This window comes from Hemicordylus capensis, chromosome 2 (assembly GCF_027244095.1).
Source record: "Hemicordylus capensis ecotype Gifberg chromosome 2, rHemCap1.1.pri, whole genome shotgun sequence".
NCBI lineage: Eukaryota > Metazoa > Chordata > Lepidosauria > Squamata > Cordylidae > Hemicordylus > Hemicordylus capensis.
Window position 1 is genome coordinate 375,656,791 of NC_069658.1, and position 144,179 is coordinate 375,800,969.

Here is a 144,179-nt window from a genome sequence, read left to right on the forward strand (position 1 = left end):
CGGGGAGGGAGCAGCATGTTATCCACCAGGGAGGAGGGTAAGGGGTCTCTATTTCTGTTATCCACCAGGGAGGAGGGTAAGGGGTCTGTATTTCTCCAGGAAAGTGGAGGACAAAAGAGTGGTGCCACTGGGGATATTGGGTGGGTGGGAAGGCTGGGGGCAGTGACTTGCTGCGCTTGGATCAACCTTGCAGCCCTTTCACCCACCTTGGAAGCCAGCCAATTAGCAGAGCTCGCCCTGACCATCTTCTTCAAAGGAAGAAAGTGAATGTTATTAGCTTGGATCTGTCTGCTCTGAAACTTGGGTTAAGTTCTTCTCTCAAAAACATTGGCCTCAAAGTAAAGTAAAGTAGTTTCCACCCTACGACTGTGATGTAACTAGTTAATTGTTAATAAGTACAGCTGTTTAGTAATCATCTTGGCTCCACTATTATTTTCTGACCTAAAGGAAACTTATTAGTTCAGTGCAATTTTCCTGATGGTGCTGATCCAGTTTGAAAGTCGTCCTCAGGTGCCTAAACAGAAGTGGAGTAATCACTGCACTAGAATGTCTGGTGTCCATGACAACTTGTTGGACAAATAAGAGAACGAGCTGAGAACAGACTCCCTGAAACAGAGACTGAAGAGTTTACAAAAGAAAAGGAAATCCACCCCTGTCAAAAGCTGCTGAGGTCAAGTACAATAACAGTGGAATAGAGACCTTTTGACTTAGCTGCCCAGAGGACACTGGTACAAGTAGGAACTTTTCCATACACTGCGCCTGGTGGTAAGTAGTGTCTAAATTGGGTCTCGTGTTAGTTGTAAAACTAGTCATAGAAGCAATTACTAAAGTGACTAGTCAGTTATTTTGCATCGGTTTTATTAGCATACTGTCTTCAGGGATTTTGCTGGAACAGAAAATATGAGTCAGACTCAAAGACTTTTTAGTTGTGGTTGAATATATAACTGCCCATGACTGTGTATCTGGAGAGGAGATTGTAAACAAAACAAAGGACAGGTACATCTTCCAATAAGCAGAGATTTTGGTGCAGTGTTTGACTTGAAAAATGACTCTTGTTGCTGAAAAGTACAGGAAAGTAAATATGGTGATGCAAGAAAGAGGTAGAATGAAAGCAAGACTATGGGGACTACTGGTAATAATAAAAACAGATTGAGCTTTTATGCATTAATGCTCTGCTTATGGAAAAAAGGATCCGATAACCAAGGGCCAATTCTCCTGACCCAATCAATGTGGTGTGATATGCCTTGTACGGATCTGGGCTTCTGAAAAAGGAGTCACGTGACTGCTTTACCATATGCTCAGGGCCATGATGTGATGGGGCTGCTATGTCTCTTAAAGCCTGACTGCTCACTCCAACCTGTGTTCTCACAAATCCTTGGAGGGCTTAAGCAAGCATCTCTCTGAATCAGACGCTCCATTCAGACATAGCGTGAAACCTCGGATAGATGACACAGTGATTAATCTGTGAAGCTGAGAATGGTCCCCCAGACGATTGACTCACTGCAGTTTGGCAACTTCTAGCTTTTGAGCAGAGGAACCCCTCCTTCTTCCTAGTCGACCCAGGCTGCATCCCAGCAAGCTCCCTTCTGCTTGTGTTGCCAGACCGTTGGCAAAGTGTCAACATGCTAGTGAAGCTGCAGCAATTGGCCACAATGCAAGATGGGGCATGCTCAGTGTGATCATGCCTTTTCAGCAATGTTTGCCCTCCTCTGGCAGGACAAAGAAATTTTAACCCTTTTCTCACATCGCTGGCACCACTGTTTTCTGCAGTTGGGGATGGTTTTGTGGCCCCACTTCCTCCCCTGAGTAGAGAACTGGCCCCTCTCTTCCCACTTATACTGGTTAAAGATAGACTGCGCAAGTGAGCCCTCTACTTTTTCTCACATGTTTGCAGAATGAGTTTGTTACCAGCAATGGCCATCTGTGATACACCCACACCAGCCCATTCTCCAGAAAATATGCATGAGATGCATTCCCCATTCCTTCCTTCCCCGTTTCTCCAGGGACTTCTATTTTTTCCCCTTCTCCCTAGACCCCCATCCCTATTCCATACGTGACTGCTTATGTAAGGATGGATAGGATGAGACTGCTAGGAATAGGTCAAGACAACTTAGGATTTGCCCCTTTGTTTTTTTGAAGTATTGCTCTATTTTTGGTACAAATTGGTGAGGGAAGGGGGCGCCCAGCCCCTATGCCTGGGTACAAGCATGCTTGGTCTTGGTCAGACCTTATGAGAAGAACTTCCATCTAGAGCAGGATTCTTCAGACTTCTTCAGACTTCTATTAGATTCTTCAGACTTCTTCAGACTTCTATTATATTTAAGGGGCACTTATATTCTCAGTTTCCAGCAGTTGCTGTGACCGGGAGGGATGTTGCTGAGGGACCCTTCCTGGGGCTTTGGTGGAACTGTCAACTGGGTGAGCAGTAAAAGCTCTCCAACCTGCATGAGTGTCTCTATGGCCAGGCAAGAAATTCTTCTTGTGTGGTGAAGGCAGATCCTGCCCTGGAGTAGACCACTCTCTCATGAAAGTGCCTGGCCATAGAGACACTCATGCAGGTTGGAGGGCTTTTACTGCTCACCCGGTTGACAGTTCCACCAAAGCCCCAGGAAGGGTCCCTCAGCAACATCCCTCCCGGTCACAGCAACTGCCGGAAACTGAGAATATAAGTGCCCCTTAAATATAATAGAAGTCTGGTCTCCCTGCAACACATCTCCATGCTTGGTTTTGGTGCTCACTGTCACCTGGCTAGGCAGAGACTGTTCTCATCCATGGGTGTACCATTCCACAGTGGCTGGTTTGCATTCGCCACAATGTCATGTCCAGCCGGTACTGATTAGCTTGGGACAAAGGATTCATCCCTGGCCTCTCCTTGTTTGCCCACCCAACCCGGAACCACGTGAATACCCAAAGTGGCCCGGACTACTTTTAAGTCTGGAAGGGTTCGGTGCAAGGGTGAAGGTGCAGAGTATTAGTTCTATTGTTAACCAGTGGTGCTGGGAGCCCCACAACCATGGGTCCCCTATTGTTGGAAGGTTTACCTCATAAGAGTGCAGTGAAATGGAGAGCTGAAACACATTAGTGTTTCTGTTTTCTAAGGTGGACTGGCCCTCTCATGAGAAATCTAAAACTCACCCCTCCACACACACCCCGGCTGGCAAGCCAGCACAAGGAGAGTGTGTGGGGTCTTTCTTAGTGTTTTGCCTGGGTCTACAAGCCTGGTGGCACCCTTGGTTACAGTGAACCAAAGCCCAAGTTACTTTGCCTGCCTTAATATACATATCCCCTCCCAGGAAGTCAATGAGATCTTTTCTTGGAATACCAGACAAGCAGACCTGGCCCTTCCATGCTCTGGAAACCTATCTTCCCCCGGGATTCTCGGACATGTCCCTTGGTCTAGTTTTCCCCCCCTCCTGTGCCTTCTGTACATTAGGACCAATTAAACTACATTACATTGCTAAGAACTGAGAGTTCCAGGAATGGGGCTAGATCGGGTGCTAGGTCAATCAAAGGGCTCCTTGCACATACGTCTATTCTCCCTCTTTTATTTAAAGCGTGCTTTCCCCAGTCCCATTCTGTCCCTTTAAATGCAGGAACTGCAGGTTCACGGCATCCCTGTGGCCAAGCAGTGGCAGGAGGAGCAAGAGGAGGGCAGAGGGTGGGGCACCAGCTCCAAGAGGTAGCCAGTGAGAAATGCAGCCATCCTAGAACTGATGCATTTATGGGCTGCTCTGAGCCGGCATCTCTATGGCAGAAGGAGGAGCTTGCACACGAAACTCAACTTATAGCATGTGGCAGAATTTGGATGGCACAATGGGGCATACTAACCTCAGGTTTCAGCAGCAAAACATACTACAAACCAAGGGTTAAAATTCAGGTCTGGGAATGAAAACAGAGTAATGATTAGGTGACAAAACGATGGCTTCATGCTTTCGGACAATCACAAACTCAAACCTCTGGCACATTTACCTCTGGTTTGGTGTTATGTCTGAACAGAGACTGAATTCTGAAGCAAGTGGGAGTGCTAAACTGAGAAAGGGAATTCAAGAGGAAGGCTGTCACCACCAAGGGCTCAAGCAGTTGTGCTTTAAAGCCTTTCCAGGCAATTGGATTATTGCACAGAAAAGCATAGTTATTATCCATGTGTTTCTCAGGATTTGTGTATTTTCCCCAGATCAACTTTGGCTTTTGGGAAATCATACTATTCAAGCAGAAATGTCCTGTTAGAAAATTCTGCTTCCCTTATAATCATGAGTACTGTATAGATCGAGGCATTGTGCCACAGGCTGTTTTAGATAGTGGTCATTACATCACTGGCAACCACCACTCTTGTGAATGTCTGTGCCATTTTGGAAATATTTTCGTTCTATGTTTCGCCTTTATAAGAAGCTGAGCATTCTCTGCTTCCTGGAGTAAAATTCTTCTAGGAGAGCTGAAACAAATATCTACAATTGTTCATCCTTTCCCCAAATGTCACAGTTTGAAGTCCAAATGCTTTGGTTTTGTTGCCATTCCTTAATATTTTTATTTTAGTGAGCTTCCAGTATGAAATCTTACATGCCAGCTGTGCCAAGTACTAGGATTGAGATGAAACAGAGTAGAAGAATTTTGCAAATATTTTCTTCCCCATGAAGTGCATGTGCTCACACACACCATCTGAAGATTTTTCATGGTCCCTTCTGGCCAGTTTGAGAATGGGTGCTGAAGAGTGTCACCATCACGACAAACATTTAGGCAACCCATGCTTCCTTGCATCTGACACTTACTGTAGGTTGCAATGGTACTGTTGTGAGTCTCCATGCAGCCTCCATCAGCAGCCATTGTTGCTTTATTTTCTGCATGAAAAGCTCTTGTTTCTCATATTATAGTGTCACTGTGCAGTCTATGTGATTATGTAACTTACGGGAAACAGTGCTATTTTAGAGTAGGAGCAAGGCCTATTCAAGAACCACTCTGAATAATCTTTCTTTGTCCTTAGTAATAGCATCATATAGCCAAATTGGATGGGCTGTGTGGTGACATAACTGTTACTATGATGAATAACTATTTTTCAGACAAACAAGGATGGCTCCAGAGGCAGGGCAAGGGCGGGCAAGTGCCCCCTTAGACAAGTAGTTTGACCCCCCCCCATTTGCCCTCCCTTTTCTGTTTCAGAAATATATGTAGAACACAACTCACCCACCCATAAATGCACTTTGCCCTTTCTGTGCCCTGCTGCAATCAAATGGCACTGAAGCTGCAGTTGATCAGGGCAGCAAATGGTTCCATATTAATGTGAAAAACTAATCTGGAGGTACAGGAAAGTGTGAGCCTGCAAAAGACCCCCTTTCATGCCACAAACATTGGCTGGAGGTCATCAGATTCAACCCTACTTACCATTGCATGTTATCTTTCGAATGATGTAAGGGTTTTTAAAAGACCATTGCATGCCAGCTACCTAATAGTTGTTAATATTGCCTCCAGCTCCCAAGTATGAAATATCAATTGCTTTCAAACTGCCTTCTAGTCACTGGATTCTTTGGAAGCTTTTGGAACTTTAGTGAGCAGAACAGCTGAAGGACAACTTGCACACCACTACTGGTGTTCCTCTGCAATGTGCCATCACAGGAAAATCTTGGATGTGTCCTTCAACATATGTTCTGTTCAAAATGGGTAATAGTAAGCCTCAACACTGCTTTGTGTGAGCTAAATGTGCACTCCAGACCATGCTCAAGGTCTTTTGCAGTGTGCAGGGATTTTGTGGCAGACTCAGAGTGATATTTATTTGTGATATTATTTTTATTTTATTTTATTTAACAAGTTTCTATACCGTCCAAAACTTGCATCCAAGTCCAAATATTAGTGTGTAAAGTACTGTATTCCTTGAAAGCAGAAAATCTGAATATCATGTGGGTAGCACACACACACTATACGTGTGTGTGTGTGTGTGTGTGTGTGTGTGTGTGTATGCTACCCAAGGTTTATATCACTGCATGTCAACAAACATATACTGCAAAATATTAATTGCTAGATAAAAATTGAAATCAGATATAATTGGGTGGCAACTGGGAAAGGACAGTCTCAAATATAGTTGAGGAGAATACAGCAACACTGAGAATACAACTGGATAATATGTACTATCCAAACAAGCAAGCTCATTCTTCCTAGGAATGAACCTCATCCAACCTTCTCGCCATATTTTGAGTTCTTATCAGTGACTTTGGAAACTCTGAGGTTTCTTGTAACCATGGGGTGCTTTCTGATCCAGGATTCAATAGAGCCAGGGTGGAGTCTGATTAGATCTTTAAGGATACTTACTAAGGGCTGCTAGACTGGTTGGCCTGACACTGGTCATCAGGCCGCTTGATGCTCTTCCTTGAATCCTAATTACAATCCAAGGTCTGCTTGAATATCAGGTCTGGTGAGCTGCAGCACATAAGTGTTCATTCAGACAAAGCTGTACTCTATGGGGGTGGGGGTTTGCAATGAAACTAAGGGGGAGATATTTTGCCAGCATTGCACTGTGCCTCCTCTTCCACCACCAAGGCAAACAGTGGCTGACATGCTGTGCAAGAGTATGTCATCCTAGTAATTTTTGTGCAAATTGTGTTACACACAAGAAAGCCTATTATTTCCAGTAGGCTTACTCTTGGGTGGCCCAGGCCATGCAAGGCCATGTGCGCAGGTGCGCAGCCTGCATAATGGCTGCCGGGCGAAGGCCGAAAACCAGCTGAAGAGCACCCAAACCAGGCGAGGGGGTCATTTTGAAGGCCAGCGGGGAAAGGGGGAAGCTCCGCAGACACACAAACACACACACCACCCCCGCCGCCTCCATGAACTCCTCCAAGTGGAGTAAAAGGTTAAAAATAATAATGATTTTTTTAAAAAAAGAATTTAAAGCTCACAAACCCCTTCCCCCGGACCGGACCAGGGGGGCGTTTCGAGGGGGTGCTGGACTGAACAGGCTTGGTTGGGTTTGAGGCCGATTCAGCCTCGAACCAAAGTGGGCCAGCTGGTTCAATCCACATCCCTAGCTCCTTTTGGGGGAGTGTAACCCCATCCAGCACTGGAAGCTCTAACTCACACCTCAAATTCTGAGCCCCTACAATGAGCATCTCCGTCTTGCTTGCATTCAGCTTCAATTTTTTATCCCTTATCCAGCTCATTACTGCATGCAGGCAGGCATTTAGAGAATGACTGCCATTTCCTGAAGATGAAAAGGAGAAGTAGATTTGAGTGTCAGCAACATACTGATAACACCCAGCACCAAATCTCCTGATGACCTCACACAGAGGTTTCATGTCAATATTGAAAAGCATTCATGATGGAATGGAGCCCTGAGGGACTCCATATAACTGCTCCCATTTTGAAGAGACTGTCGCCAAGCTCCACCATCTGGAATCTAACCAAGAGATAGGAGTGGAACCACTGCAAAGCAGTGCCCTGTATCCCCAACTCCCCCAGGCGATCCAGAAGGATACCATGGTCAATGGTATCGAATGCCACCGAGAGATCCAGAAGAACCAGCAGAGTCATACTCCCTCTGTCGATTCCCTGGTAAAGGTCATCCATCAGGCCGACCAAGGCTGTCTCAACCCCGTAGCCAGCTCCAAAGATCTAGATAATCAGTTTCCTCCAAAACTGCATGGAGCTGGTCAGCCACCACCCTCTCAGTCACCTTGCCCAAACAAGGAAGATTGGAGATTGGCCTGTAACTATCCATCGCTAAGGGGTCCGGGAAAGGCTTCTTAAGTAGTGGTCTAACCATTGCCTCCTTCAAACAAGGTGGCACCCTACCCTCCCTCAGTGATGCATTTATGATATTAACTAGGCCACCTCCAACAATCTCCCTGCTAGATAGAAGCAGCCAAGTCAGACAAGGATCCAGAGAACAGGTGGTAGGCCACACTGCCCCAAGCAGCTTGTCCACATCTTCAGGAGTCACAGATGGAAACTGATCCAATCTAATATGCAAGAGGGATTGCTGGACACCTCCTCCATAGACCTTGCAGAAATAGTGGAGTCCAAGTCGGCCCAAATACAGGATATCTTTTTTGCAAAGAACCCATTAAAAGCATCACAGCAGAATGACCCCAGGGACTGATTTGAAGTAGAAGGAGCAGTGACTAAACTCCTCACAACACATGCACACTTATATACAACACATAACACTTACATGCACAGAAGTGAGAAAAAGGATTTGCTGAATGTTTTTTCCACAATGTCCTTTCACTTCTTTAGCAAGTGTAGAACCTTGCAAAGACAAGGGTGTGAGGGAGGAGGAAGAGTGAGGGTGGGGGTCAGGGGTTCATCTTCACTTTTGTCCCAGAGCCCACTCCAACATTGCAAGGCTTGTACAGTAAATCAAAAGCAAAACCAGACTGGGATTCTGGAAAGTGCATGGTTGGCATTATGGCCAAGCTTTCTGTCCCCACTGAATACAACTGACATTTTGTGTGCTCATAGGACTCAACAACAGTATGTGGAAACTGTGGTTGGCTCTACATAAGCAGCAGAATGATATGGCAGCATCCTGAGGTATTAAAGTGGACTGTAGCATCTCATACTGTAGGAGGGACTGTCATATTTTAATGATACTCCCTAATAAAAACTCTGCAGACAAAAAACTTGCACAGTTAGACATTTTCTCACTAGACATTTTATCACATGAGATAGCATGGGAGCTGCTGCTTCTTCTTTCTTTTTTTAGCCTACTTTCCAGCAGGCTTATGAGATCACCTGGCATTCTGTGCACGTGTCCATGTGTTCCCACGCCCCATCAACTTTGCAACGCCTGGACCAATATGAACCAAATTGGGTACAGTTGTAGGGACACCTCAATGGCATAGTTTGTGGTGATGTCATCCACCCCAATCAAAGATGGCGGACACGTAAACCTTTGAGGCGCAAGTGGGCTAACTTGTGAACTGCCTAACCGATTTGAACCAAATTTGCTACAGATGTAGGGACACATAGGGATGCCCAAATGGCATGATGTGTGATGATATCATCCACTCCAATTCAAGATGTTGGCCATGTGAACATCTAAGGCACAAGCAGGCAAATTTGTGGACTATCTAATCACTTTAAACCAAATTAGGTACTTTGCAGTGAGTGGCACATAGGGACACCTCAATGGTGTAGTTTGTGATGATGTCATCCACCCCAATCCAAGATGGTGGATACGTAGACCTTTGAGGTGCAAGTGGGCTAACTTGTGAACCACCTAAACAATTTGAACCAAATCTGCTACAGATGTAGGGACACATAGGGATGCCCAAAGGGTGTGGTGTGTGATGATGTCATTCATGTCACGAGCTCATGCTACTGAAGAAGCTGACCAGAGATCTATGACACAATAGCCAGTTGGAATTGTAGCTCAAGTTTCAGCCTTACTGATAAATGGTAAGTTTTAACAGTCTCACCATGAATACAGAAAAAAGAGTGAAAGCACCATAGACCCAGTACATATCTGATAACTCAGGCTTTCCAATAAAACTTCAGACGACCACTCCAGAGTCACAAACTCTCTAACAAAAGCTCAAAGAAGATTAGACGTGCTGTTTACAGCAGTTTGTTCAAGGCACAGGCTGCCAAATATATAGTCCATAGCCACATGCACTTAATCAATGCTCTACCCCCGCCAGCTGCCATAGATTCAATCCGGCTCTTGCTACCTTCTTGTCGACTACTTCTCCGTAATTCCCTCAGCTGCTGTTCATGCTTTTCCTACCTGCATCCTCAAAGAGATAGTGGCTATTCCATCTTTGGTTCAGATCCTGATCCTTCTCTCCCAGGATCACCCAGCCCTGCTGGCCCCTCCTGCGACAACCACTCACCCTGGCCTGTCTCAACTACTTCCCCATTCAAATCACCAGCCTGATCCTCCTCAGGCACCTCCCCACTTTCTAGTAAGTCCCGTGCCCCCTACTCCTCTCCAGTGTCCTCAAATGGGGGCATGACAATCCACTCCAATTCAAGATGGCGACCGAGTGAACATATGAAGTGCAAGTGGGCTAATTTGTGGACTGCCTAACCAATTTAAGCCAAATTGGATACAGTTGCAGTGAGTGGCACACATGGACACGTCAATGGCATAGCTTGTGGTGATATCATCACACCAATCCAAGATGGCAGATGCGTAAACTTTTGAGCGCAAGTGGGCTAACTTGTGAACCGCTTAACCAATTTGAACCAAATTTGCTGCAGCTGTAGGGACACATTGGAACACCTCAGTGGTGAAGACTGTGATGATGTCATCCACCTCAATTCAAGATGGTGGATACATAAACTTTGGAGGTGCAAGTGCACTAACTTGTGGACAGTCTAACCGATTTGAATCAAATTTGGAACAGCTGTAGTGAATGACACACAGGGACATCTCAATGGTGTAGTTTGTAATGATGACATCCACCCCGATCCAAGATTGCGGACACATGAACATTCAAGGTGCAAGAGATCTAACTTGTGGACCTCAATTTGCACCAAATTTAGTCCAAATGTAGAGACAGTGAAAGGAAAGTAGGCTGATTACTTCATACTAGAACAACTGGTTTAATCATGGGGGAGCATTTATTCCACGGTTGCATTCTGAAGTGATGTAGTCCCCTCTACCACCTAATGATTTTACCGCCTTGTTCTGCTGGATGTGCAGACCACTCTCCATGTTAAGCTCACTAGAGCATAGTGGGCATTTCCATTAGTTTATCTATTAACAACTTGCTTACCATGACTCCCTTGTGTTTTCACTTGAATACAATAGTAGTGTGAAAGAGAGTGAATATACCTGTCAAAAGGAACATGTCTCTTTGTCATAGCCATAGTCCTTTAATGAGCTGCCAGGCAGGAATGATCAGTCCTGGTATCTGAAAATAAAATAGCAAGCCTTATGCTTTCTGCCTCATCAGTATGACGCTTTCGTGCATCTGTATTTCAGTATCAGTGTTTGTTGCAAGGCTGACAGAGTCATATATAACTCATTCTTCCCATAATAACAGTAAAAACATCATCCATTTTTCAATATTGTTTGAAAGGATAGCAAAAAAGAAGCAGGTAGAGTGACATTTGTGATCCATGTCTCTTGGATGTTCAAGATTTTTGACAGAGATTTGCCAACTCAAACTTGCACACTATCCTCAGCGGAAATGGACCAAATTAAAATATTGCACTTTTCTTTTGCTATACTTTGCCTCTCAGCAAAACTCTTGAGGTTGCTTTTAACAGAGGCCTTTCAGTTTGAAACAGAATTTGCATAGTTGTCCTTACACAAAAGTAACAAATGCTGTGTCTTCAATCATTTCTTGGAACCAAACCAATTTGTTGTAAAGAAATGTTCCTTGTTTTGGGTCAGTGTTGACCTCTTCATACATCTAAGGTGTATAAAGCATTCATAACATCAATTCCAGCATGGCATAGTGGTTAGAGTGTTGGACTAGGACCGGGAAGTTCGAATCTCCATTCAGCCATGAAGCTCACTGGTGACTCTGGGCCAGTCATGTATTTTTTCAGCCTAACCTACTTCACAGGGTTGTTGTGAGGATAAATATAACCATGCACACTGCTCTGGGCTCCTTGGAGGAAGAGTGGGATATAAAGGTAAATAAATAAATAAATAAATAAATAAATAATTCTTGAAGGTTTCTCTTCACAGCTTGCTTGCACAAGTTGTGACTCAGGGAGCCTTTGAGATGATACCTTACACGGACCATACAATTAGGAACAGGATGCACCAACAGCATGTCCATCATGACTCTTCCATAGACAACCCAGCACCCTCCTGGCACTTCTTAAATCATATGTGTATGGGAAGGTGATCATCCAAATAGCCCTTCTACAGGTGCTCTAAATGCATCTTTAAACGGCACATGTAAAGAGGTCATTTGGATTAACAGCCTCTTCCCCATGCAGTAAAGGGCCATGCCAGAAAGGCATTGCGACATCCACTGACAACATCTCTGCTGCTTCTTTATGCACACTCTCTATGCATAGCCTTCCTGGTTGCATGGGCCAGTAAAGTATCATCCAAACTTGCCCCGTCAAACTAACATTAGGATCAAACTAAACACATCAACCCAGCTTTGCTTTTTAAATAACAGCTGTGGCACCCACTACCAGATTGGGGCCACAGTGTGGGTAGAAAGGAAGTTAGCCCTTTCCCTCTCTGCCAGTCTAATGAAAATCACTCTGTCAGATCAACTCTTTGCAATAGCAGCTTCTGTAGCTGGGCAAATAGCTTCAGAGGGGTATTTTCACTGGGATAGTAGTAGAGGTGCCATTGGGAGAAGGCCCAATATCTGGCCGAGAGAGCAGGATAAGGAGCAGCAGCTGCTGCTTCTACAGAGTGTTGGTGGCTGCTTTTCTTCTTTCCACTCTGTATCCCCATTGGTGAATGGAATAGAGCTGCCTGTGTTGAGGAGGGCTGAGAGACTCATTATGCAGCTGTCACATGTGGTAGACTGCCTACTGCAACAGCCTTACCTGGACAAAAAAGCTCCAAGGATCTGGCCTGGTCTTGTCCAGCTGGCTGACCACTGGACCTTTCCAGAAAAGGAAATATATAAGGGCTTCCTGTTTGGATTAAGGCTTCTTGGTCCTGGTGTGTTGTTGTGTGCAGTTATTCATTTGTTTACTCAGCTTTGACCCTTGGCTCTGGCTATAACTCTTGGCTTGTTTCCTAATCCTGGTTCTTGTTTGCCTGCTCAGTTCTGACCCATGGCTTCAATTCTAATGCACAGCTTGCTTCCTGATCCTGGTCTGTTCCCCCCTATTCCTGGCTGCCTGCTTGGCCCTTCTAGTCTCAAATTTGAACCCTATAGTGACTCTCCATGGCCTAGCCCTGACATCCACCTTCTGAAGGATCCTCTGTTGTGGAAAATGTCCCTATTCACCTATGACGTTAGAAAGAGCAGTCACCCTCTGCTGGTAAGCTTGGGGAGGGTATAGGGCATTGATCTTCACTATTTTTCAAGTAGGGGCCACTTTGGCAAAAAAAAACCCTTTCAGACTTCACTGACCTCCACACAGGATCAATCCTGTTACACACAAGCTACCAGTAATCTCCAACTCACAAGCCTGTAGAAGTCAACAGAATTGTGCAAGAGATGTTCAGGAACAATCTCCAGTGGACTATGTTCAGTGTCATTAATGAAAGTGTCATGATCGCAAATGGGAAAAAGGGGGCAGAGGGAAAATATTAACAAAAAGGTTACAAGAGAGAGAGAGAACAAAGTAAAAATGTACTGCATTCCCCCACCCCTGCTTTTCATTTAACGACTGTACATATGATCATATATATTGTGATCATATACTGTGATCATTAACTGCAATTGCCCTTGTCAAACAGTCAAGATGTATGAATGTTGGCAGTGGCCAACCCGAGGCTCTCTTCAGCTGTTGTTGGACTACAACTCCACATTATATTGTGACTGATGGTGAGGGGAGCTGCAGCCAACAACAGCTGGAGAACCTCAGGTTGGCTACTGCTAGCATAGAGCAAGAGGATCACATTTGTTGATCCTGTACAAGTTGTATGTACAAAGGCTCACTGAACATGAATGAGGACTGTGTTTTGCAGGGTCTGTGACTGCATTAACAGAGCTAACAAATGGGATCTATTCACATTGCTGTCTATGGATGAAGGTTAGGAGCAACGAGAGCAGGGACAATCCGCATTGAACTTGTTGGAGTCAGTGTTCCTACATTCCATCAATCTGAAAAATGCATATGGCTCTGTTCATTTCTGCTTTGTTCATGTTTCAAAGTTGGATTGCATCCAGGGATGCTAGGGGGTCACATTAAATGCAAGTTTTTATTTATTTATTATGAAATCAAAGTTGACATTATTAGAAAGTAACAGTACAGCCATAAGTAGCATATTTCTACAAAGCATTTAATAACCAAAATAGATATTTCTTTACTAATATGAAAACAATCCTGTTCCCCTTACCTATATGAAAAGACTCAAGAAGTCACCTGTATAGAATCTGAACCATCAGTAAAGTGGATCAAACCAAATAAACTTGAGATTAACATTGGATGGGCCATTAAATAATACCACTCATGTGTAATGTATATGGTATGTTGAACTTAAGCCATCATTATACTTTGAAAGAATAAAACCATAGAGAGTTGGAAAGCAGGTTTTGTACATAATAGTAGAGTTCTTCCTTTAACTTGTAAAAGGTACATTAAAAAATAAGATTTACCATTTTTCTTTTCATCCTTATAATGCTCTCATCTTTTATATATCGGTATCAAACTATCTTAAAACTATGCTTGAATATTTACAGGTGTGTGTGTGTGTGTGTGTGTCACACACACACACACGGTTTTGTTAAAGAAAAATTGTATTTGCACAGGTCAGATAGTTATTTAAAATAGAATTTTTTCAGACCGATTGCTTACTAAAGGAGCAAAATAAAAACAAAAGTTGTTTCCTCTTTTCATGCTTCCATTGTAATAGTGAAACATGCACATCACTTCATGCAGAGATGCACCAAATATTGATGTATCTGAACATATTTCCCTGCAGGACCAGTATGAGAGGGCCCGTCGCCCTTGCACATTACAACAGAGATGAAAAGAGGAAGTGTGAGTCATTTGCCGTTCCTGTTTCATGGCTTCCTATCTCATACTAAGGAGCCAGGCTGGAGCACACAGTGCTTTAAATGGAATGCAAAACATGTCAAGGTTGCTGTCATGCGATGGACACCCAGTTTAGTATCCAATAAATCTGGAAAGAAAATGGGTTGAGGCTTGATTTGATCAGCAAAGTGCTTCCTTATTACATTCATGCAAAGATCATAACATCTGAAAAACATAGAGGAAAAGTAGGTGTTATACAACAGACTGGAATACCTCCAGATGAAAGAGCCACTGAACTTGTTGGCACTACTTTATACTAGGATTTGATATAGAGATATACAGAAATATAATGCAACCGCACAGAGAATGCCAACAGTTAATGTTTCAACTTCTTTCAACCAATTTACGTGCTAATTGTAGGTGTTTATTTAAAAGAGGAAGTGAAAAATACATATCACAGAATGAAATGCACAGCATTCATTGTTAAAAAAGAAGGAACACTGGTCAACATATTCATGAACCTTGGACCCGTGATCCAAGAAGAAGTGTCCACACTGCAGAGAGCTTTCTGAGCTCTGCAGTGCTCAGAAATGGGGATGGGGGTGCAATTTCTGCCAATCTCTCCTTTCTCTGGAAGTGCCCTGGGCTACCTAAAATGTGTCACTAAGGGCTGTACAACCCTTAGGAACATACAGTATTTTCATGTGGTAGAGGGCATTTCTGGTGGAAGGAGAGATCAGCAAACACTACTGTGCCTAGCTGCATACGCACTGTGGAGCTTAGGAAGCTTTTCATAGCAGGGACAATTCTTCCCAATTCATAACTGCATGGTTAATGAAGATTTCAGCACTCTTTTTGTCAGAGCCAAATTCTCACATGGCATACACCAGTAGTTTCATTAATCAGAACTATGCTGATTGCACCAATTGATATTGTAACTCTTGTTTCTTCATTAACAATGACAGCCACCCCATTCCAATTTAGTTGAAGTACAAGAACTTGAAGTGACTTAGTCCCACTGACTTGAGTGAGATTAAATGGATCATCTAAGGGCAGACTAGAATTTAGGAGAGAAGATAACTGGTATGCGTGCTTCCAAAATTCTTCTCATTTGAATGACTCCCTGAATTTTGTACAGAACATGTCCATCTCCAGACTGTTGCAGCTTTCCATTCTTGGGGTCCATTTTTTTCTTTTCTCCCTCTCTGCACTACTGATATGGATGTGCACTCTGATATAATACGGCCAAACAAGCAGTCTTGGTGTCATCGTATGTCTGATTGCATCAAGATACACTGTGGTATTTTATTAATATGCAAGAGCACATAGACTTGGAAGGGAGAACTCCACTCATCCCTAATTCTGCCCAACTCAGTGTTTCCTGATCTGGGGAGCCTATGCAGTGGAGAAAGCAGGAAGAAAGGGAAACATAAGCATTTCTCCACCGCTGATTGTCCCCCACAAATGCCCCCCCACCAATCATTTTTATAGTGTCTTTCTCCCAGCCAATCTCCCAAACCAGAAGTGAATCTGACTAGAGGGAAAAACAATGTTGGGGAAGATATGCAGAGGAGAATCAGTGGGTCCAGGGGGGTTAAGCATCCTTTTCAATAGCCCACCAATCCTCTCCTGCAAGTACCCCTTGCCCCTGCATTTATTTTATCATGGCATACATGATTGGGATTATGCTTTTACTAGGATAATGATTACTTTCACCCTAAGTTGACTATCAGGCAGGTAATTACTCCACTTAATGGGATTCATTATAGTATTACAGAATCCAGTTATCAGGGGCTTTCTATAGGACTGATATCAAAGTGTAATGTCGTATATGTATATTCACTCTACTGTACTCAATGGACTATATCCACACCCTTTCCCCAGAAGTTTACCCCAGAGAAAAGACCTCTTACTCTGAAGGAAGGAAAACTTAATATACCATGCTGTTTACTTAGGGTCAAGCAATATTTTGCTTCAAGCAAGTACTTTTTAAGCACATACTCTCTTTTTGATCCTCACTATTTTTCAATCACTTTGGCAAAACAAAAAACAAGAAACCCTTCAATGTTAGAACCATTTCCCACTGTGCAGACCTGCCTTTTCTCAGTGCTAGGAAGATCCTTTAAGAAAGACAAAGCCCGTTTTTAAGAGCTCTTGGGGGAAAGCTCTGGAAAGCGTTCCCTTCCCAGCATTCCATGTATACTTTCCAAGATGGTGTAGGAGCCAAAGAGGCTCAATTTCCCTTAAAGAACATCTCCAGTGCTGAGCAAAGTTCAGCACTGCATAGGGCTGTGTATGAAATGAGCTAGCCTGGTTCAGTTCAAGTCCAGGCCATTTTGGTTTTTCCCCAATCAAATGCCCCTGGTTCGGTCGGGGGGGGGCGGGTTCACGAACATTTAAAAAGAATTTCCACTTACCACCTCTGAGGGGCTTCTCAGAGGCCATGGGAGGGGGGTCTGCAGAGGTTCCCCCTCCCACCGCCGATCTCCGTTATGCAGTAAATCTTCCCATTCAGGTGCTCTTCAGCCCTTTCTGGACCTTCCCTCCATTGCGGTGGCTATTTTGGAAGCTGCTGTGCATGCCCAATGGGCCTCTGTGTGGCCGGGTCATGACCCAGGGCATGCGCAGCAGTCTCCAAAATGGCCAACACTATGGAGGGAAGGCCCAGAAAGGATCATAGAATGCCTGAATGGGGTGATTTACTGCATAACCCTCATAGAAACGCCCCCCGGGGGGGAGTAAGTGGAACATTTTAAAAAAATGTTCATGAACACTCCCCCCCTTCCCAACGGCTGGGTGTGTGGGGAGAGAGTTCAGTCTGGGGTCAGACCGAAAAGGGGGTGGTTCGATTTGATCCCAAACTGTTGAACAGAACCAGTTCAATGTTGAACTGGTTTGCACATTCCTAGCACTGCACACTGCAAATGGTCACCTCCACATGCTGCCAGGGGCATTGTGCAGAGTATTCAGCTTTGGCCTACACTTCACATAGGCCCAGGAAACAATTAGGCAGGGAGCTGCATTTAGGGTTAATGGGAGCTGCCACTGGCCCCTGGGACTTACTGTGAAGAACACTGTATTAAATAAATGATGGATTGGGGACCACCGGCAGATCAAGATCATGGTAAGGAACTTTTAAGATTCTCCACAACAGGGTCCTGATCCAGATCGGGATGCTTGCACATGCTATTGTTCAAACTGTGTCGGGGGAGCTCTCACTGGCAGCAGTGGAAAACATTCTTCCTCGGCAAATAAGTGTGCATGGGGTGTGTGATCCAGACTGGTATCCTGGCAGAAGAGTAAGACTGAAACTTCCCATCACCATCCTAATATTTGGGAGGGTAGAGGGGAGCAATCCAGTGACTATCTTTATATATATTTCTCTAAGGTATACCCGTGGCTAATCCCATGCATGGCAGCTCTCGCAGGAGTTCAGAGAGCTGCCGGATAGCCACGGGATGGGTGAGGAAAAGAAAATGGCAGCAGCGGCAGCCAGCGGGAAGGCAAAAAAAAAAAGTTGGCAATCGGAAACAGCAGTGGGGGGCAGGGAAACAGATGGTGGGTGGGCGGGCAAGGAAGGAAGAAGACAGTGGGCATGGGGCAGGCGGGGAAGGATGAAGATGGCAGGCAGAGGGAGGTTGGGGAAACAGACTGCCGGCAGGAGGAGAAAGAAGAAGATGGAGAGTAGGGGGTGGGGGGAATGAAGATGGGTGGGGCTGAAGAATGTGGTGGGGGTGGGCAGGTAAAAAAGCTGTGGGGAGTGAGAAAGCAGCGGCAGCGAACTAGGGGCGCAGATGCTCTGCTCCTGATCAGCTAGTTTAACATTAAAGTAGCAAGTGCAAGCTTAAAGCAATATATAATTTGATCTTGAAATAATTGTCTCTCCCAGTTTCTGTATTCTGTTCTTCATCCAGATTAGACTTCAATTTAAACATGAACGGAAAGGGTAAAAATGCCAGTCTTTCATCACTGATAATGATGTACCGCATGGTGATTAAACAGTGTAAAGGAGTTATGAGTCTGGTGTTTGTTTTAATGTAGGCTTTTTCCAAATTGCATTAGTCCCTAAGATATTTTAATACTGTTTTACTATTTGTAATTTTTCTGTATGCCAGTTTTGTCCCATTTAAATAAATGGGACTAAGGCAGGAATCCTATGCACAGGTGTCATGAATAAGTCCCACTGAACTCAGCAGGACTTATTTCTGAGTAAGAATTCATTGATGGTCATTTCAAAGATACATTGCAGTAAGTTCAAAATTCATGTGATCAAGATGTGCTTCAGTTAAACTACAAGTATGCTTGTCTGAATTTTTTTTTTTAAGTGGCATACTCTCACCCTTACATTTGTGCCAGCATAATAGCTCTAACATAATATAATGCTAACTGGTACTTAGGCTTTGTAGAGGGCAGCAATTCTGCCATAGCACACCCAATTCATCCCAAGTCTCAGCCCTGAACAATTTAGCAAACTAGCTAAAACAAGAAGTAAAAAGAGGAACATGTTCTTGCAATCACCCTCTTAGTACAGGACAGGACATGGATCGTGCCTTGTACATGCCAACAGTTCCTGTCCTCAGATGATGTTGTCAACACACTGAAGTATTTTACATTCACAGTGACCAGTGCTTCACAACTGCCCTTTGAAGGCTCTTAGCCCAACACGCCTTTCAGTCCTGGGTCACACCTGAGTCCTGGCTCACATCAATTGGGTTGATGGTCATCTCGAAGATGCATTGCAGTAGGTTCAAAAAACTGAAATAAAAGATTCAAAGAAAAATATCGTGAAATACTCCCCACAGGGCACTCAATCAGCAACACAGCTACTATTGATTTTCATTTGTCTCAGAAGACCTAAATCAGCAACATATTGTATAGAAGAATCATAGCTGACTTGACTCAATAAGGCCCAGTACTGAGTGTGAATGACAATGACTCTGGGGCTATTCATTTTATACACATATTCTCCCTCTAGTAATTGAAATGCAGCTTGATAAGGGCTTATTATCCCTCATGTTAATGACTGCTGTTCACTTTTTAAAAATCCATCCAATGTGCAGTAGTTAAAATAAAATTCTACACTTCACCACTGACCTATTTGTAATTTTTTTGCCTCCAGTTTGTGACGGATTGATTGATTAATTAAGTGTCATCAAGTCAGTGTCCACTCTTAGCAACTACATAGATAGATTTTCTCCAGGATGATCTGTCAGCCAATTCAGCTTAACTTGATGCAAAACAAAGCTGGGCCAATTTGAGGCTCACACAAAGGACATACACATCAATAATTTATTTTATTCATTCATTCATTCACTCACTCACTCATTTATTTTATTTTATTTTATTCTATTCATAACCTGCCCCTCCAATACACTATCGCTTGGGGCAGCTCACAAAATCAATAAAAACAGATACAATATAAAAACAATATAAAACTAATAAAATTAGTAGAAGTTAATTAAAAACAAGACTCAGTTAAAACCAAATTTAAAATTGCAAGTCAAAAAGTTAAAATCCACCAGATAAACCATGCATATAAAATATTAAAAAGGCCTCTTTAAAGAGATGGGTCTTTAACTGTTTCATAAAGACACAGAGGTATGGTGTGGAGCATGGTGGAGCTCTTCTGGGAGGGTGTTCCAAAGCAGAGAAGACACAAGTGACAAGGCGCTGTCTCTAGTCCTTGCCAACCAGGTCTCCAGTAAAGGTGGGCTATGAACTGTGCCACAAGTCACACTGGGGCCATGTGAGCCCCAATCTTCTCCTCCACCACACATACCAAAGCCCCATTCTGATAAGTGTGTGTCAAGGAACCCATTGTTCCTTGAACATGCCTGCAAAACTGCATGCAAGCAACCACATCAATATTTCTTTCAGTCTCAAAATAAATGAAACCCAACGTTTGCATTCTTGTCTGTTCACATGCTTTCATATTTCATCTTAACTGGGCTGCAGATCAGACTGCCTGCATTGCCTTCAAAAGTGTCTCCTGCTTTGGTTAGCATTCATTTAGTATACCATTCTACGGTGTTATATTTTAAAACTGGAAGTACTGAAGGACGATACCTCTAGAGCAGGGCTCCACAACTTAAGCTTTCCAGTGGTATTCAAAATAATGGCGGAAGGAAGGAAGGAAGGAAGGAAGGAGAGAGGGAAGAGTAATCACCAATTATGAGTAAGTGGATTTTTAATAGATAAATGTATTGAGAAATTGATATTGGTGCTTACTCACTGAAACAACAATTTCAATGTCAATGTTGGACAGATTTTTTTTTGGTAGTTTTACAATTGGCCTTATAACTTAGGTTTATTTTTAAATGTGTAGGGCCTTCATAACTTTTATAATACAATTATTGCAAAGCAAAAAATAATACTTTGTTATGCACCTGATAAGTGGATAGGCAAACACAAAAACAGTAAATTAAAAGGATCTAATAAAAGAAAATGATAATCGAATAAAAAGAAACAATTTTTGCATAAAATAGAGTCTGTAGTTTACATATAGAACAACGTATCATCCGTGGAAAGGGGATGTATGCATGCAGTGCAAACTGTGTTCTACTGAGCTCTTAAGAATTGCATCAGAGCTGCAGTAACCCTGCTCCTATTGGGAATAATGGAAGCTGTGTCACTGCAGCTCTGATGCAATTCTTAGGAGCCACAGAGATTCAGCAAGCTCAACAGAAGCACAGATGCAATGGACTCACACAGAGCCAGCATGTGTGCATCCCCCTTCCATGGGTAGCACACTACACTGTATTTAAGCCACTAAAATTAAGTTTTCTACACAATGTTCTTGTAATCAAACTGTTTGTTTGTTTGTTTGTTTGTTTGTTTGTTTGTTTGTTTGTTTGTTTGTTTGTTTAAAGAACCTGGGATACCTACATTAATATGTGCATCCTTAAATCTGACCCATTTCATTTCCAGGGCTTTTCCCAGTTTTCATATTGGATCACTGAAACTTACTACACATCTTCTCCTTTCTATAGTCAGCACTTCATTTTAGCAGGAAAGTAGTAACATTGGCAGGTACAGCCTATTAAACTTACATCGTTGTAGATTTTGTATAGGCTGTATAGGCTTGAGCTAGCTGCCTCTAGAGAGTCTACCACAGAAGTCTCTCATTGTATAAGAGAGACTACTATGCCTCACTGTATAACACTATTACCTCCCCATTCCCACAAATCAAACTACATTGGGGCTCATGTTCAGGGCAGATTCAAATAAAATCACACTGGATCATGCCTAAATTTATGAAATCGCATGCCTTATGTATCCTTTTATTGCCCATGAAACTTCCTCAAGTAGATTTAGTCAGGATATCCTCCTATACAACCTCCTAGGGGCCAAAAGCTTGGACAAACAAAATCTTCACCTGACTCCTGAAGGCACAAAGGGGATGTTTTGTAAGGGAGGATAACAAAACATCCCCAGGAAGGGCATTCCAGAGTCTGGGACAACAATTGAGAAAGCCTTGTCCCCTGCACATACCTACCAAAGTGCTGACATATGGAGCAGCCCTGCCCCTCACCAGTGACCTTGTCAGGTGGCAGAATTTGGGAAAAGATGATCCTTCAGATACAGTATCTAGGATATCTAGGAGGACCCAATCCCTAAAGGGCTTTAAAGGTCAAAAACAGTACCTTTAATAGACCTAAAAACAAATAGGCAGTCAGTGCAACTCTTTTAAAATGGGAATGGTATGCACCAAACAGGCGGTTCAAGAAAGAACCCAGGCTGCCACATTTTGCACTAGGTTAAGTTTCCAGATGTTCTTCAAGAACAGCCCCACACAGAGCATGCTGCAGTAATCCAGACATGAAGTAACTAAGGCACGATGGGAATCATGCCTTAGTAACCATCATGCCTTGCGAACTGCTCAGAGCCTTTGGAGTCCGGCAGTATATAATTTTAATAAATCAATAAAATAGTAACTAAGCCAAAGCCAGATCTGCCTTCTCAAGATAGAGGTGCAGTTGGCCATGGCTGTCACTTGGGCATCCAGGAGCAAAAATGGGCCAAGCAGTACTCCCAAACTGCACATATTCTTTCAGAAGGAGTGCAACCTCATTGAGAACAGGTTGAACCCCTCACACTGACTGGATCTCCTAACAGCACTTCTGTCTTGTCTGGATTACACTGCAGTTTTCTAGGTCACATCCAGCTCATCACTGCTTCCACAGCCTAGTTCAGGATGCTCACTACATCCCTAGGATCAGATGACACAGTGAGATATATATTGGTGTCATCAGCATATTGGTGACACCTCAGCCCAAATCTCCAAACAACCTCTCCCAGCAGTTTCATGTAGAGGTTAAACAACATGGAGACAAGATTAACACCTACAGGACCCCACAGGCCAAAGGCAAAGATCAAAGGAGGGATTTTTTAAACAGTAGTCTCACCTCTTTGAGACTCAATGATGAATTAATAATTATCTCCAACCATCTGGCTGTTCTACTCTGGCTGCTTTTACCAGCAATTACGGGCAAGGGTCTATATCATATGAGGTTGTTTTAATTCTGCCAAGAATCTTGTCCACTTCCTTGAGCTGGACTAACTGAAATGAATCCATTACAGCAAGGCAAGCATCCCATGATTGCAATTGTAATCTAAATCTGCATGGATGCAAGCAACTTTATCAGCAAAGTGACATGCAAACTGATCACAGTGGACTGTTGATGGTTCCTCCCCTATTACCTCAGGGAGTGATGCAAAGCAAAGATTTAGTCAGATGAAACAGCTCCGCTGGCCTACACCAATAGTGGCAGAGAAGAAACACCTCTTTGCTGCCATCACCACCACAGAATAGTCCCTAGAAATGTTATCAAAAACAGAGGGCAGGTTGGGGGAAAAGGACAAGGCAACCGCAGTAGCTACAACCAGGATAAGACTTCATAAATAGAATAAATTACTACACTCGGTTGGCGACAGCAAGAGATTGTGAGACGCACACACAAGAACAGGAGGAAGAGGTGGTTCGGCGGGGCGGGAGGGAGTAAGAAGACTGTAGGCTGGGGCCAGCCCTGAGAGAAAGGGGAGGGGAGAGAGTGCAGGATCCGGGGGTAGTGGCAGAATAGCCTGCAAGTTCTGTTCACATGTTTTCCAGCTTATTTTGGTGGAGTACAGGTGGGTGTGGGGAGAGGAGCTTTACAAAAGTGGGGCTACAAAAGGTAGTGGTGACGGACATTCTGTGCCATTCATCATGAGTCTTCCTCCAACATCAGTCTAGCCATTGTCCAAACTGTTTCATTGTCCTAAGCTCCATGGAAAACTAAGGAGCTGAATGGGCTCCACCAAACCAGAGAATACATTCCAACATACAAAATACATCTCTACATACAAAAATTTACCAAGGCCACAAACATTCACCTGTTGTGGACCTGGAAATTCCCCAAGGGATGTCTGGAACTCAAGTGACTTCAGGGGCAGATCATCCTAATTGGTCTACCATTCCTGCCGAACTGAACTCCATGATGTGTCCATGACAAATGAATTCTCTTTTGTCCATGAAAAAAGAATGATCTCTACCTCCAGATCATTTTGTACCTGGTCAGCAAAAACCAAATCTAGCATATGTCCCACCATATGGGTGGGATCCCATACCAATTATGTATGTATGTACGTACGTACATTCATTGATTCATTCAGTTTATATACCACCCTTCCTAAAGTTGCTCAGGGCAGTATACATTAAAATCAAAAATACATAATAAAACAATTAAAAATTAAAAAAACCACATTTACACTAGATTAAAATTTAAATTAGAGATTAAAAGCCAGGCTAAAAAGATGGGTCTTTAAGGCCTATCATTGCTTGGAGGCCTCCAAGCAAGATAATCCTCTTATTTCCACAGGGAGCACATTCCACAACCCAGAGGATACAACCGAGAAGGCCCAATCCCAGATCGCCACCAGATGGTGGCACCTGCAGACAGACCCCTCCTGATGAAATGAGCTGCGGGAATCTTGTAAAGAAAGGCGCTTTCTCAGGTAACCCAGACCGAAGCCATTCAGGGTAATAACCAGCACTTTCTACTTTGCCTGGAAACATAGCAGCAGCCAATGCAACTGTTTAAGAACAGGCATAATGTGGTCCCTCTGGGAATTGCGATAGGCCCATGGTTATAATGGTGGCCATGAAATCCTGAGCCACCCCAGTGTGCATATTGAAGTCTCCCAGGACAATGAGACTTGGGGACCCCACTGCCACCTACACCTCTGACAGTTCTGTTATGTCCTATTGATTCAATGGGAGAGTTAAGCATATTTTAACTCTCTTCCACTGAAAGCAATAGCACTTGAACGTGCTTAATACTGATTGGGTTATACCCAATGGCTGATATCATATTCAGTGCTAAGGGTGATGGGAGGTTATTGCATTGCTGCTGTTGTGGGCACACAAGCAATGGCACCACTGGGGAAGATGCTGGTTATGCAATCAGCAGTACTGTGGTTTCTCCCATTGCGGCTAATGGGCAAACTATGGTAATACTGGTTGCACAACCGGTGTCCTCCCAGTTTCATTGCTGCTTCCATGTCCACATCAGTGGTGCCACAGTGCCCACCCATCAGCATTAGCATTGTGTATCATGTCATCCAATGAATTTGGAGTTACTTTTGCTTACTTCCTGTATTTGTTCCTTAATTTTTGCCATCTCATTTTCAAGTGTGTTGCAGAAAACAGGAAGGTCAAAAGACCTTGCTTTTGGCAGCTGATAGTGTACATCCCAATCACTCTTGTTCCAAACTAAATTTGATTTAAAAAGACACCTTTGACTGTGCAGATTATCACTTGTCTGCTCACTGTTGGGCTTCTACTGAATCATTTGGCAGATGCCACTACTGATAAAGAACTATTGAACATGGAGAGACCAAAGCAGCCAGTTCATTTCCAATATATTATATTGCAGCCAAAGATCTGGCTGGTTATTTCCAATCAATATGTGAAATTCAGCATCATCCTATTCCTGTCTCCTGAGATTTTCTGACTCCCTCAATCCCTGTCCCTTGTCCCTTCAGCTTCACTTGCTTTCATTTTCCCTAGCTATTAATAAATACACTGTTCCTTTCTCCTGTTCCAAAATACTGTGTAATTCTTTTCCTCAGATCCCACTTTTTCTTGAACCCTCTTCATAATTACCTGCCTCTTCCACGTCGTCCTGCATTCAAATTTTCCTCTTTTTTCACCCCTCTTGCCCTCTCTGACCCCTTTCTTCCATTTATATTGCCCCTTGAGTTGTATTAGCACTCATCTCCTCTGTTTTCGCCTCTGCCCCCTTAGCCTCCCTGTTTCCCCAGCCTGGGAAGTATACAATAGAGGTCCCATATGAGGCATCTGGTCAGCAAAGTCAATCCAATGCTGGGAAGAAACTGTGCTGCAGGGATGTGAGAGCTGACTCAAATCAAGCCAGAATCGAGTTTGAGATGGCTTGGTTCAAAAACTTGCACTCAAACTGAACCAGCCCAACGAAGAGGGAAGCCGGTCTGAGTTGAGCCAAGCCTACTCAAAGTCCCAACTCGCGAGCCAGCTCAGTGGGTATACAAGTAAAGGGGGGGCATATTTTAAGTGTGTGGCGGGGGGACACGAGGAAAAAGGTATTCTTTACCTTAAAAAACAAGGTGGCAGTTCCTCCAGCCCCCCACCAGCCTACCAAATAACAGGGAGGTCAGGCTGAGACCCATTTGGGGCCTCTACACATACACATCTACCATTAGAGTGACCTCCACACGTGCGCAGAATCCATGCAGTCCAGGAAAACTGGGTCCCAGGAAAACCAAGTCCGTACAAATCCCTACTGTGCTGTTGGTTGACATTTTATTACTGAATCCCCCTCAGCAGTCCAAGTGTTTTATGATGTCATAGTTGTTCAGCCCAACGCCTTGAGTGTTTGGACAATTTGAAGATGGCTATTTTCATCTATGAAAAATACTCATTAACCTTTTTGTATTAAGACCACAATTTTTTGTAGCAGATGTAGCTGGTAAGGATCTATTTATGCTATTTTCAAAATTAATATTTTGTCCCAAATGAGGTATTTACAGAGGTGGCTTATTTGAAGGGTGGGGGTGGGTGGGGAGTCAATCTAGCTTATGTCTCTCCATGCCAGTCTACAGAGCAGTGAATCCCACTGTGACTACCATAAGAATGTGTTTGTATTATTAGATAAAGCATAAAACACATGGCATTAGCATTTTATGATACTAATAGAATAGAATACCACATTGATATTCTACATATGATACAGAAGCCATGTACTGATGCATTCCATCTAAAATAACTACAGATTGGTTTTATGTGGAAAATAATGTCCAAGTCCTCTTATAACAATGATTTTAATATTTTAATTTTGCAAATTATAAACATTACCACCCATGCTTTTGTGAGCATTTTTGTGAGCATTTCAGTTGCAAGCAGGCATTTCTCTAGGACTGAGAACATACTAATCACAAAGTATCCAGGTAGCAACATAGGAAGCTGTCATATACCAAGTCAGATCATTGGTCCATCTATCTCAGTATTGTCTACACCAGGCCTGCTCAATTTAAGCCCCCAGCTGCTTTTGAACTATAACTCCCATAATCCCCACCCACAGTGGCCAATAACCAGGGATTATGGGAGTTGTAGGTCAACATCTGCAGTAGGGTCAAAGTTGAGCAGCCCTGGTCTACACAGACTGGCAGTGGCTTCTCAAGGGTTGCAGACAGGAGCCTCTCTCAGCCCTGTCTTAGAGATGCCAGAGACGTAATTTGGAATCTTCTGCATGGAGCTGCTCTTCCCAGAGCTGCCCCCATCCTCTTAGGTGAATATCTTCCAGTGCTCACATATATAGTCTCCCATTCAAATGCAAACCATGGTGGACCCTGCTTAGCAAAGACAACAATTCATTCTTGCTACCACAAGACCAGCTCTCCACCCTAGAAACACTGCAACTTCAAGTTTCATCTTAGATGACACATTTTTGAAATGTTACTTTGCCCCTGATAAATCACATGATAGCTGGCACTAAGCAGTATTCTTAAATGACAATAAAGCAATCCTTAAAATGAAAATCTGCTACAGCAATAGAGGTACCACCACACTGTTGGGGAATATCCTGGGGTTTTGTGTGTTTTTTTAGCCGCCAACCATTTCAGTTAAGTAGCAAACACAATTTTAGACTCACAAGTATTTAAATCATTTCACCAAAAGTAGATTCTCAGATTTAAATATATCTCCATTTTAGCCAAACATATAAGAATATTATTATACTGCCAAGTTACCTACTCCAAAAAAGAAAGAAAGAAAGAAAAATATATAAGGGGATAGTGGTGCTGATGAAAATGCAAAGAAAAGAGTTACCACCCAATAGAACAAATGTAATCAGCCACTATCTGTTACTCTTCACGCTTAGTTAGGGTACCACTATTACAGAAAACAGGATAAATCTAAATTTGAAGATTCTTTGAAGATTCCACACATCAGGAAGTTTATCACGTTTGGAACTAATACAATTTCACTTCTGAGGAAGCTTGTTTGAGAAACAAGGACTTATCGCGAAACCTTGTTAAGTGATTTATGTATATTCAGTGTTTACTACAATAAGTGATTTAAGTGATTTATCCATAACAGGTGATTTACATTAATGAAGTGTTTCAAGAAGTTTCTATCATTTGTACATTTGTTCTATTGGGTGGTAACTCTTTTCTTTGCAAGTTCTCTACTCCAGCTGAATTGGGGAAATGCAAAACTAAGAACTACTCGGGCTAGAACGTAACTGAATGCTTCACAGTGCTTGTACTGTCAAGTATGAAGGATCAAGTGGCCTCAGCATGTTGTAGCTGTCAGTAGGCCACACAAGAGTTCAGCACAACATACTCTTTGTCAGGATGCAACCCAAAGCAATCCACCAAACAGTTCAACTGGCATATTTTTCTCAACTGCTTAAAAAACCCTAGTCCAAAACATAGTTTGTAACCCATACTTAGTGGTATGCTCCAACATGCACATGGGACTTACACATGAGCAAGCTTGTTGTGTCCTTTCAGTGGAGGAGGCATACTCATGCATAAATCTCTTTGCAAGGATGGAGGTCTTCCTTCAGCAAAGCAAACAGCAAATCCTCTTTGGCCATGAGATTTCTATATACAGGTATTGTTCATGACTTTACAATATAGTACCAATTATATCAACAATTCTCTAAAATATCTCAATTAATTTGGGTTTTAATGCTCAATTAAACACTGGATCAAGGCAGAGTCAGACTTTATTTCATTACAGAATATTGCTACTCACTTCCATTGTGTCTTTTGAAAGGTAAACCACCCAGTATACTAGGTTGAATCCTGCAAATGCCACTGGAAATAGGATCCTGGAGTACTGATCTATTTTACTAGTTCCTCCAATGGGTGGTGGTGTTGGTGGTGGTGGTGCTGGTTCTGGTAAGGGAACTGATGTTGGCTGACTTTGAGATGCGCTATTGGATACTGTGCTTGCTTCAGGGGACTGATCTGTTTGTGATGTCATAGAGTTCATTCGCCTCTTCAGGTTGCAATTGGAGTCTGAGTGCTGTAGGGAAAAAACACAGTTACTACAATTTTCAGGAAACTCAGATTTTACTTGTAGTGCTTTCCATTATTTTGGAATATTAAAATTAGTTTCCCTTCTCCTATTTATCTATTTTTTCCCTTACTGCTCTTCTGCAGCATGCAGTAAACTCAATATAAAATAAACAAGCTGGGGGGGAAAACACTGCAAGTCATTGTCACCGATCCTCAAATCTATTTATGTGCATCTCAGGCTCTGATCTCCATTGTTTATTTGCCAGGTAACATTTGGTAGAAGCTTTTGACATGAAATGATATGAAAAAATACAGTTTACCTATGAATGCAGAGTGCATTCATATTGGTTTGTTTTTCAAAGCACATTGAAAAATAAAGTGAACCAGTGGAGGAAAAGGGTGGGTGGGTGGGGTAGAGAGACTGAAAAACAATCATAGAGGTATTTTTGTTTAGTGTTTCTTAGTGTTCTGCATTGTCCTCTAATAAAGGGTAATTTTCAGGAACAAATTGTAGCCTTTGATATTGCATTTACTTAAAAACTGTGAAATTACTTCCATATCTTTTCCTTTTCCCATAATCTACTAGAAATCTCTTCACTCTGGATCTGAAGAATACAATGTTCTTCTCAATTTCCACTTCCAGTTTGTATAATCTCTTTTCACTGGCTAACATCCTGCCTAATGCTGTTTGCATGCTTCTAAGGACAGCACAACTGCAGCATGAGCCTCCATGCTTTGGAAGTGTGTGCACTCTTGTGCAAGAGCACGACGATTTTTGGAGCCATCGGCCATCTAGAAACGTTTTGTTACAGGGGAAATATGTCCTTGACATGTTCCTGCTATAACAGAAGGTTTCCAGAGCATGGGAAGACCATGAAAAATAGTTGTTTTCTTACACAAGAGCACTGTAATTTGGGTGCAGCCAGGGACTATACCTGTAAGTACACACGGTGTTAGAAGCATGCATGTCGTGTTAGTCAGTTGGCTCTATTGTAGGGCCTCCATTTTTCCTGTTATTTTATATTATGTTATATTTACCATACAGGGATTCCCAACCTTGAGTCCCCAGATGTTGTTGGGCTACAATACCCATAATCCCCAGTCACAACAGCCAGCCTTGTATTATAACATACATATGCCAATTAGGAATACTCCCCAAATTCCCTATCTGAAACGTTCTGAATTTTCATCAACGGGGACAGAGTAGAACCACAAAAACAACAGACAGAAGGCTGTGCTAGCTGGTCAAAGAGATCAAAGAGTCAAAAGAAAGATAGTGTGCATCCGGTAAGAGAGTCGGCGTATAGGTGCTTAATGCCAATGCCAGAAGCCTCTGAGCCAAGATGGGTGAGCTGGAGTGCTTGGTTGCTAACCAAGAAATAGATATAGTGGGCATTAAAAAACCATGGTGGAACAGTGAAAACTACTGGGACATTGTTATCCCTTGGTATAAACTCCATAGAAAGGATAGGGAGGGGCGCCTTGGAGGTGGAGTAGCACTGTATGTTAAAGAAGGGATAGAACCTAACAAGCCAGAAAACCTAGGAGGACTGGAGTCCTCCACAGAAACCTTTTGGGTGACAATACAAGGCCTGAAAGGAAATGTTCTACTGGGGACGTGCTATTGTCCTCTGGATCAAAATGCTGACATTGACTGGGAGTTGTAGAAGGAAATCAGGGAGATGTCAAGGAGAGGCAGGGCAATAATTATGATTGACTTCAATTACCCACACAGACTGGGTAAATTCATAGTCAGATAATGACAAAGAGATCAGATTTCTACGTACGCTGAATGACTGTGCCCTAGAACAGTTGGTCTTGGAACCAACCAGAGAGAAGGCGACCTTGGACTTAATTCTGAGTGCCACCCAGGACCTGGCGTGGGATGTCAAGGCTCTGTGGTCGCCACATCGACTCAACAGCACACTTTACTTTACAGTAACCAAAACAAAGGGCACAAAAGCATCTGTTTAGAAGAGAAAATATGGACCTAGTCAGGTCAGATCTCTTGCTTTTTTCTTTTTTCTTTTAGCAATTGCCCACATCTCTGTAGGGAAGCTTACCTCCACTTTGAGAGCTATGGTTGAAGACATATTCAATTGCCCATATTACTCATACAGTGCTTCCTTTCATCATGTGATGGTGCACCCTATGATGGTCTATACTGACATCAGTCATAGTTGGAGAAGAGGGGAAACCTTGCATATGATGATATTATCGCCAAGTGATTAGGTGGTTATGTGGTCACTTGAATTGGCCTGAAAGAATATTGCAATGACTTTAAAGCTCATCTTTGCTGCTGTTCCTTACATGTGATCTAGTATCTGTGATGCAGTTATAGCATTGAGCCTTTAGGACATTATGTTTCATCCTGCTAAATGTAGAGCATTTTGGCAAATGCACTAAGCAGCGTGCTTTATATTAGCATCACTGGCTTTATATATTTATAATTAGGGATATCCTTAAAGGTTTTCAGGGTTATGGGGAGATGAGCCTGTCCTGAAATATTCAGCCTACAATCCCATCTGCACTTTCCTGGATATTGCTCAGGAATAAGGGGGACTTACTTCTAATTAAACATACATAAGACTGCACGACATATGTATCGCTGCATCTTTTTATTTTACGATTATGCAGTATGGTAATAGCTGTTTAGATAATTTGTTATCTGTAAGTTCCTAGTATGTAAAGATCCCCCTCTCTTGCACCAAGGGCAATGTGATCAGCAGCAGCATCTGCAGTACCCAGAGCATGCTGAATGCCAGTGTTTTCCCCCCAATCTCCCACACACATACTCGCAGAGTTGCTGAGCACTCATTCTCTCCCTGCACACCCACAGAGCACATTGCACATCGATTCCTTCCCATTTCCCCTTTGCTGGTGGTGATAGCAGTGGGAGCTGCTGCAACTCCTGCTCCTCCACCTCCCACTCACCTGCCTTGCCTTCTCAAGAGACAGAGGGTGGGAGGTGAAGCAGGCAGTGCCGAGGAGCAAAGTGGCTGTATTAGTTTTATTGCTGTAAACGGCCTAGAGACTTCGGTAGTGGGTGGCATACAAATATGTTAAATACATAAATAAAGTGGTGGGCTAGAGAGTCCACCATTTTATTCCATACTTCTTGCCATTCTATTTGAAGAAGCAGGGCAGCACAAGCAGGAAAAAGAAGCAGGAGCAGTGGTATTGCACCACTGCCAGGTAGGGGCGGGGCAGGACAGAGTGGCCAGTGAGGCAGCTGGTAGAGACAGGTGTTGGGTGTTCCCTGCCTCACCTGAAATGGCTCCCTTGCCTCACTTGATTAGTGGGCCAGCCCTGCAAATGTTTCATATACAAAGTGAATGCTGCATACATCTATAATAATAGTATGCTCAATATATGTTTTCACATATACCTATACCTTAAAGCAAGATTTCTGTAACTCCATCCTAGTAAGCCTCCTTCAGTCAGTAAAAGAAAAGAAAAAAGTCTGTAATTACCCAAAGGTAACCAAATAATAATAGGCAGCCCAGTTGCCAGTGCTGTTTCCAGGCCTTGGAACAGACAAAGTACAATGAAGGCAGATCATAACTATTCAACTAAAATAGCAATCAAAAAGTAAAGGAACTGAAAGTATGTCCACTAGACTCCTGTTCAGACAAGTATCCCGAGTGAGTGGACTTAAATGGGCGTGGTGGTGGGTGGGAAGAGAGCATGTTCATAACTGAAGCTGCCACCCCCAACCTATGTGTCTTCAGTAGATCTACACACGTACTCTGTACACATGTAGACTCTGCACAAACAACTGGGAAACCTACAAAACTCAGGGTGCCCAGCTGGTTCTATTCAGATCTCCCATTGAATTGCTAACTTAGTGAAGAGGCACCTTTTAACGTGGTGATTCTCTTTGTTTAGCAGCAGAGGGAGAGTAACTGGTCCTATTCATCCCCAGCACAGTACCTCCAGTGACTGTTGCTGGTGTCTGTCTGATGTTTCTTTTTAGATTGTGAGCCCTTTGGTGACAGGGATCCATTTTATTTATTTATTATTTTTCTCTGTGTAAACCGCCCTGAGCCATTTTTGGAAGGGCGGTATAGAAATCGAATGAATGAATGAATGAATGAATGAATTGGCAAAGGAGGATTCTGCTCCCCACTCCATGCTTTGAGCCTACATGCTTTTGAAGGCTGAACAAGGCTTCTGTCTACTGACTGTGCAAAGATCAGGCACAAGGTGTGCTGCTGTGATCTTTTTCCTCTCCCAATGCAAATACTCACTCATCTTAGATATTAGACCTGTGCACCATAAAAAATGTCAGATCCAACCACTGTTCCTTCTAACAGGGATTTTGAGATGTTGTTCACTACAACTCCCAGCATCCCCAGCTGCCATGGCCTTTGGCTGGGGATTATGGGAGTTGTAGTCAACAACATCTGAGAATCCCTGTTAGAGGGAAGACTGGATCCAACCCAATCTGACCCAACCAGACAGGAAAATATTTGCAAGACCTGACATGCCCTGCCCAAACTGCCAGGGTCAGATCAGATTGGACCTAATATTTTTTTCAGAGCCTTCCCCTCCTTCACTACCTGTCTCCCTCCCTTCACCCACCATTTCCCTGCCTTTCTCCACCTTCACCTTCCCTTACTTGGGAAACTGAGGGGGCCAGAGACAGCAGGCACGTTATCTTCTTTGCTACTATGGAGCACAGGAGCTCAACACAATGCATGCACTACACACCCCACAGTGCATCACTGCATCCATTAAAAGAACTACACACCCCACAATGCACTGTGTCAGGATCCTAAAGAGCTTTAGCAGGGGAGGGCGGTGAATGTCTGTTTTGAGCATAAGCCACAGCAAGGGGAAAGTGCCACACAGCTAAGCTGATTGCAGTGTTCCATGGGAGCGAAGAAGACATCACACCTGCTGTCCCTGGCCCCCCCAGAGTCTCAGGTAAAGGAGGATGGCAGAGAGAAGGTGGATGGAGACAGAGAAAGGCTAGGGGAAAGGGACAGGACAGTGGGAGGAGTTCTGACAGGAATGCTGGAAGTCCAATAAAATTCCACCAGGACAGGTGGAATTTTAGTCAGAGTTTCAACTGTCCAGAGTCCCTACTGTCTTGGCGGAAGTGCCCGACATTGTGCATATCGGGTACAACATGCCTGTAGGACATACATGACTGCACCTGCCTAAAGGTAAAGTGTGCCATCGAGTCGGTGTTGACTCCTGGCGACCAGAGCCCTGTGGATGTCTTTGGTAGAATACAGGAGGGATTTACCATTGCCTCCTCCCGTGCAGTATGAGATGATGCCTTTCCACATCTTCCTATATTGCTGCTGCCTGATATAGGTGTTTCCAATAGTCTGGGAAAGATACCAGTGGGGATTCAAACTAGCAACCTCTGGCTTGGTAGTCAAGTCATTTCCCCGCTGCGCACTTCATATGTTATCAGAACAGAGCTAAATAAGTAAAATGCTCCGAGAGTTGCCCCACGAAAACATAATAAATGAAGGGACCCAGAACTCAAGCAACCTTCATATCCTAGAACCAATGAAACACACATAAGAAAGCTGTGGAAAGGGTTTGGGAGGACTTCCTATTTCTCCTTACAAGTACAATTTGGCAGCACCCTAATCAAGGCTTTCTTCACACTTAGAGAACCACAGACTTCTTTTTAAAAAGACTGAATTTGGGGTTACTGGGCAACACAGAATCACCAGTGTGGTTGTAACGGTGTGATGTCCCATCAAATTTGATTTTTAGAATGAGGCGATCTTTTAGTGACCTACTTTTCTGTAGACCAACTAATTCTTTCACTCCCTACCCCCACCCCCTATTCTCTCTCCCCATTCTAAAATGTCAATTTCTTGAATCTTCATGCTGCTGCCACTCACATTAACCCAAATAACTGACAGGGAAAATGCTCTGCAGATGGTTCCAAAGGCTATCTGTATAGACAATGGGACTCTGCCTATCAGGAACACAGATGTCTGATTTTGTATTTTTCCTCTTACACAGCAAGCTGAAGACAGATTTAAAGGGGAGATCATCCACAGATGTGTCACAGAAGCAGAAAGAGGGTTATCCATGTCCACTTGCACTAATCATCATAATAATCCTGCTCTATAAACATCCAGAGTCTATGAGCTTGAGCCACAGCTTTCACTCACCGTCACTATCAGATTTTGCTTGGGGTGCCTTACTTTACAAAAGGAATGGATATGCTGTGGCCTGCCTTTTATGCTATTCTATTATTAGAAACCTTGCCCCTGTCACATGCTAACAGAGTTGCACCTCTTCCCAATTATATCACCATGTCACACAGATAGTTCCAGGATTTCAAAACAGTTCCAGCCTTTTGCGTTTCTTCTTCCAGTTCTGCTTATCATTACATGGGGATATGGCAAGATAAAACAAGAACGCTTTGGCCAAAAGCAGCTCTTTCACCTTCCAGCAAAACCAGGCAAAAAGAATAGATGTCAGCCTTTTTCCAAATTGAATTCCCTCATTCCTCTCATAAAACCTGGCAGATTATAAAGAGATGACAGGAGACTCCATTTTCAACAGCAGGAAATACCTTTAGGTGAAAACTTCATCGCATGCCAGCTCTTGGCCAATGAACAAAGCTCTTGCCTAGATGATTAAAATGGTGCTTGCTGAAAAACAGTGGGTATGAGATGAATCTAAAGTCTGAGTGTTGATTGGGCTGCCTGCCACATGCAAGGTGATGAGCATTGTGATATAAACAGGGGTTGACATCCAGCCTAATGTTGCACTGGCACAACAAGAGAGGGGCAATTCTTACCAATCTCCCTTCCCCACTGAAGCCCACGCTGCCTCTTAAATATATGTCCCTGGGGGGTCAGAGACGAGGGAAGATATCTCCCCCTTTATGTAGTGCTAGAGCACTATTAGTCTGGATGTCAGATAAAAAGCAGGGCAGGACAAGCAGAAGAGCAGAAAAAGAACTTGATACTAGCCAATTAGAAAACCAGTGTGGTTGCTTCTGCACTTCGGGTTGCTTTAACCAGATTTGCTGCAGCTGGCTAGAGCAAGAAAACCCTGTACCTTTTTTCAAGCAAGGGAAGCCACCCACTGACCCAAACAGTTAACTTTGGATTGTTGTGTTATATTAAATGTACAGTCTGATACAATGATTAATCCCAGCAAACAATAATGAGATAATCATATCTTGGTATTCCTAGGAGCTAGGCTGGTTTCAAGGGATGATGCTATGCCCAAGTTCAGTTACTTTAACTGATACAAGCCAGAAAAGGAGAAGAGAAGAGAAGAGAAGAGAAGAGAAGAGAAGAGAAGAGAAGAGAAGAGAAGAGAAAGCTTTCAATACTGTTACAAGTCTGACAGCAACCTATGACTCTGTATGGCATGTTGAGTACACTCCTTGTGAATAGCTATGTTTATCCAAGAAAATATTGGCATCTACAAATATACTCAAGGAATAATTTTCTTTTCACAACAACCTCTTGTAGTTTTTAAATCCTCTCCTATTCAAATGAATGCGAACCTGGTCTCTTGAGAAGCATATGTGTGCTGGTGGCATTGTCAGTGCAGCTGACCATTCACTTCACATAAGGAAATGCATTGGTTTGAAACAACTTTGAACTGCCATGCTGCGCACACACACATGTACACAGCTTAACTGGCTGTACTAAAGGCTTGAGCACATGCAGTAAGATTCAGGGTTGAATGGATAAGGATGCTACTTTGAGAACTTTAACTTAAGGTAAGAATGGTATTGGCTGCGAAAGTAGGCCCAAGATGGCTAAAATTAAAATACATAATTGAACAACAATTTTAAAAATCAAGAAGCAAAAAAACAAGCCCCCCAAATCCCATAAGCAATAGTAGCATAAATAGTCAAATGCACTAATCCTTGCTCAGCCATATGCCATCAGAAAAAGGTCTTTGCAGGCATTCCAAAATCTAGCGAAGAATATGACAGATCAGTTTCTAATGGGAGCATAGTCCAAAGGGAGGCTGCCATGCTCAAGAATGTTCTGCACCTTGTTGCCATCAACCAGACCTCTGAAAAAGAGGCACTTAGAACCACACATACATACATATATACACACCACCAGCACCTTGAATTGTGCTTGGAAACTAACTAAGAGCCAATACAGGGTTTGGTTTGGTTTTTTAAATGATAATATCTCCCCTGTGGCTAGTCCCAGTTAACAACTGGGTCACTGCATTATGAACTAGCTATTTAGCACCTATAGCTGGCACTACAATTTGAGAGAGAAAATATACAAAAGACCTGGCCTGAAGACTTAGATATCTTCCAAAGATATGATACCTTGCTGCTTTTGACCATATCACAGGTGTGATCCTTTAGGTTTAAGCTAATAGTTTACTTGAAATTAGTGGAACAGGATGTATTGTTGTTCTATGTCTATGCCTTCCTTCTCCTTGACAATCTTGATGCTTTCCTTCTTATAGATAAGAATGCCTCTCCAAAGGCTGAGACGGAAAGCCAAATAATTTTTATTTTATTTATTTAACATATTTTTATACTGCCCAAAACTTACATCTCTGGGAGGTTTACAGTAAATAAGCCATTAATGACTTCAGATGATTAATTGTGTGTTTCATACAAGGTTTGGAGAAACTTTAGATGTAGAGGACTGCTCAAGTGAGTGATATGTTTCTATTATGACATAATCAGAACTTTCCCCCACACCGCATATGATTACTTCTACTAGACATCTTCTGAGTTGCCTGTCTTTGACAGCACCCCATTCCCGTGACAGCACCCTGCCCTCAACAAGGTGGCTTGCATGCTGAAGGCAATGGATTGCTAAATAAATAATATCTGTGTCCAAGATCCATATGGAGTGAGCAGAGGATATGATTACCTGCCCTGTCAGCATCACCCCTCTCTGATGGCCAGTGGTGCTGATGTGAGCAGTAACCACATAATCCTCCCATTTCACATGGTTCCTACACACAGATACTATCAGTGCAGTGGACAAGCCTCTAACCTCTATTGCCTCTAATAATGGCAATCTATGACTTGTTTCTTAGTGAAAAATTTTTTCTACAGGATGAAAGGGGATCTCGTGAGTACTTTTATCATTTTATGTGTGCTGTGGAGTTGGTGTCAACTCCTGGTGATCACAGAGCCCTGTGGTTGTCTTTGGTAGAATACAAGAGAGGTTTACCATTGCCATCTCCCACGCAGTAGATGATGCCTTTCAGCATCTTCCTAAATTGCTGCTGCCCGATATAGGTGCTTCCCATAGTCTGGGAAACACACCAGTGAGGATTCAAACCAGCACCCTCTGGCTTGATAGTCAAGTCATTTCCCTGCTGCACCATTAGGTTGAGGCTGCTTAAATAGTGGGTATGCCTTGGTATACCCATGGTGTTCACATGGGCAATATATAACAGAGACATATTCACAATTTTGACCACATGTTCCTGACAGGGGATGCAACTGGTGTCCACAGTACGTCCCCTGCATGGTGCCAGGATGTAATCAAAATACAAATGTGTACTATTGCCTGTACCCCAATTAGTGGCTTATTCAGTGGCAATTGCTCTGGCTTTTGGAAGTGAGGGGTAATGTTGGGGGTGGCCCTCTCATGAGGTGGGGTAAGGCCATCACCTCACATGTGGGCATGAGGAGGGACACAAGAGACAGGGAGCTCCAGCCCTCTCGCCACCACAGGTGCCTTCCCCTGGGTATCCATGATGCCCATGGCCACCACTCATCTTAATCCCACACAGGCATGCTGTTCATTTCCCCCTCCTCCTTGTCCCTCTGGGCACACCTCTTCTTTCCCCTCCCCCACCACCACCCCGCCCCGATGCAGGAGTGGCCCTTTCATGAAGCCAAGTGAGGCAGTCACCTCAGGCTGCAAATTAGTGGGGCACCAGCAAGGAGGTGAAATGCCCCCTGCTGCCTCCATCAGAGCAGCAACCTGACCCTTGCGAGCTCTGCAAGGAGCACCTCTGCTCACATTCCCTGCAAGTGGGCAAGAAGCATGAGGAGGGAGGAGGAGGCTGCTGACCACCTTCCCGCCTCCCCACCCCCTGCACCACTTCCAAAGCTTGCAAAGGTCCATTTTGAAAGGGAGCTAGCCCTCTTCAGGATCAGGAGGCAAGGCAACATTTGGTGCCTTGCCTCTGGTGCTGCAGGGCCTTGGGCCACCCCAGCCCGGACGTGAGTCAGGAACACCCCTGCTACCACTGCCATACTGCCACTGCCATACTAGCAATGTCAGAGTACTCACCATTGCTGTCTCAACAGCATGGCCTGACAATGCTGAGTGCCCGCCCACAGATGAGGGAGCCGCATATTATACGTCATCTCAGGCAGCAAAATGTCTTGGATCATAAAAAGGTAACACTCGCAGAGGACTGGGGTATAGTCTTGTTTTCAGCTGTTAATTGTGCTTAACTTCCATTTCTACACAATTTTATATTTTGCTCTTAATCGGCTATTACTTTCCCCCAAGTGGGCTATAAATGTGAATACATTTCTAAAGTCTTTCAGAGTGCAAGGCCTTAAAATTCAGCTATTATTCTTTACTGCATAGCATTCTGCTGACACATCTCGTCATATTTTTGTATTATTTACTCGCACTGTAGTTTAAAGAGACAATTTATACCTACATTGATACATTTGTTCCTTCATTTTCAAGGAACATTCATATTAAATGATCTCCAAACTGTCTCTGCTTTGTACTGTGGATATTTGATCTTGCTATCAGCACAACTTGTAGTTATACAGCAATAACATAAAATGAGTACCTTGCTATATTTCTGGATACCATAAAAGCTTAAACTAACAAATATCTATTTATTCGTATTTCTGCTTCCCTCACATCTTGGAATTATGTGCATTTGCTACAACTATGGTGACAGAAAAATAAATCAATTGCAGTAACATCTATTCAACAGTCAGGAAATGGACCTCTCATTTCCCTTCTAATTTATTAGGTTCACAGTATAGGTGTTTGCTGCTCTAATTCTATTGTAGTGGAAATTAGATTACTGTCAATGTTCAATATGCATGCAGAAAGGAAAAGGAGGAGGAGCATACATCACTGGAAGAGGCTTTAGGCATAACTGCCCTAGATTGCCAACAGAGTTCCTATGAGGGTTCTTGAGTTTCTCTAAAATTTATGAAAAATATGATTGGGCTGCCATCTCTTAAAGCTTTGTATTCAACAGGGTTTACAGAAAGAACAACTCTCTTCACCACACAGAAATAAGGAACAGTGGCCTACATCCAGATTAGTGTTACACTAGTGTAATGCTGTTGTACTTGTGTGAAGACATCATGCAAAGATGTGCAAAGCAAGAAACACCTCTTCCCAGACTAGTTATTGCACTAGCAGAAGATGCTGACGTCACAAAATATGCTGCAAATCATTCTGCACAACAGGTTGCAGAATGCATTGCAGAATAGGTTGCATAGCTGTATATATGTCTTGCAGAAAGCAATCCACAAGCAATTGTGGAACATCACAAAGCACTGCAAAGTGCCTAGAGGTGTGTAACTTCTCACACTGCACTAGTGTAACACTAGTCTGGTTGCAGGCCCATGACCAGCATAGACCTAACTTGATATATGAATGCATTTGTAAATTATTTCCAGCTTCTACAAACAACCATCCCATACACTGATATTAATGTGGCTGGTTGGATCAGTTTCATAATTTAAAAGTGTAATATTACTGCTACTGCTACTACTACAACTACTATACTACTTTTCAACAGAAGTTCTCAAAGAGGTTTACACAGAAAAACAAACAAATAAATATGGCTCCGTGTCCCAAAAGGGCTCAGTCTAAAAAGAAACGTAAGATAGACACCAGCAGCAGCCACTGGAGGGATGCTGTGCTGCAGCTGGATAGGGCCAGTTCCTTGCCCCCTGCTAAATATAAGAGAATCACCACTTTAAGAAGGCACCTCTTTATTCAATTAAAATGCAGAAACTAGTATGACTGCTGAATATGACATGCAGCTTCAGTATTAGGTGTCCTGTCTCCCTTTTTTTTACCTGCCTAATGCATTAACTAAGAATTGTAATAGGGGATTTATGAGAGAAGACGTCATTCCCAAGCCTAAAAATATTTTAACCAGAAAGTCAAATATCATTATACACTATTATAAATTATTGTAAATTATTATTATTGATAATGATATTGATAATGATGATGATAATGCTAGACCCAATAATTAAAGTACCAAATCCAGTTAATAACATTGGGTAGACATTGGGTAAACATCAGGTAAATAGCATTATTATTATTATTTCTTGATTACACCGTCAGACAGGTGTTTAATGACTGGTTTTTTTAATCCAGACATCGAGTCCTTCCCAAGGACCTGCAACGGCTGAATTTTATTATCAATGTTTTTGCTGTTATTATAGATATCATCGCAGAATATAGGCTGTCTGCAGTAAAGTTGCTTTTTGTAATTGGCTGATGGTGATTTCTGTGGCCCCTATGGTGTTGAGGTGATCTTCAAGTTGTTCTGGAATTGCACCGAGGGTGCCAATTTCCACTGGGATTACTTTGGTCTTTTTCTGCCACAGCCTTTCAATTTCAATTTGTAGATCTTTATATTTTGTTATTTTTTTCTATTTCTTTTTCTTCTATTCTGCTATCACCTGGTGTTGCTATGTTGACTATTTTAACTTATTTTTCTTTCTTCTCAACTATAGTTATATCTGGTGTATTGTGTGGCAGATGTTTGTCTGTTTGTAGTTGGAAATCCCATAATATTTTTGCATCTTCATTTTCTACAACTTTTTCAGTTTTATGGTCCCACCAATCTTTGGCTATGATATCTATAAAAATAACAACAATGATACTGATAATAAAATTCAGCCATCTCAGGTCCTTGGGAAGGACTCGATGTCTGGATAAAACAAACCAGTCAATAACACCTGACTGACTCTGTGAACAAGAAATAATAAATACAAGCTACCTGTAGCCAAGAACTGGTGGGACCATAAAATTGAAAAAGTTGAAGAAAATGAAGATGTAAAAATATTATGGGACTTCCGACTACAAACAGACAAACATCTGCCACACAATACACCAGATATAACTCTGGTCGAGAAGAAAGAAAAACAATTAAAATAATCAATGTAGCAATACCAGGGGATAGCAGAATAGAAGAAAAAGAAATAGAAAAAATCACCAAATACAAAGATCTACAAATTGAAATTGAAAGGCTGTGGCAGAAAAAGACCGAAATAATCCCAGTGGTAATTGGCGCCCTGGGTGCAGTTCCAAAAGACCTTGAAGAGCACCTCAACACCATAGGGGCCACAGAAATCACCCTCAGCCAATTACAAAAAGCAGCTTTACTGGGAACAGCCTATATTCTGCGACAACATCTATAACAACAACAACACTGACAGCGGGATTCGGCCATCCTAGGTCCTTGCGGGGGACTCGATGTCTGGATGGAGTGGGCCAGTCAATGGCACCTGTCTGACTGTGTAAACAAGAAATAAATAAATAAATAAATAAATAAAAATAATAATAATAATATAATGCTTTTCAACAACAAAAAGTTCTCAAAGCCATTTAAATACAAAAAGAGCAATAGGAAGAAAATGGTTCCCTGTCTCCATAGGGCTCCCAGCAGTGTTCTCTCTATTTTATTTCTTTTCATCTGTGTGCGGAATGAGTTTTGTTCTGGGCAGCAGTATCAAAGCAGTATGTGCGCACACGCATTCAGAATGGGGCCTTCCTGATTCAATCTGAGTGGGATCTAGAATTAGGTGAGTGGACATTTTAAAACTTGTGAGTGCACACACATGTGCACACCTTTGAGGGAACACTGGCTCCCAGTCTAAAAAGAAACACAAGGTAGAAACCAGCAACAGCCACTGAAGGAATGCTGTGCTGGGGTTGAAAAGCTCTCTCCCTGCTAAAAAAACAAGGAAACCACTACGTTGCCGACGTATCAAGCAAGAGTCAGCAAGAGTTGGCAGGTCTCAGCTACCAGTCTAAATGAACTAAGATAGTCAACACTAGATCATACACAGTTATAGTTATGGAGTTTCAAGGCCTCAGAACATGAACCTTTATACTTTCCCAGTTGATACTATAATCCTATTCTGGACATTTCATGAATTCGGATATCCAAGTTTATACTAGCCCTATTCAATTAAAATGAAGTCACTACCTATATCAAAATCACATATGTTAACTATAAACATGACTTCTATGGAATTTATACAATTATAAGAGCAGCCTTGATCAAAAGATAGTCTAATCCAGCACTCATTTTAGCAGTGGTCAGAAAGCTACTATGGAAGCTCATAAGCAGGGCATGGTAGAGATAGCCATCTGATCATGACTGTTTCTAGCACTTGGTAATCAGATGTATACTGTCTCTGTACATGGGGGTTCTGTTTTCAGCTGTCAGAGCTAATAATCATTGATCAAATTGTCCTCTATGAAATCCTGTCTCAAAGCCATCTGTGCTAGTGGCCTTTTTGATATCTTGTGGAAATGCATTTCGTACGAGTTACGTGTTGCACATAGCAGCATGCCCTGTGTTTGTCCTAAGCCTACTGCTAGCCATTTTCACTGAATAGCCTTAACATTCAGAGAGAGTATCTCCCTCTTTATCAAACTGGTTGGGGCTCATAACAAGATAATTCTTAAAGCTTTTAAATGACTTGCAACCCAGGTATCTTAAGGGCTGCTTATTCCAAAGAGTTTCTTATTCCTCTGTACCCAACAAGATCTACGGTGTGTGTGTGTGTGTGTTGCTGTGCTCCATGTGCCAACACCTCTAGGGGCTCAACTGTTGCCTCACCCCACTGCCTCTGTGGTTGCCCCCAGGAAATCCCCTCCTTTGGGAAATCCATTCCCTCGCCTCCCTTGTGGGAGGCAATCGGCAACTGAAAACTGCTTTATTTAGTGTGCCTTTGAGGAACAAGAGTAAAATCTGTTGCATGACTTTTTACGGCCTTCTGTAATTGTCTATCAAGTTTCTAATGACATTTTAATTCTGTCTCTGTATTTATAAAATAGCTTTATTGTTTCTGGTTTATATTGTTTTTAAATATGCCATAAACATCCTAAGGCTGCTTCAGTTCACTGGCATGCGTGATGAGGACAGGGATGTGCCCCAAGCGTGCCCATCCTGACGTCACTGCAGGACATCCCAACACACAGTCGAGGCATTCTTAATTGTGTTAGAAGAGCATTCATCTGAATCACCCCTCTCTACACCAATTCCAAAACACTGTTTGAACATATCTTTCATAAGAGGATAATATTGGTAGCTGGCCTTACAAGGCAGTTGTTGCAAGACTGAGATCATGCGAGTGAAGTGCATTGAATAACTTGGAATGATCTGCATAAGTGTAAGTTTAATAAAGAAAATCTTTTTTTTCATTGGCAAGATGTACTCATGTGGCATCTTTCCAATGAATAAATGCTCAATACTTCCACTGTAAGCTAGATGCCACAGAAAATATGGGAAAGGCCACAAAAAATCTAAGAGAAAGACAGTCATTTCTGTTTCCAGTAGAAGGTTAATGACTCAAAAATCATGGCCAACAATACAATTCTGCTCAGTTTTAAAACAAATTATGCAGCAATTCTATACACACTTTGGACAACTTCAAATGACTGGCATGAAGCCTGATTCCCAGGAACCTCCTGTTCCCGGGGAATATACACTCCTAGTGGGTGTGTTGTAAAAACCCACTGAACTCTGTTCCCAAGTCTTTCACCCAACGTTCTCCACCCAGTTTCAAATGATAGTTAGAAATTGTTAGAGATTGGGTGGATGTTTTGGGAAACAGATGCAGGCAGGTTTACACAACAAACCCACAAGAAACAAAGCTTTCACTGGGAACTGGACTTTGCATCAGTCATGTGAAGGCATTAGCGGTAAGTCCCATTGTATTCAAACAGGACTTGTTTCCAAGGATATGCATAGGATTGCACTGGATGGTGTTTCTATCCATACCTATATCACAATTGCACTCTTCTTCAGATCTCCAATCTAAGTTAATCAAAGGACAGCCTACATACATTTGTTCTGCTACCCATTATCCCTTTCAAAATCTGGGAAAGGAGTTGTACAGTTGAACCTCTGTGTAGGAAAATATGGCTCCGCTATATAGGATTTTGGCAGGTAAAAAACTTTTCTGCCTTTATTTAAAGGCAAGAAGGCTTTCTACTGCCACTGCAGTCTCTTGAAAGCAACGTATGAAAATTTACAGATATTATGGATAATGCCTCATGCATTGCTTGTTTGGTTTGCTTTCCCTGTGTTGGTTGTTTTAATGTCATATTCATTTCAATAATTTGAATCAGATTTTACTTTACTTATTCAAGTGTCAATCCAGAATCAAAGAATAAATCCAGCAATTTAAATGTGGTTGCGACTGTCACACACACAAGCAGTTTTTGTAGCTATTCAAAAAAGAGTGATGATATTCCTTCGATGTACTTTAGTCACAGTTGTTCTATTTTAATATATTCTGCTACAACCAATTCATAACTTAGATTGAAATCAGTTTGTAAGTAGAAATATCTACTATATAATACCATGTAAATGCCAGAAATGAAATATAGGACCTTTTAAAAAAAACAAATCTGCAAATTGTTTTGTGTATAACTTCATCATTTCCTTTTGTAATGCCCTGCTCCTGCGGCTTAGATGTGAGAAATAAACAAGCATTGACATTATATAAAGTCAAATATCCTCTTGCTGCAATAATAAAATCAATGTGAGACCTGGTGAAGTTTCTGGAGCACAGGAAAGCCACTATAAATTACTCCAGATAGCGAAAAAGTTGGGTCCAAATTGAAAACTGAACAGTGATAATGAATAGAACGTATTTTTGAGCTAAAAGATTAAACATCACTAGCATATGAACAAATGTTCTTTTGGGGCTATATACACACCAAATGTGTAGACTAACATCTTTTCTGTGTGTTGGCACTTCACATATGGACCAGGAGTGCAGAACCATCAAGCCAGGGTGGGTGGAGGAAGTCGCAATATCACTAGTGTCTGAGGACTAGCTGCCATCTCCCTTGGCCCCTAGTATCAGGGTTCTCGTACTCCTCCACCGGGCATTTCATTTCACAATACTTGATAGGACACTAGTGCTCCTGGCCACCTCGACAGCCACCTCTCTGCCTGCCGCTCTGGCTGAGCGGGCACAGTATGATGACAGTAGCAAGCATATTCCAGCTCTTGTCCATTCCCAATGAGAACAGATGACCCCTTTAAGGCAGGCACAGCCACCTGCAAACCTACTGTCTGATGCCTAGCAAAGTGGCGGAGCTACAATAGACAGGAGCTCCACCAAGAGAGTCCATCACCCAGAGCTCTATTTTTTATTTTGTTTACATTCTTTTACATTTTACTCTACTAAGATGAGGGAATGTTGAAGGGCCAAACACAAAGGAGGGCAAACAACACAGAGAGAGAGAGACTTGTGAGTAAGTCAGAGAAGAAGGTTGGGAGAGGGAGGAGGAAGAGGCTGGGGGCATCCATCTTCAAATCTTGTCTCAAATCTTGTCCAACCTTGCAACGCCCCTGTATGGACCACAATTTTGTTTACTACATAACTGGAGCCATCATAGTTAAATCAGTTTTAGACCCTATATTATTTAATGTATAGCTTTACATTTATATCTCACATTTTTTTCCAATAGAGCTCAAGGTAGTATACATAGATTCCTAGACAATTTTCTATCCAGCTCCTTACCAGACCTAGACCTGCTTAGCTTCATCAAAGTGGTTGCGTCATGTGACTTCATGCCTTGGGTTATAGCCCTTATAGTTCCTGCTTGCAGTACCACCACAGAGAAGTGCTTTTGGCAGCCTTCAATAGGGGGCAGAGGATAATATTTGAATCAGCCATTTAAAAAGCACAGACAAAAGACTGTACATCTCGTTATCAGGCTCATCTGCCATCTAGCTATATTGAAGTACTTGAATGTGAGATGAATTGGTCTCTTTGAATTGACGACTAAGTCAATTTAATGCAAGTATTATGGCTTAACATGGTTAAGAATTGGACTAATGAAATGATAGAATCAGTGACCCTCTTAACAGCAGCATTCTAACCCTTATTAACATGCACATGCCCATACACCAAGGAGACTCCCAGCTTAACATAGACATGCCCCACATTTATTACTGCCTTTAGATGCCAAAGTTAACAGGCATAAGAAGCTTAGGAAGGATGAGCCTCCCCAAATAATTAACTCCTGTCTTGTTCCCATACAATTCCTCTCACTCAATGAACAGCTGCAGCAAAGAGCTAAATGCATCAGGTTCTTGAATATATTAAACACTTCTTCATGACCCTGTTGTGAGGAGAGATGAAGGGTTAGAGGTGCCTCACTTTTCCACTAGGGCACCAGCTGTCACTGCTCATTGGTTAAGTGATAACGTTATGATAAACAAATCTGAAAAGAATTTAGGACGGGCATATATACATAGATTTCTGACTAAAGGTTCTTCACAGCTATGGCTGGCTGCAGCTACTCAGCTCCTGTATAGGAGAGGCTGTAGATGAATGTTAGAGTTACTTTACTTTACTCTACTTTAACTCTAGAATGTAGAGTTACTTTCCTACCCTTCTGTGAAGATGCTACAGATATAACCACAACATTCAGCATTCACTATACAGGCTCACAAGCTCACAGGATGGCCAAGCAGCTGTTTTGTTTCCTATACCTTTGAACCAATGAAAAACATATTCCGTTTTATTATTTTAATAAATATTTAAAAAATCAAGTCCACATTTCTGTCTCAAAATTCCCACTTCCTGAAAACTCCTGGTTCTAATACAATGGATATTGTTGCATGATTCCCACTTCCTCAAGCAGTGAGAAGATCAAAAGGCAGTACTACTCAGGTTTGGTTTATTTTGGAGAAGGAGAGAGAGCTGGAGACTAATGGCACAGAGAGGTCTCCAGATATTCCCACCTAGCTCCCATTAAGGAAACATCCACTGACCATTCAGAACATTAACATGGGAACAGTTTTCTCTCCAGTCTCGGACCCCAACTGGACACCACTTTAAGGCAGGGACAGGAATTGGGTAACTTGGGAGTAGTGTTCCCTCTAACAGGGATTCCCAGATGTTGTTGACTACAACTCCCAGAATCCCCAGCTGCAATGGCTTTTGCTTGGGGGTTATGAGAGTTGTAGTCAACAACACCTGGGAATCCCTGTTAGAGGGAACACTGTTTGGGAGCTACTGGTAGCTCCCGGCAGTGTTCTCTGCTACAGTCACCTACAATGATATAGAGCTACAAATCACCCCATAAATGGAATTTAAAAAGTCTGTGTACTCTGAGTAATGATGACACAGGACAGGTAACTCATAAGCTAGCTCACAACTTCGTGACTTAATGGTCCTAATAAAGGAACCACGCCACTCCTATTTGGAGAGACCAGGAAAAGTAAAGAAATGTTGTAAGAGATTGACACCATTTTAGGGGCTAAAGCACATTTTGTGCCATGACTGACTACTAGTATCTCCATTAAGGCATCTCATGGCTATCTAGATGTGACTTTAATCATATCATTGCTTGCTTCCCATCCACTTTCTGTTCCTAGGATAAAGGAGTGACCTGGACTGGAACTACAATAAGGGGGAGGGTTAAAGCTCTCTACCCTCCCAGTAATTGTCCTGGCCCAGACTGGCACACACACTCTGGTTAAAAAATGTCATTAGCTCCAAAGGGGCCACTGCTCTGGATCAGGACTATGGCAGGTAGGGTTACAGCCCTACTCCTACCCCTCACTGCACTGCAATCTGGATCATGTGTACCCCTGTGAATGCTATTTCCAGCTGGGTGGAGGGAGCTCTCCTGGGACAATGACATGATTAAAACTGCGTCTATTTCAATTCTGTTAATTTGGAAAATTATAGAAATCTAGTTATAAGATGAACCACTAGTTGAGAATAGCAGTTACCTGGACCAGTCGTCTACATTCTTCTAAGCCTATTTGTTACATGGAGCCTGCTCATCTAGAAACATATCCGATGGCCAAGCTTTGGAGAGTGAACTTTGGAACTGCTTAGTAAAGAATCTTTTGGATCAAACATCCAGTCTTTTGGGTTGCAAGAAGACAATAAGGTTGTTCACATGACCCACCCTACCCAGGCTTGCAATCCCAGTGCTCTTCAACTGGGTAGACTGCAGATGCATGGGTGCCATTGCCATTCTGGGAAAGAAAGAAAAATTCAGGTAACTGAGAACCACAAAACTCTGTGCAATATCAGAAATGGGAGGATTTTGTAAGTATCTCTGGTTACAATGAGAATGTGGAGTGAAATCTTAATGTCATCTTACAAATGGCAATGGAAAGGCTCTTGATTTTCCCAAGTTGAAACAGGCTAGGACTGCCACAGTGGGCTTTGTCAGTCAAACCCCCTGCTAACTTGGCAAAGAGGCATCTTTTAACATGGAGATTCTCTTTATTTAGCGGGGGGGGGGGGGGAGGAGTAACCGGCCTTATCCACCCACAGCACAGTACTTCCAGTGACTGTTGCTGGTGTCTGTCTTATGTTTCTTTTTAGACTGTGAGCCCTTTGGGGACAGGGATCCATCTTATTTATTTGTTATTTCTCTGTGTAAACTGCCCTGAGCCATTTTTGGAAGGGCGGTACAGAAATCGAATGAAAGAATGAATAAAATAAAATCATACCTTCCCATAGCCTTCTAAAAATAGAAGTTAAAGGGGACTATCACAAAAAATAGTGAGCTGGGCTCTCTCTGTCCCCTTTGTATTATGAGCACTGTCCTGAGGCAAGAACAATTTCCAAAACTCTGGGTTAAAAATTTTTTTAAAACCAACATGGGAGTACCAGGAAATAATGAGATGACTGGGAGGCCACTAAATTTCTACTTTTATATGTACATATACCATAGAATTCTGCTTCACTGCTTTACATAGGAGAATGAAGGCTTTCACTACTTCTAAGGGATATCCTTGAAACGAGCATCATATCTCATTATGCATTTGACAAAATGTACAGAGGTTAGTATACTGGGAGGGAAGCAGTTAGATAGGAATATGTTTATGGAGACTTCTTTTCTAATCATATTTGCCCTGTGGCTCAGGATCCAGGATAAGAGTCACACCGCTGACACAATGGAACTCAGTTATGTTGGCATTTTCCTTAAAGCTATGTTACACGAGCACTACTGTGCTTTTTCGGCAGGGACAGGATGCATACAGGGTCCCCTTACAAAACATCCTGTATGGATCTGTAGCAGTGATTCCCAATCTGAGAGGCTCCAGATGCTGCTAAACTACAACTCCCATCAGCCCCAGCTACAATTTATTGTGGCTGGGGATGATGGGAGCTGTCGTTCAGCAACATCTGGAGCCTCCCAGTTTGGGAACCACTGGTCTATACAGGATCAAGACCAATGCAAAACTGCACCATACATAACTGAAATTAAGAAAAGGAGAATTTCCCAAGAAAAAGACTGTGCTCCTGGTACAAAGCTGTAAGTTAGTTTTTGTTTGTACCATTGCAGGAATAACATCTTTATTCTAATGTTATTTATTTTGGAAGTAAGTATTGCTGATCTGAATAGAACTTATCTCTGATCAAATGTCCTTGGGTAAACACTTTTACAGATGGCCCTCATTATCCGAGGTCCTGCCACCCACAGTTTCATGTACTCACGGTTGGGCAATGGAGCCCCAACATCCGCAGTGCTAAAAATAGGCAAAATATGCCTATTCCTGGGTAGCCAGAATTGACTTGCGATTTCATTTCCAGCCAGCATTTTGCAGGATGGAAAATCTTTCTTTAAAAAAACAAGATTTCCCCATGATTTTTCATGAGAAAAATGGAAGAATTGGGGGGTTACTTGACAGCTGGAGAACATAATACAGTACTTTATTTCACTTATTTCTGCCTCTTTTTAAACCCTTTTTTTTAAACCTTAAGGAACCTAACCCCCCAAATCCCATTGACTCAAAGGTTGAGTCCATGGTTTCGCATACCCACAGTTCAGTCAACAGGCACCTGATATGCAAGGGAAAATGGTCAGAAAAGGGTTAAATCTGCATATCTGCAGGTCTGATGCAGCTGGAATTGACAGGAGAGGTTATTTCCGGCCTCCATTTTGTGTTTCAGGAACCATTTTATGGCTCATTTTGACCAAAAAAAGAGGTCCAAAAAATAGCGATTTTTTGCTTTAACAAACCAGATTTTGGCATTGGTAGGGGGCATTGCTGGAATGTGGGGGACCTGAAGAGCATGGTAGGGCACTTTGGGGGGGCTATTTTTAGCACTGTTCTTAGCAATTTTTTAAGTATCCAGGAACCTAACCCCCAGATTACCATTGCCCCAATGTCTCAGTATTCATGATTTCAGTATCTGCAGCACTAGCTGAGAATGGACAACCCCACCTTACCCCCCTCAAATACTGAGGTCCTCCTGTACTTCACGCATAAGATTTCTGAAGTGGTATTGCCCTTGTACCAAATGCAACAATAAAAAACTCAAACTTCATGTGAGGAGGTGCCTGACTATAAGCTCATCCCCACATAAAAACTGAGCTACAAGTGAAAAGATGTTTTATTCAAAAAGGGCATAACATGCTTTTCACAGGGAGAGCTTTCAAACAAACGAACCACCACCACATGAAATTTGAATTGGTACAATCTCAGAAGCTGAATGTTTCAACTATTTCTCATGGCTGGAAATCTCTTTCAGGTTCAAAGTTTGGATTGTAAGAATGTGATACAAGCCACTTTTTAGGCTGGCTTGATCCTCTGTCCTGTTTGAAACTGTGGAATATTTTGAAACTGTGGAATATTTTGTTTAGGATCATGACATTGGTGCAAAAAATGTAAATGCATGTGCAGTTTAACCTTATGCAGTTTGTTTGCATAGAAAAAAGTCTCGCTGAGTTCTTCTTGGCTCACACATAAACAGACATGTATATGATCCAGCCCTAGTCATTAGAACAGCCATCCAAATCTGCCCATTCATTGCTGCTGAAATGCTTTACTTTTGAAGCATTAATTTGCTATTATACTGTGCGTCTAATAGGCAATACAACACAAACAAATCAAATGATATTTCAGTTGCATCTACCAAGCTTTCTCCTCAAATGTCATGACATTTTCAAAAAGTTGTATAGCATTTTCTGAACATTAAGTATTTTATGTGTGTTTATTCTTATAGGTTTATATAAGACATTGCAACTAAAAGTGTGAAGATTAAGTTGTCATCTTAGGCCCAGCACATGCCATTGTACTAGCAACAGAGCTGAAGCCTGAGTATCTCCAGAGTCATAGGCAGCCATTTCCCCTGCTGCTTGATATGCCTTCATTGGATAGTGCACTTGGAAGGCTAACCATTGTTTGTAAAACACTTTTTACCAGTAAATGCTAGCTCTCAGAGTACAGTAATCAATACAGGTTTGTGTGTGTGTGATGAAACCTAAGCCTATTCCTAACTAAAATGTCAACTCTTCTTTTTCCGTGCTCACTAAGTCCATGCCATTCTTCAAGCACCAGCTAGCACATGCCAGTGTTTGTCCTACTAGATTCCATCTTATTTATTCTGTTTATTTCTTATGTTTTTATACCACCCCGTCAGATGGCTCTGGGTGGTGCACAACAGAACAAAAACTAACAATCATTTAAAACAATCAGCTTAGAACAATAAAAACAAATTTAGAAATAGCTTAAAACCATTTAACACAGAAACATTTGAAAGCATTTTAAAACCCTGGAAGACCAGACCAAACAAAAAAGTATTTACAGCTCTCTTGAAGGCCAACAGTGATCGCAAACTATAAATTTCTGCTGGGAGTGCATTTCACAGCCCAGGAGCAGCTACAGAGAAGGCCCAACTCTGAGTCACCATCAGACATACCAGTGGCAACTGGAGACAGACCTCTCCAGATGACCTTAATGTGCGTTGGGGATCAAGAAGATGCTCTCTAAGCCATTCAGGGCTTTAAAGGTAATAGCCAGCACTTGGTATTTTTGCACAGAAACACATTGGCAGCCTGTGAAACTGTTTAAATAACCCCTGCTATCATGGCAAAGAGGCACCTTTTAACGTGGTGATTCTCTTTATTTAGCAGGGGGAGAGTAACTGGCCCTATCCACCCCCAGAACAATACCGTCAGTGACTGTTGCTGGTGTCTATCTTATGTTTCTTTTTAGATTGTGAGCCCTTTGGGGACAGGGAGCCATCTTATTTATTTATTATTTTTCTGTGTAAACTGCCCTGAGCCATTTTTGGAAGGGTGGTATATAAATCAAATCAATAATAATAATAAATATAGGCATAATATGGTCTCTCTGGGTTGCCCCAGAGACCAATCTGGCTGCCGCATTTTGAAGTTTCTGAACTACATACAAAGGTAACCCCATGTAGAGTGCATTGCACCAGTCAAGCCTGGACGTTACCAACTGATGCACCACTGTTTTGAGGTTGTTCTCTTCAAGGAATAATTGATCTTGAATCAATCATATTATTTTGAGTCAGGGCTCATTTATATAGGGCAGATTCACACAGGGAGTCTGCCTTCCAGTGGGAGGCAAGTGGAAACTGACATTGGCCATACTGAACTTGCCAATGTCAGCTCCATCAGTTCTATTTATGGTTCCAGAACTGACATCTCTAAAGAGTTTAACCAGGTTTGGACAACACAGCTTCCTGCCTCCCCCAAATTCAAGGAACTGGGATTTCAGCATTTATCATATTGCGTGAACCCAACCCAAAAAGGAGCTTTTCCAAGCTGGAAAAAACCAGGGGGGAATCTGGCAGAGGGGAGGGGAAATGGCAGAGTCCCCCGCCCCCATGGCCGCAGCAGCACCCCCAGAGACTGCCAGACCTGGCTGTGAGCTTTTTTTTTTTAAAAAAATGTAGTATTATTATTTACATTAGAACCCCCAAATCCGCCCCAAGTTGGCCTGGGTAGTTCAGCTCAACTCAAGACAAACCGGGCCCAGTCCAGCTTCAGGGCGAGCCCTCAAGCCAGACTGGTTCGATGGCAAACCGGCTCGACCTCAAGCCAATTTGCACACCCTTAGCTCTGACAGGCCAGCTATTTAGGTAAAGCATTTCTTTTCTTCCAGGATGGTATTGCAGTGAGCAATGCAGAAAGATTCAACTCCAGGTAGCCTTCTGCATTAGTTAAAGCTACTGAGCCTCTGTCTGTAAAAGAGATGGCAACCTCAGTGGGATTTTCAAAAATACAGAATCTAAATCTCCCTCTTTTCCACAGCTAACAGATAGATATGATTAAACTACAATATCAGATGTAATAAAACCTACACAGCTTGATCATCAAACACATGGCTGACCTCCTACACTTCAACAGCCTATACACTGAATAATTTGTACACAGGACTAACAGCAGGAGTGTAGACAGAAAGGGAAAGAGACTCTGGTAGTGAAGGGGATATACATGCTTAGCATTGCCCCATTCCAGATGTACTGACTCCTTCTACCATGGAATCATTCCACTATTCATACTACCACCCACTAACATTAATTTTGAAGCACCAAGCCTGTGTTATCTTAACAGTAGCAGATTATTGTGGGGCGATCTTGTTGGGCAAGGGAGAGACCCTATCTGTCATTTAACCTGTTATGCACCTGGTTATTAGTAACTATTCTTCCCCCTTCCCCCTGCAGCAAACCTAAATGCCATATAAACAATCAAACATCTAGTCCATTGTCATGTACCAAAAAGATCTATATTCTATACTGAAAATGCAGCATAACTGGAGGATGTATCATGGTATTTCCTCAAAGCTTCCAGAATTCAGTCATGAAAACGGGTTGTGGATATAAGAGAATGATTTAAGGGTACTAAAGTAAAGGTAAAGTGTGCCATCGAGTCGGTGTCGACTCCTGGCGCCCACAGAGCCCTGTGGTTGTCTTTGGTAGATACAGGAGGGATTTACCATTGCCTTCTCCCACGCAGTGTGAGATGATGTCTTTCAGCATCTTCCTATATCACTGCTGCCCAATATAATTTGCACTTTGTGATCTTGAGAATGTATTCCAGGAGAGGCTACAAACATTCACATCGCTCAAGATCACATATTTTTGCTGTGGTTAATTTGCCTGGAAGAGTCATCATCCTTGTCCTGATTCTGTACTCATAATTACAAGTGTCAAAGAGAGACCTCATAATATCCCATAAGTGAATACTGACAGCCTGGCAAAATCCTGTCTTAACCCTCTCTCTTGGCTTCTGTGTAACTACCCTAATTGTGAGTAGTTACAGAGTAGTTACAAGACAAGGGTACTGCCACTTTAGGACAATGAAAATGTTCAGCAGGTTCCCATCACTGAACAATGTGATGGGGAAAGCAGCACCTATAGAGCTGTGTTCACTGTAGCTTTAGAAGTCCTATACCGGTGGTATATAGCCATCCTAGTATTAAAAACATAAAAGCATAAGAGCAGCCTTGCTGGATCCAAAAGTGGCACTTGGGGAAAAATATTAGGGGCCACAGATAAATTGCTCTGTGTGTGTGTGTGTGTGTGTGTGTGTGTGTGTAAGAAATGGTGTATTTTACATTCATGCTCCCATCCTAAACATACATATTGTGATTCATAGATTGATGATAATAAAGAAAAGCACTCTAAGTAAAAGGTAACTTTCCTTCAAGATAACACTAGGGATGTGCACAAATCAATTATTTTGATTTGATTTGTGTCCAAAACAAATCACCCCTGATTTGTTTTGTATCCAAATCTACCCCCTCCAAATCAACCCAGATTCAATTTGTATTTGCTTTGATTCTATTCAGATTAGGACCACCCCATGGGTGCCACCTACCACCCAAATTTCAAGACAGTGGGACAGTTGGTTGATTTTTAATGAATTTTTTTAGTTTCCGCCCAAGGAAACAATGGGGATTTGAAGTTGCCATATCCTAACCTTACCACGGATCCCCAGCTTTCTTTTTTTTTTTTTTAAGCTCAGCTCTAGCCCTTGGTAAAAGTGGAATTGTGGAGCAAAATGTGCAGTCATTATTTTTCAAGTGTTTGGATTCTTTGGTGTATAATAATTTTTCCTCATAATGAATCCCTATGAGGATCCATAGCACACCTTCATTTCTTCTGTTCATTTTGACTGTCATTGAACAGTGCCAACTGTCAACTGCCATGTGCCAACTACACCCCCCACACACACACACAGCTGCAAGGCAGTGGGGTACTCATTTTAATTTTGGGGAATATTGAAATGTTTAGATTCTTTGGTTCTAATAACTTTTCCTCATAATGAATCCCTATGAGGATTCATTATACACCTTTGTTTCTTTTGTTCATTTTGACTATCATTGGACAGTGCCAACTGTCAACTGCCATGTGTCAACTACACCAACACACCCACACCCACACCCACACAGAGTTTATTTTTAAGGTATTTTTGAAGTGTTTAGATTCTTTGGTGTCTTCATTACACACCTTCATTTCTTCTGTTCATTTTGACCCCACTGTTTTGCAGGTGGGAGTGGGGATTTAGTGGCATCCCATGTTCCAACTACCCCACAACTCACAGGGTACTCAGTTTATATTTTAGGATTTTTTGAGGTGTTTAGACTCTTTGGTGTGTAATGAATCCTCATAGGGATTCATTATGAGGAAAGGTTATTAGACACCAAAGAGCCTAAACACTTGAAAAAAAAATCCTATAACATAAACTGAGTAGTACCCCACTGCCTTGTGGGTGGGAGTGGGGTATAGTTTGGCACATGGCAGTTGACAGTTGGCACTGTCAAAAAGACAATCAAAATGAATAAAAGAAATGAAGGTGTGTAATGAATCCTCATAGCGATTCAGTGAGAGAAAGTTATACACCAAAGAGTCTAAACACTTGAAAAATAGTGAGCATACATTTTGCTCCATAACTCCTCTTCTAGAAGGGCTAGAGCATAGCTTTTGAAAAAAAAGAAAGCTGGTAATCTGGGGGAATTAATAGGAGGGATCTGAATCTTGAATTGATTTGAACTGAATCAGGCATGATTCGATTTGTAACCAAATCCAGCCAATGGACCACAGGGTAATTTGTTTTGTCTCCAAATCACCTGAATTAGCTAGATTTGGGTACAAATTGATTTGTACCCGAATCAATTTGCACATCTCTAGATAATACAAGAATCCCACCAAGGGGTGAGCTCTTTCTCTGGGAGGGTGCTTCGCCTCCCACTGCCTCTGGCTGGATCAGACCAAGGCTCTCCTGAATCCAGCATCCTGGTTCTAGCTGTGGCCACTCGGATGCTTTCAGGAAGCCCACAAGCAGGCTGTGAAGGCAACAGCCTTCATCCATGGTATGCTGGCCATGGTATGCCCTATGTAGAGAGAGAGAGACAGGGGACCACCCTATTAATTCTCTTGGACCTCTCAGTGGCTTTCTGTACCATTGACCATGGTATCCTTTTGGATAGGCTGGCCGAGTTGGGTGTGGGAAGTACTGCTTAGTTCTGCTTCTACTTTGAGAACCATTTCCAAAAGGTGGTGCTGGGGCAGTACTACTCAACCATCACCACCATCCTGGCAGTTGTGCTTTGGGGTTCCACAGGGTTCCATTCCCCCCCCCCATGCTGTTTAACATCTACATGAACCCGCTGGGAGAGGTCAGCCAGAGATTTGGCCTGAGGTGTCATCAATATGTACATGACACTCAGCTGTATCTCTCTTTTTCATCAGACACAGGTGAGGCGGTGATTAGGGTGCCTGGATGAGGTAATGGACTGGATTAGGATGAATGAGTCTCAGTCCAGACAAAACAGAAGTACTGTTGGTCAGTGGTTCCTCTGCCTAGGCGAATGGTGTCCAGCCTATTCTAGATAGGGTTGCAGTCCCCCTGAAGGACCAGGTCTGCAGTCTGGGGGTGTTCATCAATCCAGCACTGTTGCTAGAGACTCAAGTGGCCTCTGTGGTTCAGAGCACCTTTTATCAGCTTTGGCTGATACGCCAACTGCGACCTTAGCTGGAGAGAGATATCTTGGCCACTGTTACTCATGTCTAGTAACCTCTCGCTTAGATTACTGCAATGTGTTGCATTTGGGGCTGCCTTTGGAAATGTTCCAGAAACTGCAGTTGGTACAAAACAGGACTGCAAGGTTATTAACTTGGACTGGGCACTTTGATCATATCACACCAGAGCTTCATCAGCTGCTCATTCCCAGTCCATTTCCGGGACCAATTCAAAGTGCTGGTTTTAACCTTTAAATCCCTACATAATGTGGGACCAGGTTACCTGAGAGAGTGCCTTGCCCCATATATCCCAACTCGAACCATAAGAACTTCTTCTGAGGCCCTGCTCCAAGTACCCATGCCAAACGAGGTAAGGCAGGTGTCTAATAGGGAGAGGGCCTTTTTGGTTGTCACACCCTGTTCAGCCAGGCTTTTTAAAATTGATTTTTAAAAAACAACTTTTTAAATGGTTTTGTATTGTTTTATGTGTTTTGTGTGTGTTGTGATTTGATGTGTTTTAATGCTGTGTTGTAAGCCACCCAGAGAACAATTTATGATGGGGTGGCTAAAAAATAGGGTTTATTGTTCATTTATTTATTTATTTATTCTGACTGGAGGCTTTGTTTGCTAATAACTTTTGTTAAAACTACCTTCCACTCCATGAATTTGTCTAAATCTTTTTTAAGCCATCTAAGTCTGTGACCATCACTAGATTCTTCTGGCAGTCAGTGGATTCCAAAAGTTAATTATGACATCAATAAGAACTTATTAAAAACTAGCCTCAGTCTTCTGCTAATCAATTTTGTTGTGTGACCATGAGTTTCAGTTTATGGGAGGGGGGAAAGCAGAGAAAGCAGAGAAGAATTAAATGCTATTCATTTTTTCAACAACGTACATACTGTATCTTTATAATCCTATATTACATTGTCCTTTAATTATCTGTTTTTGAAATTAAAAGCTCAAAATGTTTTAGCCTTTTTTGTTTCAACCCACTGATTCTAAGTGTGGCCATTTTCAGAACCAGGACCATACATTTCCAGCCTCAATTCATTTGGTTTTGGTCTTTCTGGTCTGAACCCCACCCCCTTTAAATACTACTGTATATGTCAAATACTTTTCCCACCCTGAAAAGCAGCACAGGCAGACCTCATTACAAACACATATCTGCAGTTGGGTAATTGGCACCCGACCTCAGGATATGCGAGGAAAGGCCAGCAAAAAAGGGTTAAATCTGTACATCCGTGGATTGGAGAGGTCATTTCCAGCTGCCATTTTGTGAATCAGGAGCCATTTTGTGGCTCATTTTGTTAAAAAAAAAAAGTCTAAATATTGTGATTTATTTTTTTGCAGGGGAGATAGATTTTGTTACTTTGGGGGATTGATGAAGGCCTGCGGACTATGGTAGAGCACTTTATTTCATGCCCCCCCCATTTTGTCCCATTTTTAAAGTGGTTTCCCAACCTCCAGGAATCTCATCCCCATGATTACATTGACTTCAATGATCCAGTATTAGCGTTTTCCTTATCCACAGCAATGTTGGGGAACGGAACCCACGAATACTGAGGTTTCCCTGTATTGCTGATTTCATGGGAGAAAGCCCTCCATTACACAGCTGTACATGCAGGGGCTTTTTCAATCTATTATACCGAACAAGTGTAGGTTCCCTCCCTCTCTACGTGTGGATATCGGAAAAGAAATTATATTGCCACATTTTGAATATTATGTATTTCAAAAAGGCTATCATTGAGCTTGAATAGGTTCAGAAAAGGTACCAAAAATGATCAGAATTGGAGAGCTTTCTCTACAGTGCCTTCTGACTGCTTTATATACTTGGTGCCCAGCTCAGTTCTCCAAAATGGTACAGGAGAATCTCGATATTCAGGGGAGTTCTGTTCTGCAGTTGTACCACAGATATGGAAACCATGAATATCGAAGCATTGTTTCAATGGGGAATTGGGGGTTAGGTACCTGGTCGCTGGGGAAAAGTGAAAAAATGCCGATTTCCAGCCACATTGGAGGAGAACACGGGGGCAGCTCTTTACCACGCTTTGCTGCTCCTCAGCATTGTGCTGTGCCCCTGGAATGCCTGAAAATCAGCCAAAATTTGCCTTTTTTTTTTAAAGGAGCCATTTTGTGGCTCTCGGAAACTAAATGGCTGTCAAAAATGACCTCTGTGGTCATTTCTAGCCACCTCTGACCCCTGGATACACAAGCCCCCCTCCCCCCACCCTGCGTATGCTGAAGTTGGGTGTCTTTTACCCAACCACGGATACGCGGATAATGAGGTTTCCCTGTACTTATGTATCAGGCTCACTAGATACAGACAAAGATCCCAGAGGCTTGGTCTCCTGTCCTCTTCTGCATTTGGTCAACTTACTCTTACTGAAATACTTCTGTAGAAGAGAGGATGCCAGAAGGTTCAGTAGCCCTGTCCTGTTTTGCATCTGATTAGCCTAGATAAAAGGAAGTAGGCTATGAGGTGGTGCAATAGTGGGAAAGTATTGCAGGGAGTGAGAAACAAAATATGTGGCCATCATGAGTCTCTGAACCAGCAGGTGTTTTGGAAGCAAGGAGAGGATGACCTGGCCCTATGGCTCTCTCATATTGCTATGGATGTTAAGTAATTCTTCAGTTGTATTTCTATTATGAGGAATAGCTGAAATCATCAGCGTAACATCTCTTCTTTCTATGAAATAAAGCACCTGAATAACTCATGAGCTGGGCACCCTTGCCCCAGTGAGCTTCCATCCCTTTGGCTGGGCTGCCTATAACACAGCCAAGCCTTTGTGAAGAAGCCAAGTTTACAGAAAGTGTAATTCCCCTTTCTCCCACATGACCCACTTATAGAATGCCAGTTACACACATTGATCCAAGAATATCTGGCCAATGCACATTACTTTGAAGAATATTCTGCAGTGTTTCCATGGCTGTGACACAGTTCGTAGTGCCCAAGAATATGCCTATGAAACCATCATAGTTTACAGTATTCTTTTGCATGAAATTCTGAAAAGTTGAAAAATAATAATCTGATAAAATGGAATGAGATCTTAACTGTCCATTTTAAAAATCCCTGCACTTTCACTGCTAGATGTTTGGGGAACCATTTACTCGACTGCTGAATTGGTATGTATTAGTTATGTAATCTCTTCCACACTAAGATCACTTCAATATTGTTCAGTTGTTTGGCATTCACTACTTTGGCTGTCTCTTCCTATACAATGCTTATTATCAGAAATGTGAGCAATTACCGAGACTATCTCGTCCTCCGCCGGTACGGTAGCTGCTGAGAGTGCGGCTGCTAGTGCGGCTGCCCTGGCTGCCTTCCTCATTGCTCTCTGAGTCTGAAGATTGGTAAAGTAGTTGACAGCTGCAAACTCAATGAGTGCAGAGAAGACAAAGGCAAAGCACACAGCGATGAACCAATCCATGGCAGTAGCATAAGACACCTTGGGCAAAGAGTGGCGAGCACTGATGCTCAACGTGGTCATTGTTAGGACAGTAGTAATGCCTGGAAAAATAAAAGGGCAACAAAGAAGACGTTAGGCCTCTGTGCATAACCTTTTGTAACTGGCAAACTAATGCTCACACAAACATCTTTTTGTATAACTGTCATGTACCTTTCAGTTCGATTAACTGATTTACAGCCTGATCCTAAACCTAGAGGGTTTACTTCCAAGTCAATGGGTACTTCTAGGTAAGCATACAGAGGATAGCAATTTATTTATTTTTATTTACCATATTTTTATACCACCCAAAACTTATGGCTCTGGGCAGTTTACAACAAAATAAAAACAGGAAGTAAAACATTAGTTAAAACAGAAACAAAAAGTTTAAAACATTACAACAATTTAAAATTTTTAAAACAATATTTTAAAACAGCATTAAAACAATATTAATCAACAGCCTGGGTGAATAGATGCATCTTTAAAGACTTTTTAAAAAGCTGTCAGAGATGGAGAGACTCTTATTTCACTAGGGAGCGCATTCCAAAGCCTCGGGGCAGGTAACCTCCAGACTGGATTGTACAACATGATCTCCCTAAGCATCTTTACTGAGAAGTCTAAATCCAATGACACTTATGCCTAAGTCTGTGTACTTAAAATTGCAGCCTTGCAATCAGAACTGAAGTAGATTTCCTAGGAATAATTCCCACTGCTCAATAAAACTCATTCCCAGCCTCAGCTCAAGTTCATTTATTACCATTTTGAAGTTGCTTCCATTGATTCAATGGGACTCCTCTCCAAGTAGATATGCTTGGGATTGCAGCCATGTAGCCAAGTCCAATACATGTGTAAAGTAATCCTGTGTTCAAAGGGGCTTACTTTCAGGTAAAAGTGTGTAGCCCTTCAGTCTTAATTTCCTGACCAGCCATGTATTTGTCAATATTTGTGAGGAATGGACCTCTCTAAATTAGATATTTCAATTGTACAGGACCCAGTAGCAGGGTTTCTAGCAAAGCATCTTTCAAACATGAGGCCACCTGTTCTCCTGACATTAGTTTTATTCTTTATTTATTTAGCATATTTGTATACCACCCAAAACGCAAGTCATTAAAGAAAGAAGCAGAAAACTTTATCAGGTGCCAAGAGATTCCTACTAAAGGAGTGCCTCCTTGTCTAAGAGGCTGCCTTATATGATATTGGGTCAAGTCAACCAGAAATCTCAACAGAAGAGAGCATCAAATTTTTAGCCAGGAATTGATTAGGTTTTATATATTTTTTGCTGCTTCATCAATATATCAATCCCAAAGTTGTACAGGGGGAAAAACCACAAATCATACAAAAATGGATTACATTTAAGCAATTTAATAATTTTTAAAAAACTAATACAGCTAAAAAAAGCTAGTTGGTAGAGCAAAAGATCTCAAGCCAACTTTTGAAAGGCAATGCTCAAAAGAAATGAATTGATTTGACTCTACAAAAATAACAGGCAGGAGGCATACATACAAATCTCACCTGCAAGAGCATTCTCAAGCTCTAGGACTGCCACAAAAAAGCCCTGTTTTTCATGAAGTCCAATCTGCACCCCAAATAAGATGCAACCTATTGCAGGGATTCATTAGTTTATCTTAAAATTTGGGAAGGTCACACAGGAGGGGTTCCCTGAGATAATCAGGACCTAGACCATTTAGGGCTTTAAAAGGTAAATCCAGCACCTTGAATTGGGCCCAGAAACTGACAGTGTAGACGTCTTAAAATAGGGATGACTGTACCCACACATACCTGTTAATAAACAAGCAGCAGAATCCTGAAAGTTCTTAACTGTCTTCAGGGGCGGCCCACATAGAGATCATTACAGTAGTCTACAAAGCCCTGTTCATCAACGGCACAGCCACCACTGAGTGGGGGTGGGTGGGTCAAATACTCCCAGTCACAACAGGCAGTATGTTTGTGGCTCAATGCAAGCCACACCCCCTGATGCTAGTATATCAGCATACTCCAGATGTCAGCACAAGGGGCATGCTGGCATCAGAACATAAACTTGCTGCCTGTCAGCCTCTCTCAGCCAGCGAGTGCATCACTCAAGCACTAGCAGCTGGGTGCTTCCTCTCTCTCTTGCATGGAGTAGGGGAGAGAAAGGAAGCACCCAGTCGATTATGGCCTCTAACCACCTGCCTGTACCCTGCCTGGCAGATTTTATTAATCAAGCAGGGCAAGGGCCTGGAGCGCATGACATTGCCCACACATTGCCCAGGATCTTGTCCACAATCCTCAGGCTGCACCAACCAAAAATAATCCAACACAAATGGATCAGATAGTACCCGAGGCACATCTGCTAGAACTGCCAAAGCCTGAAGTCCAAATTGGCTGGGAGAGGCTGACAAAGAGCTTATTTGTGCCCCAAAGCTGCAAATGCCCCCTGACACTAACACATCAGAATCAAGGAGTGTGGCCAGTGTCAGGGGGGCCCTTTTCCAATGTAGTCCCAGTGCCCACTCCAACCTTACTATGTCCCTGCTGTTCATACATTCATTCATGTAGAGATTGGGGTGGGGTGACTGGCATTTGCCTGAATCTGTGAACAGTACACAGGTTCAGATGAATTGTGGAGGCAAGGCCACTGGGCACAATTCCATTCCCTTCCACCACAGCACATTCTTTTTTACATGGATGAATTCATGAACAATCCTAAACATATATACAATTAATAATTTATTTATTTAATGGGGGGAAAACTCCAAAACACATTGTTTGTCAACCTTTATTTAATTTTTTTTAAAAAATGTTATTCTCCATCAGACTACACTAGCAGTACAACACAGTGAGTGAATGAATCTCATGAGAGGAAAATCAGGAATACCAGCCACAGTTCTCACCAGAACAGACTCTTTGTTCACCCCAAGCACAACAATGATAGTAATAATGCATGGAATGTATGTCTAAATTGTTGGAGCTATGACCTTAGAAGCATCAGCTCTCAGCTGCAATGTCTCATAGTGACCACTGGGGGTGGGGGGGTAGGATCATGGATAAAAGTGCTGGAATCCTCCCTTCTTTGTTCTTCCAGTGTTCATCTCCATTTTGTCTCTCAGAGATGGCTGTTTGTTTTGGTCTCTCTCTTTTCAGCCATGAGCTACAGCTGAAATTAAGCTGCAGGCTTTTTCACATTTGTTTGTAACTTTTTATTTAAATAAATCCTTGTTGTTCTTCAAACTTAAAGAACTGTCCCCAGACATCTTGCTTGGTCAATTTCTCCCCAAACTGGCTTTACTCTGCTAATGGGAATTGAACTGCCATACTTATCCTACAAAAAGGTTATGAGGCCCAGAAGCCAATAAATAAAAGAGAAAAGCCTAGAGAGTTAAATAAAAAGCAAAGCAAAGAGAAAAGCTTTAAAAATGGGGACAGCACAAGGATTCCAGATGATTGAAAAGTTGCAAGGTCCCAAGTACGAGCTCTGGCCTTTCAAGATGGAGATGCACCTCAAGAGTCATGGACTTGGCAGTGTTCTGCACACACAGCATCATACAGATGCAGGAAAGGAGCAGAAAGAATTGGACAGAGCAGATGAAAAGGCATCAGGAATGATTTGCTTGGTGGTGAGTGACCCAATCTTAGTGCATCTAATAAACAAAGAAAATGCAAAGAAGATGTGGGGCACTCTGAAGGAACTATATACAAAGAAGTCTGTGGTTTACAAAGTGCATCTAGTAATAATATGGAGCAATAAAAGACTTGGAGAAGGAGAAAGTCTGTCGAAGCACATAAATGAAATGTTAGAAATATCTAGGCAACTGCAAGCTCAAGAACTATTCGTGCCAGATGCAGTTTTAATAGGATTGCTGTTGAATAGTTTGCCACACTACTCTGATAGTGCAACTAGTGCCTTGGAAGTCAAGGAAGACGCAGACTTACAGTTTGTAATTAACCAGCTAGACGACTTTGATTTGTGCAGAAGGGATGATAAGCAAGAAAATGAAAGTGAAGAAAATACATTCAGAACTTTGCATAGAAATAAGAAATGCTTTATTTGTGGAAGCCCCAAACACTTGCAGAATGTGTCCCTAGAATAAAGAGTTTGCAGACAAATGGCAAGCAGAACAAAGTTGCAAAGACAGTGAATCATCTGGGAACACAGAGTACAGAACTTTCAAGCAATCCGGGACTAAAGTTAATAAGCAAAGGATATACCTTGCAAGAACAGATAAAGATTTGGAAACCAAGTCTGAGAAATGCAGCATTTGCATTGACTCAGGTGCTATAAGCAATCTGATTAAAGAAAAAGAGAGATTTATAAACCTAGTTATGAGTTGGAAAATCCCTATATACTTGGCAGATGGAAAACTGAGGTATGCAAAAGGGAAAGGATCTGCACAGTCACTCTGCAAACTGGAGATAGGAGAAATCATGGGTTTAACAATTGAAGAAGCTTTGCATGTGCCTACTCTAGAAACAAGTCTGATGTCTGTAAAATATGGTACAGAAAGGGGCTATGAAGTAAAATTTAAAGGAAGGCACTGTTTCATTACTCATAAACAGAAATGAGTAACAGTAATGTTACTCATAAAAATTACTCATAAACAGGAAACTGCTTATGAAAGCAGTTTAACAAGAGAATGGATTGTTTGAAGCAGAATGTGTGACTGAAAAGGCCAAAACTGCAGAGGGATGCACACACAAAGGATGCCTGAATTTGTGGCACAGAAGGTTAAGCCATAGAGATGCCAAAATGATATGTCAGGCTGAAAAGTTGGATTTTGTAAAGGGTCTAAAAATAGCCCCCTGCAGCATTGAATCAAAGAGTGCATGCTGTATAAGATCAAAAGCAACACGGCCTGCTTTTCTTCCACACAAAGGAAGAGAAACACAGTATCCCTTGGATCTGATTCATAGTGGTGTTTGTGGACCTATGCATCAGGAATAAATAAATATGTTCTTATTTTCATTGATGACTATTCTAGATACACATATGCATGCCTATTAAGTGAAAAGGGACAAGTACTAGAAAAACTAAAAGAATATGTTGCAAGAGCAAGCAACAAGTTTGGGAGAAAGCAACATATCCTCCACACTTACAATGGTGGCAAATACACTGGGAATGATGTCATAAGATTCCTAAAGGGCACTGAACACCAAAAAAACTCTTCCTTATACTCCAGAGAAAAATGGAGTGGCCAAAAGAAAGAACCTTTCCCATATGGAAATGAGAAGATGAATGCTTGTAGATGCTGGTTTGGCTACTAAATTTGGGGGAGGGGTAGTGATGACTGCTACTTACCTGCAAAACAGATTGCCACCAAGGCCACAGGAACAATGCCACATGAATTATGGCTTGGCAACAAGCCCACTTTGAGGCATATAAGTTTGGATCTAAAACATACACCTATATGCTAAAAGCCAAAAGAACCAAACTCAACTGTAGATCTGAGGAAGGAATATTTGTTGGCTATTCCATAGGATGTAAAGAATATAGGATATTATATCTTTCCACAGAAAATTAAAATATGCAATGTAGCATACTTGAGTGAAAATGAAAAGCCAGCCACTAGTGAACTGCCAAACCTAGAGCCCAGTTTGTAGCTGGAGAAAGAATCAAGGCAATATGACCAAAAGGAAAGATCCACTGTAAGTTTTATACTTGGCAGCGATTCAGCAGAACAGGATGCTGATGACAAACAAAGGGTGTGGCGTTCAACATGACAAAATAAAGGAGTTCCGCCTAAGAAACTTTCCTACATTGCAAATGGAGAAAGGATTCAAGAACCAAACACGTGGAAAGAAACTGATAATTTACCTGCAACTGAAGCACAAAACTGGAAGCAGCGAAAGAGGAAATGGAATCACTGCAAAAAAATAACACATGGACACTCACAGAGCTACCGAAGGGAAGAAAGACTGTGGGGTGAAAGTGGATTTTTAAAATTAAGTAAAATGCAGAAGGAGATGTCCAGTGTTACAAAGTGAAACTGCTGGAATTCTTGCAAATATATGGAGAAGATTATGATGAGACATTTGTTCCCATTGTAAAACACACTTCAGTAAGGACACTCCTAAGCATTGCAATGCAAGTGGATCACATAGAAGTGAAAACTGCATTTCTTCATGGATACATCAAAGAAGATATTTATATGGAGCAGCCTCCAGGATTTGTAGAACCTGGTAAAGAAAAACTTGTATTTATGCTGCAAAAAAGTATTTATGGACTAAAGCAGGCTGCAAGAGCCTGGAATATCAAATTAAACCAGTTGCTAGTCAATGAGGGATTTACCCAAGGAAAGGCTGTCCCTTGCCCATACTCAAGGCTCAAAGACAACAGATGGACCTATATACTTACTTTTGTTGATGACCTGATAATGTGTTATGAAAATAGAGAGGACAACTTTGAAATAATAAAGCACCTGAATAGTGAAATAGAAGTAAAAGAACTTGGGCCTGTTTCACACTATCTTGGGATACACATAGAGAGAGAAAGAAGAGGATGGAAGCTCTTTGCTTAACCAAAACCAGAAAATAAATGATTTGCTAGAGTATTTGGTACTTACATTCATTCATTCATTCATTTTCTATACCACCCTTCCAAAAATGGCTCAGGGCGGTTAACACAAAGAAATAACAAACAAATAAGATGGACCCCTGTCCCTGAAGGGCTCACAGTCTAAAAAGAAACATAAGATAGACACCAGCAACAGTCACTGGAGGTACTGCGCTGGAGGTGGACAGGGCCAGTTACTCTCCCCCTGCTAAATAAAGAGAATCATCACGTTAAAAGGTGCCTCTTTGACAAGTTAGCAGTGGTAACAGAGGCCAAAGAAATGAGTACACCAATGGAAACACATTACCTAAAAGAGAAGGAGGAGAGTGAACTTCTACTAGACAATGGTGAGTACAGGATAGCGATTGGAAAACGTTTATATGTAGCTATAACAAGACTGGATATAGCTGCATCTGTTGGAATCTGGAGTAGGAGAGTAAGCACACCCAGCCAAGATGACTGGACTGAGGTAAAGAGACCAGACAGGTACCTTAAAAGGACAATCCATCTAAAATTAAAGTTGCCTGCTAGTAGTGGACCCAAATTAGTAGTATATGGATGCAGACTAGGCTGAGGATCAAACAGCTGAGGATCAAACATAACCAGCCAGTGGTTATGTATTCTTTTATAGTGGTGGAGCAGTCAGTTGGCGTAGCTGCAAGCAATCAATAGATGCTCTCTCATCTGCCACTCAAGCATGTCAAGAGGTGGTGTGGCTGCACAAGCTAATGTCAGATTTCAGCATAGATGAACCAAAACTCACTGAGATGTTCAAGGATAATCAAAGCTGCATCCAGATCTCATATATGGAGAAAATTAAATTTAGAACAAAACACATTGAAACAAAATATCATATGTGTGATGCACAAGAAAAGAGACTTGTAAGATTGATGCATTGTACAAGTGAACAAATGGTGGCAGATGTGCTAAATTGTTGCCCAGGGATCATTTCAAAACTTTGACAGAGAATTTGGGACTTATAGACAGCAGCATGAGCTGATGAGAAGGAGTATTGGAGCTAGGACCCTGGCAGCATCAGCTCGCAGCTGCAATGTCTCATAGTGACCTCTGGTGGGCGGTGGGCGGTTAGGGACATGGATAAGAGTGCTGGAGCTTTCCCTCTTTGTTATTCCAGTATTTGTCTCCATTTTGTCTCTCCAGAGATGACTGTTTGTTCCAGTCTCTCTCACCTTTCAGCCTTAAGCTCAGCTTTCCTATCCTTTTATAACTTCTAAACAAATCCTGGTTGTTCTTCAAACTTAAAGAACAGTCGCCAGAACTCTTGCTTGGCTGAATTCTCCCCAAATTGGTTTTGCTCTGGTAATGAGAGTTGAACTGCTATTCTTCTCCTACATGAATGAGATAGTAACCTTTTTTCCTGTGTAGATGGAAACCTGAAGCGAATATTCACCTAAAATAAACACAGAAGCAATGAAAAGTGATTGGGATGGTGGTGGTGATGTCATGTGGTTTGGAACTAAGATAATCATCTGGTGAGGTTTAGTTTGCTCCATCTACCCTCTGCAGGTGGACCAATTAGAATGGTCTGCCCCCAGAGGCTTATGGATCCATTCAGTTTCCAGACAGCCCTTGGGGAGGTTCCAGTGTCTAGAACTGGTGACTCTGTCAAGGCCTTGGTGAATCTTTGGAACATGGAGACAGCCTGGGCTATTGACACCGTCACTCCTAAATGCCCTCTCCAGCTTGGTGAAGACTGCTCCTTAGTTTTCTGAGGAACTTAGGGCAATGAAACAATCGGACGATGGTTGGAATGATGCTGGAGGAAGTGTTGTGGCAATTCTGACCAAAGACGGGCTAGAATCCATTTTCGCGACTACTCTATGGCGGTGGGGATGGTGAAGAAACATTGTATCTGCTCAGTGTAGGCCAGCAGAGCTTTTTCATGTAGCAAAGTTATTGCTTCACACATCCCCATGTGTAATGGGGGAGGAACCATCTACAGCCCATTGTGACCAGTTAGCATGCCACTTTGCAGATAAAGTTGCTTGCATCCATGCCAATTTGGATTCCAGGATTTTGGAAGTTCCAGCAGATATGCCTCAGGTACCATCTTGTCCTATTGTGTTGGATTCTTTTCTGTTGGTGCAGCCTGAGGATTGTAGACAAGATCCTGGGCAGTGTGTGGGTAACATCATGCACTCTAGACTTTTGCCCTTCATGGCTAATAAAATCTGCCAGTCAGGGGATGGGGAGGTGATTATAGGCTATAATCAATGCTTCATTAATGGAGGGCAGGAAACCATTATGCCTCGAGGAGGTGGTGGTGAGACCACTACTAAAAAAGCCCTCACTTGACCTGAAAAGCCCTCACCACTCCAATGTGAACAATTACAGACCTGTTTCTAACCTCTCCTTTTGGAGCAAGGCAATAGAGTGCATGCGGTTTCTCAGCTGCAGAGGGTCTTGGATGATACGGATTATCTAGACTCCTTTCAATCTGGCTTCTGTCCTGGATATGGGGCTGAAACTGCCTTGGTCGCTCTAGTGGATGACCTACGCCAGAAGTGTGATGGGGGAGTGCATCCCTGTTAGTTTTGCTGGACCTCTCAGCTGTCCAGAAGGATACCATGGTCAATGGTATCCTTCTGGAGCACCTCTCGAATATGGGGATTGGAGTGGCTTCAGTCCTTTTGGGGGGGAAGGGTCCAGAAGCTGGTGCTGGGGGACTACTGCTCAGCTCCTTTACCATAGGTTTGTGGGGTCCCACAGGGTTCAGTTTTGTCCCCCATGCTATTCAACATCTACATGAAACCACTGGGAAATATCATCTGGGGTCTTGAACTGAGTTCTCAGCAATATGCAAATGACACTCAGCTCTATCTCTCCTTATCACCTGATCCTAGGGAGGCAGTGGATGACCTTGATCAAGGGCTAGAGTCCATGTTGGGCTGGATGTGGGCTAATAAAGTGAGATTGCATCGAGACAGGATGGAGGTGTTGTTGGTCAGTAGGAGAGCCAATCCAGATGAAGGGATTCGACTGGTTCTGGATGAGGTTGCAATCCCCTTGAAGGAACAAGTATGCAGCTTGGGAGTACGGCTGGACCCGGCTCTACTTTTGGATGCTCAGGTGGAGGCAGTGGCCAGGGATGCTTTTGCAGAGCTTCAGCTAGTGCACCAGCTGTGTCCCTTTCTCAAAAAGGCAGATCTGGCTACAGTTACCCACACCTTAGTCACATCACGGCTAGATTACTGTAACATGCTCTACGTGGAACTGCTCTTGAAGAATATTTGGAAAGTGAAGCTAATGCAAAATGCAACAGCTAGGATTTTATCCAGAGCTGCCCTTTGGGATCCTATTACAGCCATTCCGAAAGAACTGTATTGGCTACCAGTTTGTGTCCTGGTCCAATTCAAAGTGCTGATTTTGATCTTCAAAGCCCTTAATGATTTGGGCCCTGGATATCTGAAGGACCACCTGCTCCCACAGGGTTTCTGTCCATTTGACAAGATTCACCGGAGGGGGCTCTGCTCCACGTGCTGACAGTGAGAGAGACTCGGCGGTCGAGCACGTGGGCAGGTCCTTCTCAGTCATTGCCCCCAGGCTTGGGAATGCTTTTCCAGCTGGCATCCACTCCTCAGCCTCCATCACTGTTTTTAGAAAACAAGTAAAAACATGGCTCTCCTCCCAAGCTTTTAGATGAGAGTACAGTTTTTACTGCTGCTGCTGCTCTGTTACTGTTTTATATAGGATTTTAAATGTTTGAAGATATAGAGATATATTATTTTTATATTTAATATTTGAACTTTTAATTTGTATTTTAATTGTGCATTGTATTAATTATGTTGTAAACCGTTTTGGGATTATTTTAATAAAAAGCAGTAGAGAAATGGAACAATAAATAAAAATAGAAATAAATAAATTATGCTGCATACCAAAAACGGTTCTAGCTGGAACAGACTCCTTATTAATCCAGAAAGACACCTGAGAAAGGATGACTGTCATGATGCAGGGAGTATATATCTGTATCATGAAGTAGCCCATCTTCCTTTGTAAGTGGAAATAAACAGTCATTATTACGTATTCACCTGTTAGGAAACAAGTATATTAGCATTATCTTTGTCCAGGTATTAGAGAATCTTGGAATGTTTTAAATAAACAAATAAGCAGGGCTGTGTGTGCTCCATATTTTAAAAGCGCAGAGAAAAGCTGGATTCTGCAACCTGAATACACAATGCAAATCAAGCATTTCATATATTTGCATTACCATTCTGGTTTTCCTAGTCATTGGGGCATTGCCCACAAGTGCTAGAAATTTTATTCAAGCTTGATTGGTCTTCTTGGCTTTCAGCCAGCATTGCCTACAAACTCTGAAGCACAATTTCCTTGCCACATGGGCTAGAAACTTGCTTAAAACAAAAATGAAAACAGATATCCTCAGGAAGCTCAGTTCTGTGCTCAGTACCTCATTCTGCATTTTTAGATGTGTCTACTGAATAATGTTTAGCATCTGTATAGCACTTTTGAGCATTCAAAGCACTTCACATGTCTTCCTGTAATCTTTACAGCAACCCGTAAGGTAAGTATTATTATTTTGTTATTGTAGCTGCGGGGGCTGAGGCAACTTTCCATGTGGGGAAAAGCAGATTTGAACTGGGAACTTTACAATGCATGGTTCAGCCTCTTAGTCACTAATGCTGCACTTGCTCTGCAAGCCTTGCAAATAAGCTTGGTTTTATTGCTTTAGCTTCATAACCAAACTTTCTCTGAAGCTTGGTAGCAGAAGCTAGCTTCATACTGGCCCATGATGCATCACTTCCCTTCATTCTGCATCCTCCCTCCAGCTTAAAATTAGCTGCCATGTGGCAGAAAGAAGAATGAGTCTGGGATTGGAAGGAATGATGAGAAGCTTCTTATCACTGTCCGCAGGACTAGCAGTTGGGACAAGTACCCTCTTTGATATATAGCTTTGCCAAAAACAAAAACAAAGAACCCCTATGCATGTAAAAGGACAATTTTGAAAATCAATCTCCGATAGGAAATCAGTGGAACTTTTCCAGCAGTTTTAGTCTAGTGCAATATATCGAATGAAGTCTGAAACATTAAGAACACAGTTATTTCAATGGCATTTTCTTATAATAGCACTCCATATGCACCTGTTGACTTACCAGTATTGGATTTAATTGTTTCACTAGATACTGTTTGTCCTATAAGATCATACTGGAGAAGACTGGAAGATTCTTGTGGTACTTCCACTGAATACAGTGGTCCCTTTTTCCAGGTGTAAATAATCTCACTTTTAGGATAAGCATCTGAATGAGGGAGAGAATATATATATATTAAGTATACTGATTAGGTTTACATCTCAGTGTCAAAATAAGCGGCTAGTCTGCCCTTAGGTAGGTGCTGTTGAAACACTAGATGGTGTGATTCTTGTTCTATGTACTGTCAACAGAAACAAATTGTCCCACCGCTTAATTCAGTAACAATGTCTTCAGGAATAGTTTGCTCTGGTTCAAAATGGTCATGAAGTACTTTGGCTTCTGGAGTTTCCTATTTTGAACAGATGCAGAGCTGCCCAACTTTGGCCCTCCAGCTATTTTTAGACTATAACTCCCATAATCCTGGTATAAAAATATGTTTGTTAAAGAAAGAAAGAAAGAAAGAAAGAAAGAAAGAAAGAAAGAAAGAAAGAAAGAAAGAAAGAAAGAAAGAAAGAATCCACAGCGGCCAATAGGTGGGGTTTATGGGAGTTGAAAGCCAACATCTGCAGGAGGGCCAAAGTTGAGCAGTCCTGAGCATCTCAATATTCCAAATGGAAGGAGATGACTTCACCACACCATGGTTAAAGGCACACACTCATGGACTTCAGGCTTATAGATGGGGAAGAGCAACAATATTCAGTCAGTATTCCATTTACTTCATGTAGCTGATGAAATGGATTCTAGTTTACAAATATTTAGTTTGTAAACATAATATTTAACAATATTATATTAATATTTAATAGTTAAGATGCCATAAGGCTCTCTGCTATTTTTGCCACAACAAGCACAGCTACTGCTATAGAAATTTTAAACGTAGTGCAATTTCAGGCCTTATTTTACCATAGTTCCAACAAGATGGAACTTTCATGATTTCTCTCTAGCTATCTCCACAGTACTGTATGTTGCTGATGCCAGTAAAATGCATTTGCCTAGAATCACTATATTTTCTACTTTTTCCCCCTGTCACCAGCACACAAACGTAGCTGTAGCTGAAATGAAGGATGTGTGAAGTCTTTTCATAGAAAATGTAAAACTAGAAGCCTTCTATTTGGCAGAACTGTTATGGCTTTTGGAACTTTTATCTTTAGGAACTTTTTCTCCTTCCATGTCAGCAAGACATCCATGTTGCTTCTGAGAGGAATAGTGAGGGGCAGTTTTTACCTACTCAACTAGGCTAGGAGCTTCATATGTTCCCCACCAAACAAGAGGTTAGGGAGATGTCAAAAACAAAATCTGAACTATAAAAATCAAATGTGTAAAGCATAAAAGGTAGACGGTGGGGTGTTGTTTTTTTAAAAAAAACACCCTTCAGCTGGAGCAGGAAACACTGAAGCAAGATGCATGACAAACTGGTCATCACATCCTAATGCACTTTCCATGAGGCAGGTATTTTAAACTTAAGGCTTGAAACATGACATCTTCTATCCCTAACTGACTATTCCAGTTTGGCCAATAAGTATGTGAACACTATGGCCTGGTTTGGATGTAATGCTAAATCGGGATTTAAGCGGTACATGAATGAACCATGGCTCCCTCTCTTCCTTCACATGCAAGAGGAGAATGCAAGCTTCCACTTGCACTTTTGACTAAACCACACTTTTCTGTTACATATAAACTCAGGGAGCTTAGAATAAGGTTTATTCTAATTCTAGTTACAAACCAGAACACACTTCATTTGTGCCCTGCTTCATTTGCAAATGCTATACATTTATATATCAGGCCAGACAAAGTATACATACTTCAGTGAAAGGCTAGGCAGCACATGACATGCAATATTTTGGAAACATGTACAATTTACATTTGCATATTCTACTTAGTGCTCTTTCAAGTAGTAAAGATCTTTGCTAATATTATTTTTTTAGACTTCTTACTCAATAACCTATTTGTTTCCCAGCTATTGCATGAGTTCCCTATGGTTCTAAATAGACCGAAGAATCCTCAAATATAATCTGATCTTTCTGCTGCTATATACTGTAAGTATTTTACTGAAGGGTGTTCTCTGCAGGAGGACATTACATTTCCCATCATGCTTTGTATGTGCAGTTCTTTATTCAAATGATGCTACTTTAAAAATTAGCAACAAACACCAAATACTTGTTTATTTTTTTTTTTTTTGCACTTTAAGCAGTGTTCCCTCTAAGGCGTGCGCATGTGCACAGGCTCACACACTTTTTGATGTCTGCTCAGTTAATTTTAGATCCTGCTCAGGTTTTATCAGGAAGGTCCCACTCTTAATGCATGTGCACTCACACTGTCTTGATCCTGCTGCCCAGAACAAAACTCATTCCGCACACAGACAAAAACAATTAGAGAAAACACTGACTGTAAGGTTTATTGTAACTTAGATGGCCTTTGTTCTACAAAACTAATAAAGCACCATGTCAGCCACAGTTCAGGATCTCTATCAAAATGCACTGTATGTTCAACTGTCCTAGTAATCCAGACTAAGAGATCATAGTGTGGCAAACTGCTTTCCTTAAAAGCCTCTCTGAAGAAATGCATTATTATAGAACATTATGTGACGATACTATTTAAATTGATAGTCTATCTATCTATCCTTATCCTAGTACATTGACCATATGACAAAACCAAGATAAATGAGAAAAGTTAATACTTCTCTATAAAGGTAATGGCAGCATTCCTGCAGGTACAAAGACAAGCTGAACAGCCTAAGGTGGAGAGGAGGAGCAAAAGAATCAATGGGTGAGTTCTCACAAGGCTGGGAAATTAGGAAATGCAAGATTTGTGAGCCGTGTGCGCTCTTGATTTCCAACTACAAGGCCTCAGAAATTTTCAAACCTGTCGAGCTGGCACCATGACAACCCAACAACATTTAACAGAGACTAGTAATCTAAACTTTGATCTAGGGTTCATTAAATATTGCATTGCCACGGTGCCAATGCAACACCACAGAAAATTTCCGGGTTGTAGGAATCCTTCCAGTGTATCAAAAGGTTCTCCTGTATTTTACTGGCTAAGGCTTAGCTTCTACTGAAAGGTATGAACTATTTGCAAACTTACAGCTCCCAAACTTCAGGGGACAAGCATGCCCATCCATAGGAAAGTTTACCAAACGCATTGGACAGTCAGCATTAATGGTAAGTCTAAAAAAAAAAAAAAGGAGGGGGAGGAGATTTTAGGCTGAGCTGAATCACCTCCAGAAGAAAAGAGAGAGAAAAAACTAGAGTGATTCCTTACCTCATTGTATAGAGAATGGTGCCATTCTGCATTATCCTGAAAAGTTTGTTAGGAGTTGTCATATTATGAGCAATTGACTTTTTTCCATTTCTAAAAAAGGTGTCTGGTGTCCAGATTTTACTGACCATTAAATTGTTCAATCTCAGTATTTCAGTGGGCCCACCAAACTTCAACCTCTCATCAATCCATGTTTGCCGAAAGAAAACATCCATTGTATATTCCTGTAAGATAACAAAGCCAAACAAAGATCAGGGCTCAGCTGCCTTGGAAACAACAAATAGTTACTTGAGGGTGGGGGAGAGGGGTGTATAAGCCAGACATGTTAACCACATTTCATTCACACCTTAACCACTTTCACCCTATTATCCTTAAGTAGTTACTTAAGGACTATGAAGAAAAACAAACTTTTCATGATGAGCAATTCCCAAATTAATAAGTGAAACATTAGTGAATTTGCTATACCCTCAAATAGAAACATTATTTTTTTATTTATAAAACAGAACTCCCAACACTAATGTCTTATAAGGGATATGTGGTATTGATTTAGGGCATGTTTTTAGCAGAGATTTGGATTTAATGAGGCTGTGGTAGGGTAAAAGCTTTCTCAGAGTCAGAGCCAAGAGAGTGGGTGGGGGAAGATTTAGCAAGTTTGTAAGATTCATTTTGAAATAACGTATGGGGAAAGCAAGGGATTCTGGGGGTTAGCAAGGAAGGAGTTGTTTTAATTGGCAGCCATGGGAGCAGGAGTGGGGTGTCTTTTACCCCTCATCTTTCCTTTCCTTACCTTGTGTCCTTGGCCTGTGTGTAAACTGGGAGCCTTTAGGACAATACACAGTGGCTGACACTCTGACTAAATTACTCAACAGAAATCCCACTGAAATTAATAGGGTGTTCATCATGACTAACTTGTTTTATCAATTTTAATAGGACTTCAATCAATTCATTTAGTCAAGATGACAGCCAGTTGATCTTATTTCAGTTTTGTTGGGATTGCCTTCTAACATAGACAGAATATCTCTTAACCAATGGAAATGGCTTACAAGGGCCTTTGTGGTGGCTAAATGCATTGTTCTGCAAAACTGGAAATGTAAATACCCTCCAGATATTGAAAAACTGTTCTTCGGTTACTTACTCTAGCAGCCCACAATCATTATTATTTCAATATGAGATCTTGTTTTTCTAAATATGAGGGGATTTGGTCTGAGTTTTTGGAATTATTTGCATTGTAAGTGTAATATATGTCTGAACTTAAAATAAAATTAGTTTATTTTTTTAAAAGATGTCAGCCAATGTCTTATTATTGCTACTACTACTAGAGACAGAAGTTTGGGGCACTCAATAAACTTGATAAATACATACAAAAAGAAAGATATACTACTATTATTTCACAATTCATATCCCAACTTTTGGTCCCCTAGGAAGGACTCCCAAGGCTGTCTAGATGACCAAGACAAGTCCAATTTAAATGATTAAGAATTGCACAGAAGCTCAACTCTGGATTTGTACAGTTCAAATTCATTTTCTGTGGATTTTATATGAAAAGTGTCCAAAGTGGATACTATTCTCTCTTTGTATTTCCTTCGAGAGAGTAGGCTGCAACTCTAAATCAATAAATTGGTTACAAGAAAGCCCCTATTTTTAAATCCTCATTCCCCAAAAGCCTGACTAACATTTATGGCATCATAAATTCCTTTAAGAAATTGATATTATTGATTTATGCCACATTTCTCCGCACATTGCTGTGTATTTTGCAAGAACTTTTCGTGATTCTTTGAAAGTAAAATGGCTTGTGTGGCTGAGAAAAGGCATCAAAGGCCAGGATCTAGGTTTGAAATGCCTGCTTTTACCAACTTGGCTTAAACCATATCTACCCAACATTGATTTCAGGAGGAATTGCAAGTAGGAGTGCAGCCTAGAGGTTGTCAGTAACTGATGCTCTGAAGAATTTGTTTTATTAAACAAAATAAAAACCTCCTTAAAAATCACGTCCATGTTCCAGAACGAAAATTATCCTAATGATTCTAGGAAGGAGGATTGGGGTTTACACTGTGTATTAAAAACACACACAACATGCTGATGACTCAAGTCCTGGTTCCATAACTGACTGCCTGTTGCCATCTGCTCTTTCACTGAGCAAAGGAAATACTCCCCGCTTTGTCTGACGTGCATTTGGACAAGTTTATTTTCCCAGCTCGGAGCTCTGAAGTAATTCTCTGCATTGTGGTGCAAAGGCCTACAATCTTCTTATAATGCTGATGCCCTCTAAACCAACGTGGTCTGCCTTTACACCCAGCAACACACACACACCCCAAAAGTCAGGCTGCATTGTGATCGAAGAATTTAATTTGGAAAGATGCTTCTAACTCACCCCACCCACCCTTCCAGCGTGCACACGAAATAAAAAATCCCGACGAGGCCCGCCTGGCCTATCAGCTGTGCAAACAGCTTCTCTGTGTATTCCCAACGGGAAATGCATTGCCGGGTCCCTGCAAGGCAGAGATTGTCGAGAAGATTAAAGCGAGTAATCTGCTCTAATGACAGTCCACTCAGATGCCACCGTAATGAATCCTCGAAAACAGGGCCAGGGCAGCCTCTCCCGCAAGCATGGGGCTTTGGGGCGGGGAAGAAGAACAGGGGGCACGATCCGCCATGGCACTCGACGGGAGGTGGCGGGGGGAGAGACTCACCATTTCCACGTCTGATACTGGGCCAAAGCTGGTCACGTAGATGTCTGTCTTGACTTCCGTCACAGCACCTGGGAAGCAGGGGGAGAAGTCTGCATGAATGTCATGGGGCGGGGGGCGGTCAGTCGATGAGTGGTGTGAGTGGGCTTCTGCCTCCCCTGCCATGTCTACCTACCCCTTAGACCACACTACTGCAGAGCTAGCCAGTTGGCAAAGCAACTTGCCCACACACTCGGCAAACCATTGTCAGCAGACTCAAAGGACAGCCCTGGGAGGTCTTGGGCGTCCGAGCAGGGCATGCCTGGGGGACGGTGGGCTGGGATCAGTGGGCTCGCTCCTCTCGCCGCCACCCCCTCCCTCGCTCCCAGCCTGAGCGCGTATGCTCGGAAGGCATGGCAAACCGAGCCACCCATGGGCAGCGTCCCTACTACGTCCCAAAGCGTTCGATGGAGTTTCCTCGTGCACACGATTGCAGTTTGACTTCCATACAAGTACGCTTTAGGACTACTACCGCTTCAGAGAAGACTCGAGTTGGGCATTCCCCTTCAAAAGAGTGAAATGTAATAAGACAGACACCTGGACTGCCTCTGCCTCCAAACCCAGGTCGGAGCCTATTGTCGTAGCCGTCCAAGAGCTTGTCGAGGATCCGAGAGATGTTCTCCGAGTAGAGGTCGCCCTCATCGGCGGTAGAGTCCACCGCCAGCACCTGGTCGAAGCTGCAAATACAACCAGAGAGCTCCACTGTCACCCAGAGCGTCCTCCTCGCCAAACCAAAACAAAAAGTTGTTTCTCTCTAGATCAACCACTCCCGGACCCTCCCTGTCCCCCAGCCAGCCAACAAGGAGAGCCTCCCCGCCTGCCCACATCCTCCTAAACGAGAGGAAGTTGTACTTACCATGCAGTGAGGCACACCCAAGAGAGCCACCAAGCCATGTCTGTGGACTGACTCCCCAAGATCCTGGTGCCAATCTGGTCAACTGGAGCAGGTCTCAGAGCCCATCTTCCTCCTTGTTTCTGTCCTCCCTTTCTGCTTTCTCCCTACTACTGGTAGTAAACCCGTTGGCGTGATGCTCTAGGGGAGGGCAGATGGACATGAGCTCTTTCCCTTCTCTCCCTCCTCGTCCCACCTTCCGGGCTTCCTCTTTCCCTGGGGGGGGATGTATGTATGGTCTCTGATATTGCCCCACTGTTGTTCAGCCTCATCTGAGTGCTTCAGTTGCGGAATTACAGTTTGAAGGGACGGTGCTCGGTCGGAGAGCAGTGACAATAATCGAATAAGGCATTAGGGGAGATTAAAAGGAAGAAATCCACTGCTAGTTTTGGCATGGAATTAGCAGGGACCCGTTAGGAAATCTGGAAAAGCGCTGGCATCTTGCTGATAGAGATTATGTTCGAAATGGCCTCAGCTTTTATTATTTTTATGGTTCATAGAGAGATTATTATGCAGCCGGTGCATCATTAGAACCATTTGGTGGGGGGGCGGGGGAAAGAATTCTTTCATTTGCCCAGGTTTTTTTTATTTCTGTCCTTTATACCCTGTAAAATGACCAGGCCTTACATCCAAACTTAGATTTACTAACATTGCCTTCCAATAACTTATGTACATATGCTCATGCTGAAATGCATATGTTGAGATATTTTAAAAGGCTTATCTTTGCTTCCGGGCCCTCGTCTGGGTGATAGCACAACATGGTAAAGTGTGCACTGTTGCCAGTGTTGCTTTGTTAGGTCTTGCTGTTCTATTCATTATGTATATAGCAAGACTCCCCTGCCAGCTAGATATGTACATCTAGATCCAGTGAAATGGAAGTGAAGGATTTTTGAGTCAATGGCAACAAATTGGTCTGGTTCCAAGTACTCCAGTTTCACTGATTTTAATGTAATGTATTATATTTTGAGAAAGTGTACATTGACTAACTAGTGGCGCAATTCAAGTGCTGTTGCAATGTTATGCACACTCATCTGAGGGCTCAGTGTGACTTTTTTCTGAGTAAGAATGCTTAGAATCAGGTCACAAGGGCTCAGTCTTGCACATAATTAAGTCCCCTTGAATCCTATGAGCCCCAATCAGGGGGCATAGCAAGGTTGACTATGGGACAAGATGTCTAGATGGTTCCCCTGCCTTTTTCGTTTTCCCACACCACCACCCCTACCTGGCTCCAGTTTTTGCTGCAGAAGAACTATACATACATGGTGAAAAATGAAGCATTCTTGGCCCACGCTCCAGTCAGAAGCCAGGAGCTAGCTACTGAGTCCGGGAGGCAGAAGAGCAGGATGTTTCCTGGCCAGTAGGGGGCCCCTTCCCTCATAGGCTCAGGGACACTGTGGGTCCAATAGACCCATGGTTCTCCCCCCCCCCCACTCTCCCATCCAAATTTGAACGTACTGGAGAGAAGTCTCTCTGCAATCAGAGAGACTGCAGAGAGGAGGGGGAACTGACTGTGCAAGCCTCATTCTTTACTGAAGGACAGCCCACACAGCCAATCATGCCAGAGTAGAGGGAAGAGCTTCCTCCTTCAACTCCGGTTCCAAGGGAAGCAGCCTGTGGTTCTGAATTCGGACGTCCCACAGGCCAGGCTGCCTTCCTCGTGTTGCAGTGATGAAACTCACTACAACCCAAGTGTTCAGAAAGGAATTCCAAATCTGAACCCTTAGTGTCATCACTACGTGTAACCTGGGTTGCCCACATTCAGACATAACATCTGCAGGACCACAGCCCCATTCAACTGTGGTTCCATGTTATGTGCAAATACGACCAGAGTTAATCAACATAACTTAGTTATGAGGGCCACTCAGTTCAGACAGTCTCAAGTTTGCTTAACTGTGTGTTGGATAGCACACTCTTTCTTGGAAATGTGCAGGGGCGTAGCTAGGGGAAAGGGAGCCTGTGTTCTCCCCTCTCCCCAACAGTCTCTTGGAGTGAGGGAGACAATGAAGAAGCAGAAGACCAGGGAGGGGTGGAGCTGGGGGGCCCTCAGGAGCTGGAGGCCTGGGTTCTTTGAACCCATTCACTCAATTATAGCTACACCCCTGGAAATGTGACTCATGAATTGAAACCATGCTATCTTCTGTGTGTGCACATTCAGTGTTTATGGACTGAATGATCGATGTACGTTTCTTGCTTTACATGACACAAAAACAAACTGTATTATGAGACCAGTGTACTATTGGTACTTTGGTCTCACAGTATGAAAAACATAAATCAACTGTTCATACAACATATGTAAAGGTGCATGAACATGCATATATGTTTTTGTATAAATGACTCTATATGTGAAAACTGAACCTAGAAACTGTAACCCTGAATACAGGTTACAGATGTTGTACCACTGTGTGTGCATTGAACATCATATGAGAATAACTACGCAGGTTGTACATGCATTCAGTGCAATGTGCAAATAACCCTGAAGTTATCTTTCACTGGGTCAGTTTTGAAATCCTGTGTTTTACAAGAGGAGGAGAAAGTCATTTGAATTGCCCCAAGAAAATATACTTTGTATACTTGTTCCATTTGCTGCATTCAGTGAAGCAAATGCCTCTCCTCCCCCTGATGCTTAAAGTGGCTGGTGGGGAGCGGGTTTGCAGCTAGCCTCATGGAGGGGGTACATATGAAGCTGTCCACAAGGCACATGATTTGACTTGCCTAACCAGCTACAAGCAGAGTGCCAGCTTTATAGATAACCCCCACACACACACACCCGATCTTCCCCACAGTCCATGCAGGGTATCCTTTCCTTCACTGAGTATCTGGTTGCCATAAAGGACTGAGTGGAATTTTTATTATTATTATTATTATTATTATTATTCCATCCTGATTGGCTGTTGGTGGGGATTTTTTTCCAGCTATGCCTCACTGATGTGTGCTTGCTGTTGGGCATGCTGATAGGGGTGGACGCCATTTAATAGCATGAGTATTGGTCACTTTGGCAGGTGAGTACAGGCTTGGGGAGGTAGTTGAAAGTATGGTTTTTAGCCAGAGGCACCTTTAAGGAGAATGATGGGTTCCATGGAACAGCCCTCAGGGTTGCGTGGCCTGGGGATGTCTGGGAATGGATTCCCTTTGGAGTGTTTTTCAGCTCACCCACTTTGGTTTAGGGCCCAGGCAGGCAGTGGCTCGTGCAATTCCCCCTTGACATAAGAAGCTGTGTGGCAAGGAGAAAGCTATTGCAGTCAATTGACTGCTGGTAACCTCCAAGCCCAGGAGTGGATTAATCTTTTGGCTGCCCATAGGCAGCCAAAGATTTGCCACCCCAGGGACCAGAGTAAGGGTGCATGGGGGGGAGGGAAATTGAACTCTGTTTTTTTACCTTGAAAAATGCCACTGTGTAGTGGTGGAGGCTCTGCCCGCCTCCTAAACCAGGGATTCTCAGCATTGTGTCTCCAGATGTTATTGGACTTCAACTCCCATAATTACAATCAAAGGCCACTGGGGCTGGGGATTATGGGAGCTGAAGTCTAATAACATCTGGGGACCCAACGTTGAGAATCCCTGTCCTAAATCATCACAGGAGGTGAGGTCGGGCACTGGAGGATGGCGGCAAAAGAGGTCCTCCCTCAAGCCTGGCTTACTCGCAAATTACACAGAATGGGTGATTTCGGGCCTCTGCACATGCATGCACAAAAGCCCAAAATTGCCTGCTCTGGGTCATTTGCAAGTAAGCTGGGCTTGATGGAGAGAACCTCTTTCACCACCGTCCTCCAGTGCCTCACCTCACCTCCTGTGATGGTTTAGGAAGTGGGCGGAGACTGCCGCTACACAGTGGCATTTTTAAAGGGGGGGGAATAAGCTTCCCTCCAGATGCTGCTCCCCAAGATTTGCTGCCATAGGCCGCTGCCTATATTGCCTATGCGGTAATCCACCATTGTCCAAGCCCAGTTGCTTTGCCCAGCTGTGGGTGAGCAGTCCTAGTTGTTGGGTTGCCTCCGCTGGGGGAAGGAGTTGCCCACACTCTAGTTAAATCTTAAGTTTTGCACAGTTGCAGATCCTTGCTAGTTAATAAAGTGTGGTCCTAGTTCAACCCATCATGCTCATCGTGTCTTCCCTGGGGTCTGGGGCAATGCTGCAACACCACACTGATCTACTAGAGAGGATATAAAACTGTAGGCAGGAGGACAACAGTCTCTCCTTCTTGCCATGCACATGCACATATGCAAAGTGAACTGGCCCATCTATATATTTATTTATTTATTATGTATGTATGTATGTATGTATTTATTTATTTATTTATTATTAAAACTTTTATACTGCCCTTCCAAAAGGCTCAGGGCGGTTTACATTAAAACACCATTAAAATCAGTTAACAAGTAAAAGAAAAATTATAAAGCACAAAAACAATGATTAACAATTAAAAACATCATAAAACAGCAATTAAATAATCAGAACAATTTAAAAACAAATTTTAAAAAGCTGAGAAAGCCTGGTTGAAGAGATGTGTTTTCAGGTGTTTTTTGAAAATTGCCAGAGATGGGGAGGATCGATCGGAGCAGAACCACTGTAAAACAGTGCCTCCCACCCCCAACATCCTCAGACGTTCCAGAAGGATACTATGGTCGATAGTATCGAAAGCTGCCGAGAGATCCAAGAGGACCAACAGAGTCACACTTCCTCTGTCCATTGCCAATTGGAGATCATCCATCAGGCCGACCAAGGCAGTCTCCACCCCATAGCCCGCCCAAAAATCAGTTTGAATTGGGTTTAGATAATCAGTTTCATCCAAGACCACCTGGAGCTGAGAGGCCACCACCTTCTCAATTACCTTGCCCAGCCATGGGAGGTTGGAAACAGGCCTATGACTCTGAGGGATCTAATGCAGGCTTCTTAAGAAGAGGTCTAATAATTGCCTCCTTAAGACAAGGAGGCATCCTGCCTTCCCTCAGAGAAGCATTTATGATTTCTACCAGGCCGCTTACAACAGCCTCCCTGCTAGATCGAACAAGCCATGTTGGACAAGGGTCAAGAGGACAAGTGGTAGGCCTTGAGATATTTGATTCTCTAAGCCATACCCGTGGCTGATCCCATGCATGGCAGCTCTCATGAGAGTTCGGAGAGCTGCCAGATAGCCACGGGATGGATGGAAGGGAGGAAAAGGGTAGCTGTGGCTGGCCAGAAAGTGTGTGTAGGGGGGTGGCGGCAAGAAACTGGGGTGGGGGTGGGAGAAGAAGCTGGCCCACTAGACAACCAGAAGGGTGGGGAGAGGATTCTGGTGCCCGGCCAGCCAGAAAGTAGCAGGCAGGCCAGCTGGCTAGAATGGAGGTGAGAGGGAGAAGAAACCGGCCCTCCCAAAGGCAGGGGGGGCAGGAGAAGAAGCTGGTGCCTGGCTGTCCAGAAAGCGGCAGGAAGGCCAGCCAGCTAGAAATGCAGGGGGTGGCAGGTGGGAGAAGAAGCCCACCAGCCAGCCTGCCAGAAAGCAGGCGGGAGGGACCGGTGCCCAGCTAGCCCAAAAGCAGAGGGAGGGGGAGACAAGAGAAAGGTGGCATGTAAGCCAATGGGGGAGGTGGGCAGTAGGTGGGTGGGCTGGCCAGAGGCACAGATGCTCTCTGCCCGGCCCAGCTAGTATTTACTTATTCTGTCTTCCCCATCCATGTTATATAGCCAAGAGAAACTATTACCTTTAAGTGTCCTGAAACACATCCAAACTGCTGTAATGTATATATTTGTATCAGTTAATTTATCAAATAATGCTAAAGACCAAGTGGATGATTCATTATATATCTTTAATGTCTGTCTCACGTTTCATAGTGGAAAGTGCTAACCCACCTGGTTTTGCCTGCAGCTCACTCCACTACCACCATTTCATGGACCAAGTGCCATATGAGATTTCAGGATTTCAGCCTCAGGCAAAACTTCAAACCAAAGGGAATTCTTCTCACAGTCACAAACAACAGAAGTCCTAGAGTAAGAAAAACAAAACAGCAGTCATTGAAACATTCAAATACATGCAGCACAAAAAGGAGTAAAAGGATACAGATTTAAAATGTTTGTGTGTGTTTTTTTAAGTTGGGTAAAAATGGAGAATTAAGTTGCAACCGAGTGGTGGTTCATCACACTGCATCATATTTTTATCTTGAAATATTTTAATGTGTATGTTGAATAATATATTGGCTTTTGAACTGATTTTTGTTTGTTTGTTTAAAGCACTATAATATGAGTTGGTACAATCCTGCATTTCCTTCACCCCTGCCAGAAAAAAAACCCTTCTTTTTTCTGTCACTGCATTTTTACCCTCCAGGGACATGGATTCCTTCTTGCCTTTCTTTTCATATCACACTGCTGTTATTCACCATGAGCCTTAGAGATAGAGCAGACAATGTAAATCAAAATACACTAATAGATTTTTCAACAACAAAGTCTTGGAGGGAAGCAGGTTCAGGATTCCTCTTTCAGCAATATGGTAACTTCTTCTAACATGAATTAAGAAGGCAAGACACATGCCTTCTTTCAGACCTACTGTCAACTAGACAATTTGACATATTGTATAATATGTAACAATAGTCCAAGAAGTCAAACCAATCCTATAATTTACCATCTTTTTAAGACTTTGAATCTGTTTTCATCCCTATGCCTACTAGCAAGTATATACTGATGGCACACTTGGCAGATGGCAAGCCATGTATTGTGCTTCTGAAGATTGATTTGACTTTATAAATATGCTTATAGCTCAGCACTGGGCTTGCTGGAATTCGTCTTCCCCCACTATTAAGCATCTCTGCTTCTAAAAAAAAATAAAAATCCGACCAAATATGATAAGATAAAACATATTCCAACAACTTGTTGTGAGATTTGCTTGAAGTGCCAGCTGCAGATTTAATGTTAAGATTATCTTTGTAAATGCTTTACTAGTATAAGATTTTTCATTATTGTAAGCTGTGCATACTGAATATGTTCTGTTAATAGATGGCTGACAGGATGTGCAAAACGTTTCATGATTGGAATGTTCTGCCTCAAAATGGACCATTTTGAGTATTTCAAGCTTGCAACAAAACATCCTTCAAATAAAGGGCCTGTTTCGAGCTCAGAACAGTGCAGAACAGAACATTTCGATGTTCCGAGCACCATTTTGGAGGGCTGTTTCCCCTTTGCTGATTGGTTGTCTGGCAATGGCTTCTGATTGGCTTGTGATCTCCTTGCTTTTTGGTGGGTTTGTTATCACACAAGTTTTGTTATGGGCATCTGTCCCCCCATTGGCTGCGGAGAGGGAGGAGGGAGGGAACACTTTTGGAGGGAATTTCAAAATGTATTCAAAGGGACTGGGAGGCAGAGAGAGTCTTTATAGTCTCTTGTAGAGGATACATCAAGAGGAAGGAATCAAGGAAGGTTTGAATTTGTGGTTTTCTTTTCTCAGCACAGAGTATAATATGCTGTGCTGTTGCTGCTCTAACTAATTGGTTTTGCTGGATTTCAGGTTGACAAAGGCAGAACTTGGGTGCCTTCCTTCTTTGAGTTGTGGTTTGTTTTGTTTGTGAGATAGTGTTGTGGCAAAAAGTCAACAGCGGCAACTCTCTTTGTGTGTGTATTCTTTCTTGGTGATTTTTGTGATGAGCTCCATGTCTGGCTATGAGCTGAGACTAAATTGTGCTTTACTCACTGCTCTGGTCTGCTTTTCAATCTGCATTGCAAGGTGTACTGATTCAAAATGTGGCTGAAGTTGCTCTACTTGAGCTTATGGCTGTGCTTGCTACTAAGGGTGCAGCTGTGGCAGCTGTTGCAATTCTAGGAAATAACATATTAAAAGTAATAATTGTGTGTGAGAGAGCAACTTCTGCCAATGATGTCACTGCAGCACAGGCACTGTCGCTGGCAGTGGCTCTTACCCCTGGACTTCAGCCCGGAAGTCCAGGGGTAAGAGCGCCTCTGGACAGGGAGCAGAGCTGCATAAGGCAACTGGAGTTGGGGTGACAACAACTCTGTTGTCATGAGAGAAGGCTATGAGAGCAGAGACTTTCAGCCTGAAGCACTGTGTTTTGCTTTAGGAACATTTCTTAGTATTATCAGTGAATGGTTGTTTTTTGGGCCATTTTTGGATTGTGTTTGAAATGTGTGTTCTCTGTTGGGAAGGAGAGATTCCAAATGGTAATGCAAAACTGTTCCAGCCATAGGGAACAATGGGGAACTGTAAACACCCCCATTGTTCCCCATGGGTAGTGTTGGCCTAGGAGTATGGCCAAGGAAATGTTAAGCTTTGTTCTGCCTGGCCTGAATTGTGAATGCAATATTAGTGTGCTGTTAGCTGCAACAGAGACCCTGGTTACAGCTTAAAGCCATTTGCCAGCATAAGTTAAGGAACTTGGAGCTTTAGAAAATGCTTAGCCAGGAATCCTTGCCAGGGTGTGGGGTTACTGACAGTTGGGAATGCATTGAAAACACGGGGCTTTTAAGAAAGATACAAGATGCTGGCCCTTGCCATACCAGAGAGGCAGAGGTCCAGAACTCTGGATGGCCCAGATGGTCCAAGGCAACACCTGAACAATGTCTGAGACAAGACACTTCCTAGGGGATGGATGAAGTCAGGACCACTCATGATAAAGGGAAGGAATCAGTGGACACCAGACCCAGTGACCTCAAGTGCAGAAGTCCAGCCCATTCTTGGAAATACCAGCCCATACACTGGCTCATTTTGAGAACCACCGAACCAAAGTGACCATTCCAGATTGAGGGGGATGGATCTGAGACCTGCAGCCTCCACCTGGCCAGTTTATACCCATCTGATAAAGGAATAAAAGTCAAGGAAAAATGGAACACAGGGTTCCAGATTCAACATCACCATGTCCAGAGTGTCTTTGGAACACCCAACTGTGAACCACACTTTGGCAAAGAACTCAAGCCCAGGCTGGCAGCTATGGCCAAGCTGACCACTCAGCAAGTAAGTATTTAGCATAGAGTTGTTAGGTATCATAGGAAGGTAGGAGTATTAGAAATGCATATTTGGAGTGTGTCAAGTTGATTAGATGTACTTGCTAAATAAGTCACCTTAAGTGGCGCAGTGGGGAAATGCTTGACTTACAAGCAGAAAGTTGCTGGTTTGAATCCCCGCTGGTACTATATTGGGCAGCAGCGATATAGGAAGATGCTGAAAGGCATCATCTCATACTGTGCAGGAGGTGGCAATGGTAAATTCCTCCTGTATTCTACCAAAATAAAACCACAGGGCTCTGTGGGAGCCAGGAGTCGAAATTGACTTGATGGCACACTTTACTTGCTAAATAGTCTGTATGAGAATTGTACTTTGCCTTGCCAGATTCATCAATTGCAGTGTGATACTTGGAGTAGTTAAAAGATACCCCAACTTTGTATTGCAGGGTTATGCATCAAATTGAGGTGGTTCAGAAACACCTCAATCTTGTGAACTTAAATAAATGTGTGCATGTTCATAATGATCCCCTTGAGTCTTTAAGTGTCTCCAGTTTAACTGAGAGAAAGATTTCAGTATAATGGTCTCAGGGAGAGGTATAAAGCATTTTGAATTGCCCTTGTCTCACTGAAAATACAAGTCAGGGACAGAGGTGCACCTAAGTGGTGCACCTCTTAAGTGGAGCCAGCATGGTTTAGTGGTTAGAGTGCTGGACTAGGACCAGGGAGACCCGAGTTCAAATCCCCATTCAGCCATGATATTTGCTGGGTGACTCTGGGCTAGTCACTCAGCCTAACCTATTTCACAGGGTTGTTGTGAGGAGAAACCTAAGTATGTAGTACACCACTCTGGGCTGACTGGAGGAAGAATGGGATATAAAATGTAAAAATATTAAGAAGAAGAAGAAGAAGTAGAAGTAGTAGTAATTTGGTAGCTTGGACCTGAAGGCCTTTGGAGGGCCCTCTTCACATGCAAATTAAGCATCCTCATGCTCAGCCAGGCAACCACACCACCTGAGATTACTAAAGAGGGTTTTGGGGGGCCTAGGGGCTGTGGAGGCCCCCAGGGGCTGTGGAGGCCCTGGACTTCAGCCCAGAAGTCCAAGGATAAGAGCGCCTCTGGACAGGGAGCAGAGCTGCATAAGGCAACTGGAGTTGGGGTGACAACAACTCTGTTGTCATGAGAGAAGGCTTTAAGAGCAGAGACTTTCAGCCTGAAGCACTGTGTTTTGCTTTAGGAACATTTCTTAGTATTAGCCAGGTCTCCTAACTGACCCTGAATTTGGCTTAGGGAGGCTGTCCCTGTATGCCTACCATTCTGAACATAATAGTAGCTTCTAGGGACACCAAAGTGTGGGTTGGGTGGTAAAGCATGATGGGTGCTACCTTCCATCCAACTCACAAAAGAAATGGGCAAGCAGGCAATTTTAAACAAAATTTTAACCTTTCCTCAAAACCTGACTAGGATCCTCTGGGGGCTTTAGAGAAAGAAAGATTTGTTTAAAATTCCCCGCATCTCTTTTGTGGGTTGGGTGGTAGGTAGCACCCTTCATGCCCTATCACCCAACCCACTTTGATGTCCCTCAAAGCTACCCATGGGGAACAATGGGGTGTTTTGAGTTCCCCATTGTTCCCTATGGCCAGAACACTTGAAACATTTCGAGTTTGTTCTGTCAGAGCCGTCTGTTTTGACGGAACAAACTCCAAACATTCTGGCCATCTGTGTTTCATTTCAAACTCAAAATGAAATGAGAAATCCATTTCGTGCACATCCCTACTGAATACAACTATACAGCAGTATTCAAACTGTGAAGTCGTTCTCCTAGATTCTAGAGCTATCTGTTTGAGTCTTTAGTCCTTGATACTCTAATACACTTTAACTGCTTGCCTTTTATTTGAGGTTGTATTTGCAAATGTTCCAATCCGAATTTAAAACTGCATTTAGCCTTTACACGACTAATACCTCTATTTTGGTTTGTGTCTTCCATATATATGCTTCCATTAGTATGAAATATTTAAAAACCTCTTTTTTCTTAACAGTTTTAAGCTGTGAGACTAGTCTCTTGTAGAGCTATTACTATGTTGCAGCATAAGACCACATCCTTCCTGGAATGGTGCCTTTTCACCTTCAGAGTAAGGAGAATGAAACAGCCCTTCCCATGCAAAGGTGAGAACCCTTGAACTCCTAAGAATTGTGACTGTACATTGTTAGCTATGTTAAGACTGCTAAAGAAGATTCAGGCAGTAATTCTCTAGGATTAGTGACTGGGCTGTACAAATAGAGCTATACAAATATTTGGGTTTGGCCCATTTCACCTGCTTTGAATGGCTTTGGCCTGAAGCAGAGTACCATCTGGGAGTGGGGGTGAAGTGGGATCAAAACAAAGCAAACCAGGCTAAAACCCTTCAGCCCCTCAAAGCTTTGCTGTAGCCATTGCTTCTGCCTCAGAAACATTACAGATTTGATTGATTGATTGTTAAATTTATATACCGCCTTTCATTAAAACAATCCCAAGGTGGTTTACAGCAAAATTTTAAAACAAGATTATAAAAAAGACACAATTAAAATATTAAGCTAAAAATATAAAACAAATCTGATTAAAAAATTTAAAAGCATAAAAGCAATACAGAGTACAAAGAACAGCAGCAGAGACAATCAAATAAAAGCCTGGGTAAAAAGCCACGATTTAACATGCTTTTTAAAAGCTGTGATGGAGACCTAGGAGCGAATAGCCACCGGGAGAGCATTCCAGAGTCTGGGGGCAGCAACAGAGAAGGCCCTGTCCCGCGTGCACGACAACCGAGCTTCCCTCATTGTCGGCGCCCAGAGCAGAGCCCCCTCAGATGACCTCGTCAAGCAGGCAGCAACCCTTGGGAGCATAGATTCCATTCTATGGGAGAAGGGAAAAGGTATCCTTCTTAAAGTCAAGCCATGAAGCATGGCTCCTTTCTCCCTCAGACAGGGAGAAAGATTAGTGCCTTTTCTCCTCATTCCTTCTGGTCCTGAAAAATAGTTTGAAGGGTGGGGATAAGGTGGGGGGAAGGTGCCAAAGCTTTGCTTCAAGTTGCCAAAGGGAGGGTTCAGCTCAAATTGAAGCAGGACATTTTGAAGTGGGGCCAAAGGGGGCTGAGGCAAATTGGTGACCCTTCGGAAGCTCCATAGTCATTCTTAAAGCAAAACTGTATTTTTCAGTGCCTACTGTCTACCTCTGTATTTGTAATGTATATCTACAGAGTATCCTAGGTGACAGGCGTACACATGAGAAACAACAAAGAAGTCAGGTTTGTAGGGGGAAAGGCTGTAGCTGGAATCCAACGAACTGTACAACTCTTGCAGTATGCTAAAAACTCTTGTAGTATGCCAAAAATTTAGAGCTTTGACCTTATCAAAGAACAGTCCTTTGTGACATTTATTTATTCACTCATTCATTCATTCGATTTATATACCACCTTTCCAAAAATGGCTCAGGATAGTTTACAACAAAATAAAAAACAATTAAACCAGTTAACAATTAAAATCAAAACTATAAAAACAGAATAAAACCAATTAAACATTCAAACAGTTAAAAACCCCAGAAAACCAGGACAAACATTTAAAACAATTTAAAACAGGTTACAACAATTTAAAAACCCTAGAAGGCCAGGCCAAACAGATAGGTTTTAAGGGCTCTCCTGAAAGATAATAATGAACTCAAATTACGGATTTCTGCCGGGAGTGCATTCCATAGCCCAGGAGCAGCTACTGAAAAGGCCCACCTCTGAGTCACCACCAGACGAACTGGGGGTAACTGAGACAGGCCTCCTCAGAAGACCTTAACGTGCGGTGGGGATCGTGCAATAGAAGGCGCTCTCTAAGATAAGTCGGACCTAAGCCATTCAGGGCTTTAAAGGTAATAACCAGCACTTTGTATTTTGCCCAGAAATGTATTGGCAGCCAGTGTAACTGTTTCAAGACAGGCATAACATGGTCTCTCCGGGTTGCTCCAGATACCAATCTGGCTGCTGCTTTTTGAACTAACGGAAGTTTCCAAACTATGTACAAAGGCAGCCCCATGTAGAGCGCATTGCAATAGTCAAGCCTGGAGGTTCCCAGCTGATGCACCACTCTTTTGAGTTCATCCTCTTCAAGGAATGGGAGCAGCTGTCGAATCAGCTGAAGCTGATAGAAAGCATTCCTGGCCATGGCCTCCACCTGAGATACCAGGGTGAGGCCTGGGTCCAGGAGTATTCCCAAGCTGTGCACCTGCTCCATCTAGGGGAATGCAACCCCATCCAATACAGGAAGATCTAACTCACCCCTCAGATTCTGAGCCCCTACAATGAGCACCTCTGTCTTGCTTGGATTCAGCCTCAATTTGTTCTCCCTCATCCAGCCCATTACTGCCTGTAGGCAGGCATTTAGAGAATGAGTGCCATTTCCTGAAGATTAAAAGGAGTAGTAGATTTGGGTGTCATCAGCATACTGATAACACCCAGCACCAGACCTCCTGATGACCTCACCCAGCAGTTTAATGTAGATATTGAAAAGCATTGGTGACAGAATGGAGCCCTGAGGGACTCCATATAACAGCTCCCGTCTTCAGAAGCAACTGTCACCAAGCTCCACCATCTGGAATCTACCCGAGAGATAGGAACGGAACCACTGCAAAGCTGTGCCCCCTATCCCAAACTTCACCAGGCGATCCAAAAGTATACCATGGTCAATGGTATCGAATGCCACCAAGAGATCCAGAAGAACCAGCAGAGTCACACTCCCTCTGATGGTTCCCCGGTAAAGGTCATCCATCAGGCCGACCAAGGCTGTCTCAACCCCATAGCCAGCTCCAAAGGCAGTTTGAAATGGGTCTAGATAATCAGTTCCCTCCAAAACTGCCTGGAGCTGGTTGGCCACCACCATCTGAATCACCTTGCCCAGCCAAGGGAGATTGGAGACTGGTCTATAGCTATCCATACCTAAGGCGTCCAGGGAAGGCTTCTCACAGAGCAGTCTAACCATTGCCTCCAGTTCTTGACATATGGCAAACTCCCTGAGGGGGCTTCCATCATATGTCACAAGAGCTCTTCTATTCAAAGAAAATAAATCAAAAATCCTACTGTATATGGCTAACTCATTGGGCACACCTAAATAATTCTTTGGAATCTAGTCTACATTCTTTATTCCTCACATGTTTCAAGAGTAAACCGTCCTCAAGAGATTGTATAATTCAGCCAAGGCAGTTGGAATCTGCTAGTCTCTAAAGGCCACTCAAAGAATGACTCAAACCAACTGCTGGCATTCATTGCAGCTGTTTAATTGCTCTTGTTGTCTTGCATCATAGATGTATCCCAGATGGTTTCTCCACCAATGGAAGCAATCTGTACTAAAACTTTCATTTGAACAAAATCCTAACCTTATGAATGATCAAAAAACACATAGTCCAACATGCTCACCAAGGAATGGCCAGATTTCTTCTTGCTGCGCCTGCTCCTGCTCAATTATATCCTCCAGCCATACCTATTTGACTGCTAGCTCACTTCTTTGGTACCAGCCTAACATCCCTTTTTCTACTCAACTAGTTTTGTGGATATATTTAAAAAAAAACAAAAAACCCGAACATGATAGAAGTTGGTATAGAAGTGATATAACATGATAGAAGTTGGTAATTTTGTGACATAGTAAAAATATCCAGTTTTGTAATGTGTATAAATTTTTAGCCCTCATTTTTTATGCATTTAAGAAGCCTTTTTCTAAATTTCAGTATTCATTTCTGATTTTTAAGTTACACAGAACATTTATAAAGTGAATTCAAGGGCATTGCAAAAACACTCTATGGAGTAATAAGTTTAGAAGTTACAGTTTGGTTAAACAAGCACAATTAATCTTTTTCCTAAAGATGATGTTTTAATTGCATGCTTTTACTCTTTTCCTGAAGAAATCAATAAGATGGTATCCAAGCAGTGTTTGGTTTCAGAAGTACAAAGTAATTGTTTCATGAACTATGTATATATTTACACATAACAGTAAGTTATATTCAAATATATTGTGCATTTGAATTTTATGAAGTGAGTGACTTGGATAATTACGATGATAATTCGGTTTAATAAAAGTAAAAGCCTTCAGCATTACATGAAAAAGTACAAATGAAGATTTGTGAAATCTCTTGGAATATGGGACAATGATCCCAAACATGGTGGTTCAATCAATCAATCAGTCTTTATTATGGTCTTTCACCAGATTACATTAGAGCAACATTAAAATGGCATTAAAACAGGCTATGCCCAGAACTGTGAGTATAGAGGCTAAAAGCCTTACACCAGGGGTGCACAAGTCAAAGACCCTGGTCAAATACCACGAATTGGTAGGCAGGGGCTGAGGTAAATTTTGAGCATATTAATGATTACATTAAAAATTATTAAAAATATTAATGAAAGCAAGTATTAGTTACCCACAGCATGAGGGAAAAGGAGTCTCCTAGTAACCTTTCCTTTTCCTTGCCCCCCATGCACTTTCGATGCCTTCAGTTTTGAAAGGGGGCTGACCTCCCACCAGGTCCATGGGGCAAGGCAGCATTTTGTACCTCACCTCAAGCACCACAATACTTTGGGCCAGCCCTGGGGCCAGCAAAAAAGTCCCCGCGGGCCAGATCTGGGCCCCAGGCCTTATATTGTGCAGGCCTGCTTTACACTGTTATATAGCTACTGTTAGACTATGGTGAGCTATCTTATAACTGTGGTTAAAACGGGTAAAATTAATGTAAAAAGGGTAAAATGGGTGAGACTGTATAAAAGCTCTAAGTGGTTATAATCTTAAGATCTTGACATCTTTAATCTTAAAATCAATCTGTATTGCTGTGATACTATGAAATGCTAAGTAAAATGCTACAGCTGAACTGTGAAACCATGCGTTATGTCAGGCCTGCTTAGATCTTGCAGCCTGTCAGGATCCGATGAATTTTACGCACTGCCACGCATACCTTGGCAACATTATGTGTAATAACAGGGTTGAAGTCAGAGGGCAGGAGAGAGGAGGAGAATTGGCTTGAATGACCTGGGGACTCGATTAATAGCAGAAGGATGAGGGTGATATGAATATCTCTCTAGTATGGGCAGTGGAGGAGGACATGTACCATTGTTTCAACTTGCCCAGAATTGCAGGGGCACAGTCATTCGAAGAAGGGGGTCTTCCTCTATCTGCCATCTAGCACAGCTGAAGGGAGGGCACCACAGAGGGACAAGGTGGGGGCCTTTCTGTGTGTTGGGGCTTCCAGCTGTGTGAGGTATACAGTGGGAGATGCAATCAATCTTTCCTTGATGAGGATGTTTCGGACCCTGCCTAAATCAGTTTGGCACTCTGAGTCTGTTATGCATTGTTTGTGAGTGTTTTTGCCTGTTCATAGCCCATGGAAAGTAAGGTGGTGGAGAGTCCCATTTTTGTCAGAAGTGTCCATTTCCAAGTGAACTGATAGTTGCCCTGTAGTGTTAGGGCAGCTAGACCCGGAGAGATGAGAGATAATCTTAGCCAGTAGTTGAGTATGTCCTCCAAACTCTGGCCTCCACTTTCACCAGATCTGCCTCTAGACATAGGCTTAGAGACACACTGTGGTACTTGGAGAACTGTTCTCAGGAATTTGGACTGGACAAGCTCCAGTAAGACAAAGTTGGAGAAGGAGCCCTGTTTGGCATCATAGAAGAGTTGCGCCAATGGCTTTGCTTCATACAGTTTAAGGGCTGTAGGTATGTAGTGGCCTCCTCTTAATTGGAAGAATTTTAAGATGGCAGCAGTGCCCCTCTGTGCAATTTGGGCAGTGTGAGAGCCATGAGCTTTTCTGGTGCCAGAGGCATGGAAGACCACCCCCAGGTATTTAAAGCATGAGTCTTGCTTGATTTTGTCCCCTTTAATACGCCAGGAGTGTGTATTGGGTCTCTTGGTGAAGGCTATGATTTTGGTTTTGTGTTAGTTGGTTTCCAACTGGTCTGCCTTGCAGTATTGGGCAATAGCCCTCAGAGCTCTTCTGAAACCTATGGGACCTATTCTGAGACCTAAGAGATTTGCTGCATCATCTGGATAGAGCAGGGTAGAGATATGTCTCTCTGCGAGCTTGGGTGGGTGAAAATATAATTTATTAAGGTGACCCACCATGGCGTTAATGTAGAAGTTAAACAGTAGTGGAGCAAGAATTCAGCCTTGTTTGATGCCTTTGTGAATTATAGTCTCTCCCCTCTTTCAGCCTTAAGCTCAGCTTTCCTATCCTTTTGTAACTTCTAAATAAATCCTTGTTCTTCTTCAGTCCTAAAGAACTGTCTCAAGACCTCTTGCTTTGCTGCTTTCTCACCTCTGCTATTTGGAGACTGAACTGCTATCCTTCCCCTACAACCTGGCCCTATCTGCTACTTTGTGCAGTGAAAACATTGCATGCACAGAATTGTGCACAAAATCCATATGGGAATGCTGTGTGTTGGGATCTGGAATGAATTCTCTGACTTACCTTCTGGAATTGTGCACATGCTGCACTGGGGTACAACTCAGGCAGACTATCTCCTTCCTCCCACAGCTTCTGCATGTGGAATGACTCATATGTAGCAATTTGGGATCCAGGATCATCTCTGGATTTGAGCTAAAGGCTACAATCGAGAAACCACTTTCTCTGGAGCAACATTATTGATTTTATTAGAATTACACTGGAGTAAATGAGTTGCAGATTGATTTCTTTGGCTAGAAACTGGATAAAATCCAAGTATTCCATCTTGTCAGACCAGCAGATCATATTACAAATGCTTTTGTGCCAACAAGGTCCCTTCAAGTCCATTTAAAAGCACGGTTTTAACAGGGGTGAAGGATTTCCAAAACTAGGGTGTATAATATTGTATAATGAAGCACATTATAACTCGGGCTATACCTAATTACAGAATTCTTAGTTGATTAATCATACATGTTTTAGCTGATTAAGCAACTGATTAAATCTGCATACATCTGCATAGCCTAAAACCAATAGTTCGGAGGAAAAACATGCTTTCTGGATCAGGCTCCTCAGAAGTAAATGCTGCCTATTTCAGTGGGTTTAAGCCCAAGGAAATCTGCACAATTTCAGCATTCAGACTGCAAGACGAGAATAGTCTCGTCTTGCCTTGCTAGTGGAAAAAGCTAATAATCTTTTTTCCTGGTGGAGTGACTGCAAGAGGTAATGTGAAGACCAATAATAGTTCAACATGCAAGAGAGCTTAACGCTGGTGTCTAAATGGTTGTCCACATCCTTTCCCAGTGGAAAGTTGCAGCGGGGGAGGGAAATGGAAGGGGGCAATTTAGAAGAAGGGGAGAGAAGATGAAAATATATATTCCAAAATAAGTTCCCAATAAATTGGGTGCATTTTTAAATGTTTTAGAAATTATTTAATTGGTTAACCTATTAAATAATGAAACATTGTAACCCCTAATTATAATGTACATCTCTAGTCCCACATGATTAGGCTTTGGGAACATGTAATCATCCCAATAAAATATACAACATACTTATAGTGGCAAAAGACACACTATACTAATATGGTGGGGAAGACATGAACAACAACTCACAGCATGGCAGCATACAAAGAAATATTTTCCTAAAATCATAGATAAAGTCATATTTGTACAGGGTTCAAACAGTTTAATCCCATAGAGCATTTTATCCTTCCCTAACACAGCAGTGGCACAGCAGGGAAATGCTTGACTAACAAGCAGAAGGTTCCCGGCTAAAATCCCCGCTGGTACTATATCGAGCAGCAGCAATATAGGAAGATGCTGAAAGGCATCATCTCATACTGAAATGGAAGAGGCAATGGTAAACCCCTCCTGTATTCTACCAAAGAAAACCACAGGGATCTGTGGGCGCCAAGAGTCGAAATCGACTAGATGGTACACTTTACTTTTACTTTTACACAGCACAGTTTGTGTATTCTTTTAAAAAAATTATTTTTACTTATTGTAATGGGAACTGCAAGTATAAATCAAAGGTTATGATAAATGTCTTAAACGTGATGAAAACCAAAATTAAAGAAATTCAATTGCTACCTAGTTCACAAGGAAGCAAGTTCATAATTTTAGAATTATTTGCCAACTGTATCAGATTGTTAGAAAAACATTCCATATTATTGCATATACTTGGTGTCAAATCGCCACTTTCAACAGAAAATATCTGTGCTATTACAATCTGTATATCTTGCTGGCTGTTTAATGGAGGGAAAGTATTTCTCATATGAGATTATTTGGTTCAGTGTAATATATTATAAAATATAGAAATTGTTATAGTAATTGCTTTCTTGATATTTATAGATTTCAGTGGGAAGAGAGAGTTGGCAAGAACTGCAAGAGAGGGAGAGGGAAGAAGCAAACAATTATTTTCTTTTTTAAAAAAATTGCCAGATGCTATTTGGCAAATCCTTACTTAAAATATGTTGTGAAAGAAAATTAGTGGGCACAATCCACCAGGAACTGCTCCTGAGCAACCTAGCTGAAAGAAGCAAGGAAGGGCAATGATGCTCTTGCAGCTTCTTCTGCCATACACACTTGGGCAACTCCTCCCTGTTCTCATCAAATGCTCTGTGTCAGGCTACTTGTTGAAGACAGTTTTTGCTGCTGCCAGTCTGTGAAGACAATACTGAGCTAGATAGACCAATGGTTTGACTCAACATATGGCAGCTTCCTATGTTCCTATTAGGGAAAAATGGCACAGGGGGAAAGAATTAATCTGTTCCTTCCCTTGCACTGTGATCCCAGTCTGAGTTGGAGGGGCCCCTATGGCTGCTCTTTGCAGAACAGTTTAAGAGATGGAGACGCATCCACCATCTCCATCATCACATCTACATTGGCTGTCAGAAAGTGGCTGCAAGAAGCAGGACCTTTTCCATTGTTGCCCCTTGAATGCATAATTTCCCACCTAAGGAAGCCTGCCAAATTAAAGGAGACTGGCAAAGAACGTTCTACTCTGCCTTTGAGGAGATAAGCCAATTGCTGGTTCTGTTCATTCATGGAGATCTGTTGGCTCTCTTTTACTGGTTTTGTGGTGGATTGGTGGTTTTCATTGCATGAGATAATTGGATAGTTTGAACTGTTTAATTGTATTTTTGTAAAGTAAGTTGCAATTAAAAGTATAGCCTAATTGTATTTTTTTTAAGTAAGCCTTACAAACTGGATCATGAGTTGAGAGAGAACATCATTCATTTATTTTCAGTTGAATTACACAGCAAAAGAAAAGGCTCATATCAATAGAAGAGATTTCCTATTGGGAAGTAGGGATGTGCGGAACATTTCAGGTACAAAACATGTTGTTTTTTAGCCAGAACGAAACACCCAGTGGCCAAGTCTGAAAGTTTTGTGTACAAAACAAATCATCCCTGTTTTGGCTACAAAAGTTTTGTTGTTTCGGACCTCCATTTTGTGGCAGTCTCACTGTAGTCTCCATTTTGTGTTTGACATCTTTTTGAATTTCCCGCCTTCAGAGCAGTGAACGAAGCATGGGCTGATCTGCTGACAATTGTCTCCTTGCTCCTGATTGGCTCCTTTGGCTCTTCCCACTCCTGACTGGGGAAAGGTCGAAGAAGGGGCAAGTGTGGGAAGGAGTTCAAGGAGGGATCCATTCATTCATTCATTCATCATTCATTCAGATTTAAAGAGGCAGCAGCACCATTCTGCCTTGTTCTGCCTCAGGAGGAGAGAGAGAGAGAACTTTGCTTGCCGCCATGCCATGCCATTGCCCCTATGCTGCCTATTGCCTTCTGCCTTGCCAGCCTGAGCCCAGCCTGCCCCTGCTGGCTAGTGGCTACTAGTGTGGCTACCAGCCTGGGAATGGATTAAAATTAATTTATCTCTGCTGCATTGCTTTTTAATTTTTTTTGTTGAATCCTGAGAAGAATTCCTTTTTCACCCCCTTGAGAGAATAACTGTCGCCTGTGCTAGCTGTGCTGTGTGCCAGCCACCAGCCCCAGTCCCTGTGGCTATTGGCCACCACCTGGCCAGCCACCCCCCTTTCTCCCAGATTATCCAGGCTTTTGCCCCAGCCCCCACCCCCCACCCCAAATCTGAAGACTGGAGAAGGAGAAGGAGAAGTCAAGAAGAAGAAAGAGTAGACTCAGAGACCAGACCAGACCACAGAAGTGGACAACAGTGGACACACAACGTGGGTCAAGCCCTAGACTGAGTGAGTGTACCCCATTCTCTCTCTCTCTCTCTCTCTCTCTCTCTCACACACACACACACACACACACACACACAAACACACACACCCCTCTCTAGAATTCTGTATTCTTGGGGTTTTTTCCTGTTTGGATGGAGGTTTTGAGTTGCAATTGGATTTTAAAAGTTGTATGTTGTTTAGTTTAGAAGTAGTTTAAACTGGGGTTCTGTGTGGGAGGGATCCCTGTTGGCTAGTACTAATAGGTGGTAAAGGGTAGCATAGCCTTGTGGTTTTAAAAAAACAATTCTGTCTTTTTTCCCATTCCAAAGATTGCGGGGGGGGGGATTTTTAAAAAACAGAAGCCTCTCCCCCAGCCCTCTGCCCCGTAATATATCAGTATCGATATTCTCTGGGCCTATTGTATCTTCCCTAGTTATATTGTATCTATTCTGTTCTCAATCAATTATATTGTATCAGTTATTGTATCTTCGGTTGTTCCCCTAGTTTTTGCTCCTTCCCTAGTACTGTATCTGATGTATCTGTTCTGTTCCCTGCTAGTTACAATATTATGCAATTCAAATGCCTTGGTTTGATTTGTTGTTGTGCTGCCTGGCCTGCCTGTGTATTTTGGGGACCTCATCATGAATGGGCACAGGACAGGTTCTCTCTCCCTCTCTGTGGATTTCTTTGCAATGAAGTTTGGGTCATATTGTGTGACTTCTAGCATCATCATTTTTATTCAAACTAGATTGCTTGCATCTACAATAGGTTGCACTTGCTGATGCCTCAGGCATCTGTTGCAGAAATCTCAAAAAATGTGCCAAAACATTGTGTGCCATTGTTGTCATCATCACTCTTTACTTGTGTAGGTGGGAGGGGGGGGCCAAACCTACTGACAGAATGTTGTTTTGCAGTGCACCCTTCCTTACTTAACCCGTTTTTATGGTTGGGTGCTACAGATGTTGCTGTGTCTCTGTTGCTCATGGACAAAAATGCTTGGGGGAGGAAGGGAGGGCAGGGCACATTTTTGATGCTGTTGTTGGCCGTAGTCTGCTGCATTTGTGATATCATGCTTGCTTGGGAAACCTGGTTCTTTGCAAAGCTCTGCTTTTGTTGATGTGTGCTGTTAATGTTCTTTGGGGAAGATTCTGGGCAGAAAGAGGGCTTGGGGGGGCAGAAGAGTGGGGTGGGTGGTAGTGCCCCCAATGGGTGCCTGACACCACCCATATTTCAAAGGAATTGGGCAAAGGGCTGATTTCTAAATGATTTTTGTAGTTTGTAGCAGAGTATGGTGGGTGGTAGTGCCCAATGGGGACAAGGAAGCTACCATAATTTATTTCAAAGGAATTGGGCAAACGGCTGATTTTTAAAGAATTAATGAAGTTTACGAATCTTTGAGATTTCCCCCCACAGGGAATAATGGAGGTTTCAGCAGCCCCATAACTCCACTTGGGGGGCACTGGGGTGGCCCAGAGTGAGTGGTGGTGCAGTGCACAAAGGGTGCCAACCACCCCCATGGGTTGCTAGGGTACTGGGTTTTGTTGTTAAGACGCATAAACTTCAAAAATCATTTTAAAATCAGCCCTTTGCCCACTTCCTCTGAAATAATTATCAACAGGCCAAACAGTCCATCATTAGAATCTCACAAAAGAGAGAACAGTATATTGCTGACATGATCCATTGGCCTACAGCTTAACAGTATCTTTTCACAGGGCATTTGGGTTCTGTATTCACAATGTTGTCCATGGAATCAACAAAGATTTGAGCAGCATCTTAAAGGGTAATGGATGCACAGCTTTTGCAGACTACAAGTCATCAATACATTAATTGTCTCCTCAGCTGACAGATATATATGGATATGAAGGGAGGAAAATATTAACAGTGAGGCCATGAAATGCAGCTGATACAGACTGACAATTCAATCAAATCGGTATCAATCCAGTATTTATCTACGTATTAAATGTATATGCTACCTTTCTGTCAGAATGGTTTACATTTTCTAGTAAAACCTTGCAATCTAAGTAACACTTGGGGATGGGACCATAGCTTGGGGTAGAGCGTATGCTTTTCAGGGAGAAGGTCCCAGGTTCAGTAGGGCTGGGAAAGACCCCTTCTGTCAGTCACTGCCCAAGTATAACTGCCAGTCAGTGGACTAATGATCTGACTAATGACTTAGATGGACTAATGATCTGACTTGGAATAAGGCACCTTCCATCCTATGTTCCAAATATGATACAAAAAGGGGAGGAGCAGTGAAGAGGGAAGATGAAAATAATGTGTTCAGGTGCCAAACCTGTTACATGATGACATTTCCGTTCTTCATTTCTGTCATACTGTTGCATAATGATCAGAAGGAATGGTCACAATGAGCTTGGTGGCTTGCCGAGCAGGAGCTTTGATGGCAAGGCCCTCCCCATGCCTGCCAGGAGTTTTAGCAGCTGCATAGAACCTAGAGTATTGCCTCAGTTTTTATAGGAGGGAGGTTTTTGTTGTTGTTGCTGTTTTGTCGTTACCAAGGTGTTGGTCTTCACAATATGTGTTGGGGGAAGCATGTTACTTTGGAGGAGGCCCTTCCAACCGAAGTGGGCATAAGACATGCCAGGTGAGGGGGAGGTGCATTGGCTGTATGAAAGCCATCACACCCTCCGGTCCTTCTGCCATTCAAGCAGACCCCAGTAACTCTCCCAGCAGCCCACATTGCCTGAAGCTGGAGCTATTAAAATGTCAGGTCCATAAATGCAAAGACCACAGCCATCCAGGAGGTTATCCTGGATGAGCACACAGACCTGGATTACATTGTAGAGACCTGGTGGGATGAGGGGGGAGATGTAAATCTCTCCCAGTTGTACTCACCAGGTTTCTGGGAGCAGCATCAGCCTGGGTCAGGAGGAGGGGTTGCCTTGGTTCATCGGAAAACCATCCCCCTCACCAGGTGCACTGTCCACAATTCTGACCTGTTAAATTGCCTGCATGTAGTGATGGGATCGTGAGACAAAGTTGGGATTCTGTTGGTATACCGCCCATCCCGCTGTCTAACAGTCTCCCTGCCAGAGCTGCTTGAGGAGGTCTCAGATGTGGCACTGAGGACCCCACGACTGTTAGTCTTGGGGGACTTTAACATCTATGCTGAGGCCACCTTATCTTTTGCAGCTCAGGACTTCATGTCTTCCATTATGACCATAGGCTTGTCTCAACTGATTTCTGATCCCACACATTTGGCAGGCCATATGCTTGACTTGGTCTTTGGGTAAATTGTGGACAGTGGTGTTCCATGGATAGTCCAGGAGACCTCAATACCATTATCATGGACAGATTACTATCTGGTGAAGACTGGACTGAGGGTGGGCCCAATATACCTCTGCAGGGTTGGGGGATGAGTTAGGATGGTCCACCCTCAGAGGCTTATGGATCCTAATGGTTTCATGATGGCTCTGGGGGAGTTTCCTGCTGACAGAGTGGACAATCTTGTTGACGCCTTGGTCTCCATTTGGTATGAGGAGATGGGCTGGGTGATTGACATGGTCATGCCTAGGCATCCTCTCTTGACCCACCGAGTCCAAGCGATTCCTTGGTATACAGGTGAGTTGCGGACAATGAAGCAGGCTTGTAGTTGGCTTGAGCATCGTTGGCGGAAAACTCAGAATGAATGTGTCTGAACACAGGCTAGAGCCCATATTAGAGCCTACTCTATGGCAGTGATGGTGGCGAAGAAATCCTACTTTTCCACCACTATCGTGTCAGCTCAATGTTGTCCAGCAGAGCTTTTTTGAGAGGTTTGGGGCCTCCTAGGTAAAGACCCCAAATACCATCAAATGGAACCCTCAGCAGCCCACTGTGACCAATTTGCACTACATTTTGCAGATAAAATTGCTCATATCCATTCTGACTTGGATGGTAAGTTTTTTTTGCAGCATTGAAACTGGATGTTGCCCATACGCCATCTGGTGCTGTTATATTGGATGGTTTTCAGACTGTGTTGCCTGAGGAGGTGGACACGCTGCTTGGAGGGTTGAGGCCTACCATGTATGTCTTTGACCTTGCCCTTCAAGGTTTGTGAAGGCTTCTGGGGAGGGACTGCGTCCATGGGTGGCGGAGGTGGTGAATGCCTCTCTAGAGCTGGGGGTGGTCCCCCCTCGCTTGAAGGAGGCAGTCATTAGGCCCCTCCTTAAAAAGCTCTCATTGGACCCAGATGACTTAAATAACCCTCGACCAGTTTCAAACCTCCCCTTCTTGGACAAGGTGTTGGAGAGCATTGAGGTGTCTAAGCTCTAGGCAGTCCTGTATCCTTTCCAGTCTGACTTCTGACCTGGATATGGAACTGAAACTGCCTTGGTCACCCTGGTGGATGACCTATGCCGGGAGATAGACAGAGGGAGTATGACTTTGTTGATCCTCCTGGACCTCTCAGCAGCTTTCAATACCATCGACCATAGTATCCTTCTGGGACATTTCTCCAGGTTGAGAATTGGAGGCACAGTTATACGGTGGCTCCACTCCTACCTGGAGGGTCATACTCAGAAGGTGATGCTAGGGGATGCCTGCTCCACCCCTTGGCCTTTGGTCTATGGGGTGCTACAGGGATCTATTCTGTCCTCCATGCTGTTTAACATTTACATGAAGCCCCTGGGAGAGGTCATCTGTGGGTGTGGGCTGCAGTGCCATCAATATGCTGATGACACCCAGCTCTACCTATCTTTTCAGTCAGCAGACACCAGGGAGGCAGTGGATGCTCTGAACTGGGGCTTGGAAGCTGTTCTGGATTAGATGGGGGCAAACAAACTGAAACTTAATCCAGATAAGATGGAAGTGCTCTGGGTTGGTAGAACTGATCATCCGAGTAAGGGGGTAAATCTGGTCTTGAATGGGGTCACACTCCCTCTGAAAGACAAAGTCTGCAGCTTGGGGATGCTTCTGGCCCAGATGTTGTCCTTGAAGGCGCAGGTGGCGGCAGTGTACAGAAGCGCCTTTTACCAACTACGGCTTGTACGCCAGCTGCGACCCTACTTGAAGAAGTCAGACCTGACCTCAGTCACTCATGAGTTGATAACATCCAGATTGGACTACTACAACACACTCTACATGGGGCTGCCCTTGAAGAGTATTCTGAAGTTTCAGCTGGTCCAGAATGCTCCTGCAAAGATGCTCATGGGTGCAAGTCATTTCATGAGTATCACACCCATCGTGCGGCAGATTCATTGGTTACCGGTCCGCTTCTGGGCTAGATCCAAGGTGCTGCTTTTGACCTTTAAAGCTCTACATGGCTTGGGGCTGGGATATCTGTTGGACCACATTCGCCCATATGAATCTGCCAGGGCCCTCCATTCATCGTCTCAGGCCCTGCTCATGGCCCTGCCACTAACAGAGATCTGGATGGTGGGGACTAGAGAAAGGACCTTTTCGGTTGTGGCCCCTTGGCTTTGGAACACTCTCCCTGAAGAGCTTTGCCATGCTCCCTCCCTCAGTGTTTTTTAAAAAAAACAACTAAAACACACCTTTTAATGGAGGCTTTTTAATGTTCCATTTTTGGTTATATCTGGTAGGTTCTTTAGTTTTTATAACACTCAGTTTTTAGCTTTTAAAAATATGTTTTAATTTGAACTTTGTATTAATTGTGTTTTTTAACCTGACTTTTAACTTGTTTACTCAATATGGTTAATTTTATTACTTTTATTGTATTTATTTTATTGTTGTGAGCCGCCTTGAGCAGTAGTGTACCAGAGGGGTGGGGTTTAAATATATTAAATAAATAATAAATAAAGGCATCCTGGTGCATTGGGAGGGAGAATGGACACACGCATTCACCTCACATGCACATCCTTATCATGTGAGGTAGGTTGAACAGATGAAGTATTGTCCAAACTGGCTCCCTCTCAATACCCTGGTCCTGATCCGGATGAGCTGTTATTTGGCAGCTGGGGGTGGGGGTGGGGATTGAAAAGAAACAATTACTTTAAGTACATGCTTTGCAACGTCTAGTTTGGCCCTCCAACGGCTGTATATTACATGGTTATTGAAATAATGAACAAGAAGTGCCTTGCACACTAAAGCATTCTAACAATACTATTATAACAAGATTACATGTTTACAAACATGTTTAATTGTGCTAATGGAGGGTCGCATTAATGAACTGCCATCCAAGAAAAATACAAACAATTGAAAATACCATCTTTTTTGTTCAATATTTGACTCATTTTGAAATGAGCCAAAACAAGTTCTAGCAAAAAAGATACAAACAAGAAGCCTAATACAATAAGATTTCTTACTTTTTGATGCCTTTAATTTGTCTTGTCTCTTTAGATTTATAGCTGTGATAGAAAATGCAGTCTCTAGGCATTGCTGTGGAAAAAATAATTCCATGTAATTCAGCATTCTTATTATATACACCATTAAGATGTCTGTGGAGGCTTTTCCCCTTAGCTTTTAGATATGGAGGCTTTCCATTAAGTCCCCTTCTCACTCTATTAGTAAACTAGAAAGCTAGCTAAGCAAGTTTTTGAATGTGCATGTTTGTCAGCAAATTCAAACATGCACTCCCATGCATGTTTACTCAGAAGTAAGTCCCAGTATGTTCAGTGGAGATAAGACATAAGTAAACATACATAGTATTGCAGTATTTGTTTCCTTCAGGAAACAAAGCAATCCAGGACTTCTTGTTCATGTTTCACTCACTGGGGCAAATAGCGATGTACAAAACATTTCAACGTTGAAATGTTTCAACTTGGAACTTGGGCCATTTTGAGTGCTTAGAGTTCGAAACAAAGCACCCTTTAAATAAAGCACCTGTTTTTTGCTCAGAACAAAACAACCCCATTTCAATTTGAAACATTTTGATGTTTCGAGCACCATTTTGGAGGCCTGTTTAGTGTGTTTCCCTTGCTGATTGGTTTTCTGGCACTGGCTTCCAATCCTATGGGGGATTTGGGGGAAAGGTTAAAAATTTGCAAGTCGCCTGCTTGCCCATTTCTTTTGTGAGTTGGTGGTAGGTAGCACCCGTCATGCCCTACCACCCAACCCACTTTGGTGTCCCTAGGAGCTGGCCATGGTGGGCAATGGAGTGTTTTTAGTTCCATATTGTTCCATATGGTCAAAACACTCAAAAAGTTTTGAGTTTTGTCTTGTCAAAACAACCAGGTTGACTACTATTTAAACAAAATATTTCAGCAATATGCATTTTGTTTTGAGCTCAAAACAAAATACAAAATCTGTTTTGTGCACATCCCTAGAGGCAAACCTTGCTGAACATGGAAACTATAACCACCGGTCTCAGCATTACTTCAGTGCTTTTTTCCACCTACAAATGCTGAAGTATTTCATTATAAACCAATGGTAATCTATTCAAGCGGCAAATTCACTTACCAGTTACACACATGTAAGTCTCACTGAAGTCAGTTGGACTTAAATGTAGTGTGGATTTTTTATGTTCATATGCATCACTGTAAAACAAAGCATTACTTTTATTTGCATATACAGTAACATGCAGCATTAATCCACTTTATATTTTTTACAATAATATGAATTAATTACCCAAGCAAAGCACAACCTATTAACAAAAATGATTTACCACAGCAACAGCAAATATGCATTTCTCACCATAATTGTTTATGAGACAGCAGACAGTATAAACAATGTTAAGTTGTTTTGTCTGAGAAATGGTACCAGTAAACCAGATAAATGAGACAGTGAACTCAGATACACAACCCACCCACCCACCCTGGTTGTGTGAATATACAGGAATTTTGAAGCATGTTATTGTTACTTATTGAAGAAAAATTTATACTTTTCTTAAAATACAATGCATGCATTTGGATAGAGAAGGGACAGGCAGGGTAAGGGACTGATAGTGTACATGTTTGTTGGGGTAGAGAATAAACTGAGGTGAAGCAGAACAATTGGGTTAGAGGAGGGATGTAAAAAGAAAAAGATGGTACTGTGCAAATAGTCTGGAGGGAGTGCAGTTAGCCAGTCCATAATAAAGGTGATTTGAGATGTTTGTTGTTGATGTACATTTATTTTGATACTAGAAACTAGTTTTGGCATTTATTAGTCTGAAGAAGTACAATATTATGAAAAACTCTTTTAAATTCACCTTCAGTTTTAAATACAGTACTTCAATCAGACTGATTATATGAACAAGAATTATTTGTTGACTGATGAAGAATACAGGCACAAATTTCTTTCCTGAACTTTTTGAATTCCAGTATACTGTGACCAGGGTGGGGAAAGTTCTCTAGGATATGGGGGCAGTATATTCCCCGCTTCCATGTGATTGGAGGTTGGTTATTCCTTCCTCCCTACCATTCCTACCCAACTCTTTCATGCTGGCAAGTCAATTGTGTAGGGACTGCAAGTAGGGATAAGAAAGCAAATCTGTATTTTTCCACTTTTGTAAATCCAGATGCAAATCCAGATGCAAATTTGTATTTTTCCACTTTTGTAAATCCATGATTATACAAAACCCATATAGTTTTTCCCCAATGCACAGTATGTAACGTTGCATACTGCTGATAGAGAAGTGGGTCTGGAAAATGATACAGTTATCAGTTTGAGGTAACATGCTGTTTTTGGACTACAACTCCCACCATCTCAGGCCCTTGTCCACTAAGGCCAGGGATTATGGAAGCTGCAATCCAAAACAAAAAAATCACCCAAACAGACAACTGGGTATAGAGGAAGGCTGGCTAGCATAATTTGCTTCTTCTCTTGCTTTTCTTTGATCTGAAGAGGAAGCTATTCTGATGCACATCTATTTTGTCTATATTCTCAAGCAGCTCTCTGAGATTTTATGAAGTATAGCTATAAACTTGTTCTTTTGGTCAGGAGCCAGGAACAACACCATAAAACAAACCTTACGATGATGAAGAAGATGGCTGTAATAGGCTTTTATTCTGCCCTGCTATATTTTATGATGAAATGTATATCAAAAAAATTGATGGATCAAGATAGATGCAATAAAACCTGGATAAGAGCAATTTGTCTTCCCTCGACAAACTTTGAAGCTAGGGGTTCTGTGGGAGTTTTTACTGTATTCCAAATTAGGTGCAATTTTTAGATTTCCAGCATTATCACCTTCAGTGTTTCCATACCAAGTTACTGAATTTCTTCTTTAAACCACTTGGCTAATGCACATTCTCTAACAAAAATGTGCTTTTGTCAGTTGTCATTCCAAAGCTTTTCCTAAACAGCCTGGCAATAAGTTTATTATTAAAAATCATTTGTTACTATTTACAGCTCATTCGTGTAAAGTTTACTATTTAATATGTTCTGCCACTTGTTACTACTGCAGGCATGTGCTTGAGGGACACCCATATTTTAACAAGGCTGCATTTGTTTCAGCTGAGCTATGTTGTGAGCAACCTGAAAAAGGAATCAACCTTTTCATCTTACAGCCTCTCAAAATAAGCTTTTGGCTATCCCATTATCATTTGCTTGGAAATCAAATTCAGACCAACAGAGCCATGTGTGTAGAGTGAATGATCCTATCCTGGGTTCTGATGTTTTTACAACATGAACTCATTGGTTATTGGGGTGGGAAACACCACTTAGCAATCCAGACAATTTTCTGATCACATGGTGGTAATTAACATTTTGAATCCTACACTATATCATGTACAGACTAAAATAATCCTTGGGCCTTGCCAAATCAAACACCCAGACCACCAGCAGACTTTCTTTTGTGAGACGCATCAGCATCCTGACCGGCTCAAAGCCTTATTCTTATGCAAGACATTGGCAAATGCACAGCTCCCAGCCCAGTAATGCCCAGTTTATGTAGAAAAGGCAACCGGAGAACCATATGGCTGAGGCAAGAAACAAGTCTTTTATAAGTCAAGTTATCCTGTTGGTGCTGGTCCTCTTGTCACTTCAATACAGGAGTGGACTTTGGAGTCAGTCAGCTTGTCCAGAACATACCATGAGTGAAACCAGGCTTGCCACTGTCCCCTGATAATACCAGCACTAATTTGGGACTTCTGCTTACACCCATGTATCCCCTATATGGTCAAGAGGAAGTTGCCTCTTTGGACGCTGCCACTGTCTAAAACTTGTCAGAAATCCATAGGGTTAATTGCCTGTCCAGCCAGCACCTCCATTCCATCAGTGCTGTCTCTCCTGGGGAATGCCTAAAAGGAAAGAAGTGTGAGAAACCATAAGAAAAAGGGGTGGGTGGGTTAGGCAATATAAACACACTTGCTCTGCCCAATTTTATTCTTGGTTTCCAGAGCCATCCTTGCTACTTGATGACTCTCAAGGGGCAATATATGGAACTGATGTGGCTAGCAAGCATATAAATGTATGAATTTCCAACTACATGCCCCCCAGCATTCGAATTATGGTGGGGGCGGGGACATAACAAGTCCCTTAATGAAACACATAGGTGCACCCCCATGACTCCTCCCAATGTTAACCAAATCATAACCCCTTGTAGCCTCCTAAAAACAATAGCTAGAGGGGCCATCACATTATAGGGCCCCTCTGCCCCCTATAATTCTAGCACTACTATCACTCATTTTCCGTATGTTTGTTTATTTTTATTTGTTTGTTTTTACATTTTATATCCCACTCTTCCTCCAAGGAGCTCAGAGCGGTATACTACATACTTAGGTTTCTCCTCACAACAACAACCCTGTGAAGTAGGTTAGGCTGAGAGAGAGTGACTGGCCCAGAGTCACCCAGCTAGTTTCATGGATGAATGGGGATTTGAACTCGGGTCTCCCTGGTCCTAGTCCGGCGCTCTAGCCACTACACCACGCTGGCTCTTTACTGTCATATGTACTGATCCTGTCTCCTGCCTTCAGGAACAGAAGGGCTTCAGCAGCTCATTTTGTACAACTGAGAAGGCCAGGACAAACATTCAAGTCTTAGCAGCTTTGAAAGAGCAGGCACCAGTTTCCCAATATCCACTACCTTGCTGCTGTCCTGAATCTTTCAGACCAACACTACAACTGCCGACATCCCAACTTCCCCACCTGTGCAAGAGATGTTATGCCTATCCCATTCATTGCAGCAGAATATTCACATAGAAAATCTTCCTAGTGGGTTCCCTTTGTTCATTATTGAGTATTAATGGATATAGTACTATAATGAACAGTGTTCAAAACTGTTTACTAACAGCATATTCCTGACTATTGTCAATCTCTTAAAAGAGACTTGACACAAACTTAAGAGATCTGGATCTTCTTCCTACCATGAAATATATGTTAAGAAGATGACTTTGGCAGTACAATGTATAACCTCCACTGTGGAAGGCTCCCATAAACATTCTCCAAAACTGGTGAGACTGAAAACTGTATTGAAGCAGAACTAAGTAATGATGGGACTGGAAATAGGTCTGAAGTCAAAGAGCTGGAAAGCTCCCTTGGCATGCTCTTGCCCACTTCATATAGCTGGCAGGGTTCTGGCACAGAAAAACCGTGGGCTGTGCGGGGGGTGGGGGTTATGTACATAGAATCAACCAACAGATGGAAATTGCTTGTGCGTGCTGTGAGACAGGATTTGCAACACTTCGTGTTATGAGATGAAGCAACCAGGCACATAGGCAAGCACACCCACATGCAGAAGGAGGAGAAAAACTACCAGACAACACAGGATTCTGTTATATGTAAAATGAACAATTGTATGCCCTTATTTTTGTCCATGGAGAAAGGCTACATTTTGTGGCGGCATCATGTCACATTCTCTCTCTCTCTCTCTCTCTCTCTCTCTCTCTCTCTCTCTCTCTCTCTCTCTCTCATACACACACACACACACACACACACAGAGAAATTAACATATTTTGCTAAAAATCTGAATTTACTTGTACATCTGTACATACTCAAACATCATGAGGATTTTGAGTAACAAGGTTCACAAAGCCCTCAAACACTCACAAGCACTACAAAAAGATGGCTGCTTCTTGTATTCACTGTTTGCTTGCAGTTTTATAATTATGTTCACTGTGTTCACTGTTTGCTTGCAGCTTTTCCCCTGGCATCCGCTCCTCGGCCTCCATTGCAGTTTTTAGAAAAGAAATAAAAACATGGCTCTTCAGCCAGCCTTTTATATGAGAGTACAGTTTTTACTACTGTTGTTTTGTATGCTGTATATTACTCTTTTGTATAAGTTTTGAAACTATTTATTTACTTATTGATTGATTTGATTTGATTTATATACCGCCTTTCCAAAAATGGCTCAGGGAGGTTTTAAATGGAGATATATTATTTTTATATTTAATATATGAGCCAGCGTGGTGTGGTGGTTAGAGTGCTGGACTAGGACCGGGGAGACCCGAGTTCAAATCCCCATTCAGCCATGAAACTAGCTGGGTGACTCTGGGCCAGTCACTTCTCTCTCAGCCTAACCTACTTCACAGGGTTGTTGTGAAAGAGAAACTCAAGTATGTTGTGCACCGCTCTGGGCTCCTTGGAGGAAGAGCGGGATATAAATGTAAAAATAATAATAAATAATAATAATAATATCTGTACTTTTTATATTTTAATTGTGCATTGTTTTAATCATATTGTAAAGTGCTTTGGGATTATTTTAATGAAAGCTGTATAGAAATCGAAGAAGCAATTAATCCATCCATCAATCAGTCAATCAGTATTTTTGATTTTTTCCCCTCTATGCAGGTTTGAGTGCATTTTTATCCCACAGAAAAGTGGGCTAAAATGAATAAAATAATAAAAAGTAAATGGATAAACCTTGTATTGGAGCATCGGTATTGATGTGATATTCAAATATTATTCCAGAAGAATATTCTATCAGTCTTTTGTCTTAAAAGCAACCAAAGAGTCCTGTGTCACCTTAAAGCAGGCTAGAAGAACTAGTGACCTGCTGAGCCAAATGCAGTCCTTGGGGCTCTGAATTGTGGTTTGCTAGGTGTTTGAAACACAAGCCCATTTTGTAGTTGCTCAGGCAACAAAAAGAGAAGGGCTATAATTTAATCAATGCACACTAAGAACCCTAAAACAACTTATCTCAATGGGCTTAAGCATTCAATGCAGTGTTTAATTGTGGCCAAGATGTATGAATTCCTGATAGGTCATCATATGTAACTAAGATATAAGATAAAAATTAGTCATTTCCAGAGAAGTAGGGAAAGGATCTGGAGATGATGATTCCCAGTGAAGTGCTAATATGGGATTAATAACTTCCTCAAAAATGTAATACCCTCCTATTTAAGGGCCAAACTACAAGTGATGTTGAATGTATCTTTAAAAGTTGCACTAGAAGTGGCCTGGAAAAAGGCATTTGATCTTCAAAAATAATATGAACAGGGCCCCAAGCCAGGCTATGAAAGTGCAGTGAGTGAGTGTGTGTGTGTGGGGGGGGGCGGGATTAGTACTTTCACCCTTTGCCGTTTTCACTTTGAAAAATCATCCTGCTCCAGTAGCAATTTGCTCCCAAAGTAGCAATTTGCTGCAATTTGCTACTTTGGGAGCAATTTGGCACTTGGGATGAAAATGTTCAGAGTAAAAGCAGTACAGAGGGAGAGCACGAATCCCTCTCACTGTGTGTCACATTCCCAGCCTGGATCACGGCCCTGTTCATCTTTGTTTTAAAGTTTAAAGTATTACTTTCAGTCCACTTTCAGGTTAATCATATTTTCCAGATATGCACACAGTGTCATGTAGTGTGGTCCTCAGGCAAAGCTTACTATCTGTAGTACTAATGGTATGTACGTGCCCCATAGATTAAAGTGCATTTAAAATCTAAGTTTTAATCATTATTGAGTTTGTGTGCCTACCCCACCCCACCCCAGTAATGAGTTCTTTCATCTTTTGGGGAATTGTATAGTGATGGGGGATGATTCTGAAATATATTGAATAGATAACAGAGTAACAAATAAAAGCTAATTTGCTGAATATGTTTTTAGGTTATTTGGAAAATAATATAATTGAATCACATTTAAAACTGCTAATGAATTGCTAATCTTGCTACTCAAGAGTAGCAACAATTTCTATTGTGTTTTATCAAAAAAGGGGAATTGTTCCATCTGCCACTGATTTTATATGATTTGGTAAAATTGTTTCCTAGTTTTTGTGAAGTTTGAAAGTTTGAAAATAATGTTATAGGACAATAGTTGTTATTTGAAATGTTTTTGAACAAAAGGTTTCAAAATGACTTTAAACCATATTCATTGTTCTCTATAATATGAAAACATAATTTATATAATCATACTGCATCATTTTGGGTCTATTAGTTTTATTAACAAAACTATGTTAGAAATAAAATTGAATCGGAAAATTGAAAAGGTCAGTTTCACATATGAATATGAATGTCATATATTTGTAAATACTGATTTCAGCTCTAAGGTATGCAGATGTGTCTCTGATACTGTTTTTTCTTGGGTCCCATTTTGAAAATGTTAGGCATGGTTTAATCATTTAGTGGTACCAAAATTTCTAGAGTGTAACTTTCCTGAGCAGAATCTATCATTTTTTTCTTGATATGCACCACTTAAAGTAAAGAGTTGGGCTTCCAGCTGTTATAACAAGAAATATGATTTAGAAACAAAGTTCTTCAAAAATGCCAAAGAGAACATAAGAATGGTACTAATATTACCAAGGGCAGACCAACTGGGTTGGTTGCCACAAGCATGGCTGATGTGATGCACTGTCTCCCTTGCCACTGTCCTTGGCCTGTTAAAAGGCCTAATCCTAATTGTCTTGTGTATGTTGCTTCAAAGCTGTGAAATATTGACATTCAGGTTTTGTTCTATTCATCAATTGTGCCATGACAAGTAGGTCACATCTTCTCTCATACGATGGATGAATGTACCTGATCAGTTTCTTGTTAAAAATACTAGTCACACACAAAAGATCAAAATAGGTAGAAATTATTCAAACACAGTTTTCTATTTGACCTTTAAGTCACTCACAAAATCATCATCATTATGATAGGCAAAGGTTTGTGGGAGGGGAACATACATAACGGAGATGGTAGTTTGTGCATCCACCTGTAGGATCTCTGACAGAAAAGGCTCTGCTCCCCTATATCTAGAGCAGAGGGCAGGTTTTGTCCTCACCACAGAATTTTCCCATAGGGATGCACAGCAGCCATTCACTTATAGGGGGATAAGTCAAGGGGTACATGTGGGATGACATTGTTGGAGTGGGAGTGGGTAAACTTGTACTCTGCCTTTGGAGAGTCTGGGCATTAAGAACCATGCCTTTTCCTACTACATAACCCCATCTTGTTTTCTGTTGCTTGGTCACACTAGAGCACACAAGCATGCTGGGTCCACAATTTACTAGAGAGGGTTGTCTTTATTCTAGGAAGAAAACCACACCATGTGAAAGAATCCACTAAAAACTGAAAGGCTCTCTGGAGTGTAAGAGATTAGTTCAGACTGATATAATCCTTCGCGTAGGATATCGCTAAGATTTGTAAAAACTGTTTCTCAGTTCTTACTTCTGTTTTCCCCTCCTGTGAACCAGGCAGGAGTGATCCCCAACTGCCAGTGCCACCTGCTTATCTGAGACTCTTCCTTCTGGAGTCCAGGATAAGCAGTAGCTGGGGATCACTCTTAATGCTCACTTTTCTCTGTGGAAAGGAGGAGACAAATGCTAGGAGTTATCCTCACCTGCAGCAGCAGCCTGTATTGAGAGACAGAGGGAGGGAGTGGGATCCCTTCAAGAGGTAGCAGTGTGAGCCTGATTTGATAGATTCCCTCACATATCCTGGTAGGGGCATGAAAGAGCTGCTACATGCAGTTCTAGCAAGTGAGGTGCTTTGCATCATGGATCTGACTCATTGGTCATTCCAGATGGCAATAAGGATTGCTCCACGAGGAGCTTTTGTAAAAGATCCAAGTTTGATCCCCTTCCACACATTAGCACTGGCTTCCTTCCTAGCATGAATTCATGCTGAGTTCAGGCACAGACTAGAGGTGTGCATGGAACCATTTTGGCCAGTTCAGTTCAAATTCAGATCAAATTCGAACCGATTCAGTCTGGTTCTGGGTCCGGCCAAACCGTGTCTGGTCTGGATTGGCCACCAAACCAGGCCGGACTGGTTCGCGGGCCCGTTCAGGGGATATACTTGTAAAGAGGAATCTGGCGAGGATTTCCCCTTTACAAGAAAAGGACCATTCCCAATACTAAGGCAGGAGGGGGTGAGAGGAAGGGTACATAGTACCTTCTCTTTGCAGGTGGTGGGGACGGTGGAAGTGGCAGTGGAGATATTGGCAGCAGAGGCGGCAGTGGTGGGGGCTCATCCAAATCCCTTGCTAGTCTCCTGAAGAACAGCCTGGGCCAGCTGTAACCTGGTTCAAGAGGCCAGCAGGGGTTTGGAGGAGCACCTCTGCCATCAATCTCTCCTCCACCACCACCACCCCTGCTGCCTGCAAAGAGAAGGTACTGTGTGCCCTTCCTCTCTCCCCTCCCACCTCCCACCCTCACCAGATTCCCCTTTACAAGTATATCCCCCCAAACGGGTTTGGACAGGTTCTTTTCGAATCAGGACTGGTCCAGTTCAAAGTTGGACCGGCACCCCACTTTGGGGAGCCAGTCCAGTTCAAACCTGGACTGTCTGAACTGGGCCAGTTCAGTTCCAACCGTGATTCGAATTGAACCGGTTCACACATCCCTAGCACAGACCAGAGTCTTTTCATGGTTTTTGCAGTAGCACCTGCTGGTCAGCTCTTGCTTTTTGAGAAAAACTAGTAGATCAAAAAAGTAGTTATCTGTTCTTCTAGGAAAGCATGAGCTGGCCAGCAGGTGGTGCTGCAAAGATTGCAAGAGGTAAGGAAAAATGTGCTGTCAAGTCGATTCCGACTCCTGTCGCCCACAGAGCTCTGTGGTTTTCTTTGGTAGAATACAGGAGTACCATTGCCACCTCCTGCGCAGTATGAGATGATGCCCTTTCAGCCTTTTCCTCGATATAGGTGTTTCCCATAGTCTGGAAAACCTACCAGTGGGGATTCAAACCGGCAACCTTCTGCTTGTTAGTCAAGCATTTCCTCGCTGTGCCACTTAAGGTGAACCTTGGTCTATATCAGAAGACAGTGCAAATTTGTGCTAGGAAGGAAGATGGAGGCCAATACTACTATTTGGAGGGTAAGTAAACTTGCACTTCGGTCTTGTACAAAAGCTGCTCATGGAGAGTTTTTTACTGCCTTCTGGAAGGGCCCATTGGATGGAGAGTTTCCACACCACCACTGATCACTACAAGGATCGGGTGATATGACAGCCCACTCCAGGTGATATGACAGCCCACTATAGCCTCTACATGGAGTAGCTGCATGTAGGGGTTATTTCAATAGCAGTCATGACATGCAAACCAGCCTTAAACTGGGTCAAAAGAGGGAACACCAACTCATCTTCTCCCAGGCAGCAATACAGGCAGTTGGGAGGGACTTTCTTGTCAGTGTCAGGACTTGGGAATCAGCCTGTTTTTCACACATTTCCTGTTTCCCAGGGCACTTTAAAACATGTGATCCTGCTCCTGCTTTCTCGTACTCTAGTTGCCTATTGGCCAGTTGTGCCTGACTTTGTTTCGGTTTTGCTGCATTTGAGAAGGTAGACATGTTATTTTTTCTTTCTTTTTTCCACTTAGGAAGGCTCATTAATATAAAGCCGGAGAATCTCTGTTTTAGCTGAATTACTCTTTCCAAAGATCTGTCAGAGCATTATTGTGCCCTGATGCATGCTGTCATTTCACCCAGTAGTTTGCTTCTCTTGCCTAAAATAATTCTGTTCTGGGCATGAAACCAACACTGATTTTTGGATCAAATGCAACAATTTTTTCAGTGACCTTCACACGTTGTTTCAAAAAGATTTTAGCCCACAGCAGTCCCACAACATATTTATTAATGGATATTCACCTCAAAATCCCAGCATGCACATGAGCATACAACATATCCCCATCTAGGCTTTATATCTGCGTTCCAACCATCACTACTTAACCTATTCATGTGAGCTCAAGAATCATCTTACTGGATCAGCACAAAGGCCATTCTAGCCCCCTCCCCCCATTAAAGGTGTTGCATCTCTGAACATGGAACTTGTATCTAGTTATCATGGCAAAAAGCACTTGATAGGCCTGTACTCCATGAATTTGTCTACTACTGATTTGTAATTTGTCTGATCCTATGTATGCTAATAGCCACCACCACAACATACCAATATCAATGAATACGTTCTAAAATTTACATAAAGTGAATCATTTTTGTTCACACATGCCACTGTTTATAATTGTAGGAGCTTTTACATTCGTGATGGGCTAAACCCACTCAGTTTCAAATGAGATTTTCAGGGGCAATGGAAAGCAATGCCCTCTGCATTGATACACTCTCTCGCCTTACCCCCGGGTCTCTGATACTCAGCACTTCTCTGCAGAAGACAGCACTGAATGCTGGGAGGGTTCTTGCATGCAGTGTGGAGCTCTGAGGTTTCCCATTTGCCTACCTCATGCATTGGCTGTTTACAGCAGTCATAAAGCCTAAAGAGGTCTAAAATGTTTGGCTAAAACCTAAGGCACTTTCATAAGTTTCCAGTGTTCTGCAAGGAAGATTTCTGAGTACGCAATGTGGGCACATTGCACTTACACACACACACACACACACACACACACACACAAGCTATCCTATGCATGTACATTCAGAGATAAGTCCTATTGAACGCAATGGAATTTACTCTCAAGTAGAGAGTACCCCTGCCCTTGCTAACTCTACCCCTTAATGTGGTGATTCTCTTTATTTAGCAGGGGGAGAGTAACTGGCCCTATCCACCCCTAGCACAGTACCTCCAGTGACTCTTGCTGGTGTCTATCTTATGTTTCTTTTTAGATTGTGAGCCCTTCGGGGACAGGGATCCATCTTATTTGTGTATTTCTTTGTGTAAACTGCCCTGAGCCATTTTTTGGAAGGGTGGTATAGAAATCGAATGAATGAATGAAGTGTCCAATAGGATTGCTGCTTAGTGGGCTTGTATTATTGTGTCAGAATAAAAGTTTAATATTGAGTGGTGAGACTTTTCCTCACATAGTGTTTGTGTTGTGCCTGTGAATTTGTTCACATTCGCAAGGCTTCTAGGTAGGTGTGGGTGAGGGAGAGGAGAGGGAGAGGGAGAGGCAAAGCAGCAGGCAGCTACTTTGAATGTGCGGAACTGCTCTAACTGAAGCATTAATACCCCCACCCTGTATTAATAGTTGAGCTTTTCTAAGTAGAAAAATCTTAATAAGAAAACAAGAATAAAGACCATCACACACACCCCTCTTTTTTTTTTTTGTGCTCAGCGTTCTAACTATGGCAGGATGCAGTAAACCATACAAGTCAGCAGCCTCAAGCAATGTCAGCAGCCAATGCTACATAGAGCCTGAGCAAGGCTGCTCATGTGGAGCTCCAGGATCTGTGCAGATCCCGGAGCTCCCACCCAGCCTAACCCCGCTCCCAAGCCTGGCTCTGTGCCAAGGTTAAGGGAGCAAGTGCTCCCAGCTTCCAGGCTCATGTGTCTCCTAGAAGCTTGTGTGTCTCCCTTCGCCCAGCTGCCAGGCTCATGTGTCTTCTAGCACACAGCTCGAGGAGACTCAGATGGTTGCCTAGAGCGTCCGTCTGATGGGAGATCCCATCAATGCGCCATGCAGTACACTGTGGGCTATCTGGAGGGTGAGACAAATTGTCTGAGCCTCCAGAGCTCCACATAGTGCTGCGCAGCACTGCATGGCACTGCACAGATCGGCTGGGAGTGCAGTGAGAACCCCCAGCAGCATGTTTGTGCTCATCTGTGGGAAAGTGAGTTTGAGCAACCTTCTCTCCCCTCCTTGCCCACCCTCCTGGTCATGTGAATGGCCCCATAGAGGTCATTCACACAATCAAAAACTGTGTTATTGGGAGGATTGGGAGCTGTGTGTGCTCCCAATTTTTGGTTGTGTAGCTTTACCTCCTACCATGAATACCTGGGTAGCTTTTCCTCTTACCTTACTTTCACACAAGTACCCAGGTTTTCCTCCTACTTGATTCCACACAACCGAAACTTGGGAGCACATACAGCTCCCAACCCCGGGTAGTACTGTTAATGGGACTGCCCTGGGGTGTTTGGTCAGCACCCCAATGTTCTGGCTTTGTGGGGGAATTAGCTCTAAAAGTGGGGTCACTTCCAGTTCATTTTTAAATTGTGCAAAAGTTCGGATTCAATAAATGACTGGTCAGAGATAAGGTTATAGGTTCAAAACTATAGAGAGGAATTTATTGTGGAGGGGGTACAGAAAAGAGACTTATATGATTAATGCAATCCTATCACAAATAGGTTTCTAAATAGATCAACTACAATGAAGCGTTTTAGCTTAGAATTCTAATTGTAGGAGTCCCTTAGGCGGGCAAGAGAATGATGCTTAAGAAAGAGGGGGATAGCTTGGTTCTAAGAAAGTGATAGAGTGGGCCCAGTTTCAGGGCAAACCTAAGAACATAAGAACAGCCCTGCTGGATCAGGCCCAAGGCCCATCTAGTCCAGCATCCTGTTTCGAACAGTGGCCCACCAGTTGCCGCTGGAAGCCACAGGCAGGAGTTGAGGGTGTGCCCTCTCTTCTGCCATTACTCCCCTGCAACTGGTACTCAGAGGCATCCTGCCTTTGAGGCTGGAGGTGGCCCACAGCCCTCCGACTGGTAGCCATTGATAGTCTTCTCCATGAAGTCATCCAAACCCCTTTTAAAGCCATCCAGGCTGTTGGCTGTCACCACATTCTGTGGCAGAGAGTTCTACAAGTGGATCATGCGTTGTGTGAAAAAATACTTCCGTTTCTTGGTCCTAGACCTTCTGGCAATCAATTTCATGGAGTGACCCCTGGTTCTAGTGTTGTGTGAGAGGGAAAAGAATTTCTCTCTCTCCACTTTCTCCACACCATGCATGATTTTATAGACCTCTATCATGTCTCCCCGCAGTCGTCATGATTTTATAGACCTCTATCATGTCTCCCCGCAGACATGATGCGTTTTTCTAAACTAAAAAGCCCCAGGTGTTGTAGCCTCATAAAAAGGTGCTCTAGGCCCCTGATCATCTTGGTTGCCCTCTTCTGTACCTTTTCCAGTTCTACAATGCCCTTTTAAAGATGTGGTAACCAGAATTATATGCAGTAATCCAAGTGTGGTTGCACCATAGTTTTGTATAAGCGCATTATAATGTTAGCCGTTTTATTTTCAATCCCCTTCCTAATGATCCCTACAATGGAATTGGCCATTGCATTCTGTGTGTGCAACAGTGGGTTACTTGCAAGTCCTACCATTGCTGGTAGGATTGTGTATCATGTCAGCCAATAATAAAATGGTGGTGGTGTCTTTCCACATGAGCAAAGACTCAGAAAGAGGTTTAGGTCTTTCAGGACAGAATTACATCTGTTGATCACCTCCAGACTTGACTACTGCAATGCGCTCAATGTGGGGCTTCCTTTGTACGTAGTCCGGAAACTGCAGTTGGTCCAGAATGCGGCAACCATGTTGGTCTCTGGGTCTTCTCAGAGAGACTATATCACACCTATCTTAAAAGATCTACACTCGTTGCTAAGTTAACAGGCAAAATACAAGATCTTGGTTATAACCTATAAAGCCCTAAACAGCTTGGGTCCTAGGTATTTAAGAGAATGGACCGAGTCTCACGATCAGTGAGACCCGGTTTTTCCTGGTGAGCGAGAAGAGTGGACTAAGCCCGCTCTCCCCGCTCACGAGCGGGCAGGGAGCCCTGGGTGGCTGGATCGGCCACCCACACGATGGCCGGCCCCGTGATGGAGCTGGTGGGGGGAGCGGGGGCCGCACGGCCCCTGCAAGCCCCAGTATGCCCTGCGTGAACACGCAGGACATACTGGGGAGACCCCGGAACCTGGAGGCGGCTTTTCGCCTCCAGGCTGGGGGTCTACTCATGAGTAGGTATGGCACGAAGGTGCGCCGTGGCTACTCACAATTGCAAAAAGCAGGTTTCCAGGTGTGCTCGCTTTTTAGCAGGGGTTCTCGAGCGGGTTACCCGCTCAAGAACCACCGGACTTGGCTGCGAGCCCAGTGGTTCTTACGGTCACCAAAAATTGGGCTACCCTCTGCTAGCCCGATTTTTGCTGATCGTGAGAAGCGCCCCCTTGTCTTCTTCACTATGAACCACATCGCCCATTGATATCATCAGGAGAGGTTAGGAACATAGGAAGCTGCCATATACCATGGTGGGGGGAGGAGGGTTTGCATATGAATGGGGATGGCAGCATGGGAAGGGGGCTTTAACCCATTGCCTCCACCATTACTGCCCCTGTCCAGATTAGCATTTTACAGCTAGGAAATAGAACTCCCATTTACACCAGTGGGGAACTCTTTTCCTTGTCAAATATCAGCTGCAGGGGCCCCAGTCTGGATCAGGACTATAATGGGATAAAAAGGACTCCCCTCCCACTGTCCCAATCTGGATTGAACCCTGACCCCGACCACTCCCACCCCTGTAACAATTATTATTTTATTTTATTTTTAGTTAAGAAACCACCTAGAGATGTGAGTTGAGTTTAGACAATACATACTTGCAAAAGATAAATTACTTATTTATTTATTTATTTAGCAAATTTATTGACCGCCTGACTTCCTTAGACTCAAGGCGGTTTACATAAATTAAAACAACAACAAAGACAAGAAAAGAAGGGGGAAGGGGGGGAGGAGAAAAAAGAAAAAGAACCCCCCCACACACATGCACACGTTAAAAAACTAAAAGTCTGGCAAAACAGATAGGTTTTCGAGAGCTCCTTAAAGGACAGAGGCGTTATGAATCTCAGGAGGCAGAGTATTCCATAGGGAGCGGGCTGCAACAGAGAAGGCCCTCCCATGAGCCTGGACCCCATGCACCTCCCCTTGGCCCAGAACTCTGAGAAGGCCCACCTGAGATGAGCTCTCAGGGCAGGTTGAAGTTGGATGGGAGACGCAGTCCTGAAGGTACACAGGCGCCAAACGCTGAAGGGTTTTATAGGGGATAACCAGCACCTTGAATTGGACCTGGAAGCAAACTGGCAGCCAATGCAGCGACCTCAGCAAAGGTGAAACATGATCACATTTTCTGCTGCCCATGAACAACTGGGCTGTGGCATTATGGGCCAGCTGAAGCTTCCAAGTCGTCTTCAAAGGCAACCCCAGGTAGAGCACATTGTAGTAGTCCAACCGAGAGGTGACGAGGGCTTGAGTTACGGTTGCCAGGGCCTGCCAGTCGAGGTAAGGCCACAGTTGGTGCACGAGACGAAGCTGGGCAAAGGCTTCCCTGGCCACAGCTTCCACCTGCTGTTCCAGAATAAACAAAAGCCTGCACTGACTATATAGAGGTGGAACAGGAGTCCACTGGCTACTGTCATCCTGTATCAATGAGCTCCTTAGCTCCCCACCCCCAGCATCCACCATTAACAATATCCACCATTCAATATCAACATCCACCATTCTCCCCATTTACAGCTGTCTGCTATGATCAGATCTCCCAGCATGGCTTTCTTTGATTAAAAGCAGCTATGAGATCAAGTAGGATCAGGGGCACACCTCTGGGGGGAGGGGAGATATCATCCACCACCCCAAGCTGTTCTGCCATCTTCAATAGGCCCTCTGGTTGCTTCAGAGAAAAATACATTGGGAAATCCTATTCATGGACTGCCCATGGGAAATCTAGAATGTGTACACTAGTCTGTTCACACTTTGCCTGCATCTTACCATGCACAACGCAGATACTAAGTATTTATCTTTAAATGCACCACTAAAGTCAGAGACAAGGTAGCTGGGGTTTCTCCTGTCTGTTCTTCCATTGATCCTCTCATCCACCCTCTTCTGAAGTAGGGCATATGTGGTCACAGTCCTGCTCAGGTACAGTAAGGTAGGAGCAGAGGCATATCTAGGGAAAATAGCGCCTAGGGCAAGCACTGAAATTGCGCCCCCTGTCCAAACATCTGACACCCATCTTTCAGATAAATTTACCATAATATCAGCTCAAAAATACAAGTCAAGCTTGTTAATCTTTTAATATTTCAAAAAATATTTAGCAGTGGATGTAGCCAGACCAAAAAATGCTGGAAAATGACAACTTTCAGTATGCTGGGGCTTATGAAATACCCAAATACTATGTGGAGGTGTACTTGGAAAAATAAACAGAAGTGCCTGTCTTATTCTCTACTATGCATTGTAGCATCACTATTGCATAAGTTTTAAAAATAAATGGAGAATTTGACTTTTCCCAGATACTCTGAAAATAATTAAAAGATATGCAGAGTAAACTGTGTCACTGCTTGGAATATATTCTAGTATTTCAGAAAGACAGTTGAAATGAGAGAAAGAGAGCAAGAAACTCCCAGTAGGTCTTAATACTAAGGATTTCACACTGATTCAAAGACAAATTCACCATTAATAGCCATATCATTAAGACATCACATTTAACTCACTTATCACAAGAAGCAAAGTAAGAACAAATGAATACAATCCTAGCTCATAAGCTTCAGCTCAGTATTCACAAACCCTGATTCTCTGTACATAGTGCCAAACTGAATATGTATACAGTGACTTATATTAATTTTTTTAAAAAAAATTACCTGTGTCCCCTTCAGGGGGCTTCCTAAAGGCTGTAGGGGGGTCTGCAAATGTTCTGCCTCCCCCTGCTGGCCTCTAGGGCCTCACAGGGACCATTTGAGCATGTGTGGTGGCCTTTAAAAAAATAATTATTTTTTTTTTAATGGCCGCTGAAAACAAAATGGCCACCATGCATGCTCAAATGGCCTGTGTGAGGACTGGCATGGCCTAGGGCCTCACAGAGGCCATTTCAGCATGTGTGGTGGCCATTTTGTTTTCGGCGGCCTTTAAAAAAATTTTTTAGAAAATTGTGCCCCCCTTCAAGTGGCGCCCAGGGCACGTGCCCTGCCTACCCTACCCTAGATACGCCCCTGGATAGGAGGGTGGATGAAAGGACTGATTACATTGTAGAAGAGGAGATGAGCCTTTTGTCTATGTGACAATTTGTATAGGACTACATCCGTGGGTGGAGCTGGGCCTTCACCGCCACCTCTTTTGATTCAAAATATGGCCCTGGTTAAAAATGAGCTGCTGATCAAGGCATTACAGAGAAAAATAGTAGATCATCTGATCACCAACATGGTTTTTGTCAAGCTAAGTCTAGAGGAACAGAGAGGGAGAGATCTGGAGGCAGGAAGTGATACACTGAGGGACCAGCCGCAACCAAGGCCAACTTCAAGTGTAATGGTGTGATCCCCAGACAAAAGCTGATATTTGAGTGTGAGTACAGAGGGACAGATCTTGTGGCCTGAAATCCTAGCCACAAGATACTGAATTCAGTGTTTCTCTGTGGGCATCCAGCCTAAAGAAAGAACACCAATGTCGCTTTACAATGTTATTTAACAAGAGGCTAGAGCCTTCCTGCAGAGAGATATGTGAAGTAATTTCTCCTAGATCAATATCCTGCTTTTGTCCACTGCACCTATGCCACAGTTATGTGAGGTGAAGGAGTGAGAAGTAGGGGTGAATGGGGTGTGGTGAAACCTCAGCAGTTTGCAGCTTTGTGACCCTGACTGACAGAAAAATCTTGCTTCATCCATTATGCATTCTCAGACCCACATCTACCTGGAGGCCTTTGGGCACTTCCACATGGAGGGTTTTGCAAGTGACAGGCATGCTGAATCAGTGCTCCTGACACCAGCCAGCTAAAACAGAGACTATCCACTGATAGTCCAAAAGGATCACTCCAGTTGCTGGGGAAAGCTGCCATCTGAAGCTAGCCTTGCCTTGCTTTGTACTGTGTGAGCTGGGAGTTACATGTCCTGAATCCCCTAGAGGCTGCACACTCTTTCCTCAGATTAGGTGGTTCTAATTATACTTTTACACCAATCAAGGGCTGAAGCATGGACCGACAACTCTAACCATCATATGCAATCTCTAGGAGGCCAAACAATAAATACATGATGTAAAATGTGACATTGATATCTTGCTTTTCTTTAGCAGCTGATCTGGATCAAGAACATGACATGGAGGGAACTGGGAGCAGGGGTGTTATCCCTACTACAAGCCCAGCCTGGATTATCCCCCTCAGCATCTTCTCCTAGGAGGGAAGGTCCCATTTGTTGTTGTCAGAAATATTCTTACATTTCTTCTCATGAAGATTCTTACAGTCTGACACTGTGCATGCTTACTTGGATTCAGTCACATTGACTGCAATGGGACAAAACATATACATAGCATTGTAAGCCTTACAGTTACAAGGGCCCAAACAATTGTTGCAAAATTATTCCTCTGGAAAAGCAATATAAGAATGATATTTAGCATACATACAAAGCTTCACATACACTAGAGGTCTTCTCACAATTGGAGAGAAGAGTTCGTGGGCAGGCTGCACCGCGGGGAAGGGGGGTTTAGCCCACCGTCCCCACAGACTATCTCCACTTCATCCCTGGGTGGGTGGATTGCCCACTCAGATGACTGGCAGCTCCCACTTCATCTCCTGGGGTCGGGGTGCTGGGATGTACCGCCACACGTCACCAAGCCCCCCCCCCGAGCCTTAATAATGCACAGTGTGAGTGTGCAATGCATTACTGGGATCCCCCCCCCCCGAGTGTGCCAGCCATGATGACACGATTAAAAACCATTGCTCCCTTAACACTGTTTAACTGGGAGGCTCAATTGCTGAGTTTGTCACCATGTAGCCACCGGGATTGGGCACTATCTTGGTGGTTCACACGAGTGTGAAAACCAGGCAGGGCTCCCTTTGCCCATTTTTGCACGCTCGTGTGAATATCCTCACTATCTTGCTGATAACAAAACAACCTTATAAGTGAGGTCAGCATTATCATTCTTCTATTAGGGGGGTGGGTGCTGAGAGACCATGACTTGCCCAAGGGCACCAAATGAGTTCATGGCAGAGACAAGAGATCCCCCCCAGGGACTTCCTGATGCATCGTTCAATTTCTTTATGGCAACACTACACCCACTCTCATATGCACACATTTCATAAGCACACAATTCCTCCATATACAGTACAAATCATTACCTCTTTGGAGTATATGTAAGACGACTTGCAGTACTGCAGAAAAATGAAGGAAAAGGACACAAAATGCCTAGGTTAAGAACAGTCTAGCTGGGGAGGGAGCTTATTGGGGAGGGATGGGAGATGCAAACATTAAATTGTTAAATAAATAACCTAAAACCCAACCCCCACCCCTCCACAACTGTTGGTCTTTTGTTGTCCTCTAAACCAGACATCGCTTTGAAAGGTTGAGTCCAGATGAATGAGAATTTCAGCTTTTGAGAACGTGGCTCAGAGCAAATATGGAAATTAAGTGTGACATTTAGTCAGTTGGTGACCTGTTACAAGTGTCTGTGTGTATTACAGTCTGCTGACACAACACATTTAGTTGGAGCTGTAACCCAAGCAATGATAGAATATCCAAACACTATTTTGAAACAAAGACGAAATATCAACCCACTGCAGCTGAAATACTATTTAATACGTCAGTCCTAAATATACACGACAGCCTTTTTAACACTTGCATGGTTTTCGATGTTCCACCAGAACATTCGAAACAGTTGGTTCAGGGGTGTAGCAAAATTGATCAAGGAGAGGGGACAAACATCCCTGAGCCCCTGGTGGAGGGTCACTGGCTAGGTGACAGCTGGGCAGGAGATGGCCAGCAGGGGATGGGCAGGCAGGGGTCCATCTTCATTTTTTGTCCCATGGCCCACTCCAACCTTATTACGCCCCTCAGTTGGTTCACACAAACTTGAGCATTACTTGGGGGCCGGAAAAAAATCTCAAATTTAGACACTATGCCTGCAATCCTATGTGCACTTACCTGGAAATAAGCCCCACTGAACAAAGCAGGATTTATGTATTTCTTTTACTTACTTATTTATCATATTTTTATACCACCTGATATGTACATCCCTAAGCAGTGTACAAAATTCAAACCACAACATAAATCAGAGTAAAAACAGTTAAAATTTCACAAAAATGCTGTAAAAACAATCTCATAAAATAAAAACAAATAAAACTGTTCAAAATTAATTTCAGTTAAAAGCCTGAGATATTTACTTCTGAGTAAAAATATAGTGGCTTGGACTGCATGTCAATTACTTATCTAATTTATCTACAGAAAACCGATTGTTTCATTATTGGTTAACAAATATCTAAAATTAGGTTTTGTCTATGTCTGTTGCAAATGTTGCACAGAGTTGTAGATCATGTGAAGGCTCATGATTAAAAATAAAACCTCAAAATCTTTTGAGAAATGTATTTTTATAAATTACTGGTCTTAACTCCAGTAGGAAACTTATCCAGATAGAGACAATGCAAAATTCCTGTTACGCTGTAATGCATAACGTTTTGTTGTGTAGAAGAATGTAGGCGTGTGATCACAATTTTTCACTAGAAAGCATACAAAGATTTTTCTTTGGCTGCTAATAAAAATACAGTGTGGTGCAATATGATATTGCCTTCATAACGTCCCCAACATAGGTTGCATCAATCTGCTAAACTCAGATTGCAGGGCTGTTGCATTATCTTAGCAGGCGAAAATAATACTATCAGATTGCCACAATATAAACTGAACAAGGGGTATCCAACCTGTGGTACTCCAGATGTTGGTGAACTACAACTCATCTCCAGCAACAATAAATTGTAGATTGGGATGATGGGAGTTGTAGTTCAGCAACATCTGCAGTACCACAATTTGGGAACCTCTGCACTAAACAATGATGCATTAACATCTAGGGGTGCAGACAGAGGGAAAGCTTGGGAAGCAACTCATTCTTTTTTTTTATTTTTTTTTTTTGAGGGAAGAAAAAATATGTTTTGGAGATTGAAGATGTGGATTATAGGTGTGGTGGGAGGAGTTCAGTAAAATGAAGAAAGAATGTCCTCAAATGCTTCCAGCTGGCCAGAAATCAAACCCTAGAAAATTTCTAGCCCTAACAAACTTAGCTTGTCCTTTCCCCTTTTGTTTTCTTGTTGGTTGGTTGGTTGATTTCCTTGTAACTTCCTTAGGTAACTAACTGGTTACTTTCCCTGAAGTTATTATATACATAATAGTCCCACAGGCCTTCTTCTGTATTAAATCTTCCTCTTCAATGGGTGCATAAAGTCACCAAAGGAACAGAGAAATCATTCTGGCTTGCCAGACTGTTGATATGTTGATGGCATTTAAATCTCCAGCAACTTTTCATCAGTCTAATATAGGATCACTGCATTTTTGCTGTAACTGTCTCTACTAGAAAAATAAAAGTGAAGCAGCTACAGTTTATTAACTATAATACTTCTATTATTCTATTTGTGTTGTTTTTATTATATTTTATTGGTGTTATCATAAGCCACCCTGAGTGGGAGTGTGCTGGGGGCAACGTAGAATTATGTTAAATAAATAAATAACTGAGCAAAGAGGTCTGGGCCCCATGGACATATTTTCATGCCTCGCAGTGGAGAGAAGGGGAGATTGTCAAGAATCACGCCTTCCTTCACTTGCATGACAACACAGCCTGAGTTGAACTCAGTGCAGGGCCCAGTGCCACCCTGTAGATCCTCCCTGCCCCAGGAAGCTTTTCACATGGGGCTTTTAAAGCCCTTTAACATCTCTTCCGGAATGGAGGGGGTGCGCTCGCATACCAGCCAGATTTACCCTGAAGTCCCTGAGAGTTATCGAGGAGCAGTTCACACACAATTCAAGTTTTTCACTGTGTGTTAGAATGCTGCCCGATTTATATCCAGGGTAAAAAAAAAAACCCACTATTTGCATCGGTTTTTGGGGACAACTTCGAGTTTGCAGTAAAACCTCCCAGTAAACTCACAGTAAAGCCTGCTGTGTATAAAAGTCCCTGGCGGGCTGTGCTTTAGTTTTGAAGAGAAAAAGTAGATATAAGAAAAGGATAAAAGGTGGAAGAGGGAGGATGTGGTGTTTTTCACCATGAACAACTAAGAAGGGGGTCTGAGGACTGCAAGCAAAGAATGCTTTGCCTTGTGAGAGTGTAGGTGAGTGGGACAGAGCATAAAGCACATGGGTAATCAATGGCATAACGTATAGAGGTAATTAAGAATGGAGATATTACTTGCAGTTATAATAAGTTTGGTTATTATAATAAAATTTATTATATTGTGATGGTGATTACTTCCTTTGTACTGGGAAGAGCTGCTGCTGTGTCAAGAGCCTAAGAAGTGTTTGTTGCACTTATGCAATATATGTTACCTGAAATATACTCTAAGTCTAGTGTGTTCTCAGAACTCTCTCTGAATGGTGTATTCCTAGAAGAGTACCTAGATTAAAGAAAGGGTAGAGAGCTGAGTTTCTTAACTTCCTAAATACCTGTTGGTAATACATAAATTCTGCCCACCCCCCATCCAATTGTGAATTCCTTTGAAAATTTTCAAATTTTGCCATGCAAACCACTAGAGAACTTTATGCTGAAAAGCAGTATATCAACAAACAAAATAACTAACTAAGTACAAGAAAACAAAATGAAGAAGAAGAAGAAGAAGAAGAAGAAGAAGAAGAAGAAGAAGAAGAAGAAGAAGAAGAAGAAGAAGAAGAAGAAGAAGGAGTGTCTCCTCTATTTGTCAAACTAATTTTTCTTCATATCTCTACTTGAAAACTACTTTGGACTAATCTTTTATAGATCACCACAGAAAGACTTTTGCTATGCTTCCTGCCATCACTTCCTTCCCCCAAACCATCTCTGCAAATCTGGTCCAAACATGCCATTTTTCAATCTATAATATATTGCACTTGTTACTGTGGCACATCAGATATTGGTTGGCAGAGTGTGCATATAGGCTATTATTAGACCTTGTTTGAAGAAACCTGCATGGATCCCTCAGAGTTAGCTAATTACAGACCTGTCTCTAATCTTCCTTGGTTGAGTAAGGTGATTGAGCGAGTGGTTCCTTCTCAGTTCCAGGCAGTTTTGGATGACACATATTATTTAGATCCTTTCTAGACTGGCTTTCGGGTGGGCTATGGGATTGAGACTCACTTGGTCAACCGGATGGATGATCTCCACTTGGTGACAGACAGAGGGAGTGTGACTCTGCTGGTCCTTTTTGATCTCTCAGCGGCTTTTGATACCATTGACCATGGTATCCTGCTGGGTCACTTCAAGGAGGTGGGACTGGGTGGCACTGTTTTACAGTGGTTCCATTCCTACCTCTCTGGCAAATTCCAGATGGTGTCACTTCTGTTGCTCTGAAAAGTGAGAACTAAATTGTGGGGTTCCACAAGGCTCCATACTGTCTCCTATGCTTTTTAACATCTACATGAAACCACTGGGAGAGATCATTGGAATGTTTGGTCTGGGATGCTATCAATATGCTGATGACACCCAGATCTATTTCTCCATACCAACTTCATCAGGAAATGGCATGACCCCCGCTAAGTGCCTGCCTGGAGGTAATATTGGGCTGGATGAGGGATAACAGGCTGAAGTTTAATCCAAACAAGATGGAGGTACTGTCTGTAGGGGGTCAGGATCCGAGAGATGGTTTAGACTTGCCTGTTCTGGATGGGGTTACACTCCCCCTAAAAGATCAAGTTCATAGTCTGGGAGTGCTCCTGGATCCCAATCTCTCCCTGGTTGCTCAGGTTGAGGCTGTGGCCAGGATTGCTTTTTATCAGCTTCAGCTGATATACCAGATACGTCCATTTCTGGAGACAAATGACATTAAAATGATTGTAAATATGCTGGTATCTTCTAGGCTTGACTACTGTAATGCACTCTACCTAGGGCTGCCTTTGGACGTAGTTTGGAAACTACAGTTGTACAGAATGCGACAGCCAGATTGGTCTCTGGGTTTACCCGAAGGAACCATATAACACTGATTCTAAAAGAACTGCAACAAGCTGCCAATATGTTTCCAAACAAAATACAAAGTACTGGTTATCATCTATAAAGCCCTTAATGGCTTAGGTTCAGGGTATTTAAGAGAGCACCTTCTCTGTCATGTTGTCTATTAAGATCATCTGGAGAGGTCCAGTTACAGTTGCCGCCAACTCGTTTGGTTGCAACTCAGGACTGGGCCTTCTCTGTGGCTGCCCCAGAGCTTTAGAACGCGCTCTCTGCTGAACTAAGAGCATCTCCTTCTCTGCTTGTTTTCAGGAGGACCCTGAAGATGTACCTATTTTCCCATGCTTTTAACTGAAACCAAAATTTTATATTTTAATGTGTTTTTATTTATTATCATTCATATCTTTTTAATGAATTTTAAATGTTTTATATTTTATATTATGTTTTAATTCTGTACACTGCCTAAATATTTCTATATTAGGTGGTATATACATTCAGTAAGTAAGTAAGTAAGTAAGTAAATAAAAAATATATGCTCATGGAGGTGGTCTCGGATTTCATGTTGAGGACTCCTAGAATAATTGTTTAGGGTGACTTCAATATCCATGCTGAGGCTGCCTTGTCTGGGGTGGCTCAGGATTTCATGGCCACCATGACAATCACGGAGCTGTCCCAACATCTTGTTGGCCCAACACATGAATTGGGGCACACCCTGGATCTGTTTTTTTCTGACTAGACAGGAGGATGGTGATTTGAAAGTGCGGGATATGTCATCTACACCCTTGTCATGGTCAGCTCACTTCCTTCTGAGGTTTAGCATCTCAGCGGCTACATCATTCTGCGAGGATGGGAAACCTATAAAAATGATCCACCCCGGAGACTGATGGACTCCAATGGATTCCTGAGGGCTCTGGATGATTTTCCACCTGGTATGGCAGGTGCTCATGTCAAAGCTCTAGGTGCTCTCTGGAATGGAGAGATGGCTCGGGCAGTTGACCTGATCGCTCCCAAGTACCCTCTTCCACAAAGCAGAGCCCATGCAGCATCTTGGTATACACCTGAGCTGAGGGCAATGAAGCAAGATGGGAGGTGGCTGTATCATAAGTGGAGGGAAATTTGGGTCTGTGGAGGAAAACGGAGTCTGAGCAAACACAGGTTAGAGCTCATTATCAAGCCTATTCTGTGGCAGTGATGGAATGGAAGAAATATTGGTTTCCCCCCTATCCATCATTGCATCCTCCCAGTGTCATCCAGTGGGGCTTTTCCAGGTGCTGTGGGGCCTCTTGAAATCTGACCCTGGGCAAGATGTGTTAGATGTGATCCAGCACTTTGATGGTAAAGTTGCTCGCATTTGCCATGAGCTGGACACTACAGCTGGTGCAGGATAATTGGGAGAGGTGTCCAGAGTACCACCTGATTCAGTTTTGCTGGAAGAGCTTCAATTATTGGTGCCTTAGGATGTGGACAGGTTGTATAGTCAAGTTCAGCCAACCACATGCATGCTGGACCCTTGCCCTTCATGGCTTATTAAATCTAACACAGAGGGAATTTTTATCTCAGTACAGCTGGTTCTAAATGCCTCATTGAGAGAGGGAGTGGTGCCAGCTTTATTGAAGGAAACTATTATTCAACCACTCCTAAAGAAACCCAGTCTGGACTATCTCTCATTTCAAATTGTACAAGTAGAAGGATATAACTTTAAATGAAACCTTTCATCGGTACTGTAACAAGATAAATCCCTTTTACCCAGTTAGATACCACAACCATCTTCTCCTATTGCTCTGGGGTCTGCTTGCCCGAGTCATGTTTGATTTCCGACCTAAATGGGAGGCTGAATGAAAAAGGCCACCTGTCAGATCCTGAGCATAATAGCTGGGATGCCATTTGGCGGTAGGAAGACCACAGCTATGTTTCTCATTAAAAAAAACCTGCAGCTTTGGAGCAAGATGGAGCATCCTGCAAGAGTACAAATGCTAACTGGCTTCTGTAATGTTCAGAGGGAGTAAGAGCTTTAATTGAGGAACTGAGCAAGTCATGGTGCATGGGATTAACACTTGCGCCTGCCAGGTGTAAGAAATGAATGGAAATCAGAGGGCAGGAACAGACTTAAAATGAAACGGCAATTGGGTGGCATAGGATTGCCTTCCTTGTTTTGCAAGGCTTCATTTGCTCTCTGTTAACACGTTGCTGCTTCTAAATGCTGCTGGACATGAACAGGGTAGGGCTGAACAGGTGGTTTTGAATGAGAGCAACATAGGTCTCAACTGTCCATGCACACAGCATGTTCAAAAATAACACTGCAGGGGAAACAGTGAAGCAATGGTAATCCAGTGAGGCCTCAGGGGCCTTGCAGAGGATGCTGCTGGGCTGTGCGTGGGAACTGTGATGGAGATACAGTAAGGACTAGGATCTGGATCGAAGGCAAGAGGCAGCATGTCCACTCCTCTGCTGAATCTTTGAATCCCAGTTCTTCCTTATTACTATCACAGCCACTTCCTTATCACCATCACAGCCACTTATGCCCTTAGTAATAGAGTGGCCAACAGAAACCACCTCAATGTACCCCTAAATTTCACTTCTGCATTGCTGTCATCATACATCATGCATAGATACATGCCCATTGCATCACAGTACTAACCAAGAAGTGGCCAGTATATGGAAATTGAACAAAGGAGATGGAAGCATAGGGCTAAATAAGTAGGGGCTGGCTCCGTTTTAAGTTCTATAAGATAAACAGGGACGCGACTGATAAGTTTTTTTAAAAGCTGAGGGAGAGGCTTATCCCCTATTCCATTGGTCTTGCTCTATATAAATATTATATATGTCTATAATATATGAGTGTTTATATATTGGTATTGCTCCATATTGCTTCTATATAAATGAATGGTTGCTTGCCCCTCACCCCTCCCTCCCATAGGGAAAAATAAAATGCCACACTGGGGAACAACAACACTGGAGGAGAGGTCTATCATCGGCTACTAGTTGGAGGGCTATAGGCCACCTCCAGCCTCAAAGGCAGGATGCCTCTGAATACCAGTTGCAGGAGAGTAACAGCAGGAGAGGAGGTATGCCCTCAACTCCTGCCTGTGGCTTCCAGCGGCATCTGGTGGGGCACTGTGTGAAACAAGATGCTGGACTAGATGGGCTTCCTTGAGCCTGATCCAGCAGGGCTGTTCTTATGTTCTTAACACTGCAGGGGAGACCAAATCTGCCCACTCTTCCTTACACTGCATAGCTTGTCCTCTACCAGTAATGACTCCATGGGATGCAATGGGTTTCTGTGAACAAAGATGGATATGTGTGTTCGTGCATGTGTGTGAATGCACAGACATAGAGACAGAGAGAGCACAGGCACTAGTGACCAACATGAGCAGGGCTAGGGGGCATTCTCACTCCTCTCAAACTGCCCCAGCTGCCTTGCTGTGTTGTTAATGCCTTGCTGTGGCATTAACCTGAGGCACACAAGATGGTATTCACCAAGTTGAGGATTGTACTTCCCAACTATGTGAATACCAGCCTGCACGCCTTGGTTTAATGCCACAGTGCAGTGAGTCAAGAGAGAGTGAGGCAGCTGGGGTGGGGAGATAAAAGTGAGAATAAGCCACAGCTGTGGCTCATTTTCCACGTTCTCCACCTCTGTCCATACTGGCTGCCACTGAGAGAGTGAATAGGGTTGCAAACTATGGAATTTTATAGAGGACATGTGACTACTTGGGGGACCAAGCAACTTTTTTTTCATTAGGAGGGATAGAAACTATTTGGGGGACCGAATAACCTTTTTTGCATGTGTTGTGGTGTCCATGGAGCAGCTGGAACATTCTACCTACTCAGAACACTTTGCTCTCATGAGCAGCTTCTCTTCCTCTGCCTCCTTCCCCTTCCTACTGACTATCCATCCAATGGGGAAACCAGAGGGGAGATTCTGCTTCAGTGGCAGGCTGCAGAGCCACGTGATGCAGGAGCACAGGTAGGTGGGCCCGGTAGACACAGCTTGCTTCCTTCACATGGTGGTGGCAGTGGCAGTGAGAAGTTAGCAGTTAGCTAATTAACTTTACTCAGTTAGCAGCTACCCCTGCCAACTGAGTAAAAAGGAACCTTTTAAATCTCTTGGGCGCTTGCCAGCACCAGCATGCAGGGGCAAATGGGAGACATTCCGCCGGTGCATGTGCATAGCTGGGGGGAGCACTGGGATGGTGATAATGGTGGCAAGTGGAGGAGGAGCAGGTACAGACCTGCTCTCCTCTGCTTTGAAGGGAATGTGCAAGCCCATGAATTTAGAAGGAAATATCCATGATTCAGACAACTGAATCACATTTCAGCACATCTCTACCATGAAACCTTCTGTTGAAAAGCTATATATGAATGTATGTAGTCGTAGAGAACAGCAAGCGAGTGGAAGACTGTGCATGCACTACTGAGCCAGCCTGCAAAGAAGGCTCAATCCCAAGCTGCCACCAGACTACCTGTGGTAGTTGGAGGTGGAGTTCTCCAGATGAACTTAATGTGTGGTGGAGATCATGTAGAAGGTGCTCTCTAAGGTAACCCAGACCTTCAGGGCTTTAAAGATGAAGATAGAGATAGAAAGAGATAGATAGAGATAGAGATCTATCTATCTATCTACACACACACACACACAGACACACACACACCGCCCTTCCAAAAATGGCTCAGTGCGGCTTACAACAAAATAAAAACAAATTAAAATCAATTAACAATTAAAATCCAAACTAAATCAAACGATAAAAACATTTAAACCCTGAAATCATTTGAAACAAACATTAAAATTTGGCTGGGTTTTATATAAACAAGAGTAAAATGAAGGCATTGACAAAAAATATGGACCAGAAATCCAATGATAGACTTTATGAAATAAGCTAATTGAAAGTGGAGAAGAAAATTAAATACTTGGGTGTCTGGTTGACAAACAAAAATTCTCTGTTGTTTTCAAATAATTACATCAAAATATGGAATACAGTAAAAACTGATTTGCAAAGATGGACTAGAATGAACTTATCTTTAATGGGAAGAATTTCAGTTGTGAAGATGAATGTTCTACCTAAAATGTTGTTTCTTTTCCAGACTATTCCTATAATTAATACGTTAACCAGTTTCAAGCAATGGCAAAAGGACATAACCAAATTTGTTTGGCAAGGGAAAAGGCCAAGAATTAAATTCAGAAATTTAACTGATGCTAAAGAAAGAGGTGGTCTTACCCTGCCAGATTTAAGGTTGTATTTTGATGCTGCTTGTTTGACGTGGTTAAAAGAATGGATAACATTAAGAAATCCCAGAATACTTGATCTGGAAGGATTTGATAGAAGGTTTGGATGGCATTCATATCTGTGGTATGATAAAAGTAAAGTACATAAAGACTTTCTTAATCACTATGTAAGGAGGAGTCTAATGGGAGTGTGGATAAAATGCAAAAAATGGCTGGAATCTAAAACTCCATTATGGGTATCCCCGATTGAAGCTTTGGCACGTAAAGAGATAAATATGCAAACTGAATGGTGTTCCTATATGGACTTGTTATGTTTTCAAGAGAGGGGCTGTAAATTAAAAAATCTAATCAAAGTACAAAATTTGGTTAGTAGCTGGTTTCAGTATCATTAGCTAAACAAAATTTACAAGAAAGATCTTAAAGTTGGATTTGAGGATCAAATGTCGAGATCTGAGAAGGAATTGTGTGAAAATGATGAAAAAAATAGTCTCTAAGATGTATAAGTTGTTGCTTTTGGAGGAGACAAGAGATGAAGTGGTTAAAATGACTATGACAAAATGGGCTCAAGTTGTGGGTCATAATATAGATATGGCAGCTTGGGGAAAATTATGGAAAACTGATTTAAAGTTCACTGCATGTTATACTTTAAAAGAAAATTATTATAAGATGATGTACAGGTGGTATTTGACACCAAAAAAATTAGCATTAATGTATAAAAATGTTCCAAACAAATGTTGGAAATGTGGACAATGTGAAGGAACCTTTTTTCATATGTGGTGGTCATGCAGGAAGGCTAAGGCCTTTGGGGAGATAATATATAATGAGTTGAAGAAAAATTTTAAAATGACATTTCCTAAGAGGCCAGAATCCTTCCTGTTGGGAATAGCGCAAGGAGAGTTCTCCAGAAGAAACTTAACATTTTTTATGTATGCAACCACGGCGGCTAGACTAGTATATTTGCAGAAATGGAAAGATAATAAAATGCCCTCAAAAGAAGATTGGTTGATAAAAATTTTGGAATACGCTGAGATGGCAAAATTTACAGCACTCATAAGGGATGAAAACTTGGAATGTTTCAAAGAAGATTGGGAGCCATTCTTACTTTACTTAAAGAACTATTTTTCCAATATGGACCTTTCAGCAGGGTTTGAAATTTAGTAACAACAGCAGGTTGGGTAGGGTAAAATCGAGTTTTCAATGTGGAGTATATGTGTTTTTTGAATTATTATAGCAATGGTAGATTTGTATAGCCAATATGAACCATGCAGATTGGTAAGCAGGAAGTCAACATTTACTTAATTAAAAGTAATTGGATTGTTAAGACATTGTAAAAACCAATAAAATTTTAAAATGCAAAGATTAAAATTTAAAACTGGATGAATACATGTGTCTTCAGTGCCTTTTTAAAAGTTGCCAGAGATGGAGAGGCTCATATTTAAACAGAGAGTGCATTCCAAAGTCCAGGGGCAGCAATGGAGAAGACCCGTTCCTGAGTAGCTGCCAAATGAGTTGGTGGCAACTGCAGACAAACCTCTCCAGATGATCTTAACAGGTGGTGGGGCTCATAGTGAAATACTCTTAAATACTCAGGGCCTACATTGTTTAGGGCTTTATAGGTAATAATCAGCACCTTGTATTTTGCCCAGAAACTTATCGGCAGCCAGTGTAGTTCTTTCAACACAGGAGTAATACGGTCTTTCCTAGATGACCCAGAGACCAACCTGGCTGCTGCATTCTGGACCAACTGCAGTTTCTGGACTACGTACAAAGGCAGCCCCACATAGAGCACACTGCAGTAATCCAGCCTAGAGTTTACCAGCATATGTACCACTGTTTTGTGGTCATTCATCTCAAGAAATGGATGTAAGCTAGTACGTAATAACAAGCACTTTGTATTCTGCCCAGAAACACTAGCAGCCAGGGCAACTGTTAAAACAACAGGCATTAATATCGGAGACCAATCTGGCTGCTGCATTTTGAACTAAATGAAGTTTACAGACTATGTACAAAGGCAGCCCTGTGTCAAGCACATTGCAGTAGTAGAGCCTGGAGGTAATCAGCTGATGCACTGTTGTTTTGAGATTGTTCTCTTCAAGGAATGGATGCAGCTGTCAAATCAATCAAAGCTGATATATAGCATTCTTAGCCATTAGGGGTGTGCACGGAACCACCACACTGCGGTCTGGCACTGGGGTGGGGGGTTGCTTTAAGAGCGGCGGGAGGGTTTACTTACCCCTCCCGCTGCTTTCCGCTGTGGCGCTGTAATTTATAGAGTAATTGGGGCAGCAGGATACCTCCCTGCCGCCCCTTCCCCACTGCGGCTCTGCAAAACTCCCAGTAATGCTTTGCGCGCGTGCACGTTGTGCGCGCGCTTCGTGTCATGCACGCGCTTCATGTCACTGATGTGCGCGCACGCAAAGCATTACTGGGAGCTTTGCAGAGCTGCAGCAGGGAAGGGGCAGCAGGGAGGTATCCTGCCACCCCAATTACTCTACAAATTACGGCGCCACAGCAGAAAGTGGCGGGAGGGGTAAGTAAACCCTCCCGCCGCTCTTAAAGCGACCCCCCCCAATCTGAACCACCCAGGTCCAGACCGGTCTGGGCCCACCCCTATTAGCCATAGCCTCCATCTGAGATACCAGGCTAGGGCCAGGGTTCAAGAGCACTCCCAAATTGTGTGTCTGTTCCTTCTGGGGGAGTGTAATCACATCCAGGAGAGGAAGATCCATCCCATCCCTCAAGTTCCAATCCTCTACAATGAGCATCTCCATCTCGCTCAGCTTCAGCTTCAATTTAATATCCCGCACCCATCCCATTACTGTCTGTAGGTAGACACTTAGAGAGTGAATGTCATTTCCTGATGATGAAAAAAAGAAATAGATTTGGGTGTCATCAGCATACTGATAACACCCGGCACCAACACTCCTGAAGACCTCACCCAGAGGTTTCATGTAGATATTAAAAACCTTTGGTGACATAATGGAATACTGAGGGACTCCATATAATAGCTCCTGTTTCAAAAAGCAATTGTCACCATGCCACCATCTGAAATCTACCAAAAAATAAAAGCAGAACCATTGCAAGGCAGTGCCTCCTATCCCCAAATTCCTCACATGATCCAGAAGGATACAATGGATGATGGCATCAAAAGCCACTGAGTGCATACATATCTTCCTGAGGGTCACCCTTGCAGGGACAATGAGGGCTCCTTGCAAACCCACAGTCCTTCTTCCATCACTGGAAGACTGCAGATCAAGTGAGCCAAAATTGTACAGTAATCAATGGAAGGTTTGCTAAGAGTATGCTATTAATGTTAAAGAACTTCAGTTCACCTGCCTACAAACCAGCTGGCTTTGAAGCTCATGTCATTTCACAGCAGTCAACAAGTTTCGTCAAGATCAAGGGGTTAACCTTAAGTAATTTTTGCACATTAACCTATACAGGTTCATGGCAATGACTGCATATGTGCAGAATTTCATTTAAGATTCTGAGCTAGAGAAGAACTTATCAGAGATTCCTCATGATTCCAAAGACAGCCAAACATTATGAGCCAGAGAAATTTGTATGCCAAACCATCACTACTGTCCATAAGAACATAAGAACAGCCCTGCTGGATCAGGCCCAAGGCCCATCTAGTCCAGCATCCTGTTTCGCACAGTGGCCCAACAGATGCATGCTTTCCTACAACTTACAACTTTGCCACGGCTCCTCTGTCAAGGGATAATAATAGAGGCTCCATTTTATAGTATTGCAGAGAATTTTTAAGAAAATGCAGTGCTGGAAGCAAGTTAAAAGCATTCTTCACATTGTTCAACTCCCAGATCATTCAACCAGATCAGACATGCCAATTTAGCTTAGTATAATAATTCCAGCGACAGGAGATGTAAACAAAAGCCCCCCAAACAAAATGGCAATATCCTGCTATGCAGGGGTAGATATCTCACCACCTCTGCCATTGAAGCATTTGAGGAGTTTCCCCTTCTTATTACTGAAATGCCCCTGCCAAAACAAGTCTTTCCTCACACACATACCCCCACCCAAAAGAAATCAAGGGAGAACTTGCTCCTCAAGCTTTCCCTCTGTCTGAAGCCCTGCTGCTATGAAGACTGAGACCATCTCTTTGTGTACTAGGAGGTGTGAATTCCAGATGTGTGCAGGGCTCATTTTCCAAAGTGAAATTCAAAAGAGAATATCGAAAATTCACAGAGGAAATTCAGGGTTCATCCCAAGGAGAAAGATCAGAGAAGTTTCTCACATTTTCTCCATATATCTTTTCTCCAAAGCAGAAATGTGCAACTCCCTGCTTTGGGTATTACACAGGAAGTATGAGTCATTACTGGTTTCTCTGTCACTGCTTATAGCAATATCCAAAAGCACACAGAACCTGTGCTGTTGTTAACACTTAGTTCTGCAGTAATCTCGCCTCCAGAGAAAGAAGGTACAAGTTTATCAGACCAACATATTTACAGTAGAAAACTGACCATGCTAGCTGTCCCAGTATGATTAAATGATTAAATTGGGGAGAATGATCTTAAAAATACACAGATTTTCTTTTGACTATGCAGCAATAATTGAGTAGAAAAGATCTGGAATTATGTACTAGTCATCACAGGCATTTATGATTTTTATGAGAATATTGTTTAACATGTAAAAGTACAATATTTGATCTTAATTTAGAGTAAGTGATCTTTATTTCCTTAGGGGAACAGTTTACCTTGAATTAACCTAGGCATATGTCCCAGAATATATATACAGGATATGGCATCTTCACAAAGCTCATGCTGATTGCATGCATGCAACGTGTTTCATTCTAGCTAATATAATCTATTTTAGTAACTTACATTTGGGTCAATCTGTTCTCATACAAATTCTTTATAAATACATTCTCTTCCCCTCCACTACTCCCCCCCCCCCCCCCCGCAGTCTGAATGTCTGACTTAAGTATGCAAAAATAAGAGCTACCAGAAAAACTACCTTTCCACAAGACATTTTTGGGTCCAAAAGATTTTTTTTAATGGATTTTACTTAAAAAAAAAAAAAAGATACATTAAAACCTTGTTTTTAAAAGGAGACCATTTCTAGGACACAGATTCGTGGCAACATGATCCACACACCACTAAAGCCAGGATACTTGAATGAGAGCCAATTTATTCACTTTAAAGTAGCTGGGTTTGTGTTCCACATTGATTTAAATCCAAATATCGAAACTCTGCTTAATTGCTTTATCTTTGTGAAAGGCTGAAATTATGGTCTCCATATGCAGCTGTATAAACCGGCAGTTCTTGTTCAATCATGGGATCTGACTGTTTCAGGTGAGGTTCCCGGGACTCATCAAAATGAATTCACTGACTTCCTTAGCAATCTAGGCTAGCAATATTATTTATAGATCTGCTTATTAAATAACTAGCTACAACCCAGCTGTAAGATAGAGCTATGAGCATTGCCAAGACTTCCTCCTGGCAATCTTGCACAGTCTTTTGCAGGTTCCTCCCACCTCTCAATTCCATTGGCAGATCTCCTCCAATTGACAGTGGATTTGCTTCCAAGTGAGTCAGCTCCAGGCTCTGGACATGTCACTCCTTTTTGCATCATTGGAAGGACTGGACAGACAGCCACTGAAACTGCCACTGAATCAATTGTTTTGATGTCAGAGGGCCTTGCAAGACTTGGGACAGAAAGTGGAGTGCTATGGGGCATCAGGAACACTTTTTCTTTTGCATTGGAAGGTCCTTGGGTGTCATATGTAGCACAGAGAGTTTGTAGCCAGCACGAGCAGATCTCTAAGCTGCTCAGACCAGTGAAGAAGAGACAAAAGAGGCTTTTATGGGGAGTTGGGGGAATATGACTCTGGCCTATTTGTGGAAGGAGGTTTCATTGCCTGGTGTCCTGCAGTGCCCTCCTTTGGTCAAAGAAGGCTGGTGGCGTGCAGGCTCTGAGAGATGAAAAAGCTAGTGCAACACATATCCCCTGGTTTTCTGGATTTGGAATCTACATGTTTACAGTGTGGGAGGGATAAAAGAACAGCGCGTCTGATCAAGAATGGAACACAAGGTGTCTTAATTCAGTCGAGTGCTAGTTTGGGGGAGGACTGAGGGGGTGAAGGAGGTAGCAGTTTAACTAGACT

At 42.7% G+C, this 144,179-nt stretch overlaps 1 protein-coding gene and 2 long non-coding RNA genes across 4 annotated transcripts; 2 read left to right on the plus strand and 1 right to left on the minus strand.

Moving 5' to 3' along the window:
* Nucleotides 1-19,190: 19,190 nt before the first annotated feature.
* Nucleotides 19,191-80,141, minus strand: GABRA6 (gamma-aminobutyric acid type A receptor subunit alpha6). 2 transcript variants are annotated; one of them, XM_053297336.1, is made up of 10 exons: nt 80,026-80,141; nt 79,707-79,846; nt 79,134-79,201; nt 76,447-76,667; nt 76,270-76,352; nt 73,153-73,296; nt 71,920-72,072; nt 61,300-61,559; nt 28,838-29,110; nt 19,191-19,317 (listed from the first exon to the last, which is right to left on the minus strand). In XM_053297336.1, the coding sequence occupies exons 1-10, from the start codon at nt 80,061-80,063 to the stop codon at nt 19,267-19,269; spliced, it is 1,431 nt and encodes a 476-aa protein (XP_053153311.1). In that variant the 5' UTR covers nt 80,064-80,141; the 3' UTR covers nt 19,191-19,266. The 2 variants fall into 2 exon arrangements, with proteins under 2 accessions (XP_053153311.1, XP_053153312.1); XM_053297337.1 differs by lacking the exons at nt 79,707-79,846; nt 80,026-80,141 and adding an exon at nt 79,306-79,356.
* On the plus strand, nt 33,889-36,547 carry LOC128345433 (uncharacterized). The gene is made up of 2 exons (XR_008316469.1): nt 33,889-34,032; nt 36,285-36,547. It is a non-coding gene; the product is annotated as an uncharacterized LOC128345433 (long non-coding RNA).
* LOC128345434 (uncharacterized) lies at nt 80,011-86,020 on the plus strand. The gene is made up of 3 exons (XR_008316470.1): nt 80,011-80,116; nt 82,974-83,060; nt 85,904-86,020. It is a non-coding gene; the product is annotated as an uncharacterized LOC128345434 (long non-coding RNA).
* The last annotated feature ends 58,159 nt before the right edge of the window (nt 86,021-144,179 follow it).

What these genes read in the sequence shown, in the direction of transcription:
- GABRA6 (XM_053297336.1), bottom strand. Translation starts at nt 80,063, where the DNA reads ATGGCTTGGTGGCTCTCTTGGGTGTGCCTCACTGCATG. An exon ending in TCCCCTGAAGTTTGGGAGCT is followed by an intron (nt 73,297 to 76,269) that starts GTAAGTTTGCAA and finishes TCCCTCATTCAG; the next exon opens with ATGCTTATCCTAAAAGTGAG. An exon ending in AACAATTAAATCCAATACTG is followed by an intron (nt 72,073 to 73,152) that starts GTAAGTCAACAG and finishes GTTTCCTAACAG; the next exon opens with GTGAATACGTAATAATGACT.